The sequence below is a fragment of the Salvia hispanica genome, chromosome 1, assembly GCF_029641045.1.
Source record: "Salvia hispanica isolate PSC_SH4W2 chromosome 1, Shi_PSC_v1, whole genome shotgun sequence".
In the NCBI taxonomy this organism is placed as follows: Eukaryota; Viridiplantae; Streptophyta; class Magnoliopsida; order Lamiales; family Lamiaceae; genus Salvia; species Salvia hispanica.
This window is the reverse complement of record NC_142692.1, coordinates 9,743,021-9,883,666: the sequence shown is the minus strand read 5'-3', so window position 1 is coordinate 9,883,666 and position 140,646 is coordinate 9,743,021. Positions and strand designations below refer to the sequence as shown.

Sequence of the window (140,646 nt, the reverse complement as noted above, 5' to 3'; positions counted from 1 at the left end):
CTTCCCCCTCGTCTTCTTCTTCGCCGCGGCCCACCCCGCTGGAACGGGAGTGTCCGGATCGCCGAGATCGATCTCCATGTCATGCAATGACAAAAGGTCATCGCCAGTGAACTGCGTCTCCACTGGGGTCGACGTGTGAGACGAAGCCGTCAAAAAATCCAGAGAGGGACGATAGACCGCGTCCCCTCCCGGTGACCCCTGCATCCCGGGATGCATACCGTGTTGCATCCCTCCCTGCCACATCATCCCCATCATCTGCTGCAGCATCTGCTACTGCATCTGGGGCATACCTCCCCACCCCGGCGCTGACTGCCCGCCGCTCCCCTGGCTCCCCTGCCCCCCGTCTGGCATCCCCCACGGCATACCCCCCTGCATCCCCCCCTGCATTCCCCCCGGTGCACCGGCCATCATCCCCATCAACTGCCCCCAAGGGACGTTAAACCCTGGGCCCATCTGGCCCCATCCAGATCCCACGGGTACCGTGGGAGTATGAGAGTCGCTCGTCGCCGGACTGGACTCGTTGTTGTTGTCCATCGCTCGATGATGCTCTTGTGCAGAAAGTTAGAGAGAGAGAAAACTCGTTAAAACAAGTGGTGCAAATGAAAATGAAACTAAAATTGCGTATATATAGGTTTTCAAAAAAAAAAAGAAAATAGGCGCTAGCGGATCGCTGGCCGATCGGCACGCCACAATGGCGGCCAGCGCATCGGCCAGCGCCCCTCGACCGGCTAGCCCACACCGATTTTCTAGCCGATTCGCCGCTGTCCGATTGCAATGGTTCGGCTAGCCGATCGGCCAGCGCCGCGAATCGGCTAGCCGGCACTGTGGATGCTCTTACTATGGAACGGATGGAGTACTATCTTTTTTACAAAATGAAGACAGAAAAGTCAATGGGACTGCTAAAGTGGTACGAGGAGAGTATGACTTAATAAAGGCTTGTAAATAATTTCAATTGTTAAATACTACTACTAATAATAAATTTGGTTTGATAAATTTGAATTTGAATAAATTTTTATTCGATTAGCATCCAAATGCAAATGAAACTTTTCGAATATGTAATTTGATGTGTGCAACTCTTTAACTAAATATTTGTGCTTCTATATGCATGTGAAACTAATCATTTTTAAAAAATAGTAGTATATATTATGTTTAAACTAATTGTACATATAATACAACAAAACTATAACCAAATTTTATATCAAAACTACGTTCAAATTTAGAACCTTTAGATTAAGATGATCAACCGCGTAGACTATGCCATGTGACGAATCTATCAAAATTTATTTTATGCGATAAGGGTAAATCAAGGAACCATCATTTTTTAGTTAGGGAGTAATCAACAATGATGTAGATTAGCATTTGTATAATGATGCCGTTGCAATGCTAATGAACTCGATGCATTATTATAATGTTGTAGATTTATCAAATCTTTAATCTCTCATGTCACTTTTGATTACAGTTCATATAGGATTGAAACGAGTTTTAATGCATAATTGATAAAATAACAGAGAAGAAGAAAAAATAGTTGAAATTATGTAGTGGATGGTGGAGTCCATAAATGATAAAGTAAAAAAGGAGGATAATGTTGCCATAAATGGATATGGACAATTTCTATGGAACTGACGAAAAAAAAAATATGACCTATTTCTATGGGACAGAGAGAATATAACTCTCTCGAATTAAATTATTTTTCACATATAGACCAATCAAGGTAATTTTATGAGGATTCTATCAAAATCTCTACAATATTCTCTACATTATTTTATATTCTCTCCACTTTAACTATTTATATTATATTTCCATAATTAGTGCACAAAAGAAGCGTTTCACTTATTATAGATGGAGGGAATAATATTTAAGTGTGTTTTTGAATTTTCAATATTGAAAATAACAATTGTCATATTTCAAAATTTCATAAATGAATTACACTAATATAATGACATAAATGCAATATCATATGATAGCATAAGGCTAGTGTATACAATGCGGACAAATGAGGGGCTCTATCGACGATATAATACAAAGAAGTGTGGCTTAAAAGTTGAAACGTTCATTTTCGTTCGATAATACATTCGATTTTATAACTATAACCATGATCACTTTAATTCACTATAAACATTATTTTTATTTATAACAATAATAATAATAATAATAATTATTATTATTATTATTATTATTATTATTATTAATTTTATAAATGGATCTTGCATTTTGATTATGAGATTCGAATCGCGTTAGAAACTGCACATAAAAATGATAGAGCACTTTATGTTTCGGCCCGCCTCAAAATTAACTACTTGCACTATTTTGATAATAAGTAAAAATTACACTAGTTTATTACTCCTTCGGTCCCTTAAATTTTGTCCATTTTTTCATTTTCCGTCTGTCCCATAAAATTTGTCACATTTAACTTTTTACCATTTTAGTAGTGGATCATATATTCCATTAACTCATTCCAACTCACATTTTCTTATAAAACTAATATATAAAAGTAGGATTCACTCTTTACTAACTTTTTCAATTCACTTTCCATTACATTTCTTATAACTCGCGCCCGATCAAAGTGTGATAAAATTTAATAGAACGAGGGAGTAAGATAATAGAGTTAATTAAATATTCCTCACTTAAATATTAATTTAATAACACTAATTATTCAATCCTTCATTTACGCCTAAAATGAAATATGCAAGTAGCATGAGACGGGATCCTAGTGAATTTAATTTAAGAGTCGGTGCATTTAAGTTAGCCTAGCATACTTGCATTGCTGTGAAATCAGTGTAGCAGTGTTGGGAAATTAGTGTAGCATATGAAAAGCGTTATTGAAGTCAATTTTATACGCATCGTGATACGATTTTTCTTGCGAAGCATCTTCTCCTGTGATGGACGGCTCAAATACGTAACACATTTCAATCACAATAAATATGCTAGCTGCCTAACAACGTTAAAATAGTTGTAAAACGTTTTACGAAAATCTTTATTCCATTATAGGAATGCGTATCCATTAGCTAATCAGGCCAAGCATTGTTTAGGTAGGTACTATTAGAGATCAATATCCAGTCCTGAACCCACCAAAATTTATGCCGAACATAGATTTGTAGCAGATATTATACCGGAAATAGATTTCGTTTGGAGTAAATATTAAATTTATCACTACTCTATCTTTGAATCTAAATATACTTCCGGAAACAAATTCAATTCAATTTTGTTTAATATAATTTTTTTTATAAAATTAATCTATCTATCAGTATGAAGTATAAAATGTGAGTTTTAAGAAACTGATTTAGGCAATCAAATAAGGAATGTGACAAAATAAGTAAAAATGCCATAACAATATAAAATAAAACCGAATTGATTCATCGTTTTTTAACCTTTCTTTTATAGCCCATATTATTAACCATAAACCCGTTTATTCAATAGACCGTTTTCACTTTTTAGTTATAACAATATAAAAATGAACTTAGTACTTAGTAGCATACATTATTAATTTTGTATATATACATATATAATATTTAGTAGAATTTTGGATTCTTTTTTATTTGAATAAATATTTATCGTCTTGATGTAGAATAGATATGCTTTTATGACTTTGTTTCTAACAAAATCTACGGAGAAATCGCTTTTAATTTGAAATTTATTTACCATTTTAGTCGTTATTGCTTTATTTAAATTAGAAGTTTAAAAGATTTTTTAATCTTATAATAAGATCCTAATTCTTTTTCTTAGACTATAAATATATGGCATATGATAGTTATAAATCTACTAAGTCCCTATATTATTTTTATTGCATTTGTCCAATAAAATTTGTTCTTTGGTTTAATCTTTCGATTAAACTTTATTCTACAGTTTCTATAAGCGTGATTCAATAGATTTGATTAACTCGCGTTTATGTAATTGCAAATTATATAGTACACGTACATGAATTGTGGTGTTGGAAGCAATTATTTACGTCTAAATTAAATCATTCATGAAAGTATGAGATTTGTAACTTATTTCGATAATTTGTATTGAGCTGCAACATTTTCTTTATTTCAATTATGGATATAAGAATTAAAATAATATGCCATTGAGAATAAGGAGGGAATCTGGTTGAGGCGTAAGCTGCGGCGAAAGTAGATTGCAAAATAAATGAATAGATGAGAAGAAGAAGATGTGACGATGCGTTTATGTTTGATTAATTAAGGTTTTTATGTATTTAGTTTGTAACTACTTTTAGGCTTGGGTATAAAATTTTAAATGTTGGGCTTGACCTCTGATCAGACTGAATTAATTGAATGTGTTGAAATTTTTATCCAATGTTTTTATATTGGATTTCCCTTTTATTTACTTCCTCCGTCCTTAAAAGTTTATCATATTTTTCCATTTTTGTCCGTCTCATAAAATTTGTTACATTTCACTTTTGTATCATTTTTAGTAGTGGACCCTATATTCCACTAACTAATTCTCACTTACATTTTATTATAAAAAAACTAATTCATAAAAGTAAGATCCACATTCCACAAACTTTTGTATTTCACTTTCCATTACATTTCTTACGATCCTTGTCCAGTCAAAGTGTGATAAAATTTAAGGGATAGAGGGAGTATAAGTTATTACCCCTTTCATCCCATGCTATTTGCTACTTGTTCCAATTTCTTAGGCAAAAACTTTATTATCTTTTTCTTTGATTCTTTCTTTTTTCTTTCTTATTTTATTTTTTTCCTATTCTATTTTATTTTATTTAACATTTAAATATCAATTTTACTAATTTCATTCTTATAAAAAATATCAACTAGCATGGATATGATAAAGTACTTTTTTTCCCTTTCTAGGTTAATTAACAGATGAGTTTGGAAATATACTACTCTCGTGGGCCCTATTTAAATGGTGCTATAAGAGAAATATATTGATGTTAAACGAAAACAGCATATTACTGGACTGCAATTATAAACTTTTTGCCCATCTAAAATATGAGGCCCATTAAAGATTCAAGCAATATAAAGTACGGCCTAAATTGAAAAAGAGAGTAGAACCGAGCAGAGAAATTGAGCTTGCGGAAGATTAGAATTTCCTCAAAAGTCATTATGATGGTAAAACATACTCCTTGTCTGTCCAAAAAAATAAGGTATTTGATAAAATGAGAGAAAATGAGCAATTGTGAATACGTCCATGAATAATAGGTCTATTACTATAGAGTGAACTACATAAATGATATCTGATTTTTCACTTTCGCACATAAATGGTATCCGATCTTTATTTTATATCATTTTTGGTATCCAGTGACAAAAATAACCCTAGGTACCAAATATGTGATTATTTTTTCATAGAGGATCTTTTTGGAAATTTCAATTAAATGGTATCAAATATGTGATTATTTTTTCTTCCTTTCTTATTTCTCTTTTTCTTATTTAGTTCCTTATTCTTTCCTTTTTCTCATTTTCTTCTTTCTTTTTAGTATTTTATCTTCCTTTCTTTTTTTCTTTTTACTCCTTAATTTATGTTTCTTCTTCCTTCTTTTTTCTTTTTTCTTCTTTTTCTTCTTTCTTTTTAGTGTTTCATACATACATCTTATTGCATTATATAAATAAAAAACAAAATACCTAATTAAATTAATTATTTAAAGTAATTAAATTAATTGAATATTTTTTATTAAATTATTTTATACTCATTTTAAGGTTGAAACACCTAACTAATAATATTCAACTTTTATATCATTACAGTTCACAATGTTAAATTTTTATTAAGGCAATATTGATTAGTTAATAATAATAATAATAATAATAATAATTATTATTATTATTATTATTATTATTATGATTATTATTATTACATGATAGTATGTGATTCATAATTTATATAATTATACTACAATTATTTATTAATTACTATTAGTTTTTAGTATTATAATAATATTATTATTATAATAATTAAATATAATTATAACTATAATTATATTTAAGTATATTTGAATGATATTAAAAATATTAATTATTAATTTATAACATCAAAATAATAATATTAATATTGATTTATAATAATAGTATAAAGAATTAGGAGAATGAAAGAAGATATTATAATATCACTTTTGGTACTAATTTTATGGATGCCCAAAATATCCTCTATGACATAAATGAGAAAATATATTTGTTTTAAGGGCATTTTGGGAAGAAAATTGCATCAGGTACCAAAAATTAACGATATAAAATAAAAATCATGTACCATTTACGTGCGAAAGTGAAAGATAAGGTACAATTTATGTAGTTCACTCATTACTATAAGGGCATTCACAATGGCCCTTGCGATCGGCCCCTCTATATAGCCTCTCAAAGCCTCCCATTGTAGGGAGGAGGCCATCTCCCCTCCCCAACGCCTCCGCCCCAGCGCCGATCTCCTCTTCTTCTTCTTTTCTTTTTTTTTAAAAAAATTTTATTCATTCTTTTATCCCCTATATATAACCCATTCCCCACTAATTATTCACATTTATTCCACTTTATTTTATCTCACTCTATATCTTACTTCTCTCTAGTCACAATGTTTTTTGATATTTTTAATAAAATTTGCCTTTTTATTGAGTTAGTCTTTATTTCTTGTTATTATATATCATTTTACTTCACTAAATTAAAAATGAAAAATATAAAATAGTGATGATGTGGAAAAGATATAGGCTCTGAAATGTGCTCTCATTGCAGGGAGATAGGCTCTTAGATGAGCCTGCTGACTTTGCAGGAAAAAATGGAGATAGGCTCTGAGATGGGCTCCGGAGATAGGCCTCTTCATTGTGAGTGCTCTAAATGGACGACACGAGTTCAAATGAGAAATTGATAAAGTAAGAGGGAAATGAGAAAAAATGCATAAAATATGAGAGAGGAAAAAAAAGTTCATAAAGTATGAAAAGAAACTTTTTAGTTTTTAAATTTAACTATTTTTTATGAACATCCAAAAAAAAATGAGACTATTTTTTGTGGACACCCAAAATAATACTATTACCCTTTTTTTTGATCATGCTCTATATAGACGCATATTATCATATTTATACACAAAACAAAATATATTTCTCTCATTTAATATCTTACTCCCCGTTTAGAATTTAGGGATGGAATCCCGTGCTGTGCATCAAATTCTTTTATAATAAAAGAGATATTAATATTTTAATATTATTATTTCTAAATAAAATATTAACATAGGTGGAACATCACCCCTGTTCCCCTGTGCTATCAGCCGTAGCATGGGATTCAAATCCTAAAATTTGTGTATGTCCAATTCTGTAGTTTGTATCGTTGTTGTAATTTTTGTTCTAAAGTAATTATATTTTGACCTTTTTTATAAGTTTGTTAGTGTATTTAATAACCGTTGCTAACTTGCTACTCCATAATACTAAAATAATAATACTCATGAGAAGTAGGTTTTGCAATGTTTTTTCCCATTCACAGGGTTTCACCATATACCTTTCACTTAATTTTTTTTTCAAAGTCGTGGCAGATTTAGTTCACACTTAATTATCCTGTTACAAAATGGGAAATGAGTCTTTGTGGGAATAATCTGAAAGGTCGTTAATACATTTCTCAAATAAAGCAGCAGCAGCTGTTCGCCTGTGATTTAGGGAGTCATCCAATTTGGACTCTTTATCTTTTTCATAACTACTCCAACTTACCTTAATTTACTCTCAAAATTGAAAAGGGGAAAAAAACAGCCATGATAAGTTGGTCATGATTTCAACTCAACCATCATTAACTTTTCTAGGTGCTTAACTTCTTGACTAATTTCATCTAAATTATGGTTGTCACTTATATAATTCAAAATGTCAAATTGCTGACTCATATACACACTGCACTATTGCGAGTTGCATTGAACTGAGAAATACGCAGAGAAATAATAATTACTTCTACCACTACTTAAGACCACAATGGATGAAGGTATATTCCAGTTTTCGTTTATGCTTTTTTTTTGGGTTGTATTTTAGCCTCAAAATTTTATAAGTACTATTCCCTCCGTTCCATAGTAATGGAGGTGTTTCTTTTCGACACGAAAATTAAGAAAAATTATGTTAGGTGAGATAAAGTAAAAGAAGAATAGAGTGAAAAATGAAAAAAGGTTGAGAGATGAGAGAAAAAAGTAAGAAAGAGTAAAGTAGATGTGGAAAAATGTGTTGACTTTTATTAAAAAGAGAAATGACTCTATTATTATGAAACGTACTAAAATAGTAAAATGACTCTATTACTATGTAACAAAAGAGGTATTTATTAAGCACTATAAACTATTAGAAAGTAGAGAATACACTGTAGCTTTATCTAATTCATACCTCTATAATTATGAAGAAAATTCAATCTTAAATTTTGATTTGAAAATTTTCCACCAGAGGTTTTATTATTTGAAGTATTTGATACTATACGCCAAAAGCTGTTTATTCCCTGTAATAGTTCAGACATGTAAATGATAGGACATGGTAATGTCTTATAACACACTTTGATTTGATATATTGAAAATTTCACTTTGGTATTGTCGCATTATATTACTCATCAACCCTGTATTAACTCATAAATTGATTACATATGTCTAGCAACGCAACCATAGATGCCATTGATTATCCAATCATACAAATTAGTACTACATGCAAATAAGTTTGCACCTACAAGTGCAAAACATGAACTGAAAAAAAGGGAAAGATAACAACATCAACAGAGTTTGAAGCTGGCAAATTTCCTCCCACAATTACCAAGGAAAAAATTCATCAGCTTCACAACTTGTAGAAGACAACCTTATTCGAAAACATGACCCGAACACGGGACAACGCAGCGAGTGCTCAGCAGCAAACCGCTCCCTTCATTTCGCCTCGTGCAACTAAATGAGGGCGAGAGAAATTTTTGCTGCCGAGCACTCCAGCAAACACCATACCAAAAAAAAAAATCACTAAAACACGATAACGACGTGACACAACACACAAGGGGGCGAGGTCTAGGCAGTGTCGTCATCAGAGCAGGCAAAGCCTTCGAGTGAAGGATGGGGCGCGTGGCCCTTGCCGAATGATCTGATGTGGTCCTTGAGCGACCTCTTGTGCTTGAAGTCGGAGCCGCAGGTGCAATACCAGAGCTTCCCGCAGTTCTTCTCGTGCGTGCGCCAGTCGCCCTTCACAGCGAACGACTTGCCGCACGACTTCCGGCACGCGAAGGGCTTCGCGCCGTGCTTCCGCTTGTAGTGCGTCTGCAGCGTGCGGAAGTCCTTGAGCGGCTTCGCGCGCGGGTGGTTCACGTTGTTCTTGCATCCCGCCGCGCAGCAGTAGCACGGCAGCCGCAGCATTGCCGCCGGCTGCGTGCCCCGCAGGGACTCCGGGCCCTTTCGGAACTCCGAACCGTGGCCCCACATGTGCATCTGTGCATTGGCAAAGTGAAATACTATGAGATGTGAGATTTCATGTAGATTTCAAAGAGTTTGTGTATTTGTTTTTATTTGTTAAAGCATCCGATTGCACCTAGTGTTTTGTTTATCACAACAATATAATCCCCAAAAATGATGTGTACACTAATACATAGACATCACTTTATAACTTAATTGCCTCGATTGAATGCATATGGTCCAGGTGGACAAAATAATGATTCGAATACCCAAATGGAGTAGTAACAAACTACATTAATTATACCAATATAGCAATAATTCTTGTAATCTAGTAAAGAAATTATTACCCAAGTAGTTCAAATGCAACCTATATATATACTACTCTTAAGAATGCAAACTAACAAACTAACAAAGTATAAATTCAGGTAAAGGATCAAATGCGTAGTAGAGTATACACTTTGGAAATAAAAATGAAATACTACTTATAATTTTGATGTTTCACAAAAATCTATGACACTTGTTACTTCGTGTTCTATGTGATTTTCTGCGTACAAGAGTATAAATAAACTTGATTAGTCGTAGCTTAAAGAAACTTTGCATACTAACATTTGAACCCAACAAAATACTTATAAAAGATTCGATATAATTATTTTACCTAGCTATCATGAATCAAGATTCGTTTAGCAACATAGGAGTATTATATTGTTAGTAAACTCGAGATTTAACGGGCTAATTACCTGCATGTTATTATATCTATTGAAGGTCTTGCTGCAGATGTTGCAAGAAAACTGCATGGGCCCAACAAGAATCTGTGCTGGAGTTGGGATCCAAAATCTCCTCTCACAATTCAAACTTCCATTAGATGACTTGTTCATCTTCTTCTTCTCCGAATACTCTTCCTCGTCTTCGCTGAAACCATAGCGCTTTCTTTTGTCTCCTTCAATTCCTCCTACTTCAGGCAACCCTATGTGAAGAGCCACCGTTACATTCTCATTCAATCTCCCTCTCTTTTCTTGGTCCACGCCCTCATCTTCCTCTTCCTTCACCTCCTTCTCCGTGAATCTGCTAAGAAGAGGCAAGCATTGGATCGTCTCGTACATGTAATTTTCTCTCTCTTGATCGAGATTGTGAGCTGTTTGCTGCTGCTGTTGGTAGAAGAGAGGGAATTGGAAGAAATTCATGGCGTTTTGAGAGTGATTTTGTGTTGAAGAAGTGGAGAGGGAAATGACTTGAGCCATTCAATGGAATTTCGAGTATCTAAGCACAACTTTATATTCTTCAACATTTTGTGCTCATCATAGTAGAAGAGAATTTTATTTCAATTCTTTTCCTAAGATGGGATTATTGTAGTTGGACTTTGTGTGGGAAAGCTTGAACCGAGTATTGAATTTTCTGAATCCTGCTTTCTATCGTCTTTTTGATAACCTTTTTTTTTCCTTTTCGTGTGTTTTACATTCCTTGACTCTTTATCTCCACACAAAAGTTTGAATTCTTCATTTTATGTAGGAGTATTATTTAATCTTATTCAACATATTTATAATCAATAATTTAATATGATGTGCATCGCTAATACACATGTATGATCTAATTAAAACAATAGCAAAACTAGTAGTACCACTTCATTTTAAGTCACTTGCATAAAAGTTCTTATCATGCACATAAATAATTTTTCGCTCTTAATCACCGAGGGTTTGGAGTTGCAATTAATTATAAAGAAATAATGAAGAAGATAGAAAAAAGTGCTGAAGAAAATGAACAAATAAATATTCTTTTTAATTATTAATTACTTTTTAGGTAACAAAATTAAAAATTGTGATTGTACACGTTTATACAAATAATTAAAGAATTAGAACTGCAGTTTCAACTCCCATACCCAAGAATTTACCGAGAGAGAGAGAGAGAGAGAGAGAGTAGTGGTGGGGTTAATTAGGAATAGGAACGTATGCCAACTTTAAACTTTTTACTTTTTATTCACTATTTTATTAACTCCCGTTTTTCACGTCCGTTAACGATATTCACGGACTAAATATTGTAATCAATAATCTAATAGCAAAATTTACAAATTGATTTCTCAAGTAATCGATGGAACATTAAAATCAGTTAAATCGCTCTTCATCGAATTAAGATGCGGATATTATTGACTAATATATGTTCCTAAATTTTGAATATATGTATTATGTATATTTAAGAAAATAGTTTACGAAAAAGACGAGTTGTTGGATTTGTTAGTTGGGGTAGCTATTGTGGAATTTTACCCACTATTGCAACACAAACTGCATTTGACATTTGGGTTTCTCTATAGTCAGTCAATCGCATTTAGAGGATAAATAAGCTACAATCATACATAAAGAAAATGGTTCGAGATAATTGAGACCAAATTGTTGAATTTTGAGATATTAAATGTTGGAATCTAAGCCCGGTCAACGACCAGGTCGTATGAGTGAAAAATGTTTTTATTTGGTAAAATTAAATAATATAGAATCAATGAGCGTGTAAAGCCCACACGTGTGGTTGTTGGGCTAGAGTGCTTAGACTTGGTTTGACCCTAAATTAATCTTTTTAGAATGTTAAAATGGACCTTTAAAACGTCCAATTATGTGTGTCATGATGATTTCATTCGTGCACACATTCAAATTCGTCCCACGACCAAATTAAAATGACCAATTCCGTGTTTTTTTTTCAGTCGTGCACATAGAGGCGTTCAAGTTCATCCCTTGAACGAACAATGTCGTGTGACATCATGTCCAAATACATCACGCTTTGCACAAGTTCAGCCCGCGTTCGAAAGACGGTTATATTGCTCTACCATCTCTCACCAATCGTGAAGGCAGACTTAACTCACTCTATTAGATGGAAGACGAGCATTTGTCAAAGTTAACTAAACTGCAATTCGTAATCTTAAATTTTTTGCGACGCAATGCAAAAGAATAAGGTCCTATAACTATCAATGGTGGCTTGTACCTCATGGACCCCGCGTCAAAATTATCAATAAATGCCCGCAATTTCTGACAACATATATCATCATAATACATGTGACTATCTATAAAGTGAACAAAAATTGAGAGATAACCCAAGACATAAATAGACAACTGAAAATCTTGCGAGCTTTTTAAGGAATCTCCTTTTCGCTAGCACGGATGATTATTACTATTATTATTGTTTCAGTATATATATTCCCGCTCTTCCACATAATAAGAATTGCAATGATCTGTATAAAAATAATTATAGCTATCTAGATTAGGATATAGTGTAGTAATACTAATTAAGGTTTAATCTTCCACTAATCACCCGTAACCAATATGATTGACAAAGGCTAATTAATCGATGCAATTAATTATAGTGAAGTCTATTCCGGCGCTAATAAAACTAACCGACAAGATATGATATAACCGGATTTTCAGGATATTAAGAACAGTCACTCTTTTTCTTTTGCCTCTGATCTTTTCAACCTTTTCTTGTTGGGTATTATTTGAAGTGTGCATGATTCTCTGCTTTGGCCTCCCTTTCCCATTGTTTCCACGCCAATATATACAACTTTTTTTGGCCGTCTCTTTCTTCCTTTTTCAATGTTTCATACTTGAATTTTTGGAGATACATGTATGTATCGTTAGCAATGGGAGCACAAATTAATTATCTTGATAATGTCGTATGATATGTAACAAGATGTTAGTATGAGATGCAGTGGCAATGGCAGAAAAATAGTAGAGTACGTCATAAAATTTTCATTCTTAGAGATTTTGATTTTTTTTCAGAAAAAAAATGATACCTTTGTCGCATTTTTCTATGCCCCTTCCTTCGAACTATATTCTTGCATGCTTCGTAGATAGTTTTATACAGTAACAATTATTTACGTTAATAGTCATAATCAAATATAAAGTATATATAGATATGTATTTACGATTTATAATATATAGAGTCATAGACCTAATAAGCAAAATAATAAAGCAATATGGAACCCTAATGATAGTTCAAAAACTAGCTTTTTGGAACTAATTATGACTCAAAACTACAATCCCACTAAATATATTTGTGGTTAACTTTTAATTGAAGTTGTCCCTAACTATTTCTATTTAATCTCCATAATTGTTGTTTGTGTACGTAATAAAGCATAAATAGAATTAAGTAGTAGTAGAAGTAATAAACTTTGCAATCATTATTGTAATAGGCTAATAGCATAGGCTAATTATTAATAATAAGATGAAAACTACAAACTTTAATAGAATAATGATGGTAAAAGTAAAAACTGTATATATAAATCATTTTTTACGATTATAGTGATTAAAAAGAGTAATTGAGTTTAAGAACAGTGATAGCATAATAGCATATTGACAACAATGCTTATTCAATTTTGATTTAATTAATAGTACGTAATTTTTGTTATCACCATATATTCGGCGCATAGTACATATATTTCAAATCGACACATTTTACATTTAATCGTTACCCCATATATATATATATATATATATGGGCATGTTAGGGTGCCACCACCCTTAAAATAACAACATACTATTATTCCTAACCAATCATTTGTACATGTCGACGAATAATAAGTTGCCACGTGGCAAAAAAAGGACCCCCAAAAAAGACAGCCAACAATTTGCTGGTCTTTATCCAACAATTTTTCTTGTCCAGCAATATCCGACACACTATATAGATTGTTGTGTAGTGTTTGTAATATTGCTGTTTAACGTTTATAATATTGTTGTATAAGTGGTGTTACGGTGTCACTTTAAGAGGGGTTGTCATTTTAACACAAACCAATATATATATATATATATATAGGGATGTGATCAAATGCAAACCATATATTTGATACAAACTCCAAACTTTAATCCTAGCCACTAATTAGTAAAGATCTGTGGTTAATATTGTGTTCAATTTTAATGTCAATAAAAGTATGTAATTTATCAACAGGGGTCAATTTTGTAACTTAATTTTCTAGCGGTTTTTTTGCTCCTAATTTCTCTCCCACCTTCCAAAACTGAAAATAATCACATATTCTTTAGAATCTTAACAAGAAGCGAAAAATTTATTCTGAAGATTGAAATTATTTTTCGTCAGCGTACTCTTGGAGGTTTTTTATCATCCGGCCGAATCTTAAATGCAGCCCAAATCTTGACCCTAGGATTAGATGATCTAATGGTCAATAATTAACCAAAAATACGGAAGGTCATAATTAAGCATTTTTAAGTCATATTATAAGATTTGGGTTTATGTCATGTTAAGATCATTTTAGGTCATGCTTTATTAGCATGACCCAAAAATAAACTAACTATGACCTAAAAATGCCCTACGTATGACCGCGTTCTGCGTTTCTGTATTTAAATCTGGTCTTCATAGATCAAAACCCTATATATATATATATATATGGGTGCGATCATATCATAACTCATATTTATGTGATAACCTAATAACCCTATCATTTTATGGGTCAAAAGTATCATTTTTATTAAAAATGATATTTATACACGATAAAATGATATTTTTTCAGCATGCATAAAATGATACTTTTGACCCATAAGATGATATTCTGTTCCATAAAATGATATTTTTCGTCCATAAAATGAAGGTTATTAAGTTATCACCATAATTATGGGTTATGATATGATCACGTCCATATATATATATATATGCTTAGATCTGTCGCGTGATATTTAATATGCAAGTATCTTTAATTTTCAACACTGTGTCAACCATTGACACTGTGTTGATATTTTCTGATGCTATTATTTTGTAATTTGTTGACATTTATTAATGGTTCAGATCATAGTTTGAAGTTCAATATTTAGAATTTGCATTTGATTACATTCCTATTATATACTACCTCCATTCTATAATAGATGACACACTTTGATAATGAGACCGAATTTTAGGAGATGTTTTTTGTCATTTTGTGTGTTGAATGGAGAGAAAAAATAATACTAATGTGAGAGAGAACTTTTTCCAAAAAAAATATATGATATTTTTTGTGGGATAAACTAAAAAGAAAAGTACATAATTGGACTTTTATACAATTTAGAAAAATATTAGTAGTAGTATTTTCAAATGAAATATATACATATATTTAAGAAAAAGATTGACTTTTTTATTGAATATTGCGTAAGTATTTATAGATCATGCTCAAAAGATTTCATAAATCTTCATTAACATTTCTTTTTATTTCTATAAAATAATATACCATCAATTAATAATAAAATATAATTAGGTTAAATTAATTTTGATTCATACTCATTTAATTTAAGTTACTCAATCATAAACATTCTATTTACGTTATTAGAACGATTGCATTGTAACATTCTATGATTTGACAAAACTCTACAGCATGTGAAGATGCAGAGTAGGTGTGCAGAGTGCAGGTTTGACGATCATCAGACTGAATTGTCCTTCAAGTCATTTGAGCATTTTCGTCCGAAAAATGGCTAAAAGGACCTCGTTTGAGATTATATATTTTGTTAGGCCCCTCTAATGCTATTTTTTTTTATTAAGGTTTACTTGTGCAAGAAATGCAAAAGTTAGAAATATTTGATGCAGTTCACTCTATAATTAATCTATAATTAAAAATGCAGTCATCCATGTACGCGTATTGAATTTTTGGAGGCAAAATGTGCAATTTTAGAGGGAATTTATAGTAGATTTTTTTTTAAGAAAATCAATAATAGAGTAATTTTTATTTATTTTATGATAACTCGAATTCCCCGTCTTAGCAAATAGAGAGTGGGCCTCCTCATTCCATCACACAAGAAATGGACCCCACACCTATATTGTCCTTAAGTTTTTTACACGTACACAATAGAAGACATTGATTTTGGCTTTCCCTAGAGATTTTATGCTAGGGATACTAGTTATTTAATATTTAGTAAAATTCTAATTTGTTCCATAAATTTTAAAATTAAAATATTAAATTATGAAGTTTCAATTTTTCTCAATATTTCATCTAGGCACTTATCAACATCTTTTTGTGATGTTAAAAGTGACAATATTTCAATAAAATAAGAAGAGAAATGTGAAAATAAGGAATATAAAAGAAAAAAAATATTTATTTTAATGAAACACATTGTTTTGAATATCATTGAGAGATGACATTTTGTGCATAAATGGTACCATTGAGAAAAACTGAAACTTCATGATTTAATATTCCAATTTCAAGGTTTGTAGGACAGATTAGAATTTGATCAAACTTCATGATCGAAATGGCTATTAACCATTTATACTATATCTTATTGTATTAATTTTTTTCTCATTTCATGTAAATGACATTAATTTTATTAAAATAGTAATTTTATGAAATTAAAATGAATTACATAATTAAATCTTAAAATCACATAATTAAAAACCTAAAATTTGTAATCCAAAAAGAAAACTAAAATAATTAAAAATCAAAATAAAATTTATTAATATTTTGGTAGCCAGGTATATACTATTGATAAGAAAAATAAAACTATTCAAAATAAGATTATTGATGCGAAATTGTACCGAAATTCTCTGAGTATGTATGTGTATAGCTATCATGGAGATTTACCAGAATAAGGGATTAATAACTTTTTGGATCAAAGTTTTATTTTCTTATTTACCTGGTCGCAGTTTTTATGTTGACAAATAGGTAACAATGTATGGGTTGTGATTTGGTTTCTAAATCCAAACATGGTGTATCTAATTGATGTGGAAATTAAATACATAATTCACTATATACTGCCAAAATTTCGAACACAAGTTTATTTGTATGAATAGTATTTTTTTAACGCCTACTTTAATTAGTTTAGAAAGTGATATCTAACGCTCAAGTAATCCTAGTCAATATGAATCGATTCCCAATTCTGAACTCTAATTATTTAAAAATGAAAAATAAAAATGTAATAGATCTAGTAGAAAGACTTTAAATATGTGGACAGTCTTAATCAGGTAACAATTACTAGAGTCTAAGTTAAATATATTGTAATTATAAGCTCTTTTATGAGTGCGCAAAGTGATTTTGTCCACAACAGAAGCCGTCGTCTTGCCGTAATTTTGGATACTAGAAGTAGCATTTTTTAAAGTCGTGGTGTTAGAATTACGTTAGTCGTTTTCCCTTCAATTTAATAATTCTGATTAAGTCATTGTTACGCAAGTTATGACGTATTTATTCGGGTTAAACTTACACCGGGGAATCAATAATTAAATGCTGGGATGAATTTAATCTGGATTTATGGTAAAAAAAATGCAATTTTAATTTTCAATAACCAGTCACACTGGTACTTGCATTAAATTAGTTACTAAATTTTAATCTGTTTTAAATGAATATTAAAATTTATAATCTATACTAGTACTATTTTGTATTTAATTTATATTTTACTAATATTTTTATCATAAATCTCCCTCTATTTTCTACTATTTCCCAACCAACCAATTTTCGGTTCTCTTTTTACATTTTGTTCTGCTTCATATGTTTAGGCCTTGGGGTCGGATGAAGTCCCCATTTTTTTGTTTCCCACAATGATTTCTTTTTGGGATCTAATACCAATCTAATTTCTCATTCCATATAATCTCAAAATCAAACAATTTATAAAAAAGAAAGTGAAACCAAATTAGGGGTTAAGAGTGTCGCAGAATCTTTGACAAGATTTTACCATTTTTTTGGTATAGAATGAAACAAAAAAGAAAAGCTTTAATCATTTTTCTCACTGGTCAAATAATTAAATAAATTTAAACAAATTAAAAACAGTTAAGTGATAATTTAATTGTCATTTATAAATAATTCAAAAATAAATTAAAGTCGTAAAATTATACTTTTAAAGTATAAAAAATTAAATATTCATTTTATACTCCTATAAATTAATAATTAATAACCAATTAGATAAAATAATAATTAACAGAATTAATACTGTCTTCAATACTAACCGTTTTGGCGTTTGGCCCACACTGATGGATCCTTATGCATTGAAATTCATCTCTATTCAAACGTTAAGCCCAAAAATAGATATTCAATTCGATTTAGTATTTTATGTTTTATCGCACTATGGGGCGTTCGGATGTATATTCTAATCAAATTATAATTATTTAATTGATTACTAATTAACTATTCATTAATTATAAATGCGCTCAGCTGCACCAGGGCATCATAGTTTTTTTCCGAATGACGAGATTGATTAAAGGATAAGGATAATGTTACTTATGTTAGGACGGAATAAACAAATTATACTACTAATCTGGAATCATTGATCTACTAGACAGATCTGGGTTCCCTAAATATATTGGGCAATTATATATTGGTTTGGGCCTGACAATGATAGTCACTGGACTTAAAAATCAGATCAAATTTAAATATTTTGGTCTAAGATAACGTAATATCTCAAGAAAACAGATGTACTAGCAACTCAATAAATAACACGACGAGAATTCTATGGCGCGACTTGATAAAAGTAAATCACCGACGTACGAGAAACAATTTAATAAGTATGGGTTGACAAATGTTATGTTTAGAACTCCCTCTGCCGTCGTCACGAGATTTATGAAATTACATTAAAAATAAAAATGAGATAAGTGAAGAAATAATAAAATAGGAAATGAAAAAAAGTAGAGAGATTAAAAGAGAATTAAATATGACGAATAGTAAAGTTAGTGAGAAAAAAAATTGATGTTTTTTACTAAAATAGAAAATGACTCAGCTACATTGGAACAACCGAAAAAGGAATATGACTCAACTATATAAAGACAAAAGGAGTACTTATTTAAGGACATTACTCTAATTATGCGTTATTCAATTCTTTTGTTAACATGCAAATATATTTATGATGACAATTATTTTGTTACTAATTTCTTATTGAGCACAAATGTTAGTTGATAAATGTAAATCACCGACGTACTAGAAATTTCAACAAGAAGTCAACAATAGTTACGCCTTAATTAGAGTTTACTAAAAATAGGTGTTGGATGTTTTTTTTAAAAAAAATAAGAAGATCCAAACAACAAATTCATTGAAGGAAGCTCGGTTTGCAGAAATTCTATCAACAAACTTTTCATTAAAGATGATGTTTCCTCCGAATCCAAACGCAGCTTTTATTGAATGTATGTGACCAACATTTGAAATCTGTTTCATGAAGAAGTTTTGTTTTAATGTTGGAGTAAAAGTGTAAAACAAGTGAAAAATCAGTATGCTGGAAAAGGATAGCACTGTCATTTTCAAACATCCCCAATGCTCTCTCTCTTGACTGTTTTGCTGAAAACCAAGCGCAAATCATTATAATAAAGGCTGCATAATTGAAGGCATGAACTACCAGGAAAATATCTGCTGCATCGGCTAGGGCTCACACTAGAAAGTCCAACAATATTGGAAGAAACAACTCCAGATTCACTTCAAGTTGGTATCCCCTAATTTTCGGCTCTCTTCATTAAATTTCTTAATTGATGCTTTCATTTCCTGTTTCTTTTTGACTTTTCATCAAGGTTATTGATATTGGTTGTCTGAGTAATCGAATCGATGTAGAGCATCGTCTTGCTGTGATGGTATTCTAATAATTTTACAGATTATTATGTTTGCTTCCTTGATTTCCTAAATTAGGATTTAACATCAGATGAACATGGAAAGAGAGGTTTAATAAAGTTACCTAGTCGTTAATTACTATGATCAAGACATCATCGAGTTATCACTTAGCTGGTTAATCAAGATTCTTGTTTCATAGTCATTAATAAGTTGAGCAGTTAATAAATGATTTGATTGCTCAAAGATAAATACACTTGAGCAGCAACAGATTGTGATCTCGAAATGCCTAAGTTAACCATGGCATTGGCATAGTTACTCTCTTCTTGTTGGAGCTAGTGAGTCACCTTTTGATATGTAATTGAATGGATTATGCCTGAATAACATGGTCCTAGATATGTTTTGACAGATATGATTGCTCAGATAGCAGTTGGAGTAGTGGTGGGTTGTATAGGATATGCTTATTTTGCAATACAGCCTCAGCCTCCTAAAATATGTGGCACCCCCGGTGGTCCTCCGGTGACTTCTCCAAGGGTGAAACTTGACGATGGGAGGCATTTGGCATACAAGGAGAGGGGCGTTGCCAAGGAAGAAGCCAAGCACAAGATAATAATTTCCCACGGCTTTGATGATTCTAAAGATTTCAACATAAATCTGTCTGATGTAAGCGAAATCTGTTGATTCTCAAGTTATTCTGGTTTTACTGGAATCACTATGTTGAAACTTTAGCTTCTTTTGTGCATATCATAATCATGAAACATGAGCTTGAGATGAAATGACTGTTCAGTATTCATACTTTAATCTAACCAAGTCCAGTGTCATTAGAGGCACTGATGGAAATTTAGATATAGAGCATTGGTCACATGCTTTCGACTTCGAGGCAAGCAAGAATATTTTTGAACTTCTTACTGTTTCTAAAATTATGTTAACAGATGCCGTGTAATCTAATTTCACATAGTTCCTATGCTTTAGCAGGGGAAAATGATGTGACTTAAGATTAGCTGAAGAACAATGAACTGGCTATTGAACCTAAGGAGTGTTCATGTTTCTATAATTCGTTAGGAAGTTGAAGATAAACACTCAAGGCTCAAGATAAATAACCACTTTGATTGTTCATATTAAGAACATGAAACAAGGAATTTTGAGGTGTCATTATTTATGCATTTCATGTGTATTCATTTTTCAGTACAATTTCTTAATTACCAACTTACTTCAATTTCCCAATTTCTAGGAATTATTGAAGGAGTTAGGTATTTACATCCTGTCATTCGACCGTGCTGGTTATGGTGACAGTACTCCTAACCCTGCAAGGTCAGTGAAAAGTGATGCATTTGATATCCAAGAGTTGGCTGACAAGTTGGGTCTTGGGCCCAAGTTTTATGTTGTTGGCGTGTCGATGGGAGCTTATCCGACTTACGGCTGCCTTAAGTACATCCCGCACAGGTAAACTAATACAGCAATATGATTATCCACAACCTATCTAGCTCATTGCATGTGCAAACATTGATCCTGTGATGTAGCTAAGTTGCATAACTTTTTGTCTTAAATAGATAATGGATGATAATGATGTTAGATTTTAGCATCAGAAATGCGCATTTTACATCTTTATATTATTGAAGGTTATCAGGAGTTGCACTCGTAGTTCCCTTTGTTCATTACTGGTGGAAGGGTGTACCTGCTAAACTATTAAAAGAAGCCTTGGGGAGGCTGCCTGTTCCAGACCAGTGGACATTTCGAGTAGCACATTACGCCCCTTGGCTTTGCAACTGGTGGATGACCCAAAAATGGTTCACAAATTTAAGCATCATGCAAGGGATTCTTGATGTTTTCAGCCGATCCGACCTAGAAATTATCAAGCAGCTTTCTGCAACTCCTAAGGAGGGTCAGGTTAATTTTCCACTCTGAAGCTAAGCACACACAACATTGCCCGTACGTGTACTATGTTGATGTTCTCATACTTTGTTTCATAGTGCATCATAATCATAAACTTTTATGAACAACACTTGCACATATGAAGATATCCAACAACTAGTGTGAGAACTTAATAAGGATTGGTATCTATTTTCAGGAGAAAGTGCGGCAGCAAGGTGTTCATGAATGTTTACACCGCGACTTAATGGTGGGTTTCAGAAACTGGGAATTCGGTCCCATGGATATCAGTGATCCTTTCCCTAATAAGGATGGGTCAGTTCATCTTTGGCAAGGATATGAAGATAAGTACATTCCATACAAGGTGAACCGGTATTTATCAGAACAACTCCCATGGATTAAATATCATGAGGTTCCTGATACTGGCCATCTTTTGCTATACAATGCCACACTCTGTGAAGCCGTTTTTAGGGCCCTTGTGTCATCATAATAATTGACATCCGAAAATGAAGCTCTCTTTTCATTTTGATTTCTGGTTTTCTGTGATTTTGAGCGGCTGGCAACATATACAGTATATTATGATGGCATGTATGTTTAAATATGTAGATACTTTTCGATCAACAAATAATACTCAATACTTATGATACATTACAACTCACAAGAACCAGTTCTTCATTCTAGCATCCTTGATATTGTTTTCTTACTATTGTTTCCTAACATAAGGTTTTATTGGATAATCATGATAAACAATTTCATGTTAAAATTTGAAACTCAAACTCCTACCTTGGCGTTGAAAATTTTATATAAAACTGGCACATTATACTGAACCTCGGTAAATTTTACAAGTATAAGTTGCATGGTTATTTTATAAATCTATAATCGTAATTATAAAATAAGATATCTAATAATATAACCAATAGTTTTAGGTGTTATGTAACTAATTTAACTGTGAGATGAATATAATGCAGGTTTGTATAGTAATTTGTATTATTAATCAAATTATTTTAAATATAAATAAATGAAAAAATAAATAAAGTAAAAAGAAGAAATTAGCAAAACAACCCAATATCCCTTAGAGCACTCCCAATGGGTTGGCGTTAAATCCGGCGAAAAATCGCCGATTATCGCCGGGCGTTGGAGTGAATTCGGCGATAAAACTCCCTTATTATCGCCAACTCCCTTATTATCGCCGATTTATCGCCGAATCATCGCCGCCCACTGTGGGCGCGATTCGGCGATAAATCGGCGATAATTTTTTTTTTTTTTTAAATCTTTGTTTTTTAAATCTTTGTGTTTATGGTTTTTATTTGTAGTTTTTTTTAAATCTTTGTTTTTTAAATCTTTGTTTTTTATGATTTTTATTTGTAGTTTTTTTTAAATCTTTGTTTTTTTAAATCTTTGTTTTTTATGGTTTTTATTTGTAGTTTTTTTTTTCTCGTTGTATTATATTTTCCAATGATTAATACAACGATGAATTGTTCATTATAAATCTATTTATTAAACACATTTGTAGGGAAAATTAAACAATATTAAAAATGATGATGTAAAAATGAAATGTTGAGTTAGGGAGAAATAAGGGAGAAACCAATGGAGCAGTTGGCTAAAAGCTGGCTAAAAACTGGGGATAAATTTTGATGCTGATGTGGCAGGAGTTAGGAAGAAATAAGGGAGTTTTTAGAGAGAGCATCGGGAGTGCTTTAAGCCATATATAAAATTGAGTACAAACGGGTTTTGTATTTTATGAAAGAAAAACAGAGAGAAGTAAAGAGCAGAGGAATAGTTCACAGCAGCAATCGCCGACGCGCCGGTCGCCACCTCCGTCGCCTGAAGCCCTACCCACCCAGCCTTCACCGCCGCCGTCGGCCTCCCTTTATTGTCTCCACGTTTGTATGTTCTTCTGCACTTGTTCGCCTCAAATAAACCAGGACTTCAATTTCATTTTTTTTGTTCTCTTTAGAAATTGATATTAGGGCTCAATTTACTGAATAAGGGAGAACTCGATTTTTTTGCCTCAATTTTCTTTATTGCTTTATTCAGTTGTTGATTAGTTTTTTATGCGAATTGATGGGAGTCTTTCCGGACGCGAAGAAAATTCTCTGCATTGTATTTGTTGTAGTTATTTGCGTCGAAGCTTAGGATTCTTTACCTTCCAAACGCGAATCGAGCGCAAGATCATTTAATGATTGAATTGGCGCTCGAGTGTAACTTTCACGAGCTGAGTTCTAGCCTGCTTGTATTCGGCTCGGCTTCTTTTCGTGTAAAGTCCTGTGTGCAACCCTCGTCTAAGTTGTCTTCCCCCATTTCTCTGCAGGTCTGCTGCTTCTCATTCATCATCAGTATTGGTCAATAAGATTGAAGAAAAATGAGCGCATACAATGCATTTAAAGCAAATGTTCCAGTTGCGTGGAGTCATAATCTGTACATAACACTGGTGAGGGGAATTCCAGGCACGAGGAAGCTCCATCGCCGCACCTTAGAAGCCTTGCGCCTCACCAAATGCAACCGCACCGTTATGCGCTGGAATACCCCCACTGTCCGTGGAATGATCCAACAGGTACTCTCCCTCTCTATTTGTTTGGCCTATGCTAGTTGGTTGGATTAATTCTCTCTTTTTTGCAATGATGATGCTTGCATAATTTATTTATATACATAATTCTGAATACAGGTGAAAAGGTTGGTTGTGGTGGAGACTGAGGAAATGTACAATGCGCGGAAGCAGAAAAACGCTAATCACCAAGCTCTGCGCCCACCCTTGGTTGTAAATCATCAGCCTGCCTCAACTATTGATTCTTCTGCATAGTTTCTGAGATTATTCTCTGGTTAGCTCCTTTTTCTGTGGCTTTATTCAATTAGACCACTTTGATAATGCATTTCTAAGTTGCTGCATAATTTTGTGTTGAATTTTGCAGCACTGTTGTATTGTCTCTTATTTTTCACAAACTTATCATTTTAGGATCAGTAATATGTCTGGAATCTGAATCATGGTAATAATTTCTGTAGGATTTGGCTTGAGCTTCTAAGTTAGTCCACTTTTTGCTTGAGTTTCTGTTGTCAAAAATGTTGGTAGATGCCCCAATAGTGTAGAAGTAGTTGGACCTTAAAGTTAAACATTTTAATTACTACAATCACATGAATTATAATTTTGAATATACATTAGGTATTCAGTCACTTTGAAGCAATTCATTGGCCCAAATAGTCATTAGGGTTGAAATACATGCTTATTTTCTCAAGGCAAATAAAGAAAGTTGTCTCACTTTCACTTATGCTGGGTTTGATATGAAACTAATCTCTACTGTTGCTAGCTTTGGTGATGGTGCACCTCGTCTCACCCTCACCCTCACCGTCACCATAGAAAGATTATTGGTTTGACTGTTTTGGAGGAGGAGAAGTTGAATAATTGATATTCCTTTTGTTAGGTTTAACAAGTGATGCTATTTATATGTCCTTGTTCCATAGTTATTACATCATGTATTGTTGACTGGTGCCTTGTATTCTTATTTCATACTGTATTTCTTTTCCTATAGCCTATAGGTTGTCACAGAATAAGTTATCTCTATGGATGAGGACCAGTGGCACCTCAAATCAATGGTTAAGCACTGAACTGGGAAGACATGCAAAAAATTGTACTCTTTCTACTTCTGAAGCTTTTATATTTGTGGATTGGGACCCTGATGCAGATGTATAGGTTCTGATCAAGGCACATCTACTGCTGGTTGTGAACTTTTTACTTCTGAAGCTTTTTTTGTTAAAAACATCATATACTCGCATATTGATTTAGATGATTTTTCCTTAGATGAAGAAGATATTTTGACAGTTGCAGACTTGCAGTTATGCACTTTTGATTGCTTTTCTTGTTAGATTCCAGTTTCGTTCTTTTTGCTCCCGTTTCTGCTTTTGTTTGGTCACCGAGTGTTGGTTTTCATTATTATTATTTTAAAAGTGAATTTCATTGACTGTGTAGAATGTAGATGCTACTGGGAATGTTCTAAGCTATCACACTTGTGATGGTTAGAGATTAGAATTGATCAGCTGTCTTGATTTAGCACGCTGTTAGTTTGGTGGATGTTCAGAGGTCTGTTGAGATACTATTAGTTTGATTACTCGGAACATAAACTAGAAACTCCTGAAATCGAAGAACCCCTTCAAATTCTGAAGGGAATTTTCTATTGGGTTTGAGGGCAAATTCTTTCGAGTATTTGGTATTTATCTACAGTTTTTTTTTTTTTTTCTTATTTTTCAAATTCTATACATATATACCTCCACACGACCGTAATTTATATCCCCCATTTAAAAATTAGTGCACAAAATGAGAATTTAGTGAAATTTCAGTATATTATTTGCATAGAAAATTGTTAATATGGTCATGTCTCTTGTGGGACGGGTTCATAATGATTTTTGTTCTACCACAAAATTATGTCCAAATCTCCACTGCAATTATGTCGAACATGTTTCTAACATAAAGAAGCAATAGTGTAACATCAACAAACGTACACACATATTGCATGTTACACAATGTTAAAATACATGATGATATATGTTCAGGGATACATTCATATCAAAACCATATCTTTTGTGAAAATATCATATTTTATACTGAGCTGATTAGTGTATATTTTATATATTATAATGTACCATCCCATATAATATAAAATATGCTAATTATGTACATTATTAAAGAGACATTATATCATATTATATTTTATATACATAAAGTGTAACATTACTGGTATGTATAATGTACATTAATGACATTTTACATGTAAGATTGTTTTGACGGTAACACAGCCCATATCACTTTCCCAAAAGTAAACACATTTATTTTCCAAAGTATATTTAATATTAGTAATTAATTTATCCCATTTTAACATTTGATTTTAAAGAGAGCTTAGATGCAGGCTGTGACGAAGAAAATAAATTTATCAATTAGGCCCAATGGGCTAAATTAAGGATCCATTAGGGTTTATCTTCTGTTAGATCTTAGTTTCCTAACACCCTCTCTCACCGTTCTCGCTCACAAACCCCAGCAGTGTTTCTCATCAGGTTTCTCACTGCACTTCTTCTTCTTTCTCTCTCCTCTTGTGCTCCTGTCTGCTTGGTGTGTCTATTCTTTTGGTTAACCATTTAATTTGGTTGTTTTTATCTAACAAGTTTTGTTTTCTCTTGATATGCAGAAATAAGCTGCGATTCACGAAATTTTGAAGGATGAGGTTAGATTAAGCTTCAATTTTTATCAATATTACTCATCTTTTTCTGCACCTAAGTGATTTAGATTATTTTTTCGAGTTTGTTCTGTTATCAATGTCGTTAGCTCCCCTGATTCGCGCCAATTTTTATGCTGCCTTTCGCAATTTTCACTGATATGAACGGAAATATATAACTCGAAATGGTCTTAGGCAAAATTTCATTGTAGACTTGTGAGTTGTGAGCCTATGATCTGTGTTTGCGTACTATACTACTATGTTAGTTTGTTGATGTTCTTCGTTGTAAGTAGGCCGAGAATTTGATCCAATTGTTTTCAGCGAAACTTGTAAACTAGTTTCCAATTGTAGATAATTATCAATGCATTTTTATTTTATAAATTAGTTGAGAAGACGGTTTGTAGATAGCTTTGATGTGTATGCGTGCTTATTGGTTTTTGTCAATTATGGTTTTGCAGTAAGCTTCAGAGTGAAGCATTGAGAGAAGCTATCACTCAGATAGTAACTGATGCCAAGGAGAAAAAGAGAAATTTCACTGAGACAGTTGAGTTACAAATTGGTCTGAAAAACTATGACCCCCAAAAGGATAAGCGATTCAGTGGTTCCGTCAGGCTCCCCCATATTCCCCGCCCCAAAATGAAGATTTGCATGCTTGGTGACGCCCAGCATGTTGAAGAGGTGATTTCCTTTTCATTTATTGAGAAACCTATGAGACCAGAATCATCAGTGTTCTTTTTGTTTTTGTTGTTCGACGTCCACTCCTTAATTCCAGTGTTCTGCATTGGTGGGGGAGGCAGGTTGTCTAGAGTTGAGGAAAAACATTATAATTTACATTTGACCTTTTTATCTGCTTCTTTTCATTCACATAGGAAAGCACTTGAATTCATAACGTGGTTGAGATTGTAATCTGTTTGATCATTGTTGATATTGTTTGCTTGACTCAGCTATGATCTCTCTTAATGATGCGCTCAACCCAACCAGTGAATTGATTTTGCAGTATTTACTTTGGGAATTTGATTTCTGAAGATTTAGATAGTGTCCCGTAGTTTTTTTTTCTTGAAACTGATGAGCAAATATATTTGCAGGCTGAAAAAATTGGTTTGGAGTCCATGGATGTGGAGGCTCTGAAAAAATTGAACAAAAACAAGAAGTTGGTGAAGAAGCTTGCCAAGAGGTATCATGCTTTCTTAGCCTCAGAGGCTGTGATCAAGCAGATTCCTCGTCTTCTGGGACCTGGTCTAAACAAAGCAGGTGATTTTTTGTGTGCTGGGATTGTTATGCACAGCAAGTCCAGTACTCACTTGCCTTGCATCAGGTTGTTTGGGGACATTGATAACTCAAAGATTGTTGAATGCAGGCAAGTTCCCTACTCTTGTGACACACCAAGAGTCTCTTGAGTCCAAGGTGAATGAGACTAAGGCTACTATCAAGTTCCAATTGAAAAAGGTGCTCTGCATGGGTGTAGCTGTTGGGAACTTGGACATGGAAGAAAAGCAACTCTTTCAGAACATTCAAATGAGCGTTAACTTTCTGGTCTCTCTTCTGAAGAAGAACTGGCAAAACGTGAGTGTCTTACAGTTCTTGGGATATGTTGATCTCTACAAACCCTTCTTCATAAGCTAATTTGGGTCGTGTTTTATTGCTAACAGGTGAGGTGTTTGTACTTGAAGAGTACCATGGGCAAGCCACAACGCATCTTTTGAGAGAGTCGTTATCTGTTTGGAGTTATAGGAAGAATCTGCAGCTTGTATGTGCTTTTTTCAACTTATATTCTACATGGGAGTTTGCCTTCGATGGAGGTGGTTTAATTTTATTTATGTTGAGATGCTTTGGCCTATAATGGAATTGCAACATTTTTCGTTTGGTATTTATCATGAGTTCTTTTCCCGAATGCTCTGTTACAGTATGTTTTATTCGGTGCGATGCGATTTCATTTACCATTTTTTTAACTATCGGAATTGCCTAATTTCTGTACTACACAATACTTGACAAAATACTACTATTATTTGAATATTCAGACAGATTGCAATAATATTTTTATTCTAAATAGTATGAATGTAATATTGGTTAGAATGTGTTCCTGTTCTCTTGTTATTAATATTGTTCATGGGTGGTAGTAATAATCAACTTATGACTTCTTACTTGAATTTTACTTATTCGGGCAAAAAATAATAAAAGAATCCGAATGAATCTCCCATTTATAACCCAAGTCTTTTAGTTCCTCCCCAACGTCTAATCTCACTCTGTTCAAAATCCTACTTATTTCGATTTTCATCATTATCCATCTGCCTCCGACACCACCCCTCACACTCCAAGATAAAGTCCTTCACATCTTCTCCCTTCGCACCGAGTTGCCCCAAAGAGCACAAGGAACGCTATCCCCCGCGGTGATTACTGGCGAGAGTGGTAGGTTGTGCTAAATATTTAATAGCAAAATATTGTACTCAATTTGTGTAATCCATACTCACAAAGAAACTGAATTGTACTGAAAAGTCTCTTTTTTTCTTGGTGTTTTGGCTTGTTAGATATGAAAAAGTGAAGCAGCAGACTAATCAGTTGTAACTTGCCATAAACGTTATCCATTATCATCGAGTGAGGAATATCAGATGAGGATTCTCGATTTATTGGCCAATGATTTCACGATTTAAGCTACTGTTGCAACATAAAAATTCAGTTCAATTACTGGACGACTCCTTAGTTAAATGCTTTGGAGGAATGACAATTTTTTGGTAGTTAAGAAAAATTGAAGTTAAGTCGCCATATATAATTTTTTTTGTTACAAAATTGTATAGTAGGAGTAGTAGTTTTTTGAAAATAGATGTCTAAGAGAGCAATTAAACATTTTAAATATGAAAGATACATTATATAACTAACCCTAATTATTATCAGGAACAAATAATCAGACCCAATGCAACACTACTTCATAAATAATTGTGTAAGTAATTTCCCAAATTAGTTGAAGGCGTAACCCAGATTACAAATTTAGAAAGTCCCAAACTATTTCAACTCAATCATTCAAGTCATCTTTAATTCTTTAATTAAATAACGTACTCAAATACATCCATGGGCCGGGGCCCCTTATGATTTATAATTAAATCGAAGATAAATAATAATGTGGGTGGGGCCACAATAAAATAGTAAGGGTAGAGTTGTCTTTTGGTGAAGATAACGTACCATAAAAGTGCGTGACGAGGCCACCGACCTTCGCCAGTCCCGATTAAGATCGGATCGGTTCCCGCTGTACACGTGTAATCTTATTTATTACGTCCATATTCATTTCCATTTTTATACTTTCTTATTTTACATTTTCTTCTTGTTTTCTCCTTTTGTTGGTATATGTGGGATAAAACTTAAGGCTAATTAAATTGGCCGGTGATACTCTAATCGCATTGCTCTCAACCTCATATTATACACCATTGTTAATTAGAAAAATTATTTTCCAGCTTCGAGTTTTCGTTCTCCAATTAATCTATTAATTTGTAAATTATAGTAGTATACAAGAAATATGTTATGAAGCAATAATTATATACAGTTTGGAGTTTGAGTTATCTAATGACATTAATGTGTCTATGAGTTATTTAATCTCTGAAAATATTTTCAGTTTGTACAATAATTGTTTTATTTGAACATACTATTAGTTTTGGTTGTTTTATTCATACTTTCTATCAATTGAAAATAATAGGAGTACTCCATAGTGCAACTTGAGGACATCACATCACAAACAATTCGTAGACCACCCAACATAAACATCTCCCACGTTTATTTTTATTGGTCGATAATGTGAATCTTGTTATACTAGTTGCCAAAGTCCAAAAAATTCATGTATTTTTTGGCACAATTTAAATTTAATTGCAAAACTAAAAAGGATATCATGTTTATACATATATTTACCATGACATAATCATATATTAGGTTCAATATTTAATTTAAGTGTCATTATTGTTATGATGGAATAATATATGCTTTCTATTTCTCTCATTTCATTTGATCATATTAAAATTTGATCATATTAAAAAGAGATATTGGCATCTAGGATTATAAAACTTTCCAAAAATTTGTATTTTCCCATAAACTTTAACTTGATATATAATATCATGAACTTAGATAGTTTATTAATTTTTCTCATCAGCAACAAAATTCGACTGTATTTCACTTTTTATTGCATCATATAACTGAAAAATGATAGTAATGTGATTACAAAGCCCATAAGAGTCAAATATGATTATCCATTTCATTCTAACGTAGTTAAATTTTGTTGATGATGAGAAAAACTAAACAGCTATTTAAATTCATGATATTATATGTCAAATTCAAAGTTTGTTAAAAAAAAAAAATTTGAAAAGTTTAGTGATATTAGACATTAATATCTCTATTAAAAAATACTCCCCCGTCCTATAAAAGATGTCTAACTTTTTTTTTTAGTTTGTCCCACTAAAAATATCATATTTTTCACTTCTAGAAAAAATTCTCTCTCACGATAATATAAATATTATATTTTCTCTTTACACCTAACATACAAGACAAATCTCCTAAAATCTCATACCGTCCCATGAGTATGACATCTTTTGTGAGATGGAGAGAGTATCTAATATTAGGAGCTGTAAAACATGTAGTAGTATATAGTTTATGTTCAATGTTTTCGGAAAGTTAATAACATCCGCCACATAGAGGAATATACTTGTAGTTGAAGGTATCGTTTGCACTTCAAGTCAAATGAGAATCAATATCAGCACTCAGCAGTCATTTATTTCCTCATTTTGTGGATGAGATTCTTTAGTACACTAATGGAATTCAACTATTTTTATGTTATATACATCATCTGTCGGGTAATATCATATGCACTCCATTTTTTATTGGTATAAATTTTAAAAAATTATTTAATTTTATAAAAGAAAGTTGAAACATGAGCTCTAATTTATATTAATTGTATAATACCAATATATGAGTTAGTTGACTATGAGGTCTGCTTGCTAAAGTAATACAAGTGAAATGACATATTTATTGACGAATGATAAAAAATAAAAAATGAGATATTTAAGGACGGACGGAGGGAGTACAAAACAATGTGTTTCCTTCTTCCGCCAAATGCTATAGGGTTCCCTTTTTTTGACAAAATTTTTTACTTATTTACTTGTCTATTTTACTTTTTCTTTCTCTAGCTTATTCAATTTTATTTACTTTATTTCGTTTCTACTTCACTTTTAAACACACATTTCTTAATCTCTATACCGAAAGAAATATCTCAACTAAGGTAGAATGAAAAAAAATATTTATTAAAACATATACTCCCTTCGTCCCAAGATAAACGAGTCATTTTTCTTTTTGAGATGTTCCACCATAAGTGAGTTGTTTATCTTTTTAGCAAAAAATTATATCTCTTACTTTATTCTCCATCCATTTTATTCTTTCTTCACTCACGTACTTCTCTCCCTCATAATTTCCCTATCCACTTTTATATTTAGTTATCAATTCTTTAAATCCCGTACTCAAAAGAAGTGTTTCGCTTATTTTGGGACGGAGGGAATAGATGTTTAGTGTGTTAAGCGAGGCATATAAAATGAAAGAGAGCATACAATAGATAAAGTGAAGAAAACATAGAATAAGTAAGAGAAAAAAGTACTAACATAAATTGAGTGTATTACCAAAAATATAAATAATTCTATTATGATGAAACATTTCAAATTATAAAAATACGACTTTATTAATGTGGAACAAATGGACTAGTATTTATTCAAAAACAATAGGATTTAAAAGCTAAAAGTGACTATAATTTCTGGAAAAACTATCTATACACCCTAATTTGATACATAAATTCTTGATAATAAGACAAAAATGAAAGTGGTAAAAAATGGGACAAAAAATGGATGGTAAGTCTAATTCAATTCTCTCGTGTTGGTATAGTACTTAATTAACTTCTTGTTTTATCTTTGAATTGAAGATATACATTGTTTACCTAATTTGCTGGAAGAATTAACCATCGTATATTTTAATCGTAGAATGTAGTAGTATTACTTAAAAATATTGTCTTATAATAGTTCGACATAGAGTAGAAAGTACAAATTAAGTCTGATCTTTTAATTAAACAATTATTATTTGAAAAACAATGTATACATAGAAAATTACAATTATTATAAATACTAGTACTACAAAAATATTGAGCTTCTCTCTCTCTCACTCATCATTAATTAATTAAAAACATATTATAAATGAATATATTATGCACACAAGTGCAGAAAATTTAGTTCAAAATTTGAGCCAACATTTTATAAAGCAACTGGATGAATGCAATTTTAAGCAAGTGGATAAAAGTTAGATAGATAAAAGGAAGAATGAAAATGAAATAATAAGTTGATTGTAATGTGGCATGCATCATGTCCAAGTTTCTTAGGTGAAAAGCATCCATCATTTATTTCTTATATTGATGATCAACTTCTTTTATTTGTCAAATTAATAATTGAGAGCTACCTCTCTAATTCAACATGGACAAGAGGTCACCCATTAATATACTATTGATCTTGTCCTACTTGTTATTACTACCACCTACCTTCATAATCATACTCCTCTTTAAGAAATTTTAATTTTGAAATATAAGTACATATTCAGTATAAATTGGACCTACTGGATAAAAGTTTATTTGTTTTATTGTTATATTACAACTAATGGTGTTTTATTCTTTTGCAATGTGACTTGTGTCTATGTTGATCTTTGTCTGAGGAAAGGTTTATTGGGTGCAAAGTGTAAATCATATCCCATGTCAACTGAAAATAATTCCAAACTCTATTAATATGACGTCTTTTGAAAAGTATTTAAAAACAAAATAGTAAGAGCATAGTCTAGAATAATAGACAATATCGCATTGGTGTGAGTTCGAATGTACATAGACGATTACGAATCCGCACAAAAAGTCAATTGAACGTGAATTTTATTTTATATATTAATTAGAATGAAATGTACTGCTAAATACATTGTAATGATATGCAAAATCAATTATAAAACTAAGAGATAATTACATTTTTATTCACTATAAATTACACTAATATCACATGGTCCTTGTTCTTTAAAAATATCATTAAACGTCCCTAAACATTGATACCACTTCATCCGTTCTCTAAAATTGGAAAACTTTTTTCTTTTTAGTTCATTCCTTAAAAGTAGAAATTTTCTATTTTATGAAATTTCTCTCTCTACTAATAAGGTGTGACTCATTTGCTACTAATACACATTGTTTCTATCTGTCTCTCACTTTATCAATTTTACATTAAAACTCGCGTCGTTTCAAAAGTTTTTATTTTTAGGGGGTAGAGTATAATTTACTGAAATGACTTTTGCACTATTTCGTGACTTTTTTTGTCCTTTTGATATTTCTTTACCCAAATGACATTATTATACTTTTTACTAGTATTAAAGAGAAGAGTTTTTGGCTTTTTAAATCAAAATCTTTTCCCGAATTCCGATTTTTCCCATGAACTATGAAATTTGTTTTTAAAACCACCAACTTTCATTTCGTCATGATTTTCCCAACCCGACCCAAATAGCACATTTCCGACCCGAATAGCATAATTCAAAATGTTAAAGTTGTGTTTTGTTTATTCAAAAGTTGTCATTTGTTACGTAATAATTATGACTGTATGTATAATTGTGCCAAATAGTATCCAAGTAATCAATTTAGTGACAAATAGGATTAAAATTGACATGTAGACAACCCGGGTTTCGTCGTTGACCCGCCAGGGGAAAATCCTAATGAAATGAAAGTTCGTGGTTTTAAAAACAAATCTCATAGTTTATGGGAAAAACCGGAATTCGGGGAAAGGTTTTGGTGTAAAAAGCCAAAAACCCTAAAGAGAACTATATTTGTATTTGTAGTCTTCGAAGTTTGGTAGTTGGTACAGTATCATTTATGGATAGGGGTGGGTAGGTAAGGTATACCTTACCGAAACCATCATACCGTATACCTTACCGTAAATACGGTATGCGAAAAAGTCATACCTTTACCTTACCAAAGTTTTCGGTATACCGAACTTCGGTATACCTTATATTCGGTATGACAAATTTTCATACCGATACCGTACCTCATTTTCGGTATACCGTACCGAAGTTCGGTATACCTTATTTTTGCGGTATACCTGACTTTCAACATCAATTAAAATAGAAAATTAGAGTTTTTAAAATATTATTTATAATTTATAATTTTAAAAATAAATTAAATATAATTTATTCATAATTATATTTATATTTCACAATAGATTTATAATTTAAAAATATATAAAATATATTTTATATACAATTGTGTTTATATTATTGTGGTATATACCTTAATTTACGGTATATACCTTAGTTTACGGTATATACCGAATTTCGGTATGCAGCGGTATACCGCGGTATTTGAAAATTTATATCGTTACCTTACCGCAATCTTTCGGTAAGGTATCATACCATACCGAAAGTCACGGTATACCAAAAAAAATGGTATTTTCGGTATTTTTTCGGTACGATAAGACCGGTTTTTCGGTATTTCGGTATTTTTCCCCAGCCCTATTTATGGACTATATTCTCTAAAACAATTTCAACACATCTCTGAACTTTGGTGTAATATTGTTGAAAAAAGTTTACACTTTTTAAATTTTTTTGGGACCAAAATGTCATTCAATCTTTTAAGGCTAATTTTTAAAATTATCTAAAATGTAATATATAATAATTTGGATTTTGGATGGATATAATACATATTAATATGCTAAATAAATTAGACAGTGGTGAGAGAGGAGAAATGAAATAAAAATTAGGAGTGAATAAATTTGACTAAAATAAACTATAAAGGCTGAAGGACATTCATTTGTCTAAAAAAAATCTAAAAGTTCAAAATCTTTTCAGCAATATCATATCAAAGTTCAAACATGTGTGATAATATTTTTAAAGAATAAGGATCATAAATTATACTCCCTCCGTTCCATAGTAGATGTCACTTGGAAATTGGCATGAGAATTTAGGATGTGTTATTTTGTGTGTTAGAGCATCTCCTAGGAAAAGAGTAAATGGAGAGGTAAAGAGAAATAACTATCATATTTACCTTTTCTTTATAAATTTCATGCTCCAATGGAAAGGGTATTTGAGGAGGTATTATACCTTCTTTCATTTTGAGAAGGTATCTTTACCTCTTCTTGATAGAAAAGGTAAAAAGTTAGTTTTTTTTTTTTTGCCTTTTCAATTTATCTTCTTTCCTTGGAGTCTATCCGTCCCGGATAATTCAGGTCACTTTGACCGGGCACGGGTTTTAAGAATTGTAATGATAAGTGGGTTGAAAAAGCTAATGGAATGTGGGTCCTACCTTTATATATTAGTTTTCTAATAAAATGTGAGTAGGAATGAGTTAGTGGCATATGGGGTCTACTACTAAAAATAGTAAAAGTGAAATGGGACAAATTATGTGGACGGACCGAAATGGAAAACCAGAACGAATTATCCGGGACGGAGGGTGGTGCTCTTAGATGAAGAGAGAAAATAGTATATTTATATTAATATGAGAGAGTTTTTTCTAAGAAAAAGTAAATGTGACATCTTTTATGGGACAAACTAAAAAGAAAAGTTTGACATCTACTATGGGACGAAGGGAGTATTATTATAGCAAAATTGAGGAACTAAATATATTCTAATGTAAAAAAATACAAAAATGCCCTTTAGATATAAATAATAGGCAATAAAGTTATGAAATAGTACCAAAATAATTTTAATACGCCATCCGTCCCTTTATAATTGAGTCGTGCTTCATTTTGGATTGTCCCGTGATAACTGAATCATTTCCTCTTTTGATAAAAAATATTTTACTATCTCTTATTTTAATATTTCTCATCTTTCTATTTTTGTCCTTCAAGTTTATTCTCCTCCTACTTAATTCATTTAAAATAAATTTTACAGTTATGAAGATTTTTTTTTAAAATATAGATTACAAATAATATTAGTTCAATATTATAGACTAAAAATGTAATTCCCTCGTTGGCAACACCCATTCCCCCGCTTTCTTCGAGAATTTTCTGAGCATCTCCATTTTACAGCAATAACGTAAGGTTAAATCTTATCTGGTTCCGAGTAAATTTGCAATTAGATATTCAGGATCCCAATCCAAAAATACTCCAAAATGAAACTAGGGAAGTAAAATTAATTGAAAGTAAAGAAAGAAAACTAATTGGACTACAATTAGTAGTAAGCTGTCTCCTTTTTCGTGGTCCGCGTAGGATTAAGTGTTCAACTTTATCCGGCCTTGGACGACCAGTTGCCACACCGCCTTAATTAGACCGGTAGTCGTGACTCGTGACCGTAGGCGGCGGCTGAGGAGCTTTGGGACCGCGATCAAGACGCCCACCGCGAAGGGGACAATAGAAAAAAGTTCTTGGAGACATAAAGAGGATTTTATTTTGTTTGGTGCTCTTTTCTCCGTTTATTTAAAAATAAATATATGCACAAAAGGTGGAGCGATGATAAGAGATATTTTTGTATGTCGGTCAAAATTAACCTTCCCAACTATCAACTGCAGTTTCATTTGAGATAAAAGATGAAAACTGAAGAGCTGAAGATACCAGAAAAGCACTAATAAAATAATACTGCGCCTTCCTTGTACATTCCAAATGCAGCTACACCTACACACAGCCAACTCATATTTGTAACTGTACCCACACGTAAATATTTGATATATTTAAATGCAGAAAAACGTGTGCGCCTACTTATATATACACAGAAATGAAGCGATAAAGCATTGCCGTGGCTGAGATTTATCAGAGTTGTCAACTTGCAATGGCCATCCCTCTCCTCCTCCTCTTCCTTATCTTTTCAGGTTTTTATTTCTTCTGAACATCCCCTTTTATTTTGAGCTATAATGTTACTAATTAATTTGTATAAATATTCACAGACTCACTGACGAAGAGCGAGAGCTTAGGAGTAGGGATCAACTACGGCCAGATTGCGAACAACCTTCCGTCGGCGTCGCGCGTGGCGTCTCTCCTCCGATCCGTCAACATCACCAAAGTAAAACTCTACGACGCCGATCCAATCGTCCTCTCCGCCTTCGCCAACTCCGGCGTGGAATTCGTGATCGGATTAGGCAACGAGTACCTCCAGAAGATGACCGATCCAATCCAAGCCCAATCCTGGATCCAGCAGCACGTCCAGCCCTACATCTCCCACACCAAAATCACCTGCATCACCGTCGGCAACGAGGTCCTCATGGGCAACGACACTCACCTCAAATCCTACCTCCTCCCGGCAATGCAGACCGTCTCCGCCGCCCTCCGCACTCTCGGCCTCACCAACGACATCTACGTCACCACCGCCCACTCCTTCAACGTCCTAGGCGTATCCTTCCCCCCCTCCGCCGGCGCCTTCCGCCCCGATCTCGCCGAGTATATGCAGGGGATCCTCGCCTTCCACAAGCAGACCAACTCTCCCTTCCTCATCAATGTCTACCCCTTCTTCGCCTACAAGGACAGCAACGGCCAGGTCCTCCTCGACTACGTCCTCTTCCAGCCCAATCCCGGCACCATCGATCCAAACACCAATTTACACTACGACAACATGCTCTACGCCCAGATTGACGCTGTTTACGCGGCTATTAAGGCGCTAGGCCATACCGACATCCAAGTGAAGGTCTCAGAAACAGGATGGCCTTCCAAGGGCGATCCAAATGAGTTCGGGGCGACGCCGGAGAATGCGAGATTGTACAATGGGAATCTGCTTAGTAGGATAGAGCAGAGGCAGGGGACTCCGGCAAAGCCTCAAGTGCCCATTGATGTCTTCTTTTTCGCGCTTTTTAACGAGAATATGAAGCCCGGCCCCGTTTCTGAGAGGAACTACGGCTTGTATTACCCTGATGGCTCTCCTGTTTACAACATTGGGCTGCAGGGTATTCTTCCCCGTATGGACTACTCAGCTTCTGCCAAAAATGTAAGGACATTAGAGATTAGATTTTTAAAGCAGTTTTGGTTTCTTTTGGCTAATCTATTTTGTTGTTTGCCTATTTCAGGTTGGAATGTTGTCAAGTGGTATTCTTTGGTTATTGATAGTTACTATATGTTTGTTGTAGCGGAAGAGGGAGTTTACAGACAACACTTTTTCTTCACCATTTCCTTTAGAGGGAAAACGTTCCAGGTAAGAACTGTATCCATATTACTCTGCCACTTGCAATAAAGTAGAATTATCCAGTTTGGGTTCCAACTTCCATCAAAGTCCAAGTAGTTGAAAAAGTAAAAAACGTTTTACACATCCATCGTATCACTCGTCAATATTCAAAGGCAGTATATATGCCGCCAACAAGTTGTTTGCTTCAAAGCAAAAACAAATCCTGCCTTGGCGGCTATTGAAATCATGATTAAGTCGTTTTCAGTGGTGTTTTGTTTGACATCATGATAAGATAAGATAAGAAATTCTGCCAAAACATGTATGTATGACTTTTTATTGACATTATAAAGAAAAAAAACGGCGCCTGTTTGAACGCGTCGCTGCCGTCTTTGCTCCTTGATTGGCTTTGTTTGTTTTCTATTGCTGCTTAAGATGTGTGAAAGCTGATCATTGTTTGATAGGCTGTCCACATTAATCGTTGAAACAGAACTAAGTTAATCACCCTCTTTTTGTGCAGGTGATGCTGCAATGCGATGGAATGGAAAAGATTGTGCAGAAGACAGCCTTGGAGAGTAGGAATTTTTAGACAGGGATACACGTACTTTTTAGATTGATTAGGAAATTCATCCATATAAACACACAATAAATATCACACTCATGATTTTAATCATAAATATTTTTTGGCACAATAGAGATGTATTCTAGTTTACTGTATTCGATTTCGTGACGATGCAAGTTTCTACTTATTTATAATCAGATTCGTTTTCCACGTCCATTTTTCTTTCTTGTTTAGTTCATGAGTGGAATCATATTAGCTGTTTGTGGGATTCATTGGATTATGATATTACTAGTTAAACTAGCATACGCAAGTATAATTATATGAATGAAACATTGTGTTAGGCATCAGACAGCAATATCTGTGTATGTAAACAAAGCACACGCAAATCTCTTCAGTCATCACACAAGACAAGATGTATCTACTTTGGTTGTGTAAAATATGATATGCCTCTTTATTTTAGAGCCAGGGTCAAGCACCAGCAGCCTCAAAGTTTCGAGCAGACTCTTGTCTTGTCTTCACTTGAAGAAAGAAAGTAGTAATTAAATAATTATGATTAGTCAGAAATAGGGAAAATGAGATGAAGTCGACGTCTAAATGAGCTGGGCTACTATGTAGGAGTATATAATAGAGTGGAACGCCAATATCGACATAAAAAGTGGGCAGCCAAAAAAGATTATGTTATTGTCACTCTATTAATAATGCATTGTATGATAGAGATGACATTTAATAATGAGTAGGGCCTCATATTGGTTAGAAAATAAATTCGGAATTTTGTGGAAAACAATATAAATTTAAAAGAAGTAATCTTTAGAAATGATTTTCTGTTTATATTGTTTCATTTTCTCAATCTAATAATACTGAAACCTGTTTTGTGTTCTTTTCGGTAATAGACAATCTTTGAAGAGCAGTAGTATTAATCGCACCTTTGCAATTACTGTAAACACAACACCTATTTATTGGGTAAAATTCAAAAGGTTATGACTTATGAAGTTAATTTGCCATATTTATACGAATCACACGATTTTCTTTAGTACATATATCGACATGAATCACGAATTACCGTTTCTAAGTTGTGTGGATCCTTGTGGAGTTTTAGTAATGGATGATGTTCATCTTTTCTTTGTTTGTTAAAGTCCTTATGAAATGTTTCTATATCAAATCTAAAGTCATAACAAAAATATAAACATGCTCCTATTAGAAAAAAAGTGAAAATAAAATAATAATAATAATAATAATAATAATAATAATAATAATAATAATAATAATAATAATAATAATAATAATAATAATAATAATAATAATAATAATAATAATAATAATAATAATAATAATAATAATAATAAAGATATGATCAAATGAAAAAAACATTAAAATTTGAAAATGATTGAGTTGGCTGAGGCGGGTGCATGGCGGAATGTCACCACCTCACTGAACATCACTTGTCACAGAACGCCCACAATGCGTGTCGTTGCCATTCCATCCCACGGAAACGGAATGCAAAGGCACCATTATCATTATCAATGCTCTAAGTTATAAATTTAGCTAAATAATAAGAGTACAATTTTAAAAATATAATTTGGATTTCAATTTTTTTGGTTATTAATAAGTTCGATCCAAACTAATTCGAAAATTTAAAATTTCGGTGATTCAAATCGAATTTCTGAATAATTCGCAAATGTGTATGGAAGGATGGTTTGTTCATTTAGGTGAGAAAAGTGTGATCTGTTGTTAATGGGCCTAATAAAATAAAGCAGATAAGGTGTTGGGCCCATGTTTACGAATTAAGCAAGCAAGCTCTTCTTTTTATTTCGTCCTTTCTATTTTTAAAGGAGCATTCTGGTCTTCTCCACACACACCTGAATACAAATCATCATACAGCATCTCTCACGCTGTTCTGCAATCTCTCTGCTTATTAGGTATTTACATACCCAATCACTATGCATTTAGTCGTATCTGTGCGTTACCAGATTTATGCCAGCTGCGAAGCTCTTGCTTATTCTAAGTACTACTGCATTTTTTGCGTGATTTTCGATTTTTAGGCGGTGATTGTATAATGTTTCGCGATTCCGATTTTTATGAAATTCATCGTCTGTTGATCGTCGTCAATTACTTTTCCATGCCATAGTTTGCTTAATTTTGAAATAATTTGGTTATTTCGCTCTGATTAGGTATTTAAGGAATTTTTCCAGTTTCATTGACGCCAAGTACAGGATGTAATTTGTATTTTCATTTTGCAAAGTAACATGCGCACTGTTGCCATTTCATTTGTGTTGGACTAGACTATTAGTGAAACTCAAGAGGATTCTCCGCGCGGTTTTTTCTTGTGTTATGGGATTGCATAATGAATGTCGGCATTTACAAAGAATGAGTTTATCTCCTTTCCATTGTTGTTGAATGCTTGTGGTGTATATATTTGTCCCTATTGAACATAGGTTCATCATGTTCCTCTCCAGATTCGAGAAACTGTTAACACACTAAAAACTGTCTGTATTGTCACTGGAGGAATTTCTTGAAAGAGACAAGCAGCAGTGATTGCCTTGTTTTTAATTACTTCTGAACTTAGGAATGATATATAGCCTAGTTTTTCTGCTGACTGTTATCCTAACTGAATAGTGTGCGAATACAAGGCTTTCAAATGCAAATACTACCATTCAACTAATATGTGAGCTACGCTACGGCAGTTTGGCTAAATATAGTTAGTGCTAAAAGTTGACCAAAGAATTTCTTACTGCTATAATTCTTCAGTTAAAATGTATATACAACACTGGATTATTTAGCTAGGACAGTGTGAGCCTCCTCTGTTGCTAACACAGGCCATGTATTTGACAGAAGAAAACAGGTTGAACCGACACCTTTTTATGTGTTTGTTGATTACACAGTTAGACTTATTCTGTTAAACAGGTTGGACTGAAAAGATCTAAGATACTGTAGTTCATATATCAGCGAAAAAATCTGTCACATTGTGGGTTTTGACCAAACTTAATTACATTGACAGGAAAATATTTTGTTCACATGGCGACTAGAATGGCTGCTAGATACATCTCACGCAGGCTATCAAGTGGCGGCAAAGTCCTCAGTGAGGAGGAGAAGGCTGCTGAAAATGTGTACATTAAGGTGAACTGCATTTTGGTTCAACATGTTAGATGCAGGCTTGCCAGCATACTCTTTTATGGAAGTTTATTATGGCAAATTGTGTTTAGCTCATCGTTAGAACTGAAATTATATGTAGATTAAATATGAGCGCAGACGTTCCAAGCAATGGGCTAATGGGTGAAGTAGATTAAATTGTTACTAAAAAGTCATGAATTCAAATCCTACTCCCTTATAGGTCAATTATGTATCAGACAATCTGCCTCTTATGAGTTTGAATTCATACTGCTTTAGAGTTGGAACTTCATATCAACCCCCACCCACCCACACACTCTGGGATATTAAATGATTGTGTTTGAATTGTTTGATGATACAGAAATATGTTTGTTGCCTTTGGTAGAGTGGGTTCTTATACACCATTTGGCTAATTACGTGGTTGTTTTCTAGAAAGGGTTGCATATACTTGGTCACATCCTTCTAATTATGATTCAATAAGTTTGTGAATGCTCTTTCTTACTCGAAAACTTTACAAATTTTTTCAGAAAATGGAACAAGAGAAGCTGGAGAAGCTTGCTCGGAAGGTAGACCTATATCTACATGGCACAAGTTTGTAGTTATTATTTTACTAATAGATGTTTCTTCTCCATGATGAAGAAAGTTACAGTGTGGATTTCTTTTTATCCTGTGAAACACCATAGACACACACAGACACGCTTATTAGGTTGGTTTGTTGTGAATAATCATATCGCTACTCATCATGCATTTTGATTACTCCTAGGGCCCCGCATCAAGTGAAACTCCAGCAGCAGGAAGCTCAGGATCTGTAGCTGATGCTAAACCAAGTGGTGGTGGCTCCTCTGAAACTCCTAATGTTTCAACTGACAAGCACAGAAACTATGGTGTTGTTGCCGGTATTGTTACCGTGGCTGCTGCAGTTGGATGGTATATGGGTTCGAAGAAGAAACCCGAAGAAGTGCATGACTGAGAAGATATCTCAAGAGTGAGAGCAGTATGTTGAGTGTTGACGCAATAATATCAAACAAACTCCATTTCATTTTGTTTCATAAGCAACTCCAAAATACAGAATTTGGCTCGGCTGCTTGCTTGCAACACGTTATTTTTAGCTTAAATGAAATGGCTTTATCTTGCTCGTTTCAAGCAATGCTCTTGAATATCCAAAATGCCATTTAGCTGTAACCGTGGGCAGCGCCTCGTTTATGGGCTTGATTGGTTTGCTTTCTTAATTTGAAGTAATTACACAATTTTATAAGATGGGGTATTCATAAAATTCCATAATTTTTACTATATCACTATCAATCGCATCAATGGGATTTTTCTTTTCCTTCCCAATTCCTTTAAAATTGAAATCTAGAGCAATTTTAATTTTCAGCACATGATTATTTGTAAGTATAGTAGGAGTATTTCAATAGTACACATTCACACTATGACTCTGTTATTCGGTTATCGTTTTAATACTTGGTTAAATCAAGAACCGAGGTCAACCGGTACCAAGAATTACGGTGTCGGATGGAGTTCAGTTATGTTCAAATTCAATTTTGATTCTAATTATTTATTTTAACTTATTATTCTACAATAAACATTTTAAAACCTAACTCTGTGCCTACTCCGTTCTCCAATTCTACAAGAGAAGAGAAAGAAGAAAATATGCACGCCACTACCTCACCCCTATTGCCATTCCTTCCTAGCTGCGAAGTCCATCGTACCTCTCGCCGTTTTGGTTCACTTGACTTGATTTGACAAGTTTATATAGTACGACAGTATCTTGAGTTAATGTGAATTTTTTTCTTGATAAAACTAGGAAACCAAATAGTCCGTATTTTCTTATGGAAAAACTTAGGTCTTAGTATTATTTTTATTGATTTTGTGTTCATTAAATGATTTCACTTTCATAGATACAAACTACTATCATATATGTACAAGTCACTAAATACACCATACCAAACTAAATCATATTCTAAAAATTTGATAATAAAATGATTTTCATCACAAAAATGAAAGATGAGATGGAGATAGCGCAACTGGTATGCACGCGCGACTCCCCATTGCAAGTCCACGACTCAAACATTGCCAACGGTTTTTAGCATTTAGAGAACTGTTTAACCGAATACTAACATGCATGGTTCTTCGGTTGCACTCCCCGGGGCTTGTTCAGTTTGGTCAACCACTTTTTGGTGTGGTTACCTAACTAATCTGACGAATACACAATATAATCTAATCAAAATTAATGTAATAGCCATGTAATATTATCATTACTTGTTTATTTTTATAGTACGGGGGAGAGTTAGGGTGCCACCACCTCTTAAAATAAAACCATACCACCATTCATAGCCAATTATTTGTACATGTGGACGAATAATAACTGCCACGTGGCAAAAAAAAACCTAAAAAGACGGCCAGCAATATGGTATACACTATACAATAATTTTTCTTGGCCAGCAATATCCGACACACTATACAACAATCTATAGATTGTTGTGTAGCGTATATAATATTGTTGTATAAGTGTCACGATGTTACTTTAAGAGGTGTTGTTATTTTAACACAAACCTTATAGTATGTGTCTCTGAGTCATATTCTAATGCTTATAGCATCCTAATCCAAAATCAAGACCAAATCTTCATCCTTAGATTTTAAAATGAGTGGTTGAGATTAAATCTTACGAATCTCAATAAATAGTAGACAAAATATCAACAAAAGGGTAATATCGTCATTATGTTATCATATGATATTTTTCGTGAATGTTTTTTTATATCTACATAGTGTATTACAAATATCAACAATATGACATAAGAATATTAACACTAGTACAAGAAAATATCAACACATATTTATTGAGATTTTTACATGATTTTATTGAGAATTTTTGATGTATTTGTTGATAAAAATCTGGTTATCAACATTTACGAAAATTAAAATAAAAAATATCAAATTTCATCATCTGAATGTCGTCGGAACATATGCAATTGAGATCTCGTTGGAATCCTTATAAAATTATCTTTAATTTGATATATTTTTTGCGAAAAAATTATTTAAATCGAGAGAGTTACGTAATTTAAAGTTTTAAGATGATTTTAATGAGAGAGAATTGACATTAATACCCTCTAATTTTATTTATTAATTTTTTTAATTAAAAATATAATACATGTGACATTATTTCAACCACTAGATCTTCTAATTTAATGGTTAAGATTTAGTCTTAGTTTGTGATTGCTAATTAGTTAGCAATTGATCACTCCCCATGTGTATCTTATACCAACTCTATCGACAAAAATTAATCATATTTTTTAATTTTAGGTTATTCATCAAAATTAGTTTTAAATATTTTTGGTTTAATTTTTTACTAATAATATTTTAATTTTTATCTATCTTATTTTATTAATTTTGCATTATTAACTCATGTTATCCATTAGTACTCCGTATTAAAATAACTTTTATAGTATTACTACTTACTCCCTCCGTTCTAAAATGAAGACGTTTCTTTTTGGCACGAAAATTAAGAAAAATTGTGTTAAGTGAGTTAAGTAAATGGAGAATAAAGTGGAAAATGAAAAAGGTAATGAGATGAAGAGAGATAAAAAGTAAGAGAGAATAAAGTAGGTGTGCAAAAATGTATTGACTTTTACTAAAAAAAGAAAATGATTCTATTACTATGAAACGTATAAAAATGGCAAAATGACTCTATTATTATGGAATGGAAGAAGTATTTTATTAATGGTTCCAATAAGACTATTTTTTTAAGGGTAAATTGCCTAAAAAGTCACAAACTTTGGTGAAAGTTTGGTTTTTCCCACAAACTATAAAAGTTGCGCCTAAAGGCACGAACTTTATCGGATCAAGCAAATTTCCCAAAATACCCGACCCAGCGGCATATTATTGTTAAAAACTTATCCCACGTGGCATGACGAAGGCATGACTTGGCAAAATTTCTGACTTAACCCTAAATTCAGGTAATATAACCTCTTTTTGGCTTATTTCGAAAGCACAACCTAAATTCAATCGACGGAAAACGTAATCGACGACAAGAGTGAAATCGTCGACAAACGGTTTAGGGATGAAATCGGCGACGTGTAAAGAAGATTCAATTAAAAAAAGCATAAAACGACGTCTGATAAGGCTCGTTTCATGCATCGGTTTAGGGTAAAAATCTGTGCATTTGGGGCGCTAATGTGCGTTATATAAGTTCAGGTGCGTAGTAAATCTGCCGGACCCGGGAGTTGCTGTTACCTGACCAGGCAAATGCAAAAGAGATGGAATTGAAGTGAAAATCAGAAGTCGTCGCCCGGACCTGGGAGAATTAGAAGCTGGCGGCAGGAACAGAATAGAGCATGAGCAGATTCCTTTTTAAGAGTCTTATTCAAGGGCAAAAGCGTCAAATTACCAGAGGGATGCCCTAGGGATCAGAGCCTCATCAATATAAAAAGGCTCCTCGCTCACTTTTGAAGGAGAGTTCCATTTTCCTTAGTTCCACACTTTAAAAATTCTCATTTTCACTTTCTGCGCACTTGGAGATGGGGTGATTCCGGCTACCGTGGTGGTTCATCGTCGTTATTTTGCTGCTGTGTAACACCGCCTTGTGAAGACGAAGAAACAATATTTATTTTGCTTTGTTTAGTTTGTTTTCGGTTTTAAGTACTCGTTCGTTTTAGTTTCGTAACTCTTAGTTGTTGACTTGGATCTACTGGATTTGAACCTATCTCTGCATTTATGGAAGTTTACCTTCGCTTTTGTTGGATTTTGTTCGGTCGAGCTTGTTCGGTTGTTTTTATTTTGCGTTGTTGAATTATTGTTGGAATATTCGGAGCTGAGATTTGTTTATTGGTTGCTGGAGGCTGTGGATTTTTGTATGGAGTTGTTTGGATTTGTTGAGTTATGTTGGATTTGAGTTGGAGTTTGGCAGATCTGGTGTTTCTGTTTACGTTCTGTTTCTCCATTTTTTAGGTCCAGTAGCGTAGGTCTGTTAGTTGCGACTTTAATTTCTCGTTTTTAGTTTGGATCCGAAGTTTACTCTGTTTTCATGATGTTAAATGCTCTGTTTTCTCTGTTATACTCATTTGATTCCTGAAGAAGATGATGTTTGGTGGTAGTTAGAATCGGATCTGCTTTATGTTAGCACCTTTCTGCAAGACCTTTTACTTTTCTGCATGTACTTCTGCTTTTCAGCTGCTTTTCCAGACCCTGATCGTTTAAGGAAATTGGTCCCCACTGTTTGTTTCTCCTTTGTTTGTCTAAATTAGGAAAGTCTGCCTAGTTACTTAACTCCAGTTGTTTTGTTTTAATCCTCAAATATTTCATTTCTTAAAGTCATGCATGTTCCGTACGTTCTTGTCTCTTAGACCCAGTAGGTAGAGTAAAGTAGTTTAAGTCTCTCAGACCCAGTAGTTTTAGTACTCAACCCTTAATTTGCGTGGCAGCAGCCAACCCCTTTTTTCCAAAACATCCTCAAATGCAGTTTCGTAGCACCTTCATCCTCGTGGGATCGATCCTTTACTTCCATGTGCTAGTTGTAGTATAGTGGGTTGAGGTTTTGAGGGAATAGAGTGCATCCAACGACCCCTTTCTGATAGTTCCACGGTTTTCTAGCCTTAGAAGTCTAGTCGAATCCTTTGGACCTGTTAGATCGCATGATATCATACCGCACTTGCACTGCACTCGTTAAAGCTCTAGTACTCTCAACGTCATTTTGTGCCCAGTCATAAATTTTGCCAAATCACGCCTCCGGCATGCCACGTGGGATAATTTTTTAACGGAAATATGTCTTCAGGTCGGTAGTTTGGAAAATTTGCACAATCTGATAAAGTTCGTGACTTTAGGCGCAACATTTATAGTTTATGGGGAAAAACCAAACTTTTCCCAAAAGCTTGTGAGCAATTTTCCCTTGTTTTAATGCATGTATATAGTATTCTTTCCGTCCCATAAAAATATGAGCAATAGATAAGGAGAATGGTAGTTAAATTAGTGTTAGTGCATAGTGGAACTTACATTATTAAATTGATACTCCTTCCGTCCCGCTATAGCAGTCTCATTGACTTTTCTGCTCTCTTTTTTTAAAAATGATAGAAAATAGTTAAAGAGGAGAAATGGTAAATTGAGAGAGAGAATAATAATAGAGAAGAGTCTTATCTACATTATTGTCTCTCTTTACCATTTTTCTACTTTAACTATTTTTTATCATTTTTATAAAAAGAATGCAAAAAAGTCAATAGACTACTAAAGCTGGATGAAGAGAGTATAACTTTTCAAAAATAGAATGGATATATTTTTATGGAAATGTGACGAGGGAGTCTTTATGATTCCAAAATAATACCTCCACTTACCATTAGTCCAATCCGACTCCTTCAATTCGCCATACTTGTTCAAAATCCCCTCCATTTCCATCCTAAACCCCCATTTTCTTGCATGGCTGCCACCTTTCTTCATCATCACTCCGAGTCTAATTTCCCCCATTCGCCTTTTCGTGCTCAACATAGATAACCCACCGCGTTTCTTGATCCAAAACCGAATCTTGACAGATATAACTACTGAATATTTCTCGTTATTTTTTGCTACTATGGCAGAGGTGCTGCACTCACCCTCTTCCTCATCCTCCCGTTCAATTTCCACGCCCACACACAATCACGCGCTGTTTCAGCCGTTTGGAGGTGATGAGATATGTTGTATAATGAGAGAGGAAGAACAAGTGGGGGAAAGGGGGGATAATGAGAGGAGGGATCAAGATCAACTATCCGTTTTGGCATTGTTGGTTGCTCTGTTCAGGAAGAGATTTTGGGTGACTTGCAAGACCGGAAGCGACGGTATGGATATCGGCTGGCCGACCAATGTGGAGCATGTTAATCATGTGACTTTTGATAGATTTGATGGTTTCTTGGGGTTGCCTGTTGAGTTCGAACCTGAGCTTCTTAGGAGGGCTCCAAGTGCTAGGTATTTGCTTATTTCATGAACATGGATTTAGTTATAACACTGTGCTTATTGGATGTAAATGGATTTAGACTCTGTCATTGTGTAATAGTAATAGACTCTGTTCATCATATTTGTTGGAATGTTTCCTGTGTCTCTGGTTTTGGCCGTTGATCTTCTCTAATAGACCAGGCTGAATATTGGCACTTATTACTTCTGCTACTAATCCAATAAAAGAGATGGAAAATTGTTCATATTTAGAATTAGCCAGACAGCCTATTTATGTTATTGTAGTTGTATAGGTAAGTTACCTCATCTGCTTAGAAAGAAATTCATAACTGGAAACGTTGATGTATGACAATCATCATTTCTCCCTGTGTCAATAAATCAGACTTCCCTCTGCAGATAATTAATTAAGCGCTCAAGTTTTATCCGATTGGGTGTTTCTTATTTGGAAAAGAGTCATCACATGGAATCATTGGCATTTATTTTGTTGGATTACTTGGTTCTACCTTTATGTTAGACTGAGCATTACACATGGATGAATCAGCTATGAATATGTGTCGTGCTTTGTTATAGTAGTACCTATTATCATAATTTATTATATGCAGCCTTTTTGGTTAAAATTCTAGATCCCTGAGATTATTACTTAACAAAATATCTATAAAACGCTATGATTTATCTTTATTATGTTGCTGTACTTCCTCACTGGTCTTCATCTGTGTGCAGTGCGACTGTTTTTGGTGTTTCTACTGAGTCCATGCAGCTATCTTATGATCACCGAGGCAATAGTATTCCTACTATCCTCTTGCTTATGCAAAGGCATTTGTATTCTCAAGGTGGCCTTCAGGTGCATACTGCATTATAGTCTTATGCCCAAATTCTAGTGATTGCTTTATTTGTATTATTGAATTACCAGGCTCTCAGAGTGGTCGCAATTTCATTTTCAGGCTGAAGGTATTTTCAGAATAACTGCAGGAAACAGCCAGGAAGAGTTTGTTAGGAACCAACTTAACCGAGGTGTGGTTCCGGAAGGGACTGATATACACTGTTTGGCAGGCCTAATCAAGGTACCTTACATACTATAGCAAGGTTCTTTTGCATAAATTTGTTTATGTGATTTGTTAGCATATAACCTTTTTCTACTGTTGAATCTCTCTGACTTCTTTCCTATTTATAATGTAGTATACATTTACTTGTGCTGGCATAGCTGTGTTATACATGTTATAGTACTATGATAACAATCAAGGCTTCCTATATCACAGTTTATTATAAGTTTCCACGATTTGCAACTAACCTTGCCTTTGAGGTGGATGTGTTCTTGTTCATTTTGCGATTAAGGCTATAAACTATCTAGCTATTTACCTCTTGTAGAACCCCCACTGTACACATGATAAATAACGCATTTTCGAAGAGCTACATGTTGGTTCACATGAAATCATTCTCTTTTTATAACTGCAAAATCATGTTATGTTGGATACATTAGGCCTTAATTAGGGGTAGAGCTATTGACAAGAGGGAAAATGATTTCATATAACAGACTGTTTTCTTTTTTCGTCCTTTTCTATATGTTGGTGTTCTAAATGACTAGCGTAAGACTCGATGTCTTGGTATTACATAGGTTCAGTGAGAACCATGCCAAATCTCCTTTCTTCTTTCCACTATTGCCAATAAGAGTTCACCTGGTCGGCTGGTCCTACCAGTAAAACCAATAAAAACATAATGCTAAACCATATGAACTTGTGGCAATACTCTATAGATTCTTGCTGTTAATATATCTTGCTATTCAAGTTTCAAGTCCAGCTTCGGTCTTAAATGGTGTGCTTTCAATTGTTAATTCTTCCGGTCTTTATCTTCAAGTGCAGTTGGTTATTAATCTGATTTATCAATTTTCAAATGTATTACTTAATGGTTCTAGTTTCAGCTTGAAATGCTGTGTATGTGATTGGCTCTTTCTATTGATCAGCGAGCAAGAATTATACGGATTTTTTGTTGCAGAACCACTAACTAATGCTTCTCATTTGATTTTTGCAGGCTTGGTTCAGAGAACTTCCAAGTGGGCTACTGGATTCTCTTTCACCCGAGCAGGTGATGCAATGCCGGTCAGAAGATGACTGTGATGCGCTCATAGGGCTTCTACCGCAAACAGAAGTTGCTCTGTTTGACTGGGCAATCAACCTAATGGCAGATGTAGTCCAGCATGAAATTTTTAATAAGATGAATGCTCACAACATCGCTATGGTATTCGCTCCTAACATGACACAGGTAACTCTGCATTTGGTTTCTGACACTGAAAACATTATTTTTCAATTCATTAATAAACTTCCCCACTAACATTTTTCAGCATGATACCTATCTTATGAGTTTAGTCAATAATTTGGAAGTATGTAGGACAAGTTGAAAAGAACAGTTCAAAAATTGAGAAGCCTGTAGGTTTTTAGCCCTCCAAATTTCAATAGTCATCTACTCAGGAGGACAAATGTATGTAAGATGCACATTCCAGTGCATCCATCCTAAATAAGTCCTAATTGTGATAATAACTGCAGTCTTATAAAAACTTAATTTGAGATTGGTTAACCTTAATCGGGGTGGATGCACAATACATCCAGATGTACAGAAGGTTTTGCCTTTTGTAAACCCATTGAGTGGCTATGAGCTCTTTTGATAAAAGTTTCCTTGAATGGATTGGTGTTCGGATCTGTAACCGATACAAAAAGGATCGATCTCAAGGAATGCCTGTTGTATATGGCATGATGATAAGAGAGCTGTCCAATTATTTCTGCACAATATACATCTTTCTGTTTCGTTTCTAATACGGTTTGGGTTACAGATGACTGATCCATTGACGGCGTTGATTTATGCTGTACAAGTTATCAAATTCCTGAAGACTCTTATAGAAAAGACACTACGGGAAAGGGAAGATTCCATTGTGGAGCCATCTTGTGTTCCCCACACGGAGTATTCTGATGACAACGGGAACCAGATCTCTTCAACGCGGTATCATGACAGCCTGGCTGAATCAAATGAAGAGACCATAGAGGACTTTGTGGCAGAGGATCCTGGTTCGGACACTGATTGGGAGACGAGCCAAGTGGAGAATGTTAGTGATGAGGATTATCGCAGCCATTCGACTTGCAGAGTAGAATCTGAAGAAAGTGTGACTTGTGGAACTCCTGGGGTCGTTAGCAGGAGGAGGCAAGCAGATGAGTCGAGAAGTGAAGCTGGAGGTTCGGGCATGAAAAGCAAAAACAAAGGCAAAGGAAGCAGCAACTTGAACCGTATTAACTCTATGAATGAATGGTTTGAAGGTTGGCGCTAGCCTAGCCTCATCTATCTCTAACTTGTCTAATGCTTTTAGCCTTTTAACCACTTGCTACTATTTAACGGGATATTATGTCATTGTGGTTCCACCTTTTAGGTCTTGTTTATTTTTACTCAATCCTCATGCTGTAGAAATTCATCACAACTTCAGAGAGTCGAATGGGATGAGGCATTTCCACCCGTGTCAAATTTTTGTAGTAAGCAAGGCCAAAGTTTGTATTGATTCACGGGGAAATGTTAGGCTTGTACAAATCCGGGCGTCGATCACGAAATATCCCCCAACTTGGTCTCTTTGATTTGATCTTGTCCAGATCAAATTCTGCAACAACAATTGCTTCATCTTTATCATCAGCAATAGCAACCTATATAACAGACTAAACACATGTTCAAAATTCTGTTGGTAAAGATGTTAAAACTGAAAATTCAGATCAATTTGGAATTAGCTTCAGCGTGGCCTTGCATCACCCGTTTCCAGTGATCTCGAGAGCCAATGGTCGTGGTTGAAGGAACTATCTTGCTCTCTGTCGCTAGCATTTCCAACCACCAGTATCCATAAGCTAGACCATAGAAAATTAGAAGGTCAGAAGCGGAGCAGCGTCTATTATATTGCTGTTCTTGTCTTGAAACCAAATCAAACATGAGGGATGCATGGTAAGCTAGATGTAAAGACATCTTAGTAACTCCAATCTCGGACGGAAGTTAATTTATGTTAAAATTCTTCCAAGGCGCAAGAACAATTACAAAATGCATTCCTTCATAAAGGGGATTCACCTTTCGTCTGTTTCGACGTTGGTAGGAACATCATCGGTGCAAGCGAATTGCAGTGCGGAGACTGTTTTTAACCATGATCATTTCTAGCTCAGCGTTCAGCAGATCAGAGAGCCGATAAAGCAAATGTTTTTGCTTTTGTTATAAACACAAATTTAAAGTAAAACGGTTTACACAAATTTCCCAATCATCATTATTTTTGGACACTTGCAAAACTCTAGGTAAATTCCAATAAAAATAGTGAAATTGGTTAAATTTTGATTCGTTACCGTAATCTTAAAAATCATTTGAATAAAAATATAGATTATTGGTAATTATCTGACAACAATCAAATCTGGTCATATAGATACAATTTCATCAAAACTAGTTCATTTCATGATTTTTGTAAGATTAAAATTAGTTTTTGTCTTTTTTCACATCGAATCCTTTAATAGAAATCATTATTCTTTCCTTCACCTCTTAATTCTTTTGACACATGCTCTTCAGTTAATGGTCTTTGTCAAAGTAGTTGTTGCTTTACCTTTTGTGTACATGTTTTGTATTTCAAGCACACCCGCCTCCTTAATTGTGATTCATATACGAATGAAAAACACAATTGAACATCTTAACCTCATATTTAAACAAGTGATGGAGTATTACATGAATGAAATAACAGATTGGAAAAGGAAACATTGAAATGAATGTTCAGGAATCGACAAACAATTCCAACTTAGCTTGATTTTCCTGATCAATTACATCAAGATAAACCGGATCCACGAATACGCGGCTGTCGACGTGGACCTTGAACCCGTGGTTCCACCAGAGCACCTTGGCGGTGCCGCTGATGTCGACGGTGGAGTCCAGCACCATCTCCCGGCGCCCCACGTCCGCCACGAACCTCTTCGCGTGCTGGGCCAGCTGGAGCCCGCTCAGCCGCGCGGGCAGCCGCAGCAGCTGGCACGACCGCGGCGGCTGCGACCCGGCCTCCACGGGGGCCGACCCCAGGAGCGCGCCCGCGTAGTAGATCGACATCACGGTGTCGGAGTACTGGATGGGCGCCACGTTTGGGTTGGTGACGTGGACGGTCAGGATGGTCTCGGCGTCCAGCACAGGGAAGTTGAGCTTGAAGGATGTGATGTCGATGGAGATCAGGTGGAACGTCGGGTCGCGAGGCTTCGAGGACAGGAGCAGGCTGGCGGCGGACGCGGCCGCCGCGCCGACCAGGGCGGAACCCCAGCTGAACTTCTTGTCTTTGCCCATTTTATGGCGGTGGAGAGGTTGTGTCTGTGTGGGTGGATAGGGAAGAAGCAAAAGTGGAGTGGATGTGCTCAAATGACGGATGCACCCCTAATTTTTCTATAATACGAATTTTGAACGTCGAGTATAATTCTAAACATAATTAATAATTTAGTCTACCGCATTCCTAACAACACTCTAATTTATTAATGATACTGACTCAATTCAAATTATGAAAACCTTCTTTCATAAAAATATAAATTTCAAAAATATATAACACTTCCTCAATTTCAAAGTCGTTCAATTATTTCTTTTTCAAAAATAAATACAAATATACATATAATTTAATTAAATAAAAAATAAATTTTAATATTATTTTATTTAACATACATATAGTTTAAATTTTTATTAATATAATTATAAAAATTATTAGAAAAATACTATAAAAATATATTAATTTTTAAAATATATTTTAAAATTTCTCAAAATATCTTTATATTTTCTTTTATTTATATAAATTTTAACATTGTTGTAATGGAGATGGTCCCATTAAATCGACAGTGAAATTCATCACAATTACTCTCTCCGTCTCCTAATAAGAATCCACTTGGTTTCGGTACGGATTTTAAGAATTATAAAAAAAATGGATTAAATAAGTTAGTGAAATATGAGTTTCACTTGTATACTACATTCATCCCAACTAAGTTGGGTCAAAATTTTTGGGGCAGAAATTTGAACATAGTGTTGAATGGATTAAATGAAAATAAAGTAAAATAAAAGAGAAAAAAATAGGAGAGATAAGAGAAAGTAAAATAAGTAATGAAATAAAATAAGAATGATTAGATGTTATATTTTTATCAAAAATTGAAATAATGAAAATGACTCAATTTTATTGGGATGTCCAGAAATATGACTCAACTAAGTTTGGATGAAGGTAATATATTGTTTTAATAATAAAAGATGAGTGAAACATGACTTTTAATGAAGACAAAATGATAGAATATACTCCCTACGTCTGTGAATAGGAGTCTTGTTTTTTCATTTTAGTTCGTCTGTGAATAGGAGTCTTGATTTTCTATTTTAGTCAGCCTTTGAATAGGAGTCTCGGTTCATTTTTATCATAAATTGTAATAAGGGTACCATCTTCTACTAACTCATTCTACTCAAATTTCATTTAAAACAAATATATACAAATGAGACCTATTCCACTCACTTTTCTTTCTTAACATTTCTTAAAATTCATACCATCAAGAAATGAAACTTTTGATGGCGATGGAAGAATGAAGGGAGTAATCAATTTCAAAAGCAAAAAAGGGGAAATACATAAAAAGTACTCCCTCCGTTCCATAGTAATGGAGGCAAAACTTTTCGGCATGGAGATTAAGAAAAATTGTGTTAGGTGAATTAAATAAAGAGAGAATAAAGTGGAAAATGAAAAAGGTAGAGAGATGAAGATAGAAAAAAGTAAGAGAGAGTAAAGTAGATGTGGAAAAATGTGTTGACTTTTGCTAAAAAGGGAAATGACTATATTACTATGGAACGGACGGAAATGAAAAAACGCCCCTATTACTATGGAGCGGAGGGAGTATAAGAGCATCCGCAATGGTCGGCTAGCGACCGGCTAGCCGATTCTTCGCGCTGGCCGATCGGCTAGCCGAACCATTGGAGGCGGCAAGCGGCTAACCGGCGAGCCGATCGGCGTGGGCTGTCCGATTGGTGGGCGCTGGCCGATGCGCTAGCCGATCAGCCAGCGCCGATTTTTGTTTTTGTTTTTGTTTTTTTTTACAAACCTATATAAACGTGATTTTCGTTTCATTTTCATTTGCACCACTTGTTTTAACGAGTTTTCTCTCTCTCTAACTTTCTGTACAAGAGCATCATCGCGCGATGAGTAACGCGGGTGGTAGCGGTGTTGGTAGTGGTGGGGATGCTGAGGAGTACGAACGGAGGATGAACGAGACTATGAATGCCTACATGAACCGCGAGATGGAGCGGTACATGCGTAGGGTAAAACAGCAGGCGATACCTCGCCCTCCACGAGTTGTCCACCGCCGAGCAGTGATTGATCGGGATCACGTAGCTGCACATCAGCGGCTGTACGACGACTACTTTTCAGAGAACCCGCGGTTTCCCGTCAACATGTTCCGGCGGCGTTTTAGAATGCGCAGGGAGTTGTTTATGCGCATCGTTGGGGCATTAGAGCGTCAATATCTGTGTTTCCGCTTCAGGCACGATGCGGCTGGCAGACCCGGCCACACCCCTATTCAAAAGTGCACGGCGGCAATCAGGCAGTTGGCCTACGGAGGCGCGGCAGACATGTGGGATGAGTACCTCCACATCGGTGAGTCGACAGCCCTGAAATGTCTGAAGAATTTTTGTGGGGGCGTGATAAACGTTTTCGGTGAGCAGTACCTTCGAAGCCCTACTCCCGAAGATTGTCAGAATTTGATGCAGATGCACGGGGAGAAGCATGGGTTCCCCGGGATGTTAGGCAGCATAGATTGTATGCATTGGGAGTGGAAGAACTGTCCGACTGGCTGGAAGGGGGCCTACACGACCGGCTACAAGTCAAAGAATCCCACGATAATCCTCGAGGCCGTAGCTGATTACCGGCTGTGGATCTGGCATGCGTATTTTGGGGTAGCCGGGTCGAACAACGACCTCAACGTCCTAAACTCGTCTCCCCTCTTCAACGAGAAGTGCCAGGGCGTCGGTCCAGCCGTCTCATTTGTGGCCAACGGCAACCGGCATGATATGGGCTTCTACTTGGCGGATGGAATATACCCTCGGTGGCCGGTCTTTGTGAAGACGATCAGACAAACAAGTGATGAAAAGAAGGCCTATTTTGCGGAACGACAGGAGTCGCCGCGCAAGGACGTGGAGCGCGCATTTGGTGTGCTCCAGTCTCGATGGGCGGCAATTAAGGGTCCAACGCGTTTGTGGGATGTCGGATGCGTTTCCCAAATAATGTACGCCTGCATTATCCTGCACAACATGATCGTCGAAGACGAAGGCGTACAACTGACTAGTTGGGTCAATGACGATGAAGCCGGTCCAAGCCACGGAACGGCCACCCCTAGTGTACGACAGGGGGTACCTCTCAATGAAGCCGGCCGCCTCAAGGAATTTGCCAACATGCGCCAAGTGGATGCTCATATTCAACTCCAAAAGGATATAATTGAAGAGTTGTGGGCACGGAGGATTGCACGGCGATAGTTTTTTTTCTTTATTATGTACCTTTTTAAATGTAATTTTTTTTATCTATGTACCTTTTTTAAATGCAATTAATGAATTTTCCCGTATATGCCTCGTAAATTTAATTCCGTAATTTAATCGTAATTTTAATTCCGTAAATGTAGTATATTTTGAATTATTTTTATTGCGGCAGGCCTATGGCTGACCTAAATCTGATGTGCCAGGTGGATTTTTTAGTGTTGCTGACATGGCAGGAGAGAGAATGGCTAGCATATTGCTGGCCTATTGCTGACCTATGTATGCTCTAAAGCATTAGTATAGACATGTCATACAGCAGTGTCTACATCGGTCGTAAAGGAAAATGTCAAACAAATAACAGCTTACCGTCATTGTCGCAAACCCCGTCTCAATTCTTTGTTAACTTAGTTTCTATTTTTTTCACCTTGTAAAAATTAACTAAACTTAACCTTAAATATATATTTATGGCTTTACTTATAAAATTACATGACATTTATTTATAAAAGAAAATTACCAAATATAAATATATTCGTACAGAGTATATTGTGTTGTGCGTCGCACGTGATTGTTCCCAAATAGGGAGTATTTATTTGTGTATACATTGCACACACATCAAACCTGACGTCTCTCTTTTTCACAAACACAAACGCTCAATGGAAGAATTTGGCGGCGGCGGCGCCGCCCGCTCTCGCAACCACCGCAACGGCTCCCCTTCCGATCGACTCCTCGGAGTATTCAGTCAGCATCCGGCGGCGCCGGCGCTAGAGCTCTCGGAACAGGACATCTTCAACACTCCATCGGGGAGCTCTCCATCCTCACCCACACACTCAGGCAGCCCTAGGCGGACGCGGAGCCTCCACAACCACAACCACAACCACCCGAGGAATCAGTACGGAATCCTAGCGGCGCTAAACGATAACCGCAAAACCCGATCGGGATCCGATAACCGGCCCGTCTTCAACCACAAGGCCTCCGCCCCGGTCTCCCTCTCGTCGTCGTCGTCCACCTCCCCCGCCGCGTCGTCCTCGTCTCGGATGGCGATTCCGAGGAAACCGCCCCCGCCGCCGCCGGTGGAGAGAATGCGGATGCGGCATCAGTCGGCGCCGGTGAACGTGCCGGTAATACCCGCGGCGTTGAGGAGGAGGGCGCGGGATTTGGAGGAAGTGGTGTCGGAGGAGGAGGAGGAAGAGGGGGAGGAGGCGGAGATGAGCAACGGAATGATGCTGCCGCCGCACGAGGTGGTGGCGGCGCGGGATTCGCCGATGCTGGCGAACTCGGTGCTGGAGGGGGCTGGGCGGACGCTTAAAGGCAGGGATCTCAGGCAGGTGCGCAACGCCATTTGGCGAAAGACTGGATTTCTTGATTGATTTTGTTTTAGAATATGATAGCGTGATTTTCTGCATATGTAGGGATGTTCTGTACATAAACGTGGGAAGTTACAGCTATAAATTTCATTATTTCTTTTTGTTGCTTTAAAGATTGAGTTTTCTTATCTTCGTATGAATTATTGTTAATTTCTGGTAATTAAGCTATTTTTATTACTCCAAAAACGACCATTAGTTCCACAACATAATTTTTCATACCCTGTGATGAAATCATGAAGGAGAGACCATTGAACATTGTGGATATTTCTGGACCAAGAGTTAAACTTCTGTAAAATAGAGCCTCAATGGTTCTTAACCATAAATTACAAAAAATCAATAAAAAAAATATATGTATAGCATTATTGGTTCAAAACCAAACAATGTGAACAAAAGCCCTTGGAACTCATAAGTGAAGTATGCTTGAAGGAAATGTGATTGTACATGTTCTTGTGCTCAATCCATTTGAGTTATTCTACTAGTAGAAAAGAAAGTTGAAGTAGCCTAGCAGAATTCATGATAGTTCTTGGACATGTTACAAACTGCTTCCTTTTACATGATTGATGCGGTTTATATGCGGAGATAGCATCTTGCTTGTATTAGCGATGTTGTAGACTTTTAGCTGTCAGTGGATGTTATGGAGCTATCAGGAAAGGAAGAAGAACTTGCCTGTTAGCTAACCGGCGCTGCCACAGCTGCTCTGCGGAGTTGATATCTTCAGGAGGCATTGATCCCTCATCCCTCAATGAAAATAGTTTCAGTAGCAGCTCCTCGATGTGGTTGAGTTTTGCTTTTGGCAATCAAGTTGTGCTAATAATGTTTCTTTTCGATTTTGACCCTTATTGATAGTATTAGGTTACAGACTGGTGAATGAGTGGATACTATAGATCTGAGGAAAGGATGCCAATAAAATAATTGCTTAACCTTTATGCTAAGGTATAATGTTTCTAAGACATCTATGTGAAGCTGGAAAGTACTCAATTTGACCAGTGCATGAAAAGTAAAACTAATGAAATAGAACATGCGTAGAACTTAAATCAGATATGGGATAATCTAATTGGTTTTCAGTTCTGTTATTGGAATGTTTCGAAGTTTGGCAATGTGCCATTTTCAGCTATTAATAGCCCCTGATTAAAAAGCTTGGTTTTTTTTATCTCTTTATTGCACTTTTTGCTCTTTATTCTACTTTTGGTGCGCATTGGGCATTGAAGATCCAATAAACTACAAGTTTAGGTACCAAAACAGCTTCTGGACTATCAATTGAAGAAGAAGCCAAGTCTGTTTATTTAAAGATGTGGTCTCTCAACAGTAGATGCTTGAACAGAGATTGTGCAGTAGGTGAAGATGACTTCAGCAGGGGGGGGGGGCATCAAATGTGAATGACAGGGGGGTATAATGTTCATCCTATTTAAAGGAAAGTGTGGAACAGGATATTAAAAAAAAATCTGCAAATAAAGAGCATGCTGTATGCCAGATTCTAGTACGGCAGAAAGTGGGGCTGATTTATCAAGTTGGTGCTAGTGAAATATAGTATGATGGTGAGATGAAGAAAATACAGAAAAAATGTGATACGCGGATGAACAAACTTATACGGGATCACCAACAGGAAAATTGATACAAATGTGGGAGGATAAAAGGTTAAAACTGGAGACAGATCACAAATTGGAGAGCACCTTTATTCGGGCTATACATGGTGAAGCCTCGGCAGCTTTTGATTGACAAGTTTTAGGAAAAGCATTATCTGCTATCAATGGGGAGAGACAAAAGGTAGCTGATTGACTAGCCAAAGAAAAAGCTTGCTCTAGTGAACTGAGGGTTATTAATGGTGATCAGTCACTTGGTTCTCAATCAGATGATCTTGTGAGATCAGATTAAGCTTCTGCAACCTGCAAGCCAGCCAGCAAAGCTCCAGTAGATGGGGTTTTTTTTGGCAGCTGCATTTGTTATCTGCAAGGCCTGAGGGAACTGGAGTTGTTCTGTCTCTATATATTTCTCGTTCTGAAGGAATTTTGGAATTGCATTCTGATTGTCTGGACAGGTCCTTGTGCAGTTGCTACTTGCTAGTGAACGAAATGCCGAATTTGCAGAAAGGCCAAATCACACTGTTTTGCAGAATGATGTGTCTGGGAGGTGACGAGCACATCGCAACAGCCGAATCAGGTTGTAAGGGAAAATGATGTGGTTATTCCCCAAGAAGTGATGAGCACATGAAGATGGCCAAATCAGGCTATTCCACAAGTGGATATAGATGCATGCAATCTTCACGGACCTGGCTTCCTTTTGAATCAAACTCACAATCCTTCATCTTGGAATAACTTTACCAATTAATGAAACTTATGCTAGTTATGGGACATAAACATTGAATTTGCTTTATGGTACACGAATCACACAGTAGTTGCACCATGGTGGTCACAATTAAGATAAAGGTATAGAGGATCCTTCTTGTTTTCAGGATCTTATTTGCAACTTGATCTTAATGATCCTCCTGCTAATAGGGAGATTATCTGAAGTGTGCGGTAGTGAAATAGTAAGTTTCAAGGAAAAGTAATATAGAAGATAAATGGTGTTCTGAGCATATACAAAAGGCTTATGTTCTTAAATGCCATGACTCATGCATCTCTTATTTCCTGTTTGACTTCATTGAATCATGGATGTAACCAGGGATCCAAATTTGAATTAGCCCACTTTTTTATTATTGTGAATTATTATATTATTTTTTCATGAATGTCATCCTTATAAATTGATTGTTAATTATATGTAGGTTTATATGTAGGTTGATTGGTGTCTCTTTCTGCAAAAGCCTCAATGTATTCTAAGTGTACTAGATTAAGGTTACACATGTAAAATTCTAAACAATACCGATTTGATTAAGATTGGTTTTCAGTCGCTCAATAGTTGAAATTTTTTGTTTTGGTTTGATTTTGAGATTTTTCATCTTTTATTGATCATTTTTACTAAAATAGCCGACAAAAGCCAAATTTTAAAATCACTCAACTTTCAACCAATAAAATTAATACTACTTTCGTCCCACATTATGTGTCGTATTTAGTGTGGGCACGAGTTTTAAGAAATGTAAAGAAAAGTGGGTTGAATAAGTTAGTGGAATATGAGTCTCACTTATATATATTGTTTTATAATAAATGTGAGTAGAATTGGTTGGTAGAATGTGAGGTCTACTTACCATTTATGGTAAAAGTGAAATGTGACTCTTATTGTGGGACGGACCTAAATGACAAAATGGGACACTTATTGTGGGACGGAGGTAGTAACTTAGTTTATCGCTGGCAAATCCTTCGGATTGGGTCATTATCGGGTTAACCTAATATCGACTCAATCCAATAAGGTCAAACCTTAACTCAACGCAAAATCGTCGAGTTATTATCTCCGACATTGCTCACCGACTTAAATTATAAGTAATCTAGAAAGAACACACAACATTGTTCACTGACTATCAGACGTACCATCGATGCTACGGGGACTCACTAGCAGAGTTTGTTGCCCATTAAGAGAAACTGTGGGTCAGGGCTAACCGATACGGAGTGAAGGCCTATGAGGGCATCGTTAGGCTCATTGATCTGTTTCCTGAGGAGTGGAGGGGATGGATCACTACCACCGCCAAGATGTATATTAGGCCTCGACCCCTATCCTTCGAGCTATCATGGTCTAACCATTGTTGGTTATGGCTGTGAAGGCAATGACAAATATTATATATGTCAAAACTCATATGGCGTCAAACGAGTTATAGAGGTTAATGCAATATTTTAAGGGATATCAAATCCGTGCTCTATTTTAAATTTTTTTCAAAACGAGTACGTAAATTGTGGTTAGAGAAAAAAATTGTTTAATTGGTCAGAGAAATTATGAACTATTGTCGAAATTTGGTATTTTTCACCACCTTTAAAGTTGGTCGTATAAAACACAAACTTTCATAACTGTGCGAATTTCCCACAATAATTATTTTCGGTCATGGCTAATATTGACGTGAATTAATTAATCTCATGTAATGGCATATGCGTCAATTCTAAAATAGATGTGTATTAATAATCTCATGTGAGCTTATTAATATCCAAGTAATAATCCTATTATTTAGCCTCTAGTTTCCAAATATTAGTCGCTATGAGAAATTTGCACAGTTAATAAAGTTTGTGATTTGTTAGACCAACTTTAAAGGTTGTGGGAAATACCATATTTCAGCAATAGTTTAAGATTTTTCTAACCAATTACCCGAAAAAAATTAGAGAAAAAAGAAGAAGGAATCTATGCAGTATATAAAAGTTGAGTTTTGGGAGGTTTTGAATAATCATTTTATGATTAGGGATGTAAATGCAATTAATATAAAATTCAGAAATTAATTCTAATAAATATATAATCCTACTTAGTTGGTTTTCCACGTTTCTTCTTATTAGTGAAGATTAGTTTCCCATGTTTCATATATACATTATACATGAGGTTAGCAAAGATAATTTGATTCAATTTTTGTTCTAAACGTTTCTGCATTTCTATTTTCTTCTTCATATATATACCAAAACAGAAACAAGAAAAAAGGAGAAGGGAGAAAAGATCCACGATGGGAGGGCGAACGGCGACGGGTTCACGCAGCTGGCGGCGGCGGCAAGGCCGCAAGTCAGTGGCCACGCGACGCTGCCCACGAAACCGGACCAGTGGCCTTTACGCCATGTGCCCCGACTCCTAATGCGCCTCCCACCAGCGTCGCCAACGTTCTGTTCACCCCTTTCTCAATCGTGGCCCCTGAAATGAAAACAAATGTAGTGAGTATTGAAAAAGGGGAGCATGCAATGGTGTCAGAAATGGGGGAAGGAGGGAGGGACCAGACCTATGGAGAACTTGAAAACGACAACGACGGTGTTGACGGCCCACATGGCGTAAAGGCCGCTACCGGTAGAGTAGCCATCGTGAAAGAGATCAAAATAGTAGATTAGGGATACAGCAACCACGGCGGGGACCAAACTCCGAGACAACCACGTCCTCGACTTTCTTCTCCGGGCGAGCAGGCCGGCAGCGTGAAATCTGCGAGGGCTATGACTCTTGGTGTGGGGGAAAACACGAGTCGATTCCGCCAATTGAGAGAAAAAGAAGGAGAAGAGAGGAAGAATGCAGTGCCGGTTTGGGAGAGGGTGGGAGAGAGAGGAAGAATGCAGTGTCGAATTTTCATACTACTATTGTTTGGGTTTATTTGTGTTGGAATTTTAGTTTATGGAATGTAAATTGGGCTTTATTTGTTTTGGAATTTTAGTTTATGGAATGTAAATTGGGCTTTATTTGTGTTGGATTTTATGATTTGGAAGCATTTTTTAAAATGATGAGATTGATTTTAATTTTAAAGTTAATGTAGTGTATAAACAAGTTTTAAAAATTATTAGTAATTATCTATTGTATATTTAATTCTTTATTGTGATAGATTTTTATCTTCCTACTCCATGATTTATTGTTTAGACATTATATTATGTGATTTGTTTCAAATTTATTATGCTTCAATGTTGATTTGTATAGTTTTTTTTTTATTCTCATATAACTAAAATTGTTACTCGTATTGTTTATTGTTAATATTGATTCTAATTTGTTTAACTAATTAAAAATTAATGTTTTAAAAATATATTAATCTCTGCATAGCACAAGCGTGATACTAGTAATATATAAGAGAAAAGTTTTCGCATATATACAATTTAGATAATCAAATATCCCTAATTTTAGGGTTGACGGTTTTTTATCCAACAGCATAATCCGACACAAGCACGCACAAAGTGTACCGGACACGAACAAGATTTTTGGGCTTGGGTCATTATAGGGGTTGACCCAATAATATCGGATTGGGTTAGGATCGGGTTCGGGTTATCCATTAAGAAATAAAATTATTATTTTATTAATTAAAAAAATATTAAACTTTAATTATTATTTAGATTTAAATCATGGTACAATTTTAATCATTTTATAACATATTTTAATTGTGTAATACTATCATACTTTAATCGTGTAATATCATGTTTAGATTGTTATCGTGTCATGTCAAGCTAAATTTATAGAGTAGTACTCACTTACTATCATTTAAAGTAGGGCTGACATTTTATTGCATGACACGATAATCCGTACGAATATGTATGAAATTATTGGGTTGGGACTCAATAAGAACTCGATCCACGAGATTTGCAAGCCCTACCTAATTTATATACTATTCTTTAGCAATAAATTATATTTTAGTCTAGAATATTTATTAGTATTATCTGACAATCATATTTTTTGTGTAATTTTTTTTTACATTTTGGAATTCAAAATTAACTGAAAGCCCATTAAGGGGTATATAAAAGGCGAGTTTTAGAAAATTTAAAATAATAACATTTTAATTAACAGTTTATCTATCAATTAAAATTGTCAAATAATTATAAATCATTTATGCAAACGTTGAAAACTAAAATACTCCATCCAACTGCTTTTCACGCAATAAAAAAGGAATCCCAAATTGAAAATTTGAAATAGATTTTCGACTCATATGAGTAAAGGGCGTGAGTAATGGAATGAGATCATGGTAGACCTTTGGCTTTTCACCTATTACCTTCATTATCTTAATTTTATTGTTATGGTGTTTTAATTTCATGTTGTCTATATTCTCATTTTGTACTTTTGTGCCTATAAAAGGCTTGGAATTGTTAATTGTATATGGATTACACACCAATAAAAGCGTTCTTCCTCATTTCTCAAGTTTTTCTACATTTTATTGTGTATTTTAGGAGCATTATATTGCTTGATTCTCGAAGCACCATCAATTTTGTCGATCCTCAGCGGATTTGAGGTGCTTCAGCATGCTAGGAGGAAGTTGTTTTATTTTTGAAGATAGTAACGTCAATTCGAGAGCACTAACTATAATTTATCTTGTGGAAAGAGGACTTTCCTCGACTCGACTTGCAATTCATTTTTTATTTATTATTTACATTGTAATTTTCATTCCATTAACGATTGCTTTTTCCTTAATTGTACTCCCCCTGTCCCAGTTTAAGAGTCCAATTTAGAATATATCATATTTGGACATAAAATTTAACATCACTGTGGATGAAATTTACACTTAAATGTCATTACTTTCTTAAAAATAAAACAAAACAAAATCCTAAACTTACAAAAAGTCAAATGGGTCTTACTTTTCACTACCTCACTTCAATTATTACACATTCCAAGAACCACTAACTCACTTCAATTATTACACACTCCAACAATTTCTTAAAATCCGTGCTCTAACTAAATTGCACTCTTAACTGGGACGGAGAGAGTAATAGATAGAGTATCGCTGGTATATAATTAAAGAATTTTATCAAAATATTTCTAACAATTCTTAAGAGAATCGGGTCATCCCTAAATTATGCTCATCTTACGCAATTTATTAGTACTATTTTTTTTATTAAAATTGAGAAAGTGAAAAAGTTTTAATATTTAAATTTTTGATGATTAAGAAAAGTAAAGGTGGAATAGTTTTTGAAGAATTTATCTAGGAACTATGTGTATGTGTGTGTGACATCAATTTAATTCGCTTGCAAAAGAATGTTTAATTGTGAATATGTGTTATTAGAAAAATACATTGTTTCCCACTCAATGATCCAAGAATAAAGTTATTTAAATAGAATATTAATCGAATAATTCTCATAATTTTACTGCAAACAGTATACTAGAATGATTCCATAATTTAAATGTAAATCCACCACAAATTTAATCTTCTTTTTAGATACAACAAATATTTTGTAAATCTACTATCAATATTTTATGTACCCAAACTTGCAAAGTATAGTTTTATATCAATGTTATAAACTTACAATTTCTCACAGCATGGTATACTTATTTATTTAAAAGATTGTATGTATATGAAAAGGAGATTATTAACTCAAAAAAGTTGTACATCTAAGACATTTTAAACCTTAAAGTCGGTGAGAAATAATTTGTCGATGTTAGATTTATTTATAAATTATATCATAATTTTTGTTTTGATTTTTAATGCCATTGGAGTCATCTTGTGGAAGACTTTTAAATTCGGTGACAACAATGAATAATAGACATTTTGCATAGTCAATATCAATAAAAGTAAAACATTAAATGATATAGGTCCTTTTTTTAAAATAGACTGATTTATATTTAATAAATTATAGAAATAAATATTATTTCAAATAAAAAATAGAGTGAACTACAAAAATAGTCTTTGGACTATGCGTTTATCTCGCCAATGAACCCTGGACTTTAAAAATATCCCCAGACAACCCTGGACTAAGCATTTATCTCGAAAATGGTCATTTTTCACTGTTTCGTGACGAAAATACCCTTTAAGTGGGTTTTGGGGGGTTTAGGCAATTTGGTCCTTTTACATTTTAAATCTGATATTATTTCAGTGATGTAGTAAATCTGATATTATTTCAAAATTATCATTCTTCTTCCCTTATCCTTCACTTTGTTTCTTTATTTCAATATTAAATTTAATTTTATAAAAGTAACTTTAAATTTTGATTTTAAATATCAATAAATTTTTTTAATTATTAAAATTACTATTAAATAACAAATCAATAGTTTTAATCAATATTTGATAGTGTATAATATTTAATCAATAAGGTACGACGACACCTTAGTTTTAATCATAAATACATCATATAACACAATTTATTTCGAAATAAATATGCATCTAATGTAAAACTAATATAATTTTCGTTTATTAATTTGAAAACAATCAAAATTAACTACAAAATTTCAAAAATTCTCCTATAACAAATTTTTAGTAGTATCAAATTTTTAGTCAACTTCATAATATTTTTAGTCAAATTCTCCTATACATTAGATGCATATTTATTTCGGAATAAATCTTGTTATATAATTTATATATGATTAAAACTATTAAATATTGATTAAAACAAAGGCGTCGTCGTACCTTATTGATTAAATATTAGACACTATCAAATATTGATTAAAACTATTAATTTGTTTTTAATAGTAATTTTAATAATTAAAAAAATTTATTGATATTTAAAAATCGAAATTTAAAATTTAATTTTATAAAATTAAATCTAATATTGAAATAAAGAAACAAAGTGAAGGATGGCAAAATGAAAGAAGAATGATAATTTTGAAATAATATCAGATTTAGTACGTCACTGAAATAATATCAGATTTAAAATGTAAAAAGATCAAATTGCCCAAATCCCTCAAACCCCCCTAAAAGTGTATTTTTGTCACGAAACAGTGAAAAATGACCATTTTCGAGATAAACGCTTAGTCCAGGGTTGTCTGGGGATATTTTTAAAATCCAGGATTCATTGGCGAGATAAACACATAGTCCAGAAACTATTTTTGTAGTTCACTCTAAAAAATAAAATAAAATGACACAGCTAGAATTTGGAATCAGTAAACTAAATAATAATTTTCTGTAAAATAGATTTTTTTAAGAATAAGTAGTGTTTATACACTAATAAAATTTACTACTTTTATCAAATGTACTATTGTATACTTTCTTACTACATTTAGATCTGTATAATAATGTTTTTTTTTTCAAACAAATATTTTATACTCCATTTTGAAGAAAATAAAATGCATGTGTATAGCAAGGATGTGATACTAGCTAGTAATGTTACAAAATCTCACCATCACTTATATGTTCGTAATATTATTTTATTTGTGTTGTGATTGCTGAGTAGGAGTCCTTTTAGACTAAATACTACTCCTTCTGTTCCATAATAATAAAGTCATTTTGCTATTTTGGTACGTTCCATAGTAATAGAGTCTTTCACTTTTTGTTAAAATCAACACATTTTTCCACAACTATTTTACTCTCTGTTACTTTTTTTTTCTCTTCATCTCTTTAACTTTTTTTCATTTTACACTTTATTCTCCATTTACTTAACTCATTTAACACAATTTTCTTTTATTTCCGTGCCCAAAAGAAAGACCTCAGTTAGTGGAACGAAGGGAGTACTCTACTCTATTGGAAATTTTAGTGATGCTTTGTGGATCGCCTCATCGCCCTACCGAAGAAAAAAAAATTCAACTACAAGCCGCTTTGCCTCGATTTTTAACATCATCTCAACTTTCTCCACAATCTCCCTCTAAGTCCCTTCTGATTATACCCATCAATCCCAAATCTTAAATCTCACCTAGGGCCTAGGTTTATCAATCAAATTTTAGTGCTGAGATGAAGCCAATTAGGCTCCCGGAGCCGCCAGGAAGCCCGAAGCGGATGGGCGGAGTTCCAGATATATTTGAAACCGGCGTTTACGACGTCGTCCGCCGCGCAGTTATAATCGGCAACGGTTTTCCGGCGTCGGAGAATCAGAGCATGGGATTGGTTCGAGCACTTGGCTTAAGTGCTAAGCAAACGCTCTATGTAATTCTTCAACTCACCTCTACGGATTCTTTTGTTAGTTAGTCAGAACTGAGAAGATGAGGTCTGCTCTTGTAGTCATTAAAACGTGATTTTTGCTCTGAATCGTGCATGCTCCGATCGCCTTTATTGTGGATTATTATGGGTGGAATTTCTGCATCTTGCAATTTAGTGGTTAAAGCAAAGGATATTGTTGAATCCCGATTTCCGAATTTGGAATCAGTAAGAGAAATGGATTCAACCGTTTGTGTAAATAAGACCTGCTGACTGAATGGATTCAATTAATTCTTTTCTGTACTGACTCAGATATACTTGCGCAGTACAAAGTTTGCTTCATTTTGAGATATTACTTTTTCCCCTCTTCTCTCTGAAGGCATCTGAAAAAATGAATGAGTTTAATGGCATTCTCCACTGCAGTTTCTTTTTGATGGTTTTGTTGATTTTATTGGGGGTGAGGGGTTGAGTTGCTCTGGAGGATGACCCTTTATCATTAGATTTTATATTGGAGAGACATTGAATGGATCAAATTTTAATTGGGAAATGTTTTTAAGGATTGTTGAATAAGAATAATGTTTCTTGTTTATGATTTAATGAAGTACTATGTATGAGTTCATCTTTTTTCATTGTTTGTTTGAGGTAACATAAAGCATGTCAAGCATGCCACAATGAAAAATGGGGTTCTCTCTTTTAGCATCTACTGTCAGTGCCTTATTTCACTAGCAGCATATGCCTCTTTTGTTAACAACCATTCTATAAATGGTCTAGTAGGCTTCCCCAGTCAGCCTTATTCTAGGTTAAATGTTTTGGATAGACTTGCTAAAAGGTTTGCTACCATAATATTCTTGTGATGTCAGTCTTTCTTGTATTGCTGCTAGCTTCAAGCGTTCTTCCCTGTGTGATATGAAATCTGTGATCTCTGAGCCACATTTTGGAAGTTTCTCCATAAGTGAACCAGATTGCCACTATGAGCATCCATTCTTAAATTTATGTTAGAAGAACTTCACATATGAGAACTGATTGTGCTTTACCTGTTTGATGGATATGAGAGCAGAGGGTTACGAGACCAACAGGAGGAATCAATGAGTGGCTTCACTGGCTTCCAGTTTCTATCCATAAGAAATTGTACTTTATCATTAGCCGGATATATGGGTATTCAACTTATTTTATTTCCAGAAGAGGGAGGAAACTAGCACATTTGCCTGCAGGAAATGGTGTTGGTGTGGGTTTATCATCAGTGTTGGAAGCTGATGTAAAGAGTATTGTCAAAATGGCTAAGGACACTTTTGAGAAGTAAGTTCCATGTACTCTCTCTTCCCTAGAACACAAAATGCTGTCGAGTAGCTCTTCGACACAGACTATTATGGATAGGATATATGTGGTCTATTTTCATCCCTAAATTGCATTTTTTCCCTCACAAAGTAGAACAATAGTGATGGGTTACCTGATTTAACATTTGTATCTATTCATGTATTAGTGAGAGAAGTTGGAACATATGTGGTTGCCTTTGTGGTGGAGGTTGTGATGAATACTTATTACTTAGAGAAGCTTGTAAAGGAGGAATAAAGTGAACATGCTGCCATAAGATAGAACAGGAGTAATTTGGTATTTGTTAAAGATAAACAAAGATAATTTTGTCTTGTGTGATGAAAGAAATGACTGTATTTTCTATTACCTTCACTTCGGATCATTAGGTTGTTAATGGATCAACTGTGATGAAGTTAATTGCATGCTCGAGTTTTAAATTACTTTTACTCAGATATTGGCATTGAACATACATAGTACATGTGCTAATAAAAAGCATCTTGTTGATTTCAATGAGATTATTTCTAGTTCATTTGGTCTATAAGATCCATAAGACCATTTTTGCTATAAATATTAATCGAGGCACATTGTTTAGCCTTTAGAGATTGATACTCTAAAGTAAATACAATTGATATTATATTGGCCAGTGGGATGAATATGTTTCATTTGTTATAGCCTATCATTTCACATATCAATGTCTAAATTTTTTGATACATGAAGTAATAATCTGTCTTCTTGTAGGGATGGCCCACTGCTTGTAGTTGCATCTGGCAGAGATACAATTTCAATTGCAAGCTCTATAAAAAGATTAGCATCTGACAATGTGTTTGTTGTCCAGGTTTGTTACTATTTTTTAAATGTAATAATCTATCATCCCTATCTCAGTCCTAAAACATAGTTCACAAAATTGTTCTGGTAGAAAGATTTCGGTCATGTACTAATTAACCCATCAAACAGAAGTATGTCTGTGTTACTGACCAAGTTTTATGGAAGTGTAATATTTCAGTCACTATGTAGTTTCTAAATCTGCTTGCTGTTTTCTGAACAGATAGGTTAGCTCTGTAGTTATTAATATTTTGTTGATCATATATGCCTTAGTGAAATTTATTATCTAGACACTGTAAAATCTTACTAGGTCACGGCTATATGTGTAAAATTTGTACTTTTAAAGTATCCGTAAGTACACACATGCGTGTATGTACTAGTTCAAATGTGACACTTCATGTCTATTTGGAGAGGGAGAGAGAGAGGGAGAGCCATTAATGCATATTTCATCGCAGGCTATGTTGCATGCTGCATTTTTTTTTTTTTGGACAGAAATGTTTGCATCTATGTGTAACCAACTTGTATGCCTTCTATAATCCTCTGTCATATGAGATAGGATCTGACTCTGTCATGCCTTAACTCTTCAGGTTCAGCATCCACGGTCTCATTTGGACAGATTTGATATGGTGATAGCGCCAAAACATGATTATTACTCATTGACCCCTCAGGCACAAGAGCAGGTTCCTCGCTTTCTTCGGAAATGGATAACACCGCATGAGCTTCCTGGTGATCATGTCGTAAGTAGCCTCACTGCATATGTATAACTCCATTTGTATTTCAATGATTACAGTTGGAGCTGACCTAGCAGGCATGTTCTAATTTCCCAGGTCCTCACAGTAGGAGCACTTCATCAAATAGATTCTGCTGTACTTCGTACTGAAGCTAATGCCTGGCATCATGAGTTTGCACCTCTGCCTAAGCCATTGCTTGTAGTTAATATTGGAGGACCCACAAGTAATTACTTCATCCTGATGATGTGGCCCTGTAACACTAACAAAAATATCAATTAATTGGTTAGATATATGCTAAATCAACAAGATTGAATTTAGATTTTGGGTGAAAAATGGACTTTTAAAAGTATAAGAAGTTAATGGAAAATAGCTGTGGGACTGTTATGGTGTAATGTCTTGGCCAAGAGTGAAAAGGTTGGGTCTGTAAGTTTGAAGTGTTAAAATGTTATCATTTTGCCTATTTTTGGGATTTTGAAAATGGATATCATGTATATATCCTTGGAAGTTGCTAGAACAATCAACCTCCTACTTTCCCTATTCCCTTTTCACTCAACTCTTGGGGAGTCATGCAGTACATCTCTTCTCTTGGTTGGAGAGATTTGCTATCTATTAGTATTTATTTATTATTACTATTTGTTGGGAGGAGGGGTTAAATTAACATACTTTGACATGCTTTCATGCTGACTTTTTTTACTGTTGGATTCCTTCTTTTTGTGGCCATTTCACTGAATTTGTTTGCCTGTTAGTTTTCATTTAGCAAGTCAAATATCATACTATATGGTTGTTCATATTTTTGGGGTACTTGATAGGGTACTGCAGATATAGCACAGACCTTGCAAAACAACTGATAGCGTCCCTTCACAATGTTCTCACGAGCAGTGGAAGTGTCAGGATATCTTTCTCAAGGCGGACACCTGAAAAGGTAAAACAAACTCCAGTTTCAAGTTTTCACCTCTGTTCAAGGAATTGTGGTACATCTTCTTCCTTCTTTCCCCTGATACTCAACTTATTGCGAAATGGGCTTTCTGTTAACAGGTTTCTAAATTAGTAATTAAAGAACTTGGAACTCATCCCAAAATCTACATATGGGATGGTGAAGGTACTTCTCATTCACTAAACATTATGGGTGGTTTAAAATTTGAGACTTAATCAAAGTCGCTAATGAGTAAATTTTCATGACCAGAACCTAATCCACATTTAGGACATCTGGCTTGGGCTGATTCTTTTATTGTCACGGCTGATTCAGTTAGCATGTTGAGTGAGGCTTGCAGCACCGGGTAAAATGCTTTATAGCAGTTTTAAATGATGTTGGAGGCACTAATGAAAATTATTTGACTCGTTATATTGGTGATTGTAGGAAGCCTGTTTATGTTGTTGGAGCTGAACGCTGCACCTGGAAACTTATGGAATTCCATAAGAATCTAAGGGAAAGAGGCATGGTCAGACCATTTACAGGTCTGGAGGATGTAAGTAACTATTATCCTTTCTCCCATCAAAAAGCAAAGAGAAACCTGTATAGTTACAGAGGAGAATTATGTTCCAAAATTTAAATTAAATCAGCATGATTGGGAAAAAAAGGTTATCTGCTGCACAGGGAGGGTTTGCCAACAAAACCTTTATTTTAATTTCATTTCCATGCAATGTCTTGTCTTGCTTTCATCTGTGTAACTTGTTATGTCTACTGGCAAAATGTGGAAGAAATTGAGTTCTGCCTTTCTCGTTAGCATGAGAAGGAGCATCTGTTAACCTTGAAATATTTGAATACTGAATATATTCTTGGTGTCAATGTAGATGTTGGTGGATATTTCAATTTGAAATATTTTAAGAAATGAGTGATGAGGCCATGATTCTGGTTTCTAACCTATCTTATTTCTTTGGTTTCCTTATTTCAGATGTCAGAAACCTGGGGCTACCCTCCTTTGAACGATACCGCTGAGGCAGCAAGTCGGGTGCATAAAGCACTTGGTGAGCGAGGATGGAGAATACGAGCATAAAACCACTTATATACACTGTTGTTGCAACATATATCATAACATAAAATAAAATAAAAAACTCCAATAGCGCATGCTTTTCCTTATCTTCCCCCAAACTTTAGCTTCTCTTTTACATAGAGAAAGAGCCATAGATATACTAGTATATGTTTTATACTAGTATATTTGGTTTTACTTGTAAAATAATGATTACCTTCATTCATGCGGCCTGTAAATTTTGGTACCTTGAGTAGGCTGTAAAGTAAAAGTAATCTTTGTGAAGGCCTTTGTGCTATATCGAATTTTTATATGCATTCAGAATTCAAAACTTTCCCAGTTCACTTGTGAATGGTTTTGTCATTTAACTTATAATTTTTGTGAAGGATGTATTTGTACTAAAAGTATAAAGAGAATGGTAAAGTAGGAAAGAGAGACAAAACAAGTAGGGTCACAAAAGTAATCGATGTCTATGTTATGAAGTAATTAGTTAACTTATTGTATTGGGCTGATGGAGTAGCGTGTAATACATAATCATTCATTCAGTATGGTTCTTTAACTAATCCATAAATTAAAGTGGCTCAAGCAAAATCACATTCCATTACGAAAAAGAAGTGGTTGCTCCAAATAGGCATAATATTGGAGATGAAAAAGTAGGAAATAATTGCCTCAAGGTGGAGCAAGTGCTGATAACAACTCCATCGTAATATGAACTGCTCCTCATGATCACTTGTGTATATATTGAGCCATAAGCAGTCCCATTTTCTCACTCCAATCCCACCACATAACATTATCAATCCATCATCATCAAATCAAAGAGAGCATGGATCGCAGCAAGAGCGAAACATCCATTGACATGACCAAGGCCACTAAGGCGGTTCCAGTTCCAGTTCCGCAGCCGGCATGGAAGAGAGGGGTTTCCATCTTCGACTTCATATTGAGGGTGTGTGGGCTGGTGGCCGCCCTGGCAGCCACGGCCACCATGGGCACCACCGATCAGACTCTTCCTTTCTTCACTCAGTTCTTCCAGTTCCAAGCCAGCTACGACGACCTCCCCACTTTCACGTATGTCATAAATTGCTAAACTACTCTACTCTACTTGTAGTAAGTATTACTCATGCATGTTTTGGAACATTCTAGATTCTTCGTGGTGGCGAATGGCATAGCAAGTGGCTACTTGCTCCTATCCATGCCTTTCTCCATTGTCGCAATCGTTCGGCCCCACGCATCTGGAGTCAAGCTTCTCCTCCTCATCCTTGATACCGTAATTAAAATTATTCTGTAGCTATACTACTATTAAGATAAGTATAAACTATATTAGTGCATGCATTGCAGGTGGTGATGGGTTTGACAACGGCGGCGGCAGCAGCAGCAGCGGCGATTGTCTACTTGGCCCACAACGGCAACTCCAACACCAACTGGTTCGCCATCTGCCAGCAGTTCAACGACTTCTGCCAGCGCGTCAGTGGCGCCGTCGTGGCTTCCTTCATAGCTGCGGTGCTCTTCATCTGCTTGGTCGTGCTATCTGCCGTCGCTCTCCGCCGCACCCACTGAAATCGCATGTTGCACTTTTGCTTGTTTTCTGTGTTCATATCATTATTGTATGCTTCCATCACTGTTATTTCGTGTTTCTTCATCTTCTCCTCAAACATTTAATACTAGATACTCCCTCCGTGTCACACTTTCCTTTTTAATTTGTCCCATAAAAAATGTCACATTTCCATTTTTGAAAAAAACAAAACCTCCTAAAATCTTGTGTCATTCCACAAGTGTGACATCTTTTGTGGGACGGAAGGAGTATATAGTATCATTATTACGTTATTTTGCATGAATTCTTGGCCCATTTCTTTACAACACAATATATTTACAAATAGTACTACTTAATTTAAGAAAATTTAATCCCTCAAGAGTGAAGAGCTTTCTGAACTCCATACAGAGATGGAGTATATTAGAGATTGATTTTAAATTTGATTAAATTTTATGGATTTTACGTTAATTTTCTTTAATATTAATATCCGGTATATTCTAAATTTTACCGTTTAAATGTAATCCAAGTTTGATTAAGATAAAGCCAAAATGAGTTAATATGCAAAATTTTATCTAGAACCTTTGAATGAGGTTCAGATAATATTTTACTTGTCGTCTAGATTCAGTTCAGATAATTTTTCTACCCGATAAACATAAGATTATATTTATGCTATTATTAATAAAAATAAAAATGTTTGTTTGCTTAACTATTAATCATGCAATATTTTCAAATTTAGAATCTTCCCAATAAAAATATGTGGCCCACACAATTTTGATAGCCCACTAGTCCGATACCATCACTACTTATTGATACCCGATTTTGACCTCACCTTCACAATTTTAATTTTATTTTAAAGATAAAAAGAAAATCTTTTCTTGTTTCTTTATTACTTTGATCATCTCGAAACCTGCATAATCGCAATGCCTCACGAGTTACGAGCATGGTGGAATTGTTAGGATAACGATATAAGGACCTTGAATTGTCAATTCATCAATATTTTACTCAAATTATCAATAGCAAAATCATGAGGTCAAGAATTGAAACTTATTATTCGATCGATCACATTGATATTTAATTGTGCTTGAATTATAATACTCCCTCCGTCCCGTTTTAATAGTCTCATTGACTTTTCTGCCCTCTTTTTTGTAAAAATGATAAAAAAATAGTTAAAGTGAAGAAATGGTAAAGTAAAAGAGAGAATTATGTAGACTAGACTCTTCTCTATATTATTTTCTCTTTTAATTTATCATTTCTCCTTTTTAACTATTTTTTATCATTTTTACAAAAAAATGGCAGAAAAATCAATGAGACTGCTAAAGCTGGACGGAGAAAGCTGGACGGAGGGAGTATTATATTAATCTCACAAGCACTCCCATAACAGTTACTCCAATAATATAGAGATTGATGTAAAGAGAAACATCTTTCTATTGAACACCCCAAATGTAGCAAATATGTATTCACTATTCAATATACTAAGCTTTTTGGTGATTCAAAGTTTCAAACTTTTAGATTCATATTGCTCAAACAATTGATTGGGGAAACCAAATATTAGATTTCGATGGCTCGGGGAGAATTAATTTTTGACATATGATCATGAGGTGCAGTTTAGTTGGTAACACACTTCTTCTTCATCTATCACAAAATAAATGAAAAATCATTATTAATATTTTCTTAGAATTTTTTTTGCCATATTGGTAGACTTCCAATGCTTATCGACGCCATGAATTTTGCCAAAGCTATTTCCAGCAGTTGTTGTTAAACTAGATGCCAAATTTTGTCGCCGTCCACAAGATTTAGACGACGTCAATCCCACATGTTTCAATGTTATCACATTGAGTACGTAGAGTAAATGCCAAGATCGTCAATCTTAAATCTATTTAAAGAAGAAAGCAATTATTATAGGTGACATATAATTAAAAATATTCTATTTTATAGTCTATTTTACCCATCATTACATATTACATACTATACACATTATGAATTACAAAATCCAAAATGCAGATACATTTATTAAAAATGAACGGCAAGAACTTAATTTATGTTCTTGTTTTTCCTCTGTTGTCTCAAATAAGCCAGCTCATAGGCTTCAGATCTTGAAGCAGGCCGAATCCTCATAAAATTGATAACGGAGAATTAATGATATGAATAATAATTTACTATATATGTTTATTACTACCTTAACAAATGTGTATGTGCTAATTGACAAAGACTAATTAACCCTCGGATTTTTATTCATTTTGACCAATCTCCAGAGTTTGTCTTTTAAACGATACATAAAAGTGATTCTCTTGACTTCTTGTTTCTTTTTCAGTAATACTGCTTCATTTGAATAAATTAACTAAACATTGGTAAGTTTAAAGCGGCAGCACATTGTATTTGCCACTATTTTCCACCTTCAAAATGCTACCTAGGTATGATGAAATGTAAGTGCAGTTGCATCTTATATATGTAATGCAATAATTTTATATCGTATGTGACCAGTTAATGTCAGGTTCATTTTGTGACCAACATATTTACGAGCATCGTTTTTTACAATATGTATCAGTATTAGCGCAAATAATTTTTTTTAAGTATATAAAATCAAAGTTTGTCTATATTAAAATGGTCATAACTCATAATCACACTTTGATTTTTATGTAATTTCAATAATTATTTTTAAAAATACTAGAATTAAATCAAACATATGAAAAAAAAAACTAATGCTATTACGGAAAGCGAAGTTAACAATTTCTGTGTTTCCATGTAATTATATGCTTATTTTATTTTCTGGGATAATTTCATTATTTAATGCTCCTACTTTATTAAAAAATAGTTATATACATGGACAAGATGAATTTTATTGAGAAATTGATATAGTAAAAGAACAAAAAGAAAACTTAAGTAAAGTATGATAGAAAGAAGGGAAAAAAAGTTGTAAAATATGAGAAAGAACAAGAAATTGTGGATAAAATATAGTGTTAATAATTTAAGAGAAACTTTCCACTTTAGATGAAAATATTTTTTGTAAACATTCTAAATTGGAAAAATATGACTATTTTTTATGGACATAGAAGTATATAACACAAGATTTAAATATGATAGCATTGTATACTCCATCCGTTCCTCAAGAATATGCACTCTTTCCTTTTTAGTCCGTCCCACAAGAATATGCACTTTCCAGTTTTGGAAACTCCTTTCTCTCTAATGAGGTGGAACTCATTCTCCACTAACAATACTTTAATTACTTTTTATCTCTATATCTCTCTTACTTTACCAATTTTGCATTAAAATCCATGCGAAACCAAAAGTGTATATTCTCTGGGGACAAAGAGAGTATTATTCTTTAAAATGAAGTTAATTCAACATATTAGTATTAACTAGCTCAACAATTATTATCCATACATATCAATAATCTACGGTGAACTTTACTGCAATACACGAGCTCTTTCTTAAAATCAACAACCTTAGTTAAAATTATGTTAGAGCACTTCAAGGGGGGAAGGTAAATGTATCTGTTTATATCTTTTTAAAAAGTGCAATATACTTTTTCAAAAAGCAAGCAACTCTGAGGGGAGAAGGTATATTGAAGAGGTAAATGCTTATATTTTAAAATGTTAGTTGCTAGATTTCATTCTACAAGAATGCAACGATAATATTTCAGTCAATCCTCTGTGTTAAATAAACAGCAAATCAACATTTAGAGTAAGTTCTTTCTTTTGTGATGAAATGTTTACAAAAAAAATATAGAATACAGGTTGGACTTAAAGATTGCATCACAAAGAGATTATGTAAATACAAAAGTAAGTCAATCTTTTAAATTTTTTAACTAATAAGATTACCAATTATATGAAAACTAAAAGAATGAAGTAATCATGAAGTAATTTATGCTTAATGCCTGCAAATGAAAACAGATTGTGCCGCTTCTCTCTCCCACCAATCTCAAAATAATTTATTTTTATTTTACCTTCTCTTTCATGAAGAGGTAAAGATACATCCTCAAAATAGAAAAAGGTATAATACTTCCTCATTTACCTTCTCCCTTAAAGAATATTTTTTCATAAAAAAGAGATAAATTTGATAGTTATCATGCTTTACCTTCTCATTTACCCTCCCCTTAGAGTTGCTCTTACCTAATATAGCATCATACCCCACCTATAATCAAGCACTATACTCATATTTGTATATCGAGTTATAAAATTCCTCGTCCAGATTCGTAAAGTTCAATGCATACTATGTAGTCCACCAAAAAAATAAATTTCCAAAATTTCCAAAAGATTCACAAATTAGACAATATTAAAGTTAAAGCTAGCTAGTCAAGACTCAAATTACAAACATACCCAGGGTTAATTGTAAATTAATACTAGTTTATTATATAGCCTCCCACATCAACCGTATGATTAATCATATTCGGATCAAATCTCACATTCTATAAAATTTTGTAATGTTGTCGTATTTGATTCGATCGATTTTTATTATGATCCAAGTAAATGGGGAGTACATATAAACTGGTACAGTACGAAAATTCAATGAAGCTACGCTTATCAATTTGTTATTAATGGGAAGCCGTGGGATGATATTATTGAAATCTTGGGATTAGTAAGTCAAGAAAACTGCATATATTCAAACGTGGAATTTCAAGCAAAACGCGCCACCGTTGACTCTATCCATGATATAAATATCCCCCAAATTCCCTTCATTTGCATCTCTCAATTCAAACAAACATTTCACCATTTCCACAGTTATGTGTTCCACCACCACCACTTGCGATGACGGCGGCGCCACCTCGATCGCCGCCATCCATCCCGACATCATCCAATCCCATATCCTAAACCGGCTGGACGGCCCCGCCCTGGCCTCCACCAGCTGCGCCTCCACGCAGCTCCTCTCCCTCTGCTCCGACGATCTCCTGTGGCGCCAAATTTGCAACTCCACGTGGCCCTCCACCGCCCACCCCACCGTCCGCGACGCCATCTCCTCCTTCCCCTCCGCCCACCGCTCCTTCTACTCCGACTCCTTCCCCTCCCTCACCCTCCACAGCGGTGGCCGTGGACCCCCGCCGCAAACGCAGGGGCTGATCTCCGCCGTCGACGTCTACTGCGACGACAGATTGATCTATTCTCAGGTGAAGGAAACGGAGACTCTCTCCGGATGGTTCCAGGGCTCCCCCTTCAGGATCGACCTGGTGGGGCCGAAAGAGGCCGTGGGGGCAGCGCCGCTGAAATTCGAAGGCGCGTGCATGGAACTCGCCAAGGAGCGTCTGCGGGTGAGCTGGATCCTCATCGACCCTCGCAAGAAGCGGGCGCTCAACATAGCCAGCGCCGCGGCCGTGGAGGCGCGCCGCCACTGGCTGACCGACGACATACAGCTCCGCTACGCCACGGTGGTGGCCGGCGGGGACGGGGAGCTGGTGCAGTGCGCGGCGGTGGTGACGTGCGGCGGGAAGGAAGGGGGAGAGCTGCAGGTGAGGGAGATGAGCATGCAGGTGGAGGACATGGACGGCAAAATCATCACCGGATCACACAGTTTGCGGATCCTGGACGCCGCCATGGATGGCCGGAGAGTCAAGAGCCAGGTGGAGACGCAGAGGGAGGCGTTCGAGATGTTTGTGAGGATGAAGATGCTTTCTAGAGAGAGAAAGCAGAGGAGAGAGAGGAGCTTGGACATGGTCTGCATTGCCGCCGGAGTCGCTATTTTTGTGGCCATTTGGGCATTTGTTTTATCCAGATAATAGTAGTAAAAGTAAATACACTTATTCTCTAAAAATTGAAATACCGTTAAAACTATTCGGAAAAGTCGAAGATATTGTTTTATTTAATTTTGGACTGTGTAGATAAGCTTTATGAAAGAAACAACACATCAGCCAAGATCAATAGTGCGGTCAGAATGCATTAATTCATTGTTTAATGCTTGAATATTGTAATTTCTTTAGTCAAAATCAAATTAATGTTAATGTGTGAGAGGGATTTATGCCAAACCCTATGCTTACAAAATCATAATCACCACTATTAATTTTCTGTGTGCTAATTGACTACTACTATTATATTGAATCAGATGCTAACTAATAAAGATTAATGGTGTGTTAATAAATAAAGTTGGATATTCAAGATTTTAGGTTCGGGTATTTATTCAACTCTTCCCATTCTAAAAAATAAATGCATTTAAGCATTTTTCTTTTGAGAGACTTTGAATCCAAATTAATTTTGCTAGACTTTTATAATATATAATTATAGTTTAATTATAGTCATAGCCCATAGGGCGTTACAAGTTGTGGCATTGTTTTATAAAATTTTGACTCGTATGCATGGTTTGGCTAGATTCAATTAATGATGTGATGACTAAATATTTTATTTTATAATAGATCACAATGAATTTAGTTTAATTCTGAATTGCAAAACCTACGTGAATCATTTGAAAAGCCAACAAATTAAAAAATCAGCCAAATTAATCACATCGTATGTGATCAACATGCCGTGTTTTTTATATGATACTAATAACTAGTTTATTCTTGCATATGAAAACAAAAACCGAAAATTAATATATTTACAACCGAATAGAAGATAAGAAATTAAACGCCACATAACTTAATTGTCAAAATTGGAATGCTTTGATCAAAATTGTCTCATGCATAGATCTGACTTGAGACTAGCGGACATGTGATGTCAAAGTTTCACCGCATTATTTCCGAATTAATTTAGATTATTAACAGCATGATATGGATCTAATTTGAGCAATATTGATATTCTTATTTGGGGTTTCTTTTAATAAAAAGTAAAGAGAAACTGTTTGATTTTCCTATTACTAACCATATGCTATGTTATCTTCTAGAGTAGTATTGTTTTAGTTTTCTCACCTCTCCCAAACTTCCCCGCCCTCGCCTCCAGTTAGTTTACCAATTACGTCGATAGGTAAATAATTTAAGTTTTTATGCACACCATTTTACTACTCACTTTATTAATTGATTAACTAGAGTTGAATGAAAGGGTGCTTCCGAAAATAGCTTGATTTGTTTGCTAATTGAATTTTTAGTAGTATGTACGTATTAATTAATTGTGATTGTAGATTGTAGTTTTATATTTGCATCTTCTTTTTTAATTGTATTTGTAAACTTTTAAAGAAAGCAAAGTTAGGTAACAGCTCGTATATGGTTGAACATTTATCAATTACTCCACACAAGGATAAGTTGATTTGGAATCTTGATGATATAGTAATATACTCACTCCGTTCCATAGTAATGGAGGCGAAACTTTTCAGCACGACGATTAAGAAAAATTGTGTTAGGTGAGTTAAGTAAAGAGAGAATAAAGTGTAAAATGAAAAAGACAGAGAGATGAAGAGAGAATAAAGTAAGATAGAGTAAAGTAGGTGTGGAAAAATGTGTTGACTTTTACTAAAAATGGAAATGACTCTATTACTATGGAACGTACCAAAATGGCAAAATGACTCTATTACTATGGAACGGAGGGAGTACTATATAGGGTACATCCGTACATTTGTCCAAGAAAATTCTTGTTTTTTTTTTTTGGTAATTACCAAGGGTATCCACAGGCGGGACTATTCTCTGGGCTGATTTGTAGGCACCTCAATGGGTGGGACAGCTGGCCCAAGGATTTAAAGCTGCTCCATACCCAAAGGCAAGGATCGATTCCCTGACCATTTGGTTAAGGATGGACGAGTCTCATGCCACTCGACCACACCCCTTGGGTTAGAAAAATCTTGTTTTTATTTTCTGGCTCGTTCATTAAAATTAATTTGTATATATTTATGGTAAAATTAGCTCTTTAATGAATTGAACTATTTTCTAGTAGTACTCCATTAATTTACTTCAACATTTTCTCTTTATTTCTTTCATACTACTACTATATTTATATTTATATTAAAATTCATCACGAATTTATGTATATGTATATAGAAACAACGGTATGAATGTGGGTGTTTGATGTTTCTCACATTTGAGTAGCTCTGCTACTGGATATGCAGACTCCTTATAAATAATTAATACTCTTAAATATACACTTCTCTATGCTACTGTGATTGTATTTTACGATGAAAAATCAGTTTGCTATAAATGGAAAAGGTTTAGCAGACCACTTCATTTCACGCTATAAGAAATTCTTATCCTCATTCATCCCATTCCATATCTATCTGCTTACACATGCAATAGTTATACTTATTACTTTTGCAGCGTCTGGGCACTGTTTCTATAACGAAAATATAATTAGTAGTATAAAGTTTCATCAGAGTGCGAATAAATGATGCGTTGTGTTATTATGGGAGCTGATGTATATGTACATCTACAAGTTTAAACCTAGAATAATTTAATACTACTACACCTAAATAATGGTAATACTTCCTGATACGACCCCAGAGCTACACCCATCCCCAACATATACTGATATACAAGCCCCGCTTTGGACCTGCCCGTATCTGAGAAACAAGCCCAGCTGCGCGAGCTCGAGCAAGGACCGCCTACCCCAGCTCGACAAGACCCATGCCCCAACCCATATGCCCCTGATTATAGCTCTAGATAGATTATCATTGTAATCTTTTTTATTATCTTTTCCATCTCTCTCTATTCTTTTTCCTATATTAATATCTTGCTTTATTTGCAAGATATCATTTGACTCATTATATTTTCGAATTTTCATTGCTGTTCTTTCATTAGTCATATTATGTGAGCCGAAGCACATAGGGTTGGAAAAGCTTATTGAAACACCCAGATTATCAACAAGACAATGTTGATGGCTCGTGGGAGGATTTCTTGGTCGCAGTCCATCACAGCTTTGTCCCAAAATTACATGAGAGGGAATAGATAAAGTCCTATGAGTCTATGACCATGGTTAGGGATGTCAATCGGGCTAACCTATCATGTCAACTTGAAACACGAGCACATAAAAGATTCAAATACTATTCTAAAACTCAAATTAGTACTATTTGAAAGAATATGTAAACTAACTTATATTTTAAATAACTTAAAATCAAGTCCGACAATGAACAATTAAATTACTCATGTCATATCCATTGCCCTTATTTTTATGAGATAGAGGGAGTACTATTAGTAAAAAAAAAAGAAAAATTACTCCGATAACATAAATTGAAATAATGAATATAAATAAAAAAAGTTCGTGAAATATTATGTCGTCATAAACCGAAAACATAACTTAATACTTTAGTGATAATTTAGTATAATTAAAAGAAATAGGGTAAAAAGAGGGCTCGAACTCGACACCTCATATATTGATGTCTAAGCTCCTTGCCCTCGAACTCAACACCTCATACATTGATGTCTAAGCTTCTTGCCGCTAGGACAAAGGCTCTGGACGAAAATAGGGTACATGGATAAAAATAAATTAAGTGCAAAACACCCGACAAAGCATGTGAATTTTATGAGAATTCCAACTATTAGTTTACTGACTGACTCTAATACATGTAAACATTCTTAAGTTTTAAGCTTAACTAACTTTATGAGTAATTAGTCAAACAATATCGATTAAACTGTAAATCTTGGCAATGTTAGCTCCAAATCAGAAATCTCTAGATCAACATTTTAATTTATTTAAATTATACTATTTTCATTGATTAGTATTTAATTTTCACTTTCTCCACTTTCGGCCTCATGGCAAACTTATGAGTAGTAATTAGCAAATTAATATAGAGAGATTTAAGAAGAAAATAAAGCAATGACAGAATATATAGAAAAAAGAATTTAAAAAAAGCAAAATAAAAGGGAATAATTTCAAAAAAAATGGAAAAGTATATTATGAAATTTTCCATTCAATCAATAATAAAAGAAATCAAGATAAAAAGAAATAATTTTAAAAAATAAAATGGAAAAAAGTACATTGAAAAAAATGGCAAAAGTACATTAAAATACTCTCTGTCCCACTAGAAATGAAACGTTTTCCTTTTTGGGTTGTCCCATTAAAAATGAAATGTTTCTTAAAATAAAAATAATTTTATCTCTACTTTTCTTCTTAGAGCATCCACAATGGATGCCCTAGTGGAAGCCCTAGTGGTTGCCACGTCAGCATGCCCTATCTTTCTGCAATGGTGGAGCCCTAGTGCATGCCCTATCTCTTATCCACTTTTCATTTTAATTTTAAATCATTGTTTTTTAATTTTATTTTTAATTACTATAAAATACTACCAAAATATATTATTTTAAACACCACAAATGCAAAAAAAAAAAAAAAAACTGCATTACTTAATTTAAAAGTGGAACTACATCATACTTAGCTAAAAAAAACTACATTAAAACTAAAATACTAAAAAAAAGAAAAAACCAAACTAGTCATCTAAATTCAACCTCTGGGCCAAATTCTTGATCATATTCTTAGTCCTCTGTCGGGCTTTCGGATCGGTTTCTTGACGAAGGCTGTTTTGGGCGTCAAGTATAAACCTATACTCAACCACCTCGCGGTAACCTCCGAACTCCTCGATCGCCCTGTCCATGAGCTGAACAGATGGAGGAAGTGCAGCCTGCGGGGGGGCCGCTGATCCAGACGCGTCCGCCTTCACTTTCCCTTTGGCCTGGGCGTTGGCAGCCTTGGTACCAATGGGACGCCTAAAAGTAGACGTAGGCGTGCCGGAACTCCCTTCTGGATCAGCGTTCAGATCCACAGGAGATGGGCCGCTGCTCGTGTAATCGCCAGCGGCGGTGTTCTTCGTCCGGAGCCGAGGATCCAACCGGTATCCCTCCGTTGAACTTCCCCTTGTCCTTCAAGATCAGCCAAACATTGTACAGCTTGAACTGCCCAAACTGCTGTTGGTACTCGGACAACGACTTGTTGAGGACATCCTCCATGCTCTCACCGCTAGCTCTTCCGTCCCTGTTCCTGTTGTAGATATAGCAGAAGTTGTTGACGTGGACCTTGATCCGATCCCAACACTTGCGCAGCTGAACCTTGGTCCGCTTGAACGCCCACTTCGGTTTCACCTCGTTGTAGCGTTCCTCAATGCGATCCCACATCCTGGCCGAAGTCTGGTTGTTAGAGGCTATCGAATCCTCCGATACATCGACCCAACACTGAGCCACCTTCAGGTACTCATCCAACTCGTAGTCAGTACGCCCTGTTGCGTACTCCTCGTTCGGCTCGTCGTGTGGGAGTGGGACTGGGACCGATGGCGCCTTTTCTTTCCGCGCCATCTTCTTCTTCCCTTTCTTCGGCGGCGGCCGCACAGGGGCAGGAGGTTGCCCACAACTAGGCTCCATATCCTAAACCCGATACTCCTCGGTGCGAAGAACGGATCGAACTCAGAGTCGGAGACGAAAGTGGATCCCACAGATCCAGGCGTCTCAACCCGGTAGTCTTCGTGACCGGGCCATCGGGCGCCGCCGCCGCCTCCTCCTCCTCCAAACATCGGCATATCGTCGTCGACATTATTCGGGCTCGGGTATTGACTCGGATCCATTGTTGAAAGTGTGGATATTGAGAGAATATAGAAGAGAAAGTGAAAGGTTTGGTGTATGAAAAGTGAAGAAAATGGAGGATTTATAGTGGTTTAAATTAGGGTTAAATAATTATATATATATAAAAAAATGGCTCGGGCTCGGGCTCGGGCGCGCCTCTGCAATGGGCGCCCGAGCTCACGCCCGATCGATCGGGCTCGGGATCGGTCGCGCTCGGGCGTGACCGAGGGCTGCAATGGATGCCCGACCACGCCCGAGCCCGATCTCGGCCGATCGGGCGCGCGATCGGACATCTATTGTGGATGCTCTTAACTCACAAAACAACATTACATAAAATCATGTGCCGAAAAGCAAACTTTTCATATTTATTACGACGGAGGGTACATAATTTACCGTTCACTCAAAAATACTCCCTACATAAGCTATGAGTCAAATAGTCAATGTTGATACTCCTGATTTTCCGCCAAATTCCCTCAAAAAACATTTTCCGATCCCGAAATGTCTGAACCCCAGCTCCCGCCCAAATCGGAACCCACCTCCGCCGACCCTCTTCTCGACACCGGCGCCTTTATCGACCCGGCTCCGAATCACTCTCCCTCCGCCGACATGACCCAACCTTCGCCGCAGTTCATGCCGGGAGTCGTGATAGCGGCGGAACCCATCTCGTATTACATCCCCGGTGAGGCCTCGGCGGAGCCCGCGCCTCGTGCTGCGCGGCGGAGGGATCCCGAGGAGAGGCCCAGCTGGCTGCCGGAGAACTGGACGATTGAGTTGAGAAGGCGCAATTCTGGAGCCACAGCTGGACAGACTGATCGAGTAGGTTTTCTTTTTTTATATCTCGTTCGCCGTTTTAACCTATCATTGGATTGGTTTATTTGTAGGAGGTTTACAATTGACTCTTTTTCATTCCTTGTTTTATTTTCAGTATTTAGTAGCAGTCATGTTACAGTGGACCGGATTTTAGGGGTTTTAGGAGTCAGGTTGTGGACACATTAGTCTAGTTAATATTAGGTTGGAACTTCAGATTACAAAATAGATCAATGCCAATAGATTAGGACCAAATTCATTGTAGCTGCTGGTTGTTCATGTGTGGGTGTTAGGTTTAAACTTGAGATTACTAAATAATAGATTAATATTAAGACCAAACTCGTTAGAGTTGCTGATTGTTTAATCTTATGTCACACCAAGACAACTCTTCTCCAAATTTTTTTTAATGGCCAAATAAACATAAGTTTTAATGGTCATGCAACGGTGGACTCGAACCCGCGACCTATGGTCTGGACATCAACCACTCTATTTGGCCAACACACGCACACAACTCTTCTTCAATTTAGACAGGGAAAATGTGTCTTTCTTGATGCCAATTTCAATTATGATTAGCTCCCTATTTGGGATGATGTATCGTAATTGTTATAACATAAACTCGCCATCAAGCTTGTTCAGTTTTTTTAAATGCTGTAGTCGTTTGCTAGTGTATTTTTCTTGATTATTTTTGTGGTTGATTCATAGTGTAGCAGAGACGTGTGGTATGGCATAGACGCTTCGAATAATTTTTGTTCTCTTTCCTTTCATGAGAACATACATGCCACTGTAGTATTTTTAGCTCAAACAATGTTTCTTCTTGTCTACGTGCATATCCTCACTTTGGTTGCTTCCATTTTCTTAACCTGAATCCCAAAGTTTGTCATGTAATGTGTTCTTCACCTGAAATTCACAGTTTATCCTGTAATTTGTATTAATAGAAGTATTTTTTCTAGCATCGAGTTATAAAGGAAGAAATTTAAATTTGATTCTGGATTCAGTTGAGCATAGAGGAGAAAATTCTTGTCTCTTCTAATTAGTAGAAGGATGAGTTTTGAGCTTGTCGGCAATGGAAAATCTTCTGTGTCTATACTTATGTTGGTAGTTGATGCTATTGGATTCAAACAAGGATAACAGAGATGGAAGAAAATTAGAAATCTGGTTTCTTTCTCTCCCCCACTATGGTTGCTCGTAGTCTGATTGCCATGTTGGTGATTGTCTTGCATAACCATTCTCTACATTCGCTTTTAACTTTTAAAGAAGTTAATCAAATGTTCTAGTTGTTGGTTAGGATTGTTTTCCTCGGCTGACCTTATTTTGGCAACTCCCTTGGAAAATATTGATTGGCTTATTTGCTTGCTCAGTTGCTCTCGATCAGCGTGTTGTGCCCAAAGTTAAAAATTTATAAAAGCTACTCCCTCCATCTCCCATTAATTGGCACCAATTTCCTTTTTTGTTCATCCCCAATTATTTGGACCCTTACTTTTTACTACTTTTGGTAATGGACCCCACATTCCACTCATTCAAGAGTAACAACTCATGGAACAAATTGATCATTTCATTAATCAAAAGCTTCCCCTTCAAGTTGAAAGCTACATGCCTTTTTAGGCAAAACAATGGAATACAAAACCTAACAAATCCTCCTGATAAATTCCAATAAATAAATAATTGTAAGATAATTCCTGGCCTAATCTGCAACCCCTCTCCGAACAAATTGCCCCTCGTTGTTTACATGGCTTGCGATAGTTGTTGTAAGGGGGATTCATCATGGTGCCCCACGACTTGCATCGTGCATAACACGAACACACTTTGAGCGACAGATGGAATTTGGGTGGGTTCATCATGAACATGAGATGGAGAATGGAATGAGTGGATTCATCATGAACATGAGATGGAGAACCGATTGAGTGACGTTGTGACACCAGGTATAGATGCGAAATTCTATACGGTAAGTCAATAAACTAAATAAAAAACGAGCACTTTGCTACAAGAATTCAAATTAGGAACATTCAAGAGTAACAACTCATGGAACAAATTCATCTTTTCATTTATCAAAAGATTTCCCATTCAATTTGAAAACTACACGCCTTCTATAGGAAAAATAATGGAATACCTAACCTAACAATTAACAAATCCTCCTAATGAGATAAATAAAGTACTGTAATAAATAAATAATTGTAAGATAATTCCTCATCCTAATCAGCAAAGAATTGTACAACCTCATCTTTTCAGTACTCATCCCTATAACTTTAGACGATATCTCCAATTTATGTGGCAAGACTCCTAGCATGAACTAATCTCCAACTTCGTTAATTTGTTTTACATTAAACCATCGATAGCCTTGAAGAATTTTCCGTCCACTTCTTCACTTCTTCATGTTTCCGCCAACCTAAGGCCTCGGCCCGGCCCATTCCATTTGGCCTCCAGGACTTGGGCGGTTGGGCCAATACAAGGCTTGATCAAGCGTGTGTTATATCAAGTAGATTTGTCGTTTGTGATTGTTGGTTGTTTGAAGATTAAGCAAATAAATTGGATCAGTTTTAAGATTTATTATGTAGCTGTTTTGATACCATAACTATCCATATTCATTTCTAAGTCTTTTTGGCGTAGAAAATGGTACACAAACCTTCTAGTCACTTAGCTCTCTTTAATTATACCCACATGTGTCGGTCATCGCTCGTGTCTTATTTGGGACTTTTAAGGCACTTTTTTAGTGTCTGCTAGCTGTGTCATTTCCTTTGTTGTTGCATCTTTCTCTTCCATTTCCAACTTTTTGCTACTTGTTTAATAAGATGTCTCCTTAATACCACACACACGCATTTATAAGGTCTTTGTGGATTGAAAATCGCACCGAAAACCTTCTATGCACTTTGTCCTATTTAATTATGCCCACACTTATCAGTTATAGCTTGTCTTATTTGAGAATTTTGCTTTTAAGACACTTTTTAATCTGCTAGCTGGGTCATCTTTCTTAGTTATGTCTTTTTCTTTCATTTCCAACTTGTTCAGTAAATTGGCTCTTTAAATGAACTTAATTGTTGACATGAGCTGGACAAGATATGGCATGTTAAGACACGTCATTGCTCAAACTTTTAATAATTCTCCACTTGTTAATTTTAAAAAAAAATAAGCAATGAAACTATGGTGTGATGAAATAATATATTAATGAAACTCTGACCATATTTTTTGGTAGGCAATTTATCTCATAGAGAATGCTCAATGATTCCGAAATAGCACTCTCATAAATGTGATGGGCTTATAAATCCATTCTTTGGAGCTGCCATTAATTATTTGGTGAACAAATATTATACAAAACTCATTGTGTTTGCTGACGATTGATTCTATAGAAGGATTATATAATACTGTCTTATGAACTGAAGAGTGGTTTTCAAATATACCAGCATTTATTTCGATGTGAGCTTGTAGGAATACATTGCATATAAGTTGTGTAAAATGGATTGTTTTGAGGTTAATGAACTTTTCCAGGTGATGAATATTAGTATTTATATACTACTGACTGATACTGTTTGACATGAAATTAGGTGCAAATAGCTGTCAATACTTTTCAGCACCTCAATGGATACCCAAAAAAAATTATAAATTGTTCTTCTCTTGGAAATAATTGTGTCAAGTTCGTCATTTTCAGAAAAATAGAGGCACAAATTTACTTCTAGAAGAACTCCCAAAAACAGTCCCTGATCATCTTTAGTTTTCCTTTGTCTCGTATAATAACTCATATATAGAAATGGTTTAACTATGTATAATCTTCTAGCACTCTTCCGTTGGGAATTGTTTTTTTCCATTCTGCATCTATATTCATCCATGTGCAAATCTATGTTGTTTGGTTCATTCAAAAACAGTCCCTGATCAATCACAAACATGTAATGTTTGTTTTCTCTAAAAGGCATTTTTGTGCCAAGCTGGGTATATATTTTGCATTTTTGTGCAAAGCTATGTTGTTTTGTTCATTTGGTGGATCTGAACAGTTGCACATGTGTTGTTTGTTCTCTCTAAAAGGCCTTTGTCTAGGAAGTTTGCTTTTGTAGTTATATACTCCCTCCGTCCCACAATAGGAGTCACATTTAGGGTGAGCACGTGATTTAAGAAATGTAATGAATAGTGGGTTGGAAAAATTAGTGGAATATGTGACCCATATTTTTTTACTGATTTATATAAAATGTGAGGGAAGTGAGTTAGTGGAATGTGGGACATACTTACCATTTATGGTAAAAGTGAAGTGTGACTCTTATAGTGGGACGGACCGAAATGGCAAAATGTGACTCTTATTGTGGGACTGAGGGAGTACGACATTCCTGAGCTGGGTATATATTTTGCATTTTCATGCTATGGGACAAGAAAAATGCACAGAAGTTAATAGCTTAACTATGATAACAGGGTTTGCTTTAAGGAAACCATTCTAAACAAAGGCTACTTGTATTATATGCTTCTTAAACTCTTCCTTTGTAAATATATTTGACTTGTGAGAAATCGGCATGATGCCATGTTTAGTTTAAACTTCACTTCGTTTTTGTTCAATTCACCTGACATTTACATTGATCCTGAATTTTGAAGTATTACATCGAACCAGCGGGGCAACGCAGATTCCGTTCGAAGGTTGAGGTGCTTCAATTTCTGGAAACAGGAAGTAGTAAACCAAAGAGAAACGCACCTTCTGAAACTGAGACTATGGTAAGTAGAAATTATTCATGGATTTTAGTATCACCAACGGTGCCATTGAATTCTTTTTCTGGGTTTTTCTTCTTCCTGATTTTTTTTGTGCTTATTGTTCTGCAGCCTTCCAGGACTCCTGCAAGCCAAACACAAAGGAAGTCCAGCACGAAACGGAAGAAATCCGAGGGCTCTGTTTCTGACAATACACAACCACCACCACCACATGTTCGGAACGGCGTCCAGGCAGATAATGCCCAACCGTTATGAAGTGTGCGGATGGTAAGGCCAAGCGCTGGCATGATAGTGTACATGCACCTCTCTAAGTGAAAGCGCTTGTTTTGTAGTTACCATAAATTCATTATAGACATTTTACTTGTTGCTTATGTAGGATTCAAACATTATTGTGCGTGAGTTCTCTTGTGCAATGTTAAGAGAATTCTTTTGTGAGTTTTTGATATTATTTTTGGAAGCCCTCTTAGAAGATAGAGAGGGTGTGAAGTGGTTTCCTTGTAGAAGTAGGAACCTTTGTAGAATGCATTGCTCCAATTGGTTTAGTGCATGAGGTTTCTCCAGATCTGTATATGGATTAGTAATAGTAACTTCTCCATGTGTTTGTGCAGCGTGTGTGCGAATGCAGTGTGTCTGTGTACGATATGTGCATTGTGTGTGTGTATGCAGTGTGCAATGTGTGTATGTAAGTGTGCAGTATAATGTGTGTTTTGTGTATATAGTGTGTGCTATGTTTATATAGTTGTGAAAGTGTCCAATTTTTAACTATTAGAATTCCAAATATATACTTTGGATATGAATAGTAATTTTATTTTAAATCTAAATATTTTGTGGTACCAAATATTTGGAATTTGTTAGCTTGGGGCAAGCATTTATTATTAGGTAGTTCACACTTCTACAAACAAAATGTAGGAATGTCTACATTTTGATTATAATCTTATGAAGCACGGTGAGTGAGCTAAATATTGGGCGTTGATACATGAGCTCTAACTTAGGCGAAATCTTGTTTACTCTAACGTAAATAAATAAAATTGTTCCGTTCATCAAAATTCTCACATTTTCACCTTGATTAAATGATATACTCGGTACTCCATATGTGAACATTCAAAATGTCACACACTGATGTCTTGAATTTTGAATTCTAGAGATTAAATCCTACGTAGCACGAAAATATTATTGGATTTTAACAAAACAAATTCTAAACATCATAAAATTTTATTGCAAAAAGTTAAATTTAAAATAAAAATAAAAATAAAAAGAATATTCATTTAGCAATAAAATGACATTGTTTTAGTAGTTACTTATTTTAATTTATTTGTTTTAATTATGTTCAACACGTCCTAGCTAGGCCTAGCCTCGATGAGCCGAAACAGTAGAAAATGAAGCTGGCTTATACTGGATTATGGTAGTGGAATTCAATTGGATTCTTTGTAAATTTTTGACCGAGTATTATGAATCCAAGGACCATGAATCGGTTAGGCCCGACTAACCCCACTCACTTCAAACATGAGCCTAGGTTGGATTGAGCCTCAATCCAAGCAACCTCATGGGTACTGAGTCAACTACAGCTAGGGCATGGATCCCCTACTGTGCTCTCTCCATAGCAAGGGATGTTGTGCTCTCACAACCCCATATTTTATTCATTAAATAAAATATTACAATTTTTTTAAATGTTGGAGCTGTGAGAGCACAACACCTCCTGTTGCCCCCGTTGTGGAGGGAGCACAACAAGGAATAACACTTAGGATATTTATGAAAAATATGATAACTTTGGGTATAATATAGGGTTGTGATAAATTGCTAACTAGTTAGGACTTCCGAATTAAGATTAATTCTTAGCCATTAGATTAGAAGATTTAGGGGTTGAAATAATGTCAAATGAGTTATATTTTAAATATAAATAAATAGTAAATAAACTTTAAGGGTATTGATATGTGTTTAAAACTAACTACTATTTTCTTTATTTTCAAAATCATCTCAAAGCTTTAAATTTCCGTAATTCTCTCCATTTAATTTTTTTTTTTTGCAAAAAATATATCAAATTAGAGGTAATTTATGAGGATTCTAACGAGACCTCAATTGCATATGTTCTGACGACGTTCGAATGATGAAATTTGATACTTAATTTTTATTTCAGTTTTTCGTAGATGTTGATAAAGAGTAGTCCTTTTTTTTTGTTAACAAATGCATCAAAAAATTTCAATATAATGCATGTAAAATATCAATAAAAATGCATTGATATTTTCGTATACTTGTGCTGAAATACTCATGTCATTGTGTTAATATTTGTAATACACTGTTGATATTAAAAAACCATGAAAATGATAATATGATAACAAAATAACGATCTTACACATTTGTTGATATTTTGTCTACAAATTTATAAGATCTAATCTTATTCACTCATCTTAAAATCTAAGGACGTAGATTTAGTCTTAGTTTTGAATTATAATAGTGTGAGCAATAAAAGTGGACCCAATATATATACTAATTTTTAAAAACGATCACACACTGTCAATACTTATAAAATATTAACACAAAAGAAAATGAAGTGTACAGTATAACTATCCTCTAATTAAGAATATAAGATGATATCATATTGCTACTTTTCAATTTTTCATGGAAAGTTACTCAACTAATTTATTTATTAGAAGAAAATACACGTAATTAGGAACTAAAAGAATTCAGGATTTCGCTAATCTACAGATTGCTGACATTAACGAACTCTTCAACCTTGCCCAAGTTGTCCACTCACCATTTCACCTTCATTTTGCTTTGGTAAACAATCATTTAACACCATTTTCCTTCAATCAAAATATACTAGAACTACAAGATTTGGTGAAACCTAGCTCCTCTCAACCAACCAAAACCCTTCAATAACTACACAAACCCTTTTATTCAGATGCTATTCCTTACAATTTTGAGTTTTCATCTGTAAGTTTTTGTTTCCTCTTCGACTTCTATCCGTTTTCGCCATTTGGACTTTGTGATGAAGAATTATTGCTTTGAATATAAGTTTCAATTTGGTTAATTTGGTCCGACTTTGGAAAGAAAAGAACAATTATTCTTAACTATAGTTTTCTTTTGAACATTGTAAAGTGTTTAAGTTGAATAGGGAAGGAAGAAGTTCATTACATTGGAAATGGAAAAAATGGCTCTGATTGATGTTGGGTGTTGATTTTCATCAAATTATTCCCCCAAATGTAGTGTATTTAATTTCGGCACTTCATGAACTCTGTATGCATGTATCATTTGTTATCATTATTATTATTGGTTAAAAAACTATGACCATGGATTCTAAATTATGTGCTTGATTGCTTGTCTCGTGTGTGTGTGTTTTGGCATTTCTATAGGTTTGACAATAAGTCTACTGAATCATGTCAAGACCAATACTGCTTGTCTGTCTGTTGTTGATACTGATTATTACATCCCAATTTTAATGGAGACAGCAATTGGTAAGTGACATGGATACGAATCCGGCGGAGTCTCAGAAGCAACAACAGATCTCAAAAAGGGAACAAGGTGTGAAAGAAAAGGTAATTATTGCTTCCTCTAATCCACATGCATGGGTTAGCAGTGTTAAGAAGTTATAATGACTTTATATATGTATACCATGTCTTTGAGATTATATGTATTACACATACATATTTGCTTTTGAGGTTATATAAAATCGTCATATATATCTGCTTCCGATGGTGGATTATAGTTCCTGTCACGTGTTGCATAACCATTGAGTTGAAAATGTGTATTATATCTACTAGTATTAATTAAGCAATGTAGCAGTTTCCTTATTGCTATTTTCAACTGTTTCAATCTACTCCTATATCTGTGTTAAACTTTAATCAGCTTGTACTCTTTCCTAATGTGCATTTGGTGTATTCAATGTATATGTATATCACCATCCACTTGTTTTCGAATTGAAATTGGAACACAACTACAGCAGAAAACATCTGAACACAATTAATGAGAAATGAATTTCCTAAAGATTCTTTTCCTTTTTTGAAAGGGTTTATCGTAACACTTTTGTAAGATAGCCCTAAGGATGGTTGGGTACTTAATTACGTATTTCTATGCTCTATTCTCAACAATGAGGGTAATGGTGTATATCATAACTACAAGAGCTTATTTCATCCTCTTCCCAGGAAGAGGCGAAATGCACATGACAGCTGCCTGCTCCAGCTACCATCTATGATGATCCATTCGAGATTTGTTTAAGTGCTGTAGTGCACATTCTACTTGCTCTATCCTCCCAAGGATTTTATACGATTAACGCTGGACCATGAAGAACCATCAATTTCAACTAATATTCACATATCATCCTGTTAGATTTATCAACTGCCACTACTTAGAGAACCATCTCATGTCAGCAAATTTAACTCATCCTCTTTCCCACTACTTAGAGAAGTGACCTAAGAAAAATATGTAGACTGCAGGTGTTGTACTAAAAACATGTAGTTTGTTGTTGTAACCTTGGGGAGTAAAAATAAACGAAAGAGTTCATATGTTCAAACTTGGTTGTCACTTGTCGAAATTTGAGTTTTAAACCCAGCCATCTTTCCAAAGCCCTCTAATTCTACCACTGAGAGGTCTGGGCATTATTTTTCCAAGGAATATCAGCCTCGAAACATGAGAGAAACTACCAAAATCTGGCCAGCCTCTTGTATTGGAGCCAGGGCATCTTCATAGCGAACATGTAGTTCGCTAAGAAGTGAGAAAATAGACCTTGAAAATGAAAGGGTGCCCTACCTTCCTTTTTCCTTATGTGCTAGCTATTAGGAAAATGGCCTTTTTCTACACTATAGGTGGTGGCACTACATAAATGACATATTAAGGTTATGATTAGAAGACTTAAGTCCAAATAATATGTTTTGATCCTACATTTTCCTGAAAATACTTGTTGATCCTACACATTAGGTTAGTAATAGTTACCTTCTGGTCCCAAATAATATGTTTTGATCCATAATGAACATATCCATAAAAAAAATTAACTGTCAACTGCAGTTTGACTATATTAGTGAGTTAATTATCATTCTAATTAGAAAGATAATAAAATACTTAATTTATAAAAAATACTTAATTTATAAAAAATACTTAAATTAGCTAATTAGAATAATAATTAACTCACTAATATGGCTGATTTGGACCAAAAGCTAACACGCTTAATGTATATGACCAAAAAGTTTTTTTGGGAAAATATAGAGGAACAATTTTGGACTTCACTCTAATTAGTATAAATTTTCTTTCCCTTTGGTCTAAGTTCTATGTTGTGTGTGTAGTGACTAACTTTTCTTATATTCTCTGACTGGCCTCTGTATCCCCAGCTTTGAGCACGGGAGCTAATGCAGCTTCAACTTAGAGTCAGTTGAGCCAAATCTAGTCGATGTGTGTTATCTGAAGACCAACTTAATCAAGTTTAGATTTCCCTAAAATGTTCCCTCCTTAACTTAATCAAGCTTAGATTTTTCAGCTCAGATCGACTTCATTGTTGTCGTTCAGATAGCCTAATTGTAGGAGCTTGATTATAGACTTGTATTTCAGGGATTCTCCTATTATCCTTGAAGGCTTGAATATGTCTCTTAGAAAGAGTGTGTGAACATTTACAATTTTTTCAATCAATATGGTCAGAAATTCCTTCAAATTTCCATGAGCAGATACCGCCTGGAATAAACATAAGTGACATGAGCAGATTGTGTGTTCAAGGTAGGAGAAGAACACCTTACCCTTCTTGCAGATGAGAGTATTTTTCATATTTCAGTGATTTAAGGTCCAGTTTTGAAACCTGTGGACGAGCGTGACAAAGAAAACAGGTACACCTGTTACCCATATATATAGAAGGTTCAAATTCAATAGGACACACATTTTATTAGTAAAGATATTAGGATAAATTTTTACAAATATGGGACTTGGGTTTACTTACATTTGCAGCAAGTTAGACATGGGGGATATGAGGATATCTATGTTCCAGCTTGAGAGGAAAATTAATAAAGATAAAGGATTCAAATATTTATACACTACTCAATTAATTAGCAGTAGGGGCTTGATTATATGACATTATAGGATATATGACTGAAGAGATTTTCAAATTACTTCCTTGAATAGGTGTATAAGAAAGTTTATGAATATAAAAGTTCTCCTATCAGTATACACAAAAATTTTTAGGTTGTCCTGTCGAGTTGACGATTGTAAACTTGGTAAACATGAGTCACTGGCTTAGGGAAATTGTTTCAAGACCTATCACAATCTTGATTGGAAAGACTGGAATCAAACACAACCGTTAAATAACTAAATGTATTAGGGGCGGAATGTAAAATACTAGGTTGTCTGAGATTTGAGATCATATTAACTCAAGAATTGTGGAGTTCAAATCTCTAGAGTTGCATCTTGATTATTTCTTACTGAACCTCAATAGCTCAAAGGTTGACATAGTTTAGTTACTTACCCCCCCCGACAAAGCTTGTGAATTATGAGAATTCCCACAATTTGTTTATTTTAATACATTGAAACATTCTTAATTTTTAACTAATTTTATGAGTAATTTGTAAAATAATACAGAGTGAACTGTAAATTTGGAATCTAGTGGATGCATGATGTGTATTAGCTGTATTTCATGAAATTAAATTGCATCAGAAATTTCTGGACCAAAGTTTTAATTTATTTGAATTAATTTTTTTGAAACTATTTATTTCTTATTGCCATTTTTCCACCTTAGGCGAATTTTATGCAAATTAGTAAAATAATATAGTAAGAAAGGAGAAGATAATAGAATAATGAGAAAAGAGAGAGAAATAAGAATAAATAGAAATTGTTAAATTTATCTTTGAAATAGAAATGAGGAAAATAAAAAAAAAAATAGATAATATTATGAAAAAAATGGAAAGTACATTAAATGAAATTTGCAGTTTAATAAAAAGTGGAAAAGTACATTAAATGAAACTTGCAGTTCAATAATATATGCAATCTGTCAAATGGTCAATGTTACTCTGGCAGCCAATTCCATATACGGCATCCTCATTACTACTGAAAAATTAGGGATTTATTTGGGTTTGTGAGTGGTCATTCTTGATTCAAACATAGTTCACCATTGCAGCCCCCTCAAAACGATTTTCCAATCCCGAGATGTCTGAACCCCAGTTCCCTCCCAACACGGAACCCGCCCCCACCGACCCGGCTCCAAACCACACTCCTGCTAGCGTCAAGTTGGAGCCTCTGCCGCGGTTCATGCCGGACAGGGTGTATAATCCGGAGCCCATCTCGTATTTCATCCCCGACGCGGAGCCCGCGCCTCGTGCTGCGCGGCGGAGGGATCGGGAGGAGAGGCCCAGCTGGCTTCCGGAGAACTGGACGTTTGAGTTGAGAAGGCGCAATTCTGGAGCCACAGCTGGACAGACTGATCGAGTAGGTTTTCTTTTTATTTATTCCTTGTCTGAAGATTCCTTTTTTTGTTATCAATTTATTGTTTGTGTTGGTTTGAGCGAGAAAGGTGCTATCTTATGCGGTGTTGGTCCTATCTTTAGATTGTTTTATTTGTAGGAGGTTTACAATTGACTGTATTGCATTTCTTGTTTTTTTATGTATTTTTATTTCCAGTATTTAGTCGCAGTCCTTTTACACAGTGGACCAGATTTTAGGGGTTTTAGGAGTTAGGTTGTGGACACATTAAGCCTAGTGAATATTAGATCGAAACTTGAGATTACAAAATAGATCAATGCCAATAGATCAACACCAAACTTATTGTAGTTGCTGGTTGTTTATGTGTTGAGTTTAAACTTAAGAGTACAAAATACTAGATTAATACCAATAGATTAAGACCAAACTCGTTGGAATTTCTGGCTGTTTAATCTGATGTCACACCAAGAAAACTCTTCCCATAATTTAGACAGTGAAAATGTGTCATTTCAAGTAAAATCTTGATGCCAATTTTAATTATGAGTAGTTTCCTATTTGGGATGACTTATCGTAATTGTTACTATAACATAAACTAGCCATCAATCTTTGATCACATTTTTTAAATGCTGCAGTCATTTTGTACTGTTAATTTTCTTGATTATTTTTTGCGGTTGGTTCATAATGTAGCAGACACGTGGTATGGCATAGACACTTCGAATAATTTATTCTCTTTCCTTTCCTGAGAACATACATGCCGCTGTAGTATTTCTGGCTTCAAACAATGTTTCTTCTTGTCTACGTGCATATCCTTACTTTGGTTGCTGGCATTTTTCTAACCTGGATCCCAAAGTTTGTCGCATAATGTGTTCTTAACCTGGAATTCTCAGTTTGTCCTGTAATTTGTATTAATAGAAGTATTTTTTCTAGCATCGAGTGATTTTTGTTTAATGAAGGAAGACATTTAAATTTGATTCAGGATTCAGTTAAGCATTGAGGAGAAAGTTCTTCTTTCTTCTAGTTGGTAGAAGGATGAGTTTTGAGCTTGTCAGCAGTGAAAACTCTACTTATGTTTGTTATTGTTGTTATTGATTTAAACAAGGATAACGGAGATAGAAAAACTCTGGTTTCTTATCTCTCCCCACTATGATTGCTATAACTGTCATGTTGGTGATTGGCTTGCATAATCATTCTTTACATTCGCTTTTAATTTTTAAAGAAGCTAACCAAATGTTCTGGTTACTGGTTAGGATTGTTTTACTTAGTTGACGGTTGACCTTATATTGGCAACTTCATTGGAAAGCTTATTTCCTTGCTAAGTTGCTCTTGCCTCTCGATCAGAATGCTAAGCCCAAATTTAGAAGTTCGAAAAACTAAAATTAGAAAGAAGCGTTAGAGTAAGTAGATGAGCTGAAGAAATATAATGACGTGACCCTTGGAAGCTCACAACGAACTTGCGGCACCTCTCCAAACAATTTGCCCCTTGTTGTTTACATGGCTCGCAATAGTTGTTGAAAAGAGGATCTGCCGTGGCACCCCACGACTTGCAACATGCATAACACGGACACACTTCGAAAGACAGATGGAATTTGGGTTAATTCGTCGTGAGCATGAGATGGAGAATAGAACGAATGACGCTAGGTATAGATGCGAAATTTTGTACGATAATCAAGCAATTAAATCGAAAACGATCACTTTGCTACAAGAATTCGAATTAGGAACATTCAAGAGTAACAACTCGTGGAATAAATTGATTTTTTTTCATTATCAAAAGCTTCTCCATTCAAGTCGAAAGCTACACGCCTTTTATAGGCAAAAGAATGGAATACGAAACCTAACATATCCTCCTAACGAGTTAATAAATAAATTGTAATACAATTTCTTATCCTAATCTGCAATACCTATCCATACAAATTGCCCCTTGTTGTTTACATGGCTTGCGATAGTTGTTGTGAAGGGGATCCGTCATAGAACCCCACAAATTGCATAATGCATAACACGAACCCACTTGGAAAGACGGATGAAATATGTGTTGATTCACCGTGAACATGAGATGGAGAATGGAATGACTAACGTAGGTATAAATACGAAATTCTATATGTTAAGTCAATAAACTAAATCAAAAAGGTGTACTTTATTATAAGAATTCGTATTAGGAACATTCAAGGGTAGCAAGTCATGGAACAAATCGATCTTTTCATTAATCAAAAGCTTCTCTATCCAATTCGAAACCTACACTCCTTTTATAGGCAAAACGAACATGAAAGCTAAGAAATCCTCCTAATGAGATAAATACTAGTAATAAATAAATAATTGTAAGATAATTCATAATCTTCAACACCTCTCCGAACAAAATACCCCTAGTTGTTTACATTGCTCACAATAGTTGTTGTAAAGGGGATCCTTCATGGCACCCCTCGGCTTGCAACATGCATAATAACACAATCACACTTTGAAAGATGGATGAAATTTGGATGGATTCGTTGTGAACATGAGATGGAGAATGGAATGAGTGACGCCAGGTATAGATGCGAAATTCTATATGGTAAGTCAATATCTAAATCGAAATCGAGCATTTTGCTACAAGAATACGAATTAGGAACATTCAAGAGTAATCATGTAATAAATCAATCTTTTCATTAATAAAAAATCTTCCCCATTCAATTTGAAAGCTACACGCCTTTTATAGGCAAAACAATGGAATACGAAACCTAACAAATACTCCTAGTGAGATAAATACTACTCCCTCCGTCCCAACTAAGTTGAGTCAAAACTTTTGGGCACAAAGATTAAGAAATTGTGTTGAAAAGTATGAGAGATGAATAAAATATGAAAGATAAAGAAGAGTAAAGTAGGTGATAAAATAAAGTAAGAGTGATTGGATGTTTTGTTTTTAGTCAAAAAAAGAAATGACTCAACTTAGTTGGGACATCCCAAAGAGGAATACGACTAACTTAGTTGGGACGGAGGGAGTAGTAAATAAATAATTTAAGATACTAATCCTAATCTGCAAAGAATTGTACTTACCAAATGAATAAAATAATAAATACTGAATCTTTGAACAATAACCTCATCTTTTCAATACTTATCACCATAACTTTTGACATTATCTCCAATTTATATGGCAAGACACCTAGCATGAACTCATCTCCAACTTCGTTAATTCGTTTTAGCATTAAACCATCGATAGCCATGAAGAATTTTCGATCTGTTTCTTCGCTTCTTCATGTTCAGCCAACTCAAGGCCTTGGCCCATTCCATTTGGCATTCATGAATTGGGCCGACGTGAGGCTTGATCAAGCCCGTGTCTTATTAAGTAGATTTTCCTTTTGTGATTGTGAGCTGTTTGAAGATTGAGCACATAAACTGTATCATTTATAAGATGTTATTATGTAAGTGTTTTGAAACCATAACCATCCATATTCATTCTAACTCTTTCTGGCATTGAAAATGGTAGACAAAACCGTCTAGCCACACTTGGCCCTCTTTAATTACATGCGTCGGTCATCTCTCGTGTTTTATTTGAGACATTTGCTTTTAAGGCACTTTTTTAGTGTCTTCGAGTTTTGTCAACTCCTTCATTGTTGCGTCTTTTTCTTCCATCTCCCATAAAAATTGGCATTGAAACTTTAGTGTGATGAAATAGTATACTCATGAAAGTATGAAACACTGAACATATATTTTTTGGTAGGCAATTTATCTTATTGATGAATTCTCGATGATTCCGAAATTGCACTCTCATAAATTTGATGGGCCTATAAATCCATTCTTCGGACTTGCCATTAATTATTTGGTGAACAAATATTATACAAATGGTGTTCGCTGATGATTGATTCCATAGAAGGATAGTATAATACCGTCTTATGAACTCATCAAAGAGTGGTTTTCAAATATACCATCCTTAATTTCGAATACTTTACATATAAGTTGTGTAAAATGGTTTGTTTTGCGGTTAACGAACTTTCCAGATGATAGAATATTATTTATATACTGGCTGATACTGTTTGACATGAAATGGAGTTTGAGTTATGAATTATTGGCTATAGCTGCCAAAAATTTTCATGCAGCTTAAGGGATATGGAAGAAAATTATATATTGCCCTTCTCTAGGAAAGAAAAACAAGTTCATCATTTTCGGAAAAATAGAGGCATGAATTTATTTCTAGAATAACTCCCAAAAACAGTCCCTGATCACCTTTAGCTTTCCTTTTCTCAAATAATGACTCATATTCAGATATGGTCCTTTGGGAATTGTTTTTTCCATTCTGCATTTATAATCATCCATGTGCAAAGCTATGTTGTTTTGTTTATTTGGTGGAATTGATCAATCGCAAACATGTGTTGTTTGTTTTTCTCTTAAATGCATTTTTGTGCAAAGCTAGGTATATGTTTTGCATTTTTGTGCAAAGTTGGGTATATATGTTGCATTTTTGTGCAAAGTTGGGTATATATGTTGCATTTTTGTGCAAAGCTATGTTGTTTTGTTTATTTGGTGGATCCGATCAGTCGCAAACATGTGTTGTTTGTTTTCTCTAAAAGGCCTTTGTCTAGGAAGTGTGCTTGTGTATATATTTTGCATTTTCTGCTATGGGACAAGAAAATATATATGTATATGTTTTTTCTGCCTATAAAATAAGCTCACGAGTAATATAATCATGCAACAGTATGACATGCTGCTAGAAAAAAAATGCACAGAAGTTAATAGCTTAACTATGATGACAAGGTTTGCTTAAGGAAACCATTCTAAACAAAGGCTACTTGTATTATATGCTTCTTATCTTCCTTTGTATTTATATTTGACTTGTGCAAAATCGGCATGATGCAATGATTAGTTTATTGCTGTACTTCATTTGTGTTCAATTCATCTATATCTATACATGGAAATGACATTTACATTGATCCTGAATTTTGAAGTATTACATCGAACCAACGGGCAAACACAGATTCCGTTCGAAGCTTGAGGTGCTTCACTTTCTGGAAACAGGAAGTACTAGACCAAAGAGAAAGGCACCTTCTGCAACTGAGACTACGGTAAGTAGAAATTATTCATTGATTTTAGTATCACCAATGGCGCTGTTGAATTCTTTTTCCAGGTTTTTCTTCTTCCTGATATTTTTATGCTTATTGCGTCTGCAGCCTTCAACGACTCCTGCAAGCGAAACACAAAGCAGGGCCAGCGCGATACGGAAGAAATCCGAGGCCGTTGTTTCTGATAATACACAGCCACCACCACATGATGTCAACAGCGCGCAGGCAGATAATGCCCAACCGATATGAAGTGAACAGATATGGTAAGGCCAAGCGCAGGCATGATAGTGTTTATGCACCTCTCCTGGGGTCTCTAATGGAAAGCGCTTGTCTTTTTGTTACCATAATTCTTCATAGATTCTGGTTGTAGACATTTTACTTGTTGCTTATGTAGGATTCAAACATTATTGTGCGTGAGTTCTCTTGTGGAATGTTAAGAGAATTCTTTTGTATTTGAAATTATTTTTGGAAGCCCTCTTGAAGATAGAGATGGTATAAATGCAGTTTCCTTGTAAAAGTAGGAACCTTTGTAGAATACTTTGCTCCAATTGGTGTAGTGCATGAGGTTGCTCCAGATTTGGACATGGGATTATTTTGGTAGCATTGTAGGTTTCCCTAGTCATCAAGAAAAAGTAACATCAGCAGGAGTTTTAAGAACTTCAAAGTTTTAGTTAAATCAGTTCTCACTTTCTTAATTCAGTGTGTAGTGTGCAGCATGTAAGGGTAGTGCATGTATTGTGTGTGTATAGTGCGTGTTTGTGTATGTATGCGTGTGGAATGTGCAGTGCGTGTGTGTGCAATGTTTATATAATGTGTGAAGGTGTCCAATATATTTAGAATTCCAAATATCTACGTTGGATATGAAATTCAAATGGTAGAATTGAGAGGAATTAGAATTATAATTTAATTCTATGTCCAAATATTTTGTGATATTAGATACTACTATTAGATTTGAAATTGAAGACAAAGATTCTATTTCCACAACCCGTATCAAATGGGAGAAAAAATTCCATGGACTAAATATACTAAGGTGGAAATATTATATGGCGTGTCCTACCACTAATATATTGTCAAATATATTAGTGGCAATATATTAGTGGTAGGACCACGTCATAAGATTTCCAAATATATTAGTGGTAGGACACACCATATAATATTTCCACCTTATATACCTAGATCATGAAATTTTTTTCTCATCAAATGGAACCTTATTGAATTTGTTAGCTTAATTTATTGTTAGGTAGTCAAAGTCAAATGAGTTACTTTCCCTGGCCCATAATAGGAGTCACATTTTGTGTAGACACGAATTTTAGAAAAATGTAGAGAATAGTGGGTTGAAAAAATTAGTAAAATATGAGGTCTATTTTTTAATATTAATTTTATAATAGAATGTGAGTGAAGTGAGTTAGTGGAATGTGAAATCTACTTACTATTTATGGTAAAAGTGAAATATGACACTTATTATTGGATGGACCGAAATGACAAAAGTGTGACTCTTATTATGGGATCTAGGGGTATATTTCATAAAATAAATCTATCATACTATTTGGATCATTTTTTAAATTTGTAGCTCTACTCTTTTATCAAGCACAAGATTGAGTATGCTTAAACCTTGGAGTTGATACATGAGCTCCACTGTAAATTCATAAATTTATTCCTTTCATCAAAATTCTCTCATTTATAGCTTAATCCAAAGGATATTAAATATATCACACACCGATATCTTGAATGTCAAATTCTAGAGATTAAATCCTATACATGGAAATCTGTTGGATTTTAACAAAAGAAATTCAAAATGTGTTGACATGGCATTTTTATTGCAAAAATTTAAATTTAAAATCAACAATAATAAAAAGAATAATTATTATACCCATCATCTACTTCAATTATTAAAGAAAAAAGATATATCAGTTAGGGATGTCAATTCAACCCGAAACCCGTGGGCCGGTCCGAACAACCCGATAAAATGAGCGAGTTAGGGTTGTAATTTTATTAATCGAATATAAAACGGGCTAAACGGATTGACCCGAATGGGTTGACGGGTTAAAAGGGTTGGCCTGAACGGGTTGCGGGTCGGCCCGATGGGTTGCAACTTTTTATTAAAAATGATTAAGTTTTAGGGTTTTTTTTATATTTTTGAATCTTCAATCTTTCTACATAATCATTATACGTTTACACCGTCCCATCATCTGCCACTAGTGTCTTACCACCACCAAAGCCAATCAAGACAAAATTAAGAAATAACTCATCAAAATCTTAATATATTTATAATTATAATAATGATTCATGTAAGATATGATTTTTAATTTTCACAAAGAATTAGTTACTAACAATGTCATAATGACACGAACACAAGCTTTAATTTATGTTGTTGTTGATCGAGATGAAATGCTTCTTTCCAAGTATTATTGTAGAATACTAGTATGAAAATATGAAGATTTTATATGATTCTAACTAAAAAGAAAATGTTATCTAAAATTTTAAAATCATTTATAGAAGAAAATTTTGATACAAGAAATTATTTTCGAAAGCTTTTAGGCCCAAATAGCCCGATGGGTTAGCCCAAAACCCGGCGGTTTAGGGTTATGGTTGAAAATTTATAACCCAAAAAATCCATAACCTGAATAGCCCGCACCCAAATAACCCGACAACCCGAATAGATTGACCCGAACCCGAACGGGTTAGCCCAATTGGCATCCCTAATATCAGTATTAAAAGTCAAGATGGCATCATATTCCTACTTTTCATGGAAAATTATTCAACTAATTTGTAGTTAAATAAAAAAAAATTGGACTTAAAAAATGTAATTATGCATTTTTAACGTTCTCTCATCCCCGTAGAAACCATACTATATTTTGCTTCTCCTAATCTGCTGAGTGCTGCTGACATTAACGAACTCTTCAACCTTCCTCACTTTGTCCATTTACCATCATAACTTCCATCCGTTTGCTCTGGCTCCCAGTTTTCACCTTAACGCTGAAACAATCATTTAACACCATTTTCCTTCAATCAAAATATAACACTACAAGATTTTCAATCAAGCGAACCCTTCAATAACTTCTGATTCGCCCCTTTTTATTCTGATGCCGTTGGTTACAATTTTGAGTTTTCATCTGTAAGTTTTTGTTTCCTCTTTTCGCCATTTGGACTTTGTAATGAACAATGTTACTGCTTTGAATATAAGTTTCAATTTGGGTAATTTGGTCCGACTTTGGAAAGAAAAGAACAATTACTCTTAACTATAGCTTTCTTTTGAACATTGTAAAGTGTTTAAGTTGAATAGGGAAGGAAGAAGTTCATCACAATACAAATTGAAAAAATGGCTCATCTTAATGTTGGGTGCTGATTATCATCAAAATTGTTTACCCAGATTTAGTGTATTTAATTTAGGCATATCATTTGCTATCATGATTATTATTGGTTAAAAAACTATAATGCTGTCTCGCTTCTTAATTTTGTGCTTGCTTGCTTGTTTGATTGTTGTGTGTGTGTTTTGGCATTTCTATAGGTTTTGGGAAAGACAATAGGTCTACTGGAATCATGTCAAGACCAATGCTGCTTGTCTGTCTGTTGTTGATACTGGTTATTACATCCCAATTTGAATGGAGACAGCAATTGGTAAGTGACATGGCTACGAATCCGGCGGAGTCTCAGAAGCAACAACAGATCTCAAAAAGGGAACAAGGTGCGAAAGAAAAGGTAATTGTAGCTTCCTCTAATCCGCATGCATTGATTCGAAACATGAAAGGAACTACCAAAATTGAGCCAGGGCATCTTCATAGAGAACATGTAGTTCATGTCTCACTAAAAAGTGAGAAAATAGACCTTGAGAATGAAAGAGTGCTCTACCTGCAATTTTCCTAATGTGCTAGCCACTAGGAAAAGGGCCTCTTCTCCAGTATAGGTGGTGGCAATACATAAATGACTGGCCTCTGTACCCCAGCTTTGAGCACGGTAGCTAATGCAGCTCCAACTTAGAGTCAGTCGAGCCAAATCGAGTCGATGTGTGTTAGCTCAAGCCCAACTTAATCAAGCTTAGATTTCCCTAAAAAAAGTTCCCTCCTCAACTTAATCAAGGTTAGATTTTTCAGCTCAAGATCAACTTCATTGTTGTCGTTCAGATAGCCTAATTGTAGGAGCTTGATTATAGACTCTCAGTATAAAAGTTCCTGTTGAGTTGATGATTGTAAACTCGACAAACTTGAGTCACTTGCTTAGAGAAATAGTTTAAGGCCTAATCTCAATTTTGATTAGAAACTGGAATCAAGCATACCGTTAAACTGTGTAAACAACTAAACGTTTTAGTCTTTACGGGTGTGTAAATAACTAAACATATTAGGGGCGGAATGTTTAATAATAGGCTGTACGAGGATTGAGATCATATTAAGTAAAGGATTGTGGAGTTCGAATCTTGGGAGTTGCAACCTGATTAATTAAGTTCAAGTTTTCTTGCCGAACCTCTATAGCTTAGTGGTTTGCATATTTAGTTAATCCTCACGTACTCTAGTCACTCTACCTCTCCTAAGTTTTTCAACAAATGAAGTAAGGTTCTAAACTCTCCACTTAGTTGCAGCTTAAAAAAATTAGCATCTCATATTATGTAATGAGCTTACTTACAACTTGAGTAGCTTGATCTTTATGCTCTATTGTGTGTGCTAAACAATGCAAAGATGATTACTGCAATAGCCCACTAATAATTAGCCTAGATAGATAAAAAACCCATAATTTACTAAGATGGATCAGAACTATGGGATATTCGAAGGCCCTTGATAAGTGCTATAATTTGATCTATATGCTTGATTCATACCCATCTGTAAGGGTAGGATTGGAGAAATTCTAGTGACGACTGAACTAAGATCTTGGTTCATAAATTATGAATCACAACTTCAGAAACATTGTATTGTGAAGTATGAACCTCATATCTGCCAAGCAATCTACCAAAACTGGTTGCAGTAGCACGGTGAGGCGAGAGCCACTGCATTTACTGATCAAGTACATTTCCTTGTTTATGCTAATGCTGATAGAGTTGGTTTGATGTTGGTGTTGCAGATAATCTTGTCACAGGAAAAGAGCATCCAGAAACTGAATGAGGTTGTCAAGAGTCTTAGGGAACAACTGCAGCAGTGCCGCAGCATTAAGGAAACGACGACGCTGAATGCCACATTAAGCTCCTTAGCTGAAAGTGTTATTGAACTTGAGCGCCAACAAATTCTAGAGGACTGAACTCAACCTCTTGACTCTTCTTTCTTTACATAATGCTTGTGTAACATTTCTTTTCTTTTTTGTGTAGGAGTTTTTCTTCAAGTCCAAAATTACATTATTCTAAACAAAATAGTAGACCTCTTTTGCTGTTATAATTTTTTAAGGCAAAAACTTGGGTGCATTCATCTCAATTATGGTTTATTAACCATAATCAAACTTTAATTAGGTCAGATGCATTAGAGAGTATGTATGTGTCGTTTTTTGAAATGTGGAACAGAAGTTTCCCATACATACATGATTTTTGGCAACCAAAGCAAGGCTAGTTTATTGTTGCAGCAAAAAAAAGGCGATTCCGTCGCCTTGCGGCCTCCACACTCCGGCCCGACATCATGTGAGAGGATTCAATCAGGGTATGCAGTAGCCTGTTTAGGGGAGGCCTTAACCCACTGGCTGCCAGAAACCTATCTTCCAAGGCCTCACACTTATGCGATGAAAGCAACTACACAACAGCAGTGGGATTTGAACCATCTGCCCCTCCGTTGCCAACTGCACTGCCCCTGCGGGCAAAGGCTAGTTTATTGTGTTTAGGACTACTAGTACGACTTAAAATTAGTTTCTTGTTAGTCATGAATGGGGTTCTAGTTATTCAACATACATATATAATGGTAGTTTAGTCAAAATTTTAGATAAAAATAAGACGATTGAGTAATACGATAGTTGGATCGTGGGAGAAATGATTAATCCATATTCCAAATATTGGGTGATAGGATTAAAATAAAATCTACCCATTCATTTACTTTCCGGCATCATTAACATTATGGAGAACTTATATATTTAAGGATATCAAAAATATTACTCCATGAATTCAAACTACTGTATAGGATATTTATTTAAATAATAAGTATTTTTAAATAAAAATATCTCATTTCAATGTTTCGATTTGATATAAAATTATGTGACAAGGATGATTATAGTAGGACTCCATAATACAGAGAGGAACATGAATATTGGAAGTCAGTTCAGTTTGATGTGATATGACGAAGAAGAGTTGGAACAATCTATAAACGATGTGATCGAACATTACTAAGGTTAGTTGAAGTAAGACCATCATACTTATTTTGAGTATTTATTGATGAAAATTAAAGACAGTACTATCTCTGCATTTACCATCATATTTAACTACCACATTCAATATGTATTCAGGCTGGGTTGCTTGAAATATCAATAAAGTTTATAAATTTTTATATTTTTTATAATTTTTAATATAAATACTTTTTCACTATGTCTATATACAGAGAGAGAACTACATTGCACGATTATCATTCAAGGTCCATATTCTTTATAAATATCATCCGTATCTGGATATTGATATAATATCATTAGAACTATTTTGCATTTTTTAAGACTTTTTTTTTTTTACCAAAATACACATCTACTATCATCCAATCAATATGTAATTTGAGCCACATCAATATATTTGAGCCAGAATTTTTTGTCAGAACATTTTATTATTCTCAAAAGTGAAATGGTAGGTTCTAAATGGTTATGTAAACAATGACTATTTTCCAATAAAATCAACTTTATACCCTTTTTAAAATACATAGATGTGTTTTAAATATATGTCTAACTTACACCCAGCTCTATGCATTGATGGAACTCCGGCTCAACCCCTATTTAGTTTCAAATTTGTTCGTACGTTATTCATCGTTGCCTATATTCCTCCAAACAAAACAAAGTGTTCATGATTCAATAAATTTTCAACCAGACAATTCATACCAGCAAAAAAGTGGTTCACATTTTGATTGTCTTTGATACATACCTAACTATTATAGCTCGATAAATAGGCTCATAAGCTCTTCCATTTCTATTTTGATTTTTGAGGATCAACAAATAGTCCCATAATTCCATTAGATCAGTAGCATGAGTAGTTATTTCTTCGTTAAGAAAAAAGTGAGCAAAAAATTTCATGCTCCAGGTGTGTTTGAGGAGATATTATACTCCCTTCATCCCATAACAGATGTCACACTTTCCTTTTTAGTTTGTCCAACAAAAGAGTCACATTTTCTCTTTTGGAAAAAGTTCTCTCTCACATCAATTATAAAATTATATTTTCTCTCACCACTTAACACACAAAATAACATCTTCTAAAATCACGTGTCATCTCCCAAGTGTGACATCTACTATGGGACGGAGGGAGTACCTTCTTTCATTTTGAGAAGGTATCTTTACCTCTTCTTGATAGAAAAGCTAAAAAATTTGTCATTTTGTTTGTCTTTTTAATTTACCTACTTTTCTTAAAGTCCATTACTTTTTAAGAAGGTATAATAACCTTTTTTAGAAGATAAATGAGAAATATATCTTCTCAATATACCTTTCCCCCTTAGAGATGCTCTAAGAGCATCCACAATAGGTAGAGCCCTCCCAAAAATTCCTCTTGTCACATCATCACAGCCCTCCCAAAAGCCCTCTAATTTAATTCATTTTAATTGTTGATGTTTATTAAATATTAAAAAAGATGAAGTGCAATGAGTTGTATATATATAGTAGAAATAAAAAAAAATTAAAAATTAAAAATTCGGGACGGCTCGGCAGTCAGCGTGCAATAGGCGTCGTCCCGCTCTCGGCCATGCCCTTCATCTCAGTGGTCTCAGACTCCTCGAGACGGCTCAACATCGCAATAGGAGCCCGACTGCTGTCCCCGCACGGCGGTGGGAAGGCTCCCAGCTCCCTACGGTGAATGCTCTAAGACACTGTCAAAGTTCATGACTTTTACGACCAAATTTTAAATTTATAGGGAAGTTCATTGTTTGATAGTAATTCATGATATTAACAACCAATTGCCTTATCATATATGATAGAAATTCATGGGTTCCATCCTAAAACCAAGGACAATTATAATTTACTTTTTTTAGTTTCAATTGTCAACACCCCTCCCTCAAACCCTTCAAGGTGAACCTTGGAGGGGTTGGACTTTTTCTAATCGATTGGATCACTTGGCCCAATTTTTTTCAGTCGGTTGGACCACTTGGCCCAAATTTTAAGTCCAGATATACTGCTGGTTAGTCATTTTTTTTGGTTTTGGCCCAGATATACTGTTGGGTCAGTTAAATTCAGCTCACAATTGGTGACCCACTCTGATACCATGATAGAAATCAATGGGTTCCATCCTAAAACCAATTGGTGATAGTAGGAGGGGCCCATAAAACTTATATATAATATACTAGTTTCAGTTTTCTCTTGACACCGATGTGAGACAGTTATAATTTAATTTTTTTAGTTTCAATTGCCAATAATATTATGTACAAACTCAACTGACTTTTTTTAATTGACAATATTTTCGTTAGTAAAGAATTTCCCCCCTTGTGCATGAATATAGGAAGGCCGACTCTATATCCCACTCTTAAGTCTTAACCAAAGTAAAGAGAAAGAATGCACCCTATTCCCTCATAGTCATAGAAGATATTAATTGTTGGATGATTGTTTCTTCTAAGTTGTGTCAAAACGATAGAGGAAGAGGAGGAATTGAGGGGTTACAATCTGTCGATACATAGTTTTCCCATTATTAATTTCCAATCTGATGGCAGTTACGCAATCAATGTTTATTATTTGAATCGCTTCCCACACAGGTGCCATAACTATTAATTATGTTAACCAACTAATTTCACCAACATTAATTACGCACATCTATTTACTTCAATTAATTTTCACACTCTCAAACCTCACAATTAAATTTTAATACCTTCTTTTCTTCAATTCAACTTCCACGTTTATTTCTCAGAACTGTTCACCAATATGTACTCTACTCGTATGCATTGTCAATTCTTGATTTAAATAAGGCTTGTTACCAATATATCGATGCTCTCTCTCTCTCTATATATATACAGCTAGTAAAGCTTTAACCACAACAACATTTTCAAATATACATATATATTATCAAGAAAATTAATCTTCCAGCGCCTGATTTAATCCCAAATTGCATGCAGTTCAATTCTCTAGTACAAGGTATATAAAAAAATCTTGAATTGTGATCATTTTCTTCTTAAAAAATTCAATCATGCAAGTGGATTGAATGAATTGCTGCCTCCTGGTTTTTATTATTAAGAGTTTTCATATTTATTTTAGGTGCTGCAGAGATGAAGAAGTGTGATGGGGAGAGTCCAAAACTTGAGTTGAAACTGAACTTGTCCCCTCCAGGGGAACACCGACAAGTGGTGTCCCCGGAGATATCGCCCCAGAGCTCGTGTGTGTCGCGGGAGACGAGCCCGGAGGCGATGTCGATGATGTTGGTGGGATGCCCTCGTTGCCTAATGTATGTTATGCTGTTTCAGGACCACCCCAAGTGCCCCAAGTGTAAGAGTACTGTTTTGCTCAATATCACACTCACCACCTGACGCCAACTCACACCCCCTAATTAACACCTCTATCTATTTATTTCTTTTCTTCTTTAAAAAAAATCAGTCTCATCTTTGCTTCATGTATAAGATGTAGAAAGGAGGAATGAATTGAATATGGGGTGCTTTTGTATTTCACTACTTGAGTTGTGTCTATGCTTCTATTTCTATATCATACTAGCAAATTCTATTCTATACAACTATACAAGCTAGTGTATTGTCATTGAAGAAAAGAAACAGAAAAAGTATAAAGAAAAGAAAAATATATTTTTGATTGACTAAATTTGTGGAGCTCCAAAGATGACTTAGTGGCAATTCAATCAGAATGTATTTTGGTTTTCATATATTATGTTTTATATGGTCGTAGTGAACCACTAAATATGCATCATTCAGATTTAATTTTCCAACAATATTTTATAAAGAAGAGGATGGCACAATATCATGGAATCTCAATTTTTTGAAGTCTGGTGATTATTGAACATGTTAAAATAAATTAAAATTTCCACATATTTTGAGTCATGCATTCTATTATACTGTTAACTACGGTGAGGCACGTCCACATTTTAATTAATTCATGAGAACAATTTGAACAACGGATTTAGCTTTGACTGGAGTACTGAAAGTTCAGCAGCTGCCTGGACATTGCCGACAGTATGAAACATTTTTTCTATTAAAAGAGGCTTGCAAGTTCCCATATTTAATTTCTCACTAAGGCCTACTGTATACTTGAAACACAAAAGCTATAACTCAGAGAAGTCTCAAGCCTGCAAGCGAACAAGGAACATTATCATTCATACTCAATTAATTTAAAGACCATCGTCTCCCAATATTGTTTATTTTATATATTCAACAAATCGTTGGTCTCCACCTTATTGATGATGGAATACAGATACAGCTTAAATTTCAATGCCTTCGAATAGTAAGATATTTTGGGGGAGAAAGGGGAAGCCGGAAAGGAAAGCAGGCTCTCAATATACTCAGAATCAAGAACATCCAAAACAAGCTTGTAATGACTGAAAACCAACGCAAGATGGAAATTAGATTAAGATATCAACCATCATGCAGATGCAGCAACCTGACCAAATAGGCTCTTGCGTATCTGCAAACAAATTCAAGGTTATGTGAGAGAACTGAAAATGGTTAAATCATATTCCTAATAAATACTACTCCATCTCCATGGAACAAGAACCACCCCCAAGGTTAAAGTTGGACATCAGTAGAGAACAACGTTTATAGACCTTTACATGCCCTTAATTCCTACTGCATTACTAGCACATGTATGAATTCAGAAACAAAAATTCATGTACATTTGGTAGGTCTCTCATGATATCAAGTTGAAATACATTTTTTAGTAAAACAAATCTTTACAACTGGAGTGAGCAAGTTACTGTATAGAATTTTAATACTACGCTCTGACAATCAAGAAAGAGATTTCCTGAAAGTAAATATGATCTCTAATTTATACATAATTTACAATCCTGAGTATATAGATTGCTACAACAGATAGAAAGAGAAATAAGGTTATCTCATAGAAAATGAATATGGAGTACCTCTGGTAGCTTTTTCCGGAATACAACCTCCAGTCTAGCATCAAGGGAGTTCTCAAACACAATTTTCCCATCTCTAGAAGCCAAAACTACGCCTCCAGAACTAAAACAGAACATAGAAAACAGAATTACATTTGAGGTTGCTACTATTTTAAAAAATGTCAATTACTTGAACAGCTCATATACTACACGCTTAAGAACAAGCAGGAAAGAAACATGACTAAGCAATTGCAGCCTGAAGTTTGCTTAGCTGCAGCATCAGCATAAATTCTTCACATGTTATTGTTACAACAGTATGTAGTAGTTTGATAGTTCTTAGATTTACCAGAAACGATCATGAGCATTTTGATGAGAAGGAGCAGGTGGAAGGTGGACTTGGTCAATAACAATCTCAGGAGAATGAACGTTTGCCTTATTGGCATATTCCTCCTTTGCTGTGTCAAGGATGGACTCCACATACTGCAAGTCATCTTTACGACAGCGCAATAACACAGATGGCTCTTTCAGCCTCAGCAAACCCTGTAATGCAACAATACACGTTAGAGCAATGGCAGATGCAAGAGTGTTGAAAATTTGTTCAAGAATCAGGTAAATAATTCAGGGTTCAGATATAAACTAATTGAAACTTGATTCCATAGTTGGAGTTTCTGTCGGATAGAAACAGCATGTGGAAATTCAAGACTATATAGGAAAAGAATGGCTATCCAATTATTCAAAAAGCAGATTACAAAAATATGAATATTGCGCTTTGGCTTTCAAACATTCACATTCATTACTCATAAACATGATCTGCATAACAGGATTAAATAGTTGCAGCACCTGCTACTAGAATAGTTTTGTAAGACTTCAGGATTATGCACAACCTACTAAAGAATGGCTAATAGTCATGAAGTAGATTACTAAATTGAATATTGCACTTTGCTTCCACACAGATTCACATTTATAGCTCGTGTAAACAAGATCTATGTAACAGGACTTTGCAACACTCTGCAATATAATGAGGAATAAGCTCGCCCAACCTGAACAACGAGATCCTTGAGGAGTAGCTCGTAGTTTTGCTGGTCAACACCAATGTTCAAAAGCTCCTTCGATGCAGACTCCTTCATGGAATTGACTAGATCATCCTGAGCCTGAAGAACCTTGAGCCGAGAAGCATTCAGTTGCATAGAGTACTCACTGCGAGTACCAAAAACGAGCAGAAATTTTATCTCTGTGCATCTACAAGACTATAAAATGCGGCCATATATAATACCAGCAGTAGAATACTTCAAAACTCTCAACCAACCATCTTAAGCATAATATTAATATAAGAAACGATTACACGCAATACTCAATTTAGATTTGTAATTTGCTTGGAGAATGGATCATTCAATTACTCTCTACATAGTAGGAGTAAGACATTAATCTAAAATAATGAGCTCACATCTTCTTCCGAACTTGGACTTGTTTGTCTTTGCGCTCATACTCTTGTCTGATCTTCTTCTTCTCGGCTTCTACCAGCTGCAACTTCTCAATATTGAATTCCTACAGAATCAACAAAATAAAATCAACCTACAATGGCAGAAAAATTGATAAAAAAACTAAGCCAGTCTGATGAGAAAAATCGGTGCGTACTTCCTCGGCAGAGACGGAGATCTCGTTGGCCTTCTCCTCCGCTTCTTGGCGGATGAAGCAGACCATCTGCTGGATCTGCTTGGATACATCGGCGTCGTTCATCTTTGGATGCGGATGGGGTTGATGATTTGAGTCGGATTGGAGAATGGTGAAGTAGGGATCGCGGGATGGCAGAGGATTAAATTTTAGATGATGGTGATTGTGACGGTGACAGATAATTGATCAATTATTCAGTAAAAAATTCATGTGATGCACGATGCTGTTTTTGCTAATATATGGAGTCATATTTTATTTTTTGCGTATAAGTCCTATATGACCAAAGATATTTCATATTTCAAAATGTCTAAATTAGACATGCTTTCAGGAACCGCTGGTTCTGAAAAAAACTGTCGGTTTTCCGACAGTTTGAACTGTCGATTTCCCGGCGGTTTTTCGCGGTCCGATGCGATTTCACGGTTTTTCGATAATTTTTTGCGGTTCTGGCACGGTTTTGGTTTTGGATTTTTTGAACCTAAATCGATCCGTGATTCAAAATGTTACGATTCCATTTTAATGTCGTTGTTTCTGTTCTAAATCGTAACCGGCGGTTTCGATATCACAGTTAACTGCTGGTTCACTAAACCTTGGAGGCTTGGACTATCTCTAGGTACTCTAAAGCTTCAAATAGAAAAGGAGAGTCTATTTATCTTAAATCAACAAGGCTTGAGATGCTAAAACAAATAAACCATCTATTCTAGCTTACACGAACTTGTAAGGTAAAAGAAGAAGCAATCATTGAAATACATGCCTAAAAATTAAGTGTAGGGCTCCTCGCTCCACCAGTGGCACAATTCATGTTATACCGATTATTAAGCAATGTAATACTCCTAGTAAAGTAGAATTACCTAATCAAACATCTTTCATATGAGAAATTGAGATCTTTGTCCACATTTAAAATTGCTGTATTGTTCCCTGAAATAGAATAGGAAGCAAGGCAGTAACCAAAATTTAAAATCAGTCTCAGAAAAATAGCTCTTGTCAGTTAATTAAAAGGGCAGCTTACTACAGTGTAGTACTTGTTATGAAATTGATCCGGTTGAAAAACAATGAAACAGTATATGAAGCAAGCAAGATTTATGTGGTTCGGTTGTAAAACATACGTCCACGAGCAAAAGAGATGATGAGACGATTACAAAATAGTACTCTCTCCGTCCCCGCTTAAGAGTCACACTTTTACCGGGCACGAGTTTTAAGAAATGTAAAGAAAAGTTGGTTGAAAAAGTTAGTGGAATGTAGGACCCATTTTTTAATATTGGTTTTATAATAAAATGTGAATGAATTGAGTTAGTGGAATGTGAGACCTATTTACTATTTACGGTAAAAATGAAGTGTGACTCTTAATTGGGAACGAACCGAAATGAAAAAAGTGTGACTCTTAATCGGGGACGGAGGGAGTACATAGGATCACTCAAGAACTTCTTCCAGTAGCAACATTTCACCTCTAATCTAATTCACTCACATAATTAATCAAGTGAAGAATACAAACTACTCTCTCTTTTTTTATGAACAAAACGTGTAATGTGTGTTAGCCACTGTTTTGGATCCCTTTTTATATGGTTCCTTCTCACTCCGAGCTTTAGATGATGCACACTTCTTAAAATCCTCAAAAGAATGGCTTGATCCCAAAAATCCGTTGCCTCAAGCTGTTAAGTGTTAACTCAGCTTTAAAAACTTCCTTTTAATCTCAACCCTTAACCTCTCTTTTAATGCCTCAACGGTTCAGATCGATGTATGGTTTCTCTTGTAGCAATGATGAAAATAAAGCTTAATGGATCAAGAAAACGTACAATTGCCTACATACACGGATGAAGAGATGGATTTGTATTGATTTGATGCACTCGGATTGGAGTGAATCACAAACAAACTCTTTGCTAGCTCTAGATTACAAGTATGAAGAACATTCATCTCACAAGGATGATTTATCTATGAATCTACTCAAAAGAACACCACTTCTTTCTTGGATCAAAATCTCTTTATTAAATTAAATTATTATTTGCATGAAATAAGAAATAGAATATTTATAAAAATAAATACTCCCTCCGTCCACGAAAATTTGTCCCAGTTTTCCATTTCCGTCTGTCCCCCAAAATTTATCCCATTTCACTTTTACCATTTTTGATAGTGGACCTCATATTCCACTAACTCATTCCTACTCACATTTTATTATAAAACTAATACTTTAAAAGTAGGACCCACAATCCACTAACTTTTTCAACTCACTTTCCATTACATTTGTTAAAACCCGTGTCCGATCAAACCGGGACGAATTTTCGTGGTCGGAGGGAGTAACAAATAATCTATTCAGTGACTTTAGTCGGCCAAAAGATATTAAAAAAAAACATACTATTTGATTATATCATTTCCGTGAGCTATCTCAATTCTCAAATCAACTCTTCTTATTTCACAAAATGAAAAATGTTACTAGATGATATAATAATTATAATAAAACATTCTTGATTACCACAACCAAGATAATGGAGTAGCAAAATATTATTGATTGAAAAAGGAAAAAGATAGATAATGATAATTGATAATCGTTATTGATTGCAGATTCTCCCTAGAGTAAAAAGATCACGACACATAAAGCGCATTAAATATACGATACATAACAACAGTCCACAAGTATCTCAATAGATAGTGTCCAAAATCTTTTATGAAATGGTAAATGAAGAAAATTAATCTTTAAATCATGCAATTGTTAAATTTTCTTCTTTATCGGTGTGGGTGAACAAACACACACAAGTATACATACATAATTAGAAACCAAAACCAGTAAAAAAAGTTGAAGCAAATCCGGAGAAATTATGAAACGCCCAGATCGGGACACCTAATTTAGTGCGTGTAAATTTAATTCACATATAGAGATTAAATTGGAATAAAAAATGAAATAGTAGAATTCGATAATTAAGTTACGGTATCGTAGTTAATAAAAAGTTAGAGAATGTGATGAGTAAATTGAACAGTGGAAGGAGGAAAATTTGTTGATAATTATTTCCTTCAATAGTTGAGTCATTTCATTTTCTATATTTATTTTAGAAAAATTATAATAAATACTTAAATGAAGGCGGTAGTAGAAAAAAAATACTAATAGAGGCAATGTTAAAAATCCTGGATTCGAAAAAGGAACACATAAGTTGGAATGGAGAAAAAAAAAATTATTTACGTAACTATCCATATTATAGGAATAGATTACTTTCTTATTTTATTATAATTAAACGAAAAACAGAAATTTAATAACTGAAAATAAGATTACTTTTCGTATCTACCCCAAACACGTAAATATAATATTTGAAATTTAATAACTGAATATAAGATTACTTTTCCATAGATATATCTAAAATATTTAGTATTTAGCGTTGGATACAAAATAAATTGAAAAAAAAAACTATAATTTCCATTTTCAGCATTCAAAATTCTGGAATCTCAAATTTTCTGCAAAATAAAAATATGGCAATCGTTTGTACATGTAATCACGGCGATTAGCGAAGCCACGTTGAGAGACCCCCAGCAAAATATGGAGGATATTCTATGGAGTAGATCAAGGACAGAAGTTCAAATATATATAATTAAAATTTTTAATTATTTTAATTTAAAAATTACTTGCTTATACGTAGATGAAACAGGTTTTAATTTTAGTTTTAATTAATTTTAATTTTTAAATTAAAAATAATTTAGTCTCATATTGCAGATATCGATTTTTAAAAAAATTAGTAAAATAAAAAAAGGTAAAGTATAAAAGTGATTAAAAAAATGGATAGTATGAGAGATAATGAGAAAAGGTGGACATAATAATGTAGTTTGAGAGAAATTTACCATTTTTGGATAAGATTATTTTGTGAATATTGAAACAGAAAAATTAGATTATTTTTAATAGATTGATGTCGTATTATCTTTATTCCCAATAAAGTATTTATTTGATCATTTGTTCAGCACTTATCTTAAATTTCGAAATTTTAGATTAAAGATTTCTACAAAAATAATTGAAAATATTTCAATCATTATTATACATTAAAATTATTATAATACAGTACTCCCTTTGTTATAAGAAAGATAATTTGAGGATTATATGAGTTTTAATACATACTTACTAAGGTAAAAGAGAATAGAGAATGGGAAAGAAATAGAGTGATGGAAATAGAGCTATTTGATAATGAAACCTATAAATAATAAAATAAAAATGAAGAAGAAAATATTTTAATAAGTAAATACTCCCTGCTTTTCAATTAATTGATACCAATTTCCTTTTTTATCCGTTCCTCATTAGTCGACACTCTTATACTCCCTCCATTCTATAGTAACAGAGGCGTTTCGTTATGAGCACTCATTTTGAAAAAATAATAATAAATAGTTAAAGTGGAGAAAGAGTAAAGTAAGAGAGAGAATATTGTAGAGAAGACTCTTCACTACATTATTCTCTCTCTTACTTTACTCTTTCTACACTTTAACTATTTATTATCATTTTTTCAAAACGAGAGCTCAAAACGAAACGCCTCTATTACTGTGGAACGGAGGGAGTATTTTACTACTTCTGGTAATGAACCTCAACACTAATTCATTCAACTCATATTATATTATAAAATTAATATATAAAAGTAGGACACACATTTCACTAATTTTTTCTACCCACTTTAGATTACATTTTTTTAAAACTCATGTCAAGTCAAATGGTACTCCCTCCGTCCCAAGGTATTAGACCAACTTTCCTTTTTGGGATGTCCCAACATATTAGACTCATTTCCTTTTTTAGCAAAAAGCTTCTATCTTATTTTATTCTTCACCTACTTTTTTCTCTCTTCTCTCCCCTACTTTTTCCTCTCTCATACTTTACTCTCTCCACTTTAATTATTTAATATCAATTCCTTAAATCATGTGCCCAAAAGAAGTGAGTCTAATACTACGGGACGGAGGGAGTACCAATTAACAGGGGACGAAGGGAATATAAACTATTTTCAGGAACAGATGGAAAAATAAATACGGTATAGTCTATTTTTATCCTACCCCGTCCGCGAATAGGAGTCTCGTTTTCTCATTTTGATCTGTCCGCAAATAAGAATCCAATTCATAATTACTATAAATGGTAAAGAGGCCACACGTTCCTACCAACTCAATTCCTCACATATTCTTTTCGTTTCATAGTAGTGAAGTCATTTTCTCATTTTAGTATCTTCGATAATAGTTGAGTCATTTTCCTTTTTAATAAAAGTCAACACAATTTTCTCACTTACTTTCCATTTTTATTACTTTATTATCTCTATTTTTTCTCTCTTGCTTTATTATCTTTTTATTTAATACTTTTATACATCATTTTCTTGAAAAGAAATACTTCCACTATTATAGAACGAATAAAGTACAATAACTTAAAAATTAATATATAAGTGTGATTTATATTCAATTAATTTTTTTTCACTTATTTTTCTTAACATTTATTAAAATTTATATCGAAAAGAAATGAGATTTTTATATTTACTACTCCCTCCGTCCCGCTTAAGATGACACATTTTTCTTTTTAATTTGTCCCAACTAAGATGACACATTTCCTTTTTTGGTAACTTTCTCTCTCCAATTAATACACTCAACCACTTTTTCTCACTCCTATTAAAATATTCCACTTTTTTTATCTCTCTACTTTAATACTTACACTCACCTTCTCTCTCTCCAATTAATCACTTTAAACAATAACTAATAAAATCTCGTGCCGGCTAAGCAATCTGTCGTTTTAGCCGGGATGGAGGACGTAGAAGTTACTGCTCATACTATCTTTTAAAACGTCCACATCAGAATCATTGAATTGTTAAGTGTACAATAATACTATGAATTTGTCTTTTAGCCAAAATTAGCAAAAGAGGTTAAGCGCAGTGGTAGGGCCACCTTATTTAAATTAAAATATATTGTATTCTGAAAAATTATTTGTATACGCAGAATAAAGCTGTATTTCAATACAGTGGACGCCCCCATTCGTCCCACTCTCTCAATAAATAAGCAACATCAACCCTCTCCCTCTCTCTAGGGTTTAGAACATCCTCCTCCCCTTCCCCTCTCCGATTTCAGCAATTTTCAATTTCAATTTTATGCGCAACCGATGGCGGCCGAAAGCCCTACCAACCCTATACAGATCAGGGAGGTATGGTCCGACAATTTGGAATCCGAATTCGCGATCATCTCGGATCTAATCGACACCTACCCTTTTATCTCCATGGACACCGAGTTTCCCGGCGTCATCTTCAAGGCCGACCGCCGCCTCCCCGCCGACCACTACCACATTCTCAAGGCAAACGTCGATGCCCTAAACCTCATCCAACTCGGCCTCACCCTCACTGATCCCTCCGGCAACCTCCCCGCCCCCGGCATCTGGCAGTTCAACTTCTCCGATTTCGACGCCGCAATCCACCCCCACGCTCCGGAGTCGATAGAGCTCCTCCGCTCCCATGGAATCGACTTCGACGCGAACCGCTCTAAGGGGATCGATTCGGTCCGGTTCGCTGAGCTGATGATGGGGTCCGGGGTGGTGTGCAACGACGCTGTGAGCTGGGTGACCTTCCACAGCGCCTACGACTTCGGGTACCTGGTGAAGGTCCTGACGGGGCGGCCGCTCCCGGCCACGCTGAGCGAGTTCCTGTGCGTGCTGGCGGCATTCTTCGGGAGCAACGTGTACGACGTGAAGCATCTGATGCGCTTCTGTGGGAGTGGGGCCCTCCACGGGGGTTTGGACCGGGTGGCCCGGGCCCTCAAGGTCGACCGGGTTGTGGGAAACTGCCATCAGGCCGGTTCCGATAGCTTGCTGACGTGTCACGCTTTTATGAGGATGAAGGAGGTTTATTTTCCGGAGCAGTCTCATCAACAATACGGAGGGGTGTTATATGGATTAGAATTACAAGTGTACTGATTGATTTAAGTAGTACTAGTATTTAGTGGACTAGGATTTTAGGATTAGGAGTTTCGTCACTTTGTTTGCTGCATAGTTATATATTTTTTCAATATTTTATTAAGGCTTTTTCATTCCCACTCTTTGCCCACTAACTTTATTTTCGAATATCTAACAAAAATTCATAAATCAAGAAAATGTAATAGACTCAGAATATGTAACCCAAAAATATTGTGATCTAGAAGAATTTATTCTAAACCAATCATATAAATGGATGGTCATAGAGATCTCAAAATCTGAATGCTAAACACCAAGAACATCAACCTATATTACAAGAAGAAAAAAATGCCTAGGAAATTAGGGTGAGTGATGATAATGTACATAATATAGATTCTCACACCAGTAGTGATTTATTGCTACTGCATTTGTACCGTCTAATTTTGAAGCTGAACAGCCAAGAATGCCATCCGCCTTGCTACTCTGCTCAAACATATCTACATTATTGGTAGAGATGACCAACATTTTAACTCTCTCTAATGTACAACAGAAAGTCTTCTTCTGAATTCATTATCAAATCCCGGTCGGCCTGGTTGAAGGAGGCTTTGTGGTTTCTGGTGGAACCTGGTCCGGTGGCAAAGCAGAAGGCGGGGTAGCTTGAATTGGAGATGCTGCAATTGTGTTTCGTGCTGGAGTTTGGGCTCGTGGGGTGGTGATACCTGCTGCGGCATAATCTGGCACGTCCAAGCTCTCCCAGTCAATGACAGCTATGATGGGAAGTCATGGAATGTGGTGGTGTTGGATAAGAATGAAAACTAAAACAGAGCAAAAAAATTAATTATAATAGGATACAATCTATGCTCCACATGTCAGTGTAGCTTATATCCGCATCCGACGAAAGCCAGTAATCAGCACCACTCTGCAGAAATCAGATATCAGAGTAGAGTTAGAAGAGAAGGCATAATTCATGTTTTCAGATTTGCTGCAGTTCATTGCTATACATAGCTTCACAAAGAAGAGTATATATGTGAGCCTGTTCTTTTCTTGTATCAGCATTTACTAAAATCATTTTTATCTGTAGTGACTTACATCAACTTCCGGCACTATCTTGAGGATTCCACTGACGAAATCATGTGATGTGCTCGCATCCGAGCTAATTTGAGGTTCTACTCCCTGAATAGCAGTTTCACTTCCTCCGATTTCTGGCCTTGGAGATGGTACACAAGCATAGTTATTAGCCTCTACTCCCTGCACAGCAGGAATGCTTGGTTGTTCTTCGACAGCATTAATCTCCTCGAATTTTTCCTCAAATTGGCTGAAAATCGGGGGTCGGAAAGAAGAATAACAAGAAATAAACTCCAAATTAAATAAATATTTAGGACACATCAGATCAAGCTACATTTTGATGAGCTGTAGCATACTCTTTCCCTAGGGAAGCTAAAGGAGGAAAAATGAAACATACCTGACAAGGTAAACATCAATAGGCCCCATTGTGCTCCGAAGAACTATTCTGTACCTTCTCTGTGGATAATCAACTGCCTGTGGGAGGTTGAGAAACGATGTTAACAAATAGATACATTGGAACTGTTTCATTGTATTGTCCAAGCAACTCCAACGAAGTAAAGATAAAAAAATATACCTCATCAGGGTCTGGAACTTCTAAAGTAGTGCCATGAGGTGCTTTAATTGCTATAAGAGTTTCATTCTGGAAGATACACAACATAACTTCATTTTAGATCGAAAAGATTCAACATATAGGTTAGGGTACATAATATAGTTGTCAAGCTCATACCTGGAAGCAGGGTAAGGATTTTATATCATCTTCTGTAACAAAAAGCCACCTAGAAAGACATGCGGTAAGTGGTTAAACACTTAAAACCATACCCCAATTCAGCTTAAATAGTTTAGTTCCATGAAAAATAGGTAGACCAGTATGTTACCTTTCATTGCCTTCATCTTCACTCAGGCCCCTCAATTTTTCCTGCATTTCTCTGAAATGAAAGATAATTTATTAGAGCACTAGCACTCTCAATAGTAAATGAAAAAGTACATTTATGAAATTGAGTGTTAGAAGCACTTGGTAATAAGTTATAACCTTATGCGGTCATCTAATCTGCACTCCTCGATGTTCAGATTTTCAAGCTCTTCCTGAAGAAAGCAAGTAGATTCAAAGACATATCTATTGTCATTCAAAATATGACTTGTGGCATTGAGGTAGTCCATACAATACAATAATGTTTGCTCGAGGTTTCAGTGGGATGTAGTGGTTGCCATAGAAATTACATAAATGTTCTTATACGTTATTACTACATAATGGGTTCCATTCCCATGATGCAAAGATATTTAGCTCTACTCAGGTACTTAGACTCATCAATAACATTAAGGATGGGACAATCCAGATGGTATGAGAAACCAGAAATGGAAATCGCAAAGAAACAGTGAGTTAAAAGGACAATGAAAGTGAGGTGAAATGGCAAAAGAAAATTTTGTGCAGCTATACAATTTGTCCATTTAATATCCAAGTACCTGTAAAGCAGGTGCGCTCTCATCAGCTTCCCCTGGTCTTGCTACATCTAAACCCCTGTCAGATAGGAGGGAAAATCAGTAATGGTGTTATCTTAGTGGTTCTCAAGGGCATGTGAAATGTTAATGGCACAAAACAGAAGACAATTAAATTTAAAGCTATTGGAAGAGACTTTTCATACTTCCACTGAATTCTGTTTTTGAGATTCTTTTCTATAAGACCAATTCCTTCAAGAACATTAGTAATATCATATATACGCCTCTTCTGTACCTGTTGAATGAAAATTATGTCAGTAACAAACATGATTAAAGTGAAGTGTTACTTACCAACACAATTACCTCTAAAGTTTCTGCAGCCTTATTCAAATCTAGAACACCATTTTCTGCGTGTTTAATTAGATTGATGAACTTTTTTGTCAAGAGACCTGAGAGGATAATATATTTGTTAATGACTTCATCTTCTGATAAGCAGAATGAATTTGGATTGGAAGAGTTTTAACTGAGAGTCACGTAAACACATGAACCCAAAAACAGATGAGGGGGAATGATAGCAAAATAACACACAGATATTTCTCTTACCCAGTGAGCTATCAAAACGACAAGAACCAACAGGGGTGAGATTATTTCCACTAGGAGACCCTGCAAAACATGTTTAAGAATTATTAATACCTAGCTCAAGTGGAAAAATATTGAACAAAATAAAAGTATGCTAGGAGTATTCGTGAAATACAGTTCAGTGAGTTTGAAAAAGATATTGCTACGGCATTTTAACGAGATAAAATTTGATCAAACTCCCACTTACCAACATTTGGCATGGGAATCTGAGATGCAGCCTTGTTGGCCTTTGCCCTTGAAACCCTTTGTTTTCCTGGTTTTGTTGATGGTGGTGTCTGAAAGGGACCTTTCAGGATAGTAACATTGCCAGGACCTGCATTATGGTCAGCACGTTCCGCTTCAGGTTCTGCTACCCCAGTTTTTCGCTTTAGTGGCTTCCAGACAAGAAATAAGCAAAGGCAAAATCAGCAAAACAGAAAACATTACCCCTCAACAAATTAAGCTTCTCACAAGAATAGAGGAGTCACCAAGGACCATAAATGATATGTTAAGGAAAACACTACATTATTCTAGCATGACTATAAATGATAAACTGGATCTACATGCTTATTTAGCATGACAATAAAAAGTAGGTAACATTTAGCTGTTTCCATAGATTGGATAGCCCGGTTATTTTCAAAACTAAAAAATGCCAAGGAACAACACTCTAATTTTATTAGTTAGATTAGTAGCACAGATGGACAAGCCACAAATCAGAAACATAAATTCAAACCAATATTGTTCCCAGGTCCCAAAACCTCACCTATGCCGACCAACATCATTAAGATTAGTACCTATGTAACACACGGAAAGAAGATCGAAGAACTCTATAATGAAATCGATTGTGGTCATTGGCTAATGAAGAAGGCCAAAAGATGAGATGGACAACGTTGACAAACCAGAGCTAGAACTATCATAATTGATTAGATATTTCAATTACTCTCGGGACATGGAATGAAAAAACACAATCTTGTATCTTGAAAGCCAAAAGAAAGAAAAAAGGACAACTGAAAAGTGTGAATTATTTCCATGATAGATATTACGTCCAACCAGAGTTTTGATCAAGCTCAATTGGTTCAACCTTATATGTACCCTTGGAGCTAGATGAGCCTGATCAATGCAATAGTTAAAAGTCCACCCAAAACTTGCAAATGTTGAACAAATGAGTGAAAAGAATGACCAATCGTGCAATGCAACAAGAAAGCACATAACAGGTTAACAAGCAACTCAGACAAAGCTGAACCAAGCAGTAGATCAGCACATATAAACAAAACATCGTTGATGAATCGTTGCATTATGCATGTCTTTCCTTAGTTTGTTTGTTATCCAAATAGGTAAAATTTTCAGATAAATGTAAATTTCCATGATGGCCTTGAATGAAATAAAATTCAGTGCTTTTCATGTATAATAGACTTGATCCTGCAATAAACGGAGTCCCTAAAACTGAAAAGTAAGGAAGATACGCTAGAAAAATTGGGTTAACATTAGTCTGCTATACTTCATTCACAAAATACAGGAACAGAGCCAATCAAATGGAGTACATCTAAAGAATCACACTCCACGAAAAAACCCCTACTCCTATTTGACCGACGCTACTATAACTGCAAAGCAAACAATAAATGCTCAAGAAAACCGACAACAATTCATCTCGCTCTACTTAAATTCACAGAATTCAAGAGCTGAGAAAAGTCAATGCATCGAAAGAATCACATCAAACAAGAAGATCTCTAGGCCCATTTCAACGACGCCACTAAAACTGATAATTAACGAGAAATGCTCGACAAACGCCAATTCGAAGTGAAGAAGGAAAGTGAGAAGAGCTTAACACTCACAGGGCGCTTCCTGACAACAACGGACTCGGAAAATTCTTGATCAGGCCGCTGAGCATCACCAGTAGCAAAGTGGTGGTAGTCGCCTCCTCCTTCTCCTCCAGCGCCTCCACCAAACGGCGGCTTCATGGAAGGGAAAGGCAACTGCTTTCTCGAAGTCGGAGGCGGCGGCGTCTGCCGCTGCATGATTCGATCTATTTCTTTGGAGCTCAAAAAGACCTCAACAAACCAACAGAATTCCTGAAGTGTGCAATCAATTCCGGGTGTGAAGAATTGGGGGTTGAGGGGAATGAAATCGAAGGGGTAAAAGGGGTATAGGATTGAGGAAGGTGATGAGAATTGAGAGCAGAATGGAAGTGAGGGTTTTGGAGAGATCTGATTTGGGAGAGGCAGCAATAAAAAAGAGGGAAAGAAAATGGAGAAGAAAACGAGGGAAAGAGAGAGAGAGAAAGGAAGGAGGGAATTTGGTTCGGATATAGATGTGGAGGGAACGGAACCACTTTATTACTTTTTTACCCCTACCTGCGATTAAATTTTCAATTGATTAACACACACATTACTTTTTGTAACCAATCCAAGAGATTGTGGTGACATGTTTTACTTGACTCAACATCAATATATTTGATTCGACGTTAAGAGTTCCATTTCTTGGCCGCGTGAATTTTAAAAAATATTAAATGGATGGAAAAAAGTTACTAGAACTCCATATAAAAGCATCACCAATGATCGGCGAGTGGACCGGCCAGCTCCGGCCATTGTGGGCGGCGAGCGCCATTTCGGCGAGCGCTGACCGATGCGCTGGCTGATCGGCTCGCCGCCATTGTAGGTTGGCGATCGGCGAGCGATCGGCCAGCGGATTTTTTTTTTAAATTTAATTTCCGAAACACTATATATACGTGATTTAAACGCCTCCAGGCACATGCCGACATGCGCCAAGTGGATGTCCATATTCAACTCCAAAAGGTATTAATTGAAGAGTTGTGGGCGCGGAGGACTGCAGATGATAGTTTTTTTTGTTTTATTATGTAATTTTTTTTTGGACGCACTTTTTTTAATTTAATGAAATTATTGCATTTTTCCATATATGGGTTGTAAATTTAATTCTGTATTTTGTGTTTAATTCTATAAATTTAGTTGTTTTTTATTTGTGACTGTTGTGGCTAGCTTATGGCTAGCCTATTGCTTGTCCAGTTGCTTGTCCTGATGATGTGGCAGGAGGAGTTTGTGGCTAGCCTATTGCTATTGGAGATGCTCTAAGTTTTATTTGTGTATATTAATATTAAATAAAAATGTGAGTGGAATGAATTAGTGTAATGCGCGTCTCTATGACCATTTATAATAAAAATAAATCGGGACTCCATTCGCACACCGACTAAAATGAAAAAAAAAAAAGATTTCTATATTTGACGTGTAAACTTTCATTTAATAGAAATTTTTCGGGTGCGAATTTTGCAACAAACTGGAGTTTATGATATCTCTAGAATTTGTGACATTATTGTAAAATTACTAGAAATCGTGCATTAATTGATAATAAATTTTTTTGTAACATATAGCGGTCGAAGCCTAAGTAGCAATTGATTGAGGCTTTAGACTTAGACAAGACAAGGTGGTCTAAATGGAATAAAACTGATTTTGAAACGAAAGAGTAAAAGACCACTAAACGTTTCATCAAAAAAGTAACAATTGAAACTACAGTACGAGTATAGAATATTAATTTCACACAAATATGAATACAAATATACAATAAATCACATTTACCGATTATAGAGCTAATCGTTTTTCCTAATCATTAACGAAGTAAAATTATGTAGGTTTAAAACATTGTTTTCATTGTATTGGATGAGTGAGGAGCGTGGCTAGTTTTATGGTGGTGGAGTATCTATTCATATGCACTGCAATTGATTTAGATATAGTATATGCCAAAACTTAGAAATATCTTTCAGAAATGTAGTATACTACTCCTATTTATTATCCACTCATTCTCAATGTGTGTTTGATGCAGTGGCGGATCCAGAATTAAAAAATGGAGGGGGCGGAATAAAATAATAAAATATTAAATATAATACTTCAATATGTTTTTTTAGCAAAATGAAAGTCTATTACAATTCAAGTAGCTCTAGCATCTGTTAACCGAGACAAACTGATTTCTACGGGTATCCATATCTTGCAAACGTTTGAAGATTCTTTCATTAGAAACACTAGCAAAGATGGATCTTTCATTGTATACTACCAAACTGTCATTCAACCACTCATCTCCCATCCTATTCCGCAAGTCAGTCTTGACAAATTTCATTGCTGAAAATACTCTTTCAACAGATGCAGTCGCTACGGGTAAGATCAATACCAACTCAATCAGACGATAAACCAACGAAAAAACTTTATCTTTCTTGGTTTCAACAATCTTCTGAGATATGCTAGCCAAATCTTCAATAGCATTCAATCGTGCATCTCTTCTCACAATATCAACAAAAGTTTCAAGTTGTTTAAACAATTCAGTATGTTGAGTCCATGTGAAGTCCTATGGGTAAAGAGTAGCAAGATGAACAAGCTTATCAATATTAAAAGCAGCGAAATCTTTTTTGGATCGAGGCATGCCATACAACTTAGCAAGTCTGTGGATGTTATTTTAATTGAGCTTGAGGCGATAATGGTTATTTTTTTCGATCAACGGGGCGACATCGAAGGCAACGGAGGGGGCGGATATGGAAAATATACATCCGGGATAAGGGAAAATTAGTCGCATGGTGGGGGCGACCGCCCCCACCTGGATCCGCCACTAGTTTGATGATTTTAATATAGTGGAGTAACTAACAAGTGCTTCCTTGAGAGTGAAAATTACTCTTGGACAAAATATCAATGTAAATTGATGGCTACGATATTTCAAAAGTATATAAAATAAACAGAAAAATGAAGACAAATGTAAATTTGATCTCGTTTTTTAATCAACAGAAAAGTTGGTTTATAAGGAGTGACATTAAGTGTGATTCTGAGGGCTTCTTTGTGTTATCTTTTATATTTGCAGAAAGAATAAACGAATCATTTATCATTATAGTTTTATATGCTTATTATTGTATAAATATGGGTATAACAATTGATCTAGCTAGTATTTATCGTGTAGGAGTTTAACTTGTCCAATAAAATTGAATACCGCATCGAAAAATAGGCATTATATAGTATTTATTTTGAGTTATGAGTATGCACATTTAATACGGTTAGTCGAATTGTTAGTGAATTAATTGAAGAGAGGAAAGAGATATGCATAGAAAAATAGGAATATCTGTGACCACGATGCGGAGATAATAATAAGAAAGTAGAGAAAGGTGCCGTGTGTTGACCCCCAAAACTGCCACCTACTTCAGCCGCCGTCTCCCTCGCGCCTCCATAGACTCTTTCTTTCCACTCTCCGAAACTCATGGAGATTCTTCTATTCAACCCCATGGAATAAAAATTAAAAACCACTCGCAATCTCAGATCACTATCAATCAATCAATCAATCATCAATCAGCCATGCCGTGGTTCAGGAATTTCATCCACCTAGTTAAACAGTCACCGCCGCAGCGCAAACCGGCGGCGCTGCTGGCCCATTCTCCTCCCTCGCTCACGCAATTGCTGCGCCATTTCAGCAGCACCGAAATTCAGGCCAACCATCCGGGCTCGCGGCCGACCAAGGGCAACGAGAAGCCGAGAGTGGTGGTGGTGGGCACCGGATGGGCCGGCTGCAGGCTCATGAAGGATATTGACACTAATATCTATGACATCGTCTGCATCTCGCCCAGAAATCACATGGTCTTCACTCCTCTCCTGGCGTCCACATGCGTCGGCACGCTCGAATTCCGGTCCGTCGCTGAGCCGATCGGCCGGATCCAGCCCGCCATTTCCCGCGAGCCCGGTTCTTTTTTCTTCCTCGCTAATTGCATGGGGATCGATTTTCAGAATCACCAGGTAACATCGCTCAGATTCATTTTTCCATTTCTAATTTTCTGGATTGATTTAATTTAATTTCTTCTGCAATTGTGTTCTATTATGATGAATTTCGAGAGGGGGAATCTTTTCTGATTCTGTTGGTTAGAGTATATACCATTAAATAGTGAACTCACACATCATCCCCTTACTGTTGGAAGCGGTATTTTTGGGTTTGAATTGTGATTGAGTTAACTGTTAAAGCAAATGCACTATGTTCCTGACCTCAATTGTGACAATTCAAGTGATTAGTGAGGGCAGGTAATTATGAAACAGATTTCTGGATATCTATGTCTTTTTGGTTACCTTTTTCTTAAGGTTGTTGTTCATAATAGCTTTCCCACCACATTATGGTTTGGGTCAAGTCTTTTTTTTTGGTTTATAGCACAACACTTCTTAGTTTAGTTTCCAACTTCTTGATGGTCGATATAATTATTCGAATCCATTGTGAAAAAAATCTGATCTTGGTTGTAAAACTTGGACATAACTCATCTAGGATAAATCTACTACCAATTGTCAGGACACTTTCCACAAAGGTACGTTGTTATATATCGACTTTTCCTGTAACTATCGTCAGCTGTTGTTCGCTAATCCCAAATTTCATGCTAGGTTCACTGCCAAACTGTAACCGAAGGTGTTAATACCTTGGAGCCGTGGAACTTCAAAGTTTCATATGACAAACTAGTAATTGCTTCTGGAGCAGAGGCGTCCACGTTTGGCATCAAGGGCGCAAGAGAACATGCGACCTTTCTTCGTGAAGTCTATCATGCTCAGGAGATCCGCAGGAAACTGCTGCTGAATCTGATGTTGTCGGATGTGCCAGGCATGACATGTCAAGCCTGCTAAGTCTTCATTGTACTATATCGAAGTGAAATAATTTCAAAAAATTTATTTAGAGTGTTTGTCAAAATAGGAGTAACTGAGGAAGAGAAGCGGAGGCTCCTGCATTGTGTTGTAGTTGGAGGAGGTCCAACAGGAGTTGAATTTAGCGGTGAACTTAGCGACTTCATCAAGAAGGATGTTCACCAAAAATATTCTCACGTGAAGGATTATATTCATGTTACATTGGTTGAGGTTAGTCTGTCACACCGCTCACCCTCCCATCTATAATGGATGGAATCAAATGCATTCTAGTTGGATGTTGTATCCTTAATCTCATATTTCCCATTCTGCAGGCAAATGAGATACTGTCATCCTTTGACGACCGCCTTAGAGTGTATGCAATTAAGCAGTTGACTAAGGTAAAGGGAATTAATGTGATTATTCACAGACTTCATTCACTAAATACCAACCTTGATCACTGGTCATTATGTGCTTATTATTTAGCATAAAGTTCTTCTGTTTCTTGTTTTCCCTTGAACATGCTGTTTTGAGGTTCTGCATCTATGTTTATATAATATTGATTGATATATCAGTTTCTTTTCTCAGTCAGGAGTCAATTTTGTCCGTGGAATAGTGAAGGACGTCCAGCCGGATAAAATAATTCTCAATGATGGTACTGATATCCCATATGGGGTTTTGGTGTGGTCCACAGGGGTCGGTCCTTCGTCGTTTGTCAAGAGCCTCGAAGTTCCTAAAGCCGGTGGAAGGTATAGAAGTTGCACATTTTATTTTGAAGATGCTGAAATGATTAGATATGGTAAAAATTGAATGCTGATGGTGCAGGATTGGGATTGATGAATGGCTACGAGTCCCTTCGGTGCAGGATGTGTTTGCCATTGGGGACTGCAGTGGGTTTCTGGAAAGCACGGGGAAGACTGTTCTTCCAGCGTTAGCCCAGGTGGCAGAGAGACAGGGGAAGTATCTGGCGCAAGTGTTGAACAACGTGGGGAAGAGTGGCGGGGGACGGGCTAATTGTGCAAAGGGGTTGGATTTGGGGGAGGTTTTTGTGTACAAGCATCTAGGGAGCATGGCGACAATAGGGAGGTACAAGGCCCTAGTGGATCTGAGGCAGAGCAAGGAGGCGAAAGGGGTGTCGATGGCCGGATTCAGCAGCTTTTTTATATGGCGGTCGGCGTATCTGACTCGGGTTATAAGCTGGAGGAACAGATTCTATGTGTTTTTCAACTGGGTTACCACCTTGGTGTTTGGTCGTGACATTAGTCGGCTTTGAGTCTCCCATATCACATGTATTCTATATATGCTATTTTGCTAATATCAACTATTTTTTTTTCCCTCTCTCTCTAATAAAAGTGTTCATCTTCTTTATAGGAGTACTATCTTTTTTGTTTTTTTTTTCCCACTAGCTCTTTTCTTTCACAATATTACTTATTTTTGCTTTCTTTTTGTCACTAGGCTCTTTTTTCACTAAAACTACACGATGCTTTCCTTTTCATACAGCTTTCTTTTTCCATTTTACAACCCTTTTTTTAACCAACAACTGAGAAATACTAGTACTTGTTTTTTTCATTTCACAAGATAAAACTAATTTTAATTTTAAATCTATCACTCTATTTATTATAAAAAATACTATTATACTATTTTTATCATCTATATTGAATTTCATAGTCGAACTATCTAACTAAAGGTTTCTTAACAAATTTTTTTAAAAAATTATTGTAAGATTTTGAAGCATTAATAGCAGTAACGAATAGATAAGAAAAAAATGTGCTCCATCCGTCCTATCATGGTTGAGTGTATTCATTTTAGTACTGTCTCATTATAGTTGAATCATTTACATATATATAGCAAAAAGCAACACACTTAATCTTTATTTCCTACTTTACTCTCTATTTAATATTTTATTTTATCTCCTACTTTATTCTCTCTTAATCTATCTACTGAATTTTATCTCATACTTTATTCTCACTCCCTTTAATTAACTAAAACTTAATGTATCAAATCAAATCAAATTATATTTTTGTAAATAAAAAATATTAAACAAAAACATAAGTATAATAGGAGTATGTGATATGATAATTAGAATCAGTTAGTAGTATTAAAGTATTTTAAGTTATGAATTTAACTAATTTTGACAAGGTTATGAATTTTAAAATGATAAAACAACCCATAATAAAATAAACTTATTAAACAAAATTCGAAAAAGAAAGGCATCTGCGTTCCCTTCTTTAATTGGTGAGTTGAATGCTCTGTCAAAATATGTTCTTTAGTTGAGATTTTTGTGTAGGTGTGAAACGAGAAATAAAGAAAGAATATTAGGTATTTATTTGGGGTTACTGTAACAATATTTATATTATTATATGATCAATATATCTATTGGTTTAATTATAAGGATAAGTTTATATTAAATATTAAGGATTCTAATATAAAAGACGATACCGTGATGGATTGATTTCAATAAAGAATTAGAATTGGGGTGTATTGATAACCCTCCGCTCTTACCTCGTAATTATTTTATATAGAAATATGTATGATATGATTTATTATATAGTATATGTATATTTAGATACATATATAATGATCAATCATGTTTAATGTGTGTGCCGTAAACTTGGGATGTATTCATATCCTTTTTTGGTTTAATGTTCTAAATACCTTTTTAATCTTGGCCATTAAGTTTAAAGATCTAATGGCCCAAAATAGAACCTGATTAATTAAATTTTATTCATATAAAAAACGAAAAGGGTGTAATTGTCATACACATTTGATTCAGTTATGGTAAGTAGCTTGATTTTCTCAATCTTAGGATTTCAACGTTTATTTTCTACGATACAATTAATCTTTCTTCTCATCCATCTTTTATTCTCCTAATATTCTCCATTGAAGAACATACGGTTTTCTACTTCTTCTTAAATCCAGATTTTGGTTTTTAACCTCTTACAAATTCGGTTTTATTGTAGAAGTTGCGATTCCTTCTCGTTTTCTTCAACAATGGAAGAAGGTAATTTACGTACTTGACATGTTCATTATTAATCTCATACGTTTTGTTCTATACGTTTTGTTCCTTCAATACCTTAAGGTATTGAAGGAAATTCTCGGTGGGTTTGAACTTGTCCGTTGCAATGTCGGGGATATCAGGAACACTTCGCGAGGCATCAAAGCATACGCAAACGGTTGTAACGTGGAGATGGTGTTGGACGACATGGCGAAGAAGAAGGAAATGTCCGATGTGTTCACATATCACTACGAACTTAATGCTGCTAACCAGTTGGTTGCCCTCTTTTGGTGCGATGGTTTGATGAAAATGAACTACCATATGTTTGGTGATATCGTGTCGTTTGACTCCACATGCAACACAAACATGTATACATTACAATCATTTATATTGTTCATTATATGCCATCTTTTGTACATTACTAAGTGCATTATACAGCCATACATTTACATTATTCTTACTTGTTTATGCATTATTCAGAATTAATGATGCTAATTTTGCATACATGTGTGCAACGCAGGTATGGCATGATCTTCACACCTTTCACGGGAAAGGACAATCATGGGAAACCTGTAACATTCGCTGTTGGGTTGGTGTGCAACGAGGAAACAGGGGCTTTGGTTGGCTGTGCAAACATTTCGTCGAATGCATGGGTGTAGCACCCAAAAATGATCGTAACCGATCAAGACTTGGGCATGAAATCAGCTATTCAAGAGGTTCTTGTAGGCACTCAACACTGATGGTGTATGTGGCATATAATGCACAAGTTGGTTGCCAAGGTTCCAGGCAGGTTGCTGAGGGACGAAGATTTCAAGAAGGAATTCAATGCCTGCGTTTGGTCGGACTTGCTTGAACCCGACGAATACGAAGAGGAGTGGAATGAAGTGATTGAGCGTTATGATCTGAAAGACGTTGATTGGCTCAACACATTGTACGAGTATAGAAAGATGTGGATACCGGCGTACTTCAGAGATTTCCCACTCGGTTCGATGATTAGGACTACGTCCATATCTAAATCGGAGAACAGCTTCTACAAAAATTTTATGAAGCCCCGAGCGATTCTTGCCAAATTCTACTTGAATTTCAACAATGCTTTGGAATTTCAGCGGAACGCTAGAACAAAGCTGGACTACAACGATGCTACTGCCGTGCCAATACTGGCCACTAAGTTGGCATTCGAGAAACATGCTTCGACGATTTACACAGACAGTATGTTTAGGAAAATACAAGAAGAAATTGTTGATGGCAATGACAGATGCCGTGTACTTGGTTTTTCATCAACAGATTTGGTTGACACCTACAAGCTTGGGGATAGCCGACGCAATTCGTATTCTGTGAGACACGATAAGACTGACGATTCATACTCTTATGACTGCAAATTGTTCGGTAGGCAGGGATATTTGTGTAGCCACATTTTTTTTTCTGTTCAGGAACAATGAAGTGGAAAAAATTCCGGAGAAGTACTGCGACAGCCGATGGATGAAGACTCCTTTAGCCAAGGCTGTACATGGACAGTTTGATGCCACCGTAGATACAAGGTCCACCGTTGACGATAGGCAGACTGTTTCAAATCAAGGGATATCGCTTTTCTACGGTTTGAGACGGACATTGACGTGCTTCTTGCATTCGTAGGTGGCGAAGGAGAAAGAGTTTCGTAAAGGCAAGATGAAATGTTGAGGTGTTTTATACGTAATAAATTAGTTTTCGTTTTGTGTTTAGTCTTATTATTTGTTTCGTTGTCTTAGTTTTATTATTTCCACCGCTGTCAACATTTTATGCATAATAAATTTGCATTTTTCGATAGTTAATGTGCATTATAAGTTCAAAACTTGTACATTTTTGTTTAACAATCGTTAACTTTGTACGGACACAGTTCAGTATTACAAACATTTCTTGCATATTGAATAACAACCTTGCATTACTAACCTGTTAACGTACATTATCATTCATGAATATGTACAGTACTCCACACAATGACTTAACTTGGTGTAGATTACATCGACGGATTAGTGCATTAATAATGACATTTTGTGCATTACTCCCTTTATTTATTCCATTATTCCATAGCAGGCCAAACAACAAGTCGTCCTTACTTTGTTCATTATATTATTCTATAACATGCCAAGCAACAATTCATCAAAATCTAGTTAATATTTTAACCTTTATCACTTTACGACATCACACACTAGTAGCAAAATATGCTTCAGTTATCAAGTGATATATATGGTTCAAAACAAGTCGTCTTTTGACCAAATCAAAATTAGTTATCGAAAGACAACAGTCTTAAAGTTAACGTCAATAGCGTTTCTAATGATTACTCTTGCAATCAATCCAGCCCGCCCTCTTCGACCCACTTCTCGAAGTTGAACCTAGGCGGCCTCTCTTTCCAAAACTTGGTGGCATTAGATTGGTGCTGGGGTTTGGTGCCCCTTGCACAACGGAAGACTTGTACAAAACAAATAAATCAGATACGGATCTATTTGACCGATTATGCGATTAATCAATTCACATGTTAAACAGATAATTGCATGCTAGAACGCAAATAATTCATGCTCAAAGAAAGTACATCCTAAACATGAATTCTACGGTTTAGAGTTACCGATTTGATTCTCCAAAGAATCGACGATTGCTCGCGCCTTCTCCATATGATGATCTTCAATACTAGACCACGGATTTTCTCTCTGATTCCCGAACTGTATCTCGATATCAGGGTGGGCTGATCTTATCAAAATACTAGGACTCGAATAAAGAAGACAGAAGAAATCCTTTTGGGAATCGGTGAAGAATTCGAAATCCTCCACGGCTGGAGAGTTCGAAATTTTCGAAAAAATTTGAGAATAAAAATTGTGATAATTCTGTCTCCTTTATTCTCCTATTTATATTAAGTTCCTTT

The 140,646-nt window shown here is 35.1% G+C and overlaps 17 protein-coding genes and 2 pseudogenes across 26 annotated transcripts; 15 read left to right on the top strand and 4 right to left on the bottom strand.

The window, feature by feature from the left end:
* Window positions 1–8,503: 8,503 nt before the first annotated feature.
* On the bottom strand, window positions 8,504–10,740 carry LOC125220014 (zinc finger protein WIP3-like). Its single transcript, XM_048122122.2, has 2 exons — window positions 10,044–10,740; window positions 8,504–9,342 (listed from the first exon to the last, which is right to left on the bottom strand). The coding sequence occupies exons 1-2, from the start codon at window positions 10,542–10,544 to the stop codon at window positions 8,929–8,931; spliced, it is 915 nt and encodes a 304-aa protein (XP_047978079.1). The 5' UTR covers window positions 10,545–10,740; the 3' UTR covers window positions 8,504–8,928.
* Window positions 10,741–19,367: 8,627 nt separating this feature from the next.
* On the top strand, window positions 19,368–22,277 carry LOC125224181 (uncharacterized). 4 transcript variants are annotated; one of them, XM_048127541.2, is made up of 5 exons: window positions 19,368–19,642; window positions 20,158–20,425; window positions 20,994–21,205; window positions 21,382–21,649; window positions 21,831–22,277. In XM_048127541.2, the coding sequence occupies exons 2-5, from the start codon at window positions 20,174–20,176 to the stop codon at window positions 22,119–22,121; spliced, it is 1,023 nt and encodes a 340-aa protein (XP_047983498.1). In that variant the 5' UTR covers window positions 19,368–19,642; window positions 20,158–20,173; the 3' UTR covers window positions 22,122–22,277. The 4 variants fall into 4 exon arrangements, with proteins under 4 accessions (XP_047983498.1, XP_047983499.1, XP_047983496.1 ...); XM_048127542.2 differs by having other exon boundaries at window positions 19,369–19,642; window positions 20,172–20,425; XM_048127539.2 differs by having other exon boundaries at window positions 19,370–19,646.
* Window positions 22,278–23,360: 1,083 nt separating this feature from the next.
* Window positions 23,361–25,504, top strand: LOC125219164 (uncharacterized). Its single transcript, XM_048121061.2, has 4 exons — window positions 23,361–23,518; window positions 23,943–24,185; window positions 24,297–24,450; window positions 25,156–25,504. Exons 2-3 carry the CDS (start codon window positions 23,994–23,996, stop codon window positions 24,429–24,431), a joined length of 327 nt encoding a protein of 108 aa, XP_047977018.1. The 5' UTR covers window positions 23,361–23,518; window positions 23,943–23,993; the 3' UTR covers window positions 24,432–24,450; window positions 25,156–25,504.
* Window positions 25,505–26,554: 1,050 nt separating this feature from the next.
* Window positions 26,555–28,698, top strand: LOC125224554 (large ribosomal subunit protein uL1x). The gene is made up of 6 exons (XM_048127975.2): window positions 26,555–26,671; window positions 26,803–26,838; window positions 27,288–27,507; window positions 27,915–28,080; window positions 28,187–28,392; window positions 28,479–28,698. Exons 2-6 carry the CDS (start codon window positions 26,834–26,836, stop codon window positions 28,530–28,532), a joined length of 651 nt encoding a protein of 216 aa, XP_047983932.1. The 5' UTR covers window positions 26,555–26,671; window positions 26,803–26,833; the 3' UTR covers window positions 28,533–28,698.
* Window positions 28,699–37,474: 8,776 nt separating this feature from the next.
* Window positions 37,475–39,706, top strand: LOC125222202 (glucan endo-1,3-beta-glucosidase 14-like). The gene is made up of 4 exons (XM_048124697.2): window positions 37,475–37,651; window positions 37,727–38,757; window positions 38,837–38,961; window positions 39,449–39,706. Exons 1-3 carry the CDS (start codon window positions 37,612–37,614, stop codon window positions 38,894–38,896), a joined length of 1,131 nt encoding a protein of 376 aa, XP_047980654.1. The 5' UTR covers window positions 37,475–37,611; the 3' UTR covers window positions 38,897–38,961; window positions 39,449–39,706.
* Window positions 39,707–41,261: 1,555 nt separating this feature from the next.
* Window positions 41,262–43,738, top strand: LOC125218959 (uncharacterized protein At2g27730, mitochondrial-like). The gene is made up of 4 exons (XM_048120785.2): window positions 41,262–41,406; window positions 42,486–42,604; window positions 43,123–43,161; window positions 43,359–43,738. The coding sequence occupies exons 2-4, from the start codon at window positions 42,503–42,505 to the stop codon at window positions 43,563–43,565; spliced, it is 348 nt and encodes a 115-aa protein (XP_047976742.1). The 5' UTR covers window positions 41,262–41,406; window positions 42,486–42,502; the 3' UTR covers window positions 43,566–43,738.
* A 5,202-nt stretch (window positions 43,739–48,940) lies between these two features.
* LOC125224557 (rho GTPase-activating protein 5-like) lies at window positions 48,941–52,894 on the top strand. Its single transcript, XM_048127977.2, has 5 exons — window positions 48,941–49,519; window positions 50,225–50,345; window positions 50,446–50,565; window positions 51,530–51,760; window positions 52,326–52,894. The coding sequence occupies exons 1-5, from the start codon at window positions 49,149–49,151 to the stop codon at window positions 52,812–52,814; spliced, it is 1,332 nt and encodes a 443-aa protein (XP_047983934.1). The 5' UTR covers window positions 48,941–49,148; the 3' UTR covers window positions 52,815–52,894.
* Window positions 52,895–54,167: 1,273 nt separating this feature from the next.
* Window positions 54,168–54,898, bottom strand: LOC125223241 (uncharacterized). Its single transcript, XM_048126292.2, has one exon. The coding sequence runs from the start codon at window positions 54,821–54,823 to the stop codon at window positions 54,269–54,271; it is 555 nt and encodes a 184-aa protein (XP_047982249.1). The 5' UTR covers window positions 54,824–54,898; the 3' UTR covers window positions 54,168–54,268.
* A 3,720-nt stretch (window positions 54,899–58,618) lies between these two features.
* Window positions 58,619–62,113, top strand: LOC125217605 (uncharacterized). Of its 4 annotated transcripts, none has more exons than XM_048119126.2 (2): window positions 58,619–59,337; window positions 61,412–62,113. In XM_048119126.2, exons 1-2 carry the CDS (start codon window positions 58,666–58,668, stop codon window positions 61,505–61,507), a joined length of 768 nt encoding a protein of 255 aa, XP_047975083.1. In that variant the 5' UTR covers window positions 58,619–58,665; the 3' UTR covers window positions 61,508–62,113. The 4 variants fall into 4 exon arrangements, with proteins under 4 accessions (XP_047975083.1, XP_047975086.1, XP_047975088.1 ...); XM_048119129.2 differs by lacking the exon at window positions 61,412–62,113 and adding an exon at window positions 60,607–60,731; XM_048119131.2 differs by lacking the exon at window positions 61,412–62,113 and adding an exon at window positions 59,422–59,489.
* A 7,238-nt stretch (window positions 62,114–69,351) lies between these two features.
* On the top strand, window positions 69,352–74,840 carry LOC125224230 (mitochondrial fission protein ELM1-like). Its single transcript, XM_048127594.2, has 10 exons — window positions 69,352–69,733; window positions 70,782–71,020; window positions 71,774–71,870; window positions 72,445–72,594; window positions 72,685–72,811; window positions 73,398–73,510; window positions 73,624–73,687; window positions 73,772–73,865; window positions 73,946–74,054; window positions 74,481–74,840. The coding sequence occupies exons 1-10, from the start codon at window positions 69,542–69,544 to the stop codon at window positions 74,580–74,582; spliced, it is 1,287 nt and encodes a 428-aa protein (XP_047983551.1). The 5' UTR covers window positions 69,352–69,541; the 3' UTR covers window positions 74,583–74,840.
* Window positions 74,841–75,258: 418 nt separating this feature from the next.
* On the top strand, window positions 75,259–76,220 carry LOC125223699 (casparian strip membrane protein 3-like). Its single transcript, XM_048126962.2, has 3 exons — window positions 75,259–75,620; window positions 75,696–75,819; window positions 75,891–76,220. Exons 1-3 carry the CDS (start codon window positions 75,379–75,381, stop codon window positions 76,107–76,109), a joined length of 585 nt encoding a protein of 194 aa, XP_047982919.1. The 5' UTR covers window positions 75,259–75,378; the 3' UTR covers window positions 76,110–76,220.
* Window positions 76,221–80,698: 4,478 nt separating this feature from the next.
* Window positions 80,699–82,036, top strand: LOC125218522 (F-box protein At2g27310 pseudogene; annotated as a pseudogene).
* Window positions 82,037–87,910: 5,874 nt separating this feature from the next.
* LOC125222065 (methyl-CpG-binding domain-containing protein 6-like) lies at window positions 87,911–93,521 on the top strand. Its single transcript, XM_048124476.2, has 3 exons — window positions 87,911–88,285; window positions 92,843–92,959; window positions 93,065–93,521. The coding sequence occupies exons 1-3, from the start codon at window positions 87,968–87,970 to the stop codon at window positions 93,206–93,208; spliced, it is 579 nt and encodes a 192-aa protein (XP_047980433.1). The 5' UTR covers window positions 87,911–87,967; the 3' UTR covers window positions 93,209–93,521.
* Window positions 93,522–95,652: 2,131 nt separating this feature from the next.
* Window positions 95,653–105,952, top strand: LOC125222066 (methyl-CpG-binding domain-containing protein 5-like). Of its 3 annotated transcripts, none has more exons than XM_048124480.2 (6): window positions 95,653–95,884; window positions 96,400–96,486; window positions 98,602–98,757; window positions 100,038–100,345; window positions 105,247–105,363; window positions 105,469–105,952. In XM_048124480.2, exons 4-6 carry the CDS (start codon window positions 100,067–100,069, stop codon window positions 105,607–105,609), a joined length of 537 nt encoding a protein of 178 aa, XP_047980437.1. In that variant the 5' UTR covers window positions 95,653–95,884; window positions 96,400–96,486; window positions 98,602–98,757; window positions 100,038–100,066; the 3' UTR covers window positions 105,610–105,952. The 3 variants fall into 3 exon arrangements, with proteins under 3 accessions (XP_047980437.1, XP_088918689.1, XP_047980436.1); XM_089062563.1 differs by having other exon boundaries at window positions 97,093–98,757; XM_048124479.2 differs by lacking the exon at window positions 98,602–98,757.
* A 2,260-nt stretch (window positions 105,953–108,212) lies between these two features.
* Window positions 108,213–110,717, top strand: LOC125224220 (uncharacterized). The gene is made up of 3 exons (XM_048127583.1): window positions 108,213–108,475; window positions 108,869–109,059; window positions 110,410–110,717. The coding sequence occupies exons 2-3, from the start codon at window positions 108,901–108,903 to the stop codon at window positions 110,581–110,583; spliced, it is 333 nt and encodes a 110-aa protein (XP_047983540.1). The 5' UTR covers window positions 108,213–108,475; window positions 108,869–108,900; the 3' UTR covers window positions 110,584–110,717.
* Window positions 110,718–115,718: 5,001 nt separating this feature from the next.
* LOC125218295 (V-type proton ATPase subunit E-like) lies at window positions 115,719–118,351 on the bottom strand. Its single transcript, XM_048119930.2, has 6 exons — window positions 118,115–118,351; window positions 117,924–118,024; window positions 117,520–117,676; window positions 116,826–117,019; window positions 116,504–116,603; window positions 115,719–116,052 (listed from the first exon to the last, which is right to left on the bottom strand). Exons 1-6 carry the CDS (start codon window positions 118,214–118,216, stop codon window positions 116,011–116,013), a joined length of 696 nt encoding a protein of 231 aa, XP_047975887.1. The 5' UTR covers window positions 118,217–118,351; the 3' UTR covers window positions 115,719–116,010.
* Window positions 118,352–124,093: 5,742 nt separating this feature from the next.
* Window positions 124,094–125,155, top strand: LOC125221972 (putative CCR4-associated factor 1 homolog 11 pseudogene; annotated as a pseudogene).
* Window positions 125,156–125,233: 78 nt separating this feature from the next.
* On the bottom strand, window positions 125,234–130,420 carry LOC125221300 (transcription factor E2FB-like). Its single transcript, XM_048123421.2, has 14 exons — window positions 129,962–130,420; window positions 128,338–128,524; window positions 128,115–128,174; window positions 127,875–127,960; window positions 127,718–127,806; window positions 127,539–127,593; window positions 127,108–127,160; window positions 126,953–127,003; window positions 126,805–126,853; window positions 126,652–126,717; window positions 126,475–126,551; window positions 126,102–126,327; window positions 125,865–125,931; window positions 125,234–125,779 (listed from the first exon to the last, which is right to left on the bottom strand). The coding sequence occupies exons 1-14, from the start codon at window positions 130,142–130,144 to the stop codon at window positions 125,586–125,588; spliced, it is 1,443 nt and encodes a 480-aa protein (XP_047979378.2). The 5' UTR covers window positions 130,145–130,420; the 3' UTR covers window positions 125,234–125,585.
* Window positions 130,421–133,226: 2,806 nt separating this feature from the next.
* Window positions 133,227–136,128, top strand: LOC125222676 (internal alternative NAD(P)H-ubiquinone oxidoreductase A1, mitochondrial-like). 2 transcript variants are annotated; one of them, XM_048125417.2, is made up of 7 exons: window positions 133,565–133,900; window positions 134,415–134,454; window positions 134,528–134,741; window positions 134,832–134,992; window positions 135,094–135,159; window positions 135,347–135,507; window positions 135,584–136,128. In XM_048125417.2, the coding sequence occupies exons 1-7, from the start codon at window positions 133,710–133,712 to the stop codon at window positions 136,029–136,031; spliced, it is 1,281 nt and encodes a 426-aa protein (XP_047981374.1). In that variant the 5' UTR covers window positions 133,565–133,709; the 3' UTR covers window positions 136,032–136,128. The 2 variants fall into 2 exon arrangements, with proteins under 2 accessions (XP_047981373.1, XP_047981374.1); XM_048125416.2 differs by lacking the exon at window positions 134,415–134,454 and having other exon boundaries at window positions 133,227–133,900.
* Window positions 136,129–140,646: the final 4,518 nt, after the last annotated feature.

Coding starts and splice junctions, on each gene's coding strand:
- LOC125220014 (XM_048122122.2), bottom strand. CDS start 10,544: ATGGCTCAAGTCATTTCCCTCTCCACTTCTTCAACACAAAATCACTCT. Junction 9,343..10,043: donor ATAGATATAATAACATGCAG/GTAATTAGCCCG, acceptor GCCAATGCACAG/ATGCACATGTGGGGCCACGG.
- LOC125224181 (XM_048127541.2), top strand. CDS start 20,174: ATGATTGCTCAGATAGCAGTTGGAGTAGTGGTGGGTTGTATAGGATAT. Junction 20,426..20,993: donor TCAACATAAATCTGTCTGAT/GTAAGCGAAATC, acceptor CCCAATTTCTAG/GAATTATTGAAGGAGTTAGG. Junction 21,650..21,830: donor CAACTCCTAAGGAGGGTCAG/GTTAATTTTCCA, acceptor ATCTATTTTCAG/GAGAAAGTGCGGCAGCAAGG.
- LOC125219164 (XM_048121061.2), top strand. CDS start 23,994: ATGAGCGCATACAATGCATTTAAAGCAAATGTTCCAGTTGCGTGGAGT. Junction 24,186..24,296: donor TCCGTGGAATGATCCAACAG/GTACTCTCCCTC, acceptor TTCTGAATACAG/GTGAAAAGGTTGGTTGTGGT.
- LOC125224554 (XM_048127975.2), top strand. Junction 27,508..27,914: donor ACGCCCAGCATGTTGAAGAG/GTGATTTCCTTT, acceptor ATATATTTGCAG/GCTGAAAAAATTGGTTTGGA. Junction 28,393..28,478: donor TGAAGAAGAACTGGCAAAAC/GTGAGTGTCTTA, acceptor TATTGCTAACAG/GTGAGGTGTTTGTACTTGAA.
- LOC125222202 (XM_048124697.2), top strand. CDS start 37,612: ATGGCCATCCCTCTCCTCCTCCTCTTCCTTATCTTTTCAG. Junction 37,652..37,726: donor CCTCTTCCTTATCTTTTCAG/GTTTTTATTTCT, acceptor AAATATTCACAG/ACTCACTGACGAAGAGCGAG. Junction 38,758..38,836: donor ACTCAGCTTCTGCCAAAAAT/GTAAGGACATTA, acceptor TGCCTATTTCAG/GTTGGAATGTTGTCAAGTGG.
- LOC125218959 (XM_048120785.2), top strand. CDS start 42,503: ATGGCGACTAGAATGGCTGCTAGATACATCTCACGCAGGCTATCAAGT. Junction 42,605..43,122: donor CTGAAAATGTGTACATTAAG/GTGAACTGCATT, acceptor AAATTTTTTCAG/AAAATGGAACAAGAGAAGCT. Junction 43,162..43,358: donor TGGAGAAGCTTGCTCGGAAG/GTAGACCTATAT, acceptor GATTACTCCTAG/GGCCCCGCATCAAGTGAAAC.
- LOC125224557 (XM_048127977.2), top strand. CDS start 49,149: ATGGCAGAGGTGCTGCACTCACCCTCTTCCTCATCCTCCCGTTCAATT. Junction 49,520..50,224: donor AGGAGGGCTCCAAGTGCTAG/GTATTTGCTTAT, acceptor ATCTGTGTGCAG/TGCGACTGTTTTTGGTGTTT. Junction 50,346..50,445: donor ATTCTCAAGGTGGCCTTCAG/GTGCATACTGCA, acceptor TTTCATTTTCAG/GCTGAAGGTATTTTCAGAAT.
- LOC125223241 (XM_048126292.2), bottom strand. CDS start 54,823: ATGGGCAAAGACAAGAAGTTCAGCTGGGGTTCCGCCCTGGTCGGCGCG.
- LOC125217605 (XM_048119126.2), top strand. CDS start 58,666: ATGGAAGAATTTGGCGGCGGCGGCGCCGCCCGCTCTCGCAACCACCGC. Junction 59,338..61,411: donor AAGGCAGGGATCTCAGGCAG/GTGCGCAACGCC, acceptor TTGTCTGGACAG/GTCCTTGTGCAGTTGCTACT.
- LOC125224230 (XM_048127594.2), top strand. CDS start 69,542: ATGAAGCCAATTAGGCTCCCGGAGCCGCCAGGAAGCCCGAAGCGGATG. Junction 72,812..73,397: donor TAATATTGGAGGACCCACAA/GTAATTACTTCA, acceptor GGTACTTGATAG/GGTACTGCAGATATAGCACA. Junction 73,511..73,623: donor CAAGGCGGACACCTGAAAAG/GTAAAACAAACT, acceptor TTCTGTTAACAG/GTTTCTAAATTAGTAATTAA.
- LOC125223699 (XM_048126962.2), top strand. CDS start 75,379: ATGGATCGCAGCAAGAGCGAAACATCCATTGACATGACCAAGGCCACT. Junction 75,621..75,695: donor GACGACCTCCCCACTTTCAC/GTATGTCATAAA, acceptor GGAACATTCTAG/ATTCTTCGTGGTGGCGAATG. Junction 75,820..75,890: donor TCCTCCTCATCCTTGATACC/GTAATTAAAATT, acceptor CATGCATTGCAG/GTGGTGATGGGTTTGACAAC.
- LOC125222065 (XM_048124476.2), top strand. CDS start 87,968: ATGTCTGAACCCCAGCTCCCGCCCAAATCGGAACCCACCTCCGCCGAC. Junction 88,286..92,842: donor CAGCTGGACAGACTGATCGA/GTAGGTTTTCTT, acceptor TGAATTTTGAAG/TATTACATCGAACCAGCGGG. Junction 92,960..93,064: donor CTTCTGAAACTGAGACTATG/GTAAGTAGAAAT, acceptor ATTGTTCTGCAG/CCTTCCAGGACTCCTGCAAG.
- LOC125222066 (XM_048124479.2), top strand. CDS start 100,067: ATGTCTGAACCCCAGTTCCCTCCCAACACGGAACCCGCCCCCACCGAC. Junction 100,346..105,246: donor CAGCTGGACAGACTGATCGA/GTAGGTTTTCTT, acceptor TGAATTTTGAAG/TATTACATCGAACCAACGGG. Junction 105,364..105,468: donor CTTCTGCAACTGAGACTACG/GTAAGTAGAAAT, acceptor TTGCGTCTGCAG/CCTTCAACGACTCCTGCAAG.
- LOC125224220 (XM_048127583.1), top strand. CDS start 108,901: ATGTCAAGACCAATGCTGCTTGTCTGTCTGTTGTTGATACTGGTTATT. Junction 109,060..110,409: donor AACAAGGTGCGAAAGAAAAG/GTAATTGTAGCT, acceptor TTGGTGTTGCAG/ATAATCTTGTCACAGGAAAA.
- LOC125218295 (XM_048119930.2), bottom strand. CDS start 118,216: ATGAACGACGCCGATGTATCCAAGCAGATCCAGCAGATGGTCTGCTTC. Junction 118,025..118,114: donor TCTCCGTCTCTGCCGAGGAA/GTACGCACCGAT, acceptor TTGATTCTGTAG/GAATTCAATATTGAGAAGTT. Junction 117,020..117,519: donor TCAAGGATCTCGTTGTTCAG/GTTGGGCGAGCT, acceptor GTTGCATTACAG/GGTTTGCTGAGGCTGAAAGA.
- LOC125221300 (XM_048123421.2), bottom strand. CDS start 130,144: ATGCAGCGGCAGACGCCGCCGCCTCCGACTTCGAGAAAGCAGTTGCCT. Junction 128,525..129,961: donor TTGTTGTCAGGAAGCGCCCT/GTGAGTGTTAAG, acceptor CTTGTCTGGAAG/CCACTAAAGCGAAAAACTGG. Junction 127,807..127,874: donor AGGCTGCAGAAACTTTAGAG/GTAATTGTGTTG, acceptor TTCATTCAACAG/GTACAGAAGAGGCGTATATA.
- LOC125222676 (XM_048125416.2), top strand. CDS start 133,466: ATGCCGTGGTTCAGGAATTTCATCCACCTAGTTAAACAGTCACCGCCG. Junction 133,901..134,527: donor TCGATTTTCAGAATCACCAG/GTAACATCGCTC, acceptor ATTTCATGCTAG/GTTCACTGCCAAACTGTAAC. Junction 134,742..134,831: donor GATGTTGTCGGATGTGCCAG/GCATGACATGTC, acceptor TTGTCAAAATAG/GAGTAACTGAGGAAGAGAAG.